This window comes from Lagenorhynchus albirostris, chromosome X (genome assembly GCF_949774975.1).
Source record: "Lagenorhynchus albirostris chromosome X, mLagAlb1.1, whole genome shotgun sequence".
Lineage (NCBI taxonomy): Eukaryota > Metazoa > Chordata > Mammalia > Artiodactyla > Delphinidae > Lagenorhynchus > Lagenorhynchus albirostris.
The window spans coordinates 29,415,215-29,516,789 of NC_083116.1; the positions used below are offsets into that span (position 1 = coordinate 29,415,215).

Here is a 101,575-nt window from a genome sequence, read left to right on the forward strand (position 1 = left end):
AAGTCCACTCTCTCTGCTCCCTACTAGCCCAAAGGTAAGAAAAACTAAAATGCGTGAATTACTGGATTTAAGAATATATCCATGAGACGATCAGAGGCAAAGTTGCACAGGCTCCTCAGCAGCACTGCAGAACTTTTCTGCCCGTGGCTGTAGCCTGTCGTGAGGGGTGGATGACAGCGGAAGCCCTGCAGGAACCTGCAGGAGAAGGTTGGCACAGCCCAGGGGCGCGTCACGAGCACACCAAACGAGGCTGAGGAACCCGCGCCTTATCACCGACATTTATGTGCCCCTACCCTTCGCATGTGGAACACATGGGCGTGCTTCAGAGGCACCCCCATAATAGTTCTTTGATGACCGTGTCTGGAACAATTAAAACATCGCACTGATCTAGCCTTTGGCCTTGTGCGTATGAACCATTACCGAAAATTTGTTCCTGAAAAAAAGAGCTCTCTCCAGAGCCTGGAAGCCTGTCGATTTCTCATGACTACAATCCGGAATTGAAAGGCTGTGTGGAAAATTGGTCCTTATTGATTTGGGGGGAGGATATTAAAAGCACACCCAGTCCTGAAATTGTCTGTCTGCACCTGTTGTAGAAAAGACAGCGACATTTCATAGAAGCTCACTTGCAGACTTTCCTTTCTCTGGAGGAAAAAAAATAAAGAAAAAAAAGGTAAATGTAGAAGTTTAGAGGTAAACATCTCAATTACTGTAATGTGCTGTTTCCAGAGAAAGAAGCTAGCAAAATAGCCTTCAGTTCGAGGGTTGGTCAGTTCCATTGGTTGAGTGTGATGTCAGGGCACCCAAGGGATACCTATAAGGGATGTCAAGTGTGCAGGGAACCCAGAGGGAACCCAGGGGGCACCCAGGTGGCCAAAGGACAGGTTCTACTGACAGTGAGGAAAAGCATCATGTTTCTATGTGGCTTGGACAAACCATTCCATCAGCATAAACATGGAGAAACCTGGGACACCACTTGCCCTCACAGAAGTGTAACAAGCGGGAGGTAGTTACTGCATAATCCACTCCTTACCGTGTACAGGAGAGGTACAGGGAGAAGCCCATGTGATGTTTCACGCACAACTTTGTGGGGTATGTGCCCTTTGATGTGGTCAACACATGCTTAGGGGCAGCCCTTCGCTTGAGAAGTTGGATTGGATCACTGCCTCTTCCTCCAGGGTGATGAGGTTTTGAGGAAATGATTCTCAATAACCAAGCTCATAACAGAGAAACTTCCAAAAATATTTCCAAAATGATTTGGGGGAATGACTTAATAATGACTCACACTCATTCAGTACTTACGTGTGACAGGGACTCTGAAAATTTCTTTCTATGATTGATCTTGTTTAAACTTCACGGTAATCCTCTGATATACACCATGAGGTACTATTTTCCCCCCATACTGTAGCCAAGGAAATTAAGCCTCAGACAGAGGAAGTCATCTATAGGTAGTAAATGACAGATCTCTGTGACTCCAAAGCCGTCATGACTTCTGTCATAATAGTAATAGAAGACACAGCCCCTTCCTCGAAGAAGAACTAGGAAGACTATGGGGCGGGGATAAAGAAGAAGGCTTATGAGAAGGAAGCACACCCTCTCTCCTTGTGCCTGTGACTCAGCTGCAGCTGTGACTCACAGAAGACTGAAGGTCGCTCAGCAACTTGGAAATGACCTGGACTTCAGTATTAGAGCCAGCACATGAGTGCTGTGGTACTGGGTGTTATCCCAAACTGACCTCCCTCACCACCACTCCCACGGAATTAAACATTCTTCCGTCTCCCACGCCTGCCTTCTCTCAGACAAATGTGATCAAAGACACAAATAAGGTGCCTGATTGTGCTGGTTGGGGGGGTGGGGAGGGCAGAGGTGGGTTCTGAGACACAAGGGAGGTTGACACAGAAGCGATTTCCAGGGTCCAAGAACTGGGCAGCCCCCCAGACCGGTCTGTCAACATTCACGCAGCTGGTGAGAATGGGGACTTCGGCCCCTCTGGTGGAGCTGGTGTTGATCGGGTGACAGACTTTCCTCCCACAGGATGCTGAGAAAATAGAATGCATGTCCTTCTCTCTCTCCTTCATCGTATTACCCAGACTGGGAACAAATTTCTCTAAGTCAAACACCATTCTCATCCACAGGTGCAGAATAAAGGAGCTGCCTTATATGAGGCTCTGCAATTCCCCGCATTTAGCGAAAGTGGGCTGATTCATCTATTTACATCTGGTTTGCAGAGGTGTGGCCGAGATAAAAGAAACTAATGGCGGGGATTCATTTCCAGCAGTCTCTATACCTATCATCAATTTTCTACCTGAGCATAAATGGGAATTTCCGGTTGTTGTCATAGGTTTGGGATGGAGGAGACTGAGGGCTGCGGGGGACGTGTCTACTGGGCAATTTAGCCCTTTTAGCCTTGGTAAATCCTCAGGTTCCCAGGCCTAGGTTTTTGTTGTTTTTTATTTGTTTTTTTGGTACCCGCCAGCATGCAATCCTGGTCTTCCTGTGTTTTCTTGCCCACACATCACCTTACTCTCAAGTACATCTGGCTTGTACTCATCTCCACCCACCCTTCCCCCCAAAAAGGAGGCCTGCCCATTCTTGCCAGGGAACCAGACCAGCAGGGATTACCTAGTCTGAGTAGCACCAAGCTTTTCAGAATGAAGTCTTAGGCTTTCTGTTTTCTCAGGTTTTGTCCTCCCACTCTTTAGGGCACTCCCCACCCCCCCATTCCTGAAGACATGTACACAACATATATACTCCCAACCCCCAATCCCCACCCCAGGTTGAAGGCCTTCCTGACAATAGGGCCATATTACACAGCCTCAGGCTCCTCCTTGATAAGTGGGCTGAAACCGTCACTCATTCCAGTTATATAACCATTGGTCAGCCAATTCCCACAAGGCCCATCTCAGACTTAGTTGCACCTCGTAATTTAATGATTTCATAAGTTACAAGAGGTGTGGCTGCCAGGTTGCTATAGAAACTTTTGCTCCACTGACCTTTTATTTTCCCCCCTAATAAAATTTTAAAACAAAGTTAAATCAACTATCCAATAAGGGATTGGGTATATTTTAAGTATAATGTGCTCTTCCACACCGCTGAATGCTTGAAAGCCTTTTACCTCAGACAAATTCAATTTGTCTCCTGGGTTTTTTGTTTTGTTTTGTGTTTTTACATTTTCAATCAAATAATCCTATTAAGTTCCCCAAAAGGAGAAATAATAACCTGAAAATTACCCTTAATTGTGTATGCTCTTGCCAAAGGACTGTCTTCAATGTCATGCCTAGACTCCATAGGCTGGAATGGAGAAGGAAAGACCAGGGCATTTATAAGATATGGCAAAGAAGAGTTGGAGGTATCGAAGTCTGGCAAGCCTGAGGTCACACCGCAAAACGATCAGCTAAAACTATGTTCTAGGCCCAAGGGATTAGGCCACAAAAGCCCTGAGTCCTGTGCCTGGGAGACCAATGAGCAGAGGTAGGGGCCCAGGCAACCGGAAGTCAGGCCCCAGGCAGGTGGCTGAGGAACAGTGTAAGTCCCTAAGGGCAAAAATGAACTCGGGGCTGAATAACTGCCTTCTGATATAATGTTGGGGACCATAGATGCCTCCTGTCCAGGAGTGGTGGCACCAACTAGTAGCCTGGGAGAGCTATATAGACCCCCTCATATCCGTCTCCCAAAGTTACCCTCAAATAAAAATATTAAAAGCCTTCTTTGATGAGGACAACCTGTATTTTAAAATATTGGGTAAAAGTTCCAAAGGACCATGTTTGGAGACTTCTGGTTTTCCTACTCCTCCACTATGTACCACCTAAATAGAAGTAGCGTGCTAGTTATATAAACTCAGCTTCAAGCCAGCCCCCGGCCACACGGAGTGCCCCTGCTTCTTGGCCCAACTCCCCACCTCCCACTAGTAACTATTTGTTGCCCTTAATAGATATATAGATATTCTTTCTTTATAGATATTTTAGAGCTACCTCTTGGTCTCAGGATGACCCTTGGTTTCCAAGTAATAGAGAATCAACGGTTACACAAAAATAATGTCGCATTTTCCTTATTTACCAGTCTTCATGGCTGAGTCCAAGAAGGTCTGGGATAGGGCAGAGGGGGACGCATTCTAAGGCAGCTTTCATTCCCAAGACAGCCCAGACTAAGCAGGGCTCACAGCTTCCTTCTCCCAAGGGCCCCACTTAGGGCTGAACAACGTCTGTGGGCTAGTCAAAGCATTAGCTAAGGATGAGGAATGAAAAGGAAGGAACAAAAGGAAGTGGGAAAGAGAAAAGAAAGGAGCACCTCAGGTCAGGTGTTCCTCTTGAGAGCATCTCCGATGGCTGGAGCACTGCTCAAAATTACCTCAATCCTGGGAGCTCTGAGGCCATCATCCATCCAACTTTGAATGTGCCTGACACCTAGAAACTTCTGCAGTTGAATTCCTCTCAGGTTACAGATGCAGACCTGAACCATAGCGGTCAGTGGTCTTAATCATAAGCCACAGAAGCCATCTTTAACTGATATAGGGAGAAAATGTATTTATTTAAAGGTTCTTGGTAGCTCACAGAATCCCTGGGAGAGCTAGGGAGCAAGCTAGCTGTAGAGCTAGCCCACCCAGGACATTCCTACAGTTGCCTTCAATGGGCACTAGACATGGCAGCCTGAACTATTAATGCTCTCAACGTTGAATTCCATCTTGATGCAACCATTGCTGCTGCTAGAGAGGCTCTGCCTCCCCCAATATTCATCAGTGGGGACTTCCTCAAATATTGGAAGGGGGTTTAGAGTCTGGGAAGTTCAAAAGAAAGGGGGTGGAATTCATTCACTAAGGCTGCCATAACAAAATAACACAGATTGGTGGCTTAAACAACAGAAATTTATTCTCTCACAGTTCTGGAGGCTAGAAGTCCAAGATCAAGTGCCGACAGGTCTGGTTCTCCTGAGGCTTCTCTCCTTGGCTGGCAGATGGCCACCTTCTCACTGTATTCTCATGTGCCCCTTCCTTTACTTATAAGGACACTGGTCAGATGGGACTGGGACCCATCCTAATGGCCTAATTTTAACTTATTTAACTCTTTAAAGGCAGTATTTCCAAATACAGTCACATTCTGAGGTACTGGGCGGGGGTGGGGTTGGGTTAGGGCTTCAACATATGAATTTTGCAGGGGACACAGTTCAGCCCACAACAGGGACAAATGTTTATTTCCCCAAGTTTGCCACCCTGCACTATTAGTTTGGGAGGACTCACTACTCCATCCCCTTGACCCTTCTGGGGGCAAACCAGGTTGTCTTCCCCTCCCGCAATCTTATCTAATACCAGCTACTTTTCCTTCTCTACCTCTATTGAGGTCCCAGCAAGTTTTGTGGCTGCACTTACCCAAATTAATACATCTGGAGTTCTTAAATCTCCTGATCTGATATTCTTCTAGATGAACCATTGAACTTCAAACTCCTTCCTCTAACAGCAGTTGGTTCCTATATAAGGTATCAACTCATGTCCCAAGGACCAGATGGGTGGGGATATCCAGGAAGATATGACTACCATGTTCCTCAAGATAAGCTCTGAAGAAAATGATTTAGAATGTGGTCCCACTGCCCTTAGAGGGATCACAGTGTATGTGCACCACTGTTAACCTAAAAAAGGTTAGGTAATGTTTTCATTATCAGAAATACACTATCTTCTTTTTGCAATGCACTTCTAGGTCAACGAGGAGTGTTAACCCAAGAGTTTGTCTATCTAGTGCTCATTTTGAAAAATTCCATAATCCCATTTTGTAAATTGGTAGTTATTCATTTCCCCCAATGGATGGCTATTATTAGAAGTGACCTGGCTAAAATTCTGTTTGAAAAGAGTAAAATGAGCTGCTTTTATTTGTGAGCCCCACATATACATCTCTGGACTCGATGTGATGACCACTTTTCTTTAACCATATAGACAGAATGTTCTACCATTTAGCTCCACAGCTAAGGGATGGGAGAGGTGGGGAGAGGTGTAAGGCTACTCCTGGAAAAGGAGGGTTTTTGAATGGTGGAAGCCAGTAGAGGATAGAAGGAGAGTCAGAATGAGACTTTTAAAAAATATATAACATGGCTTCCTGAGGTGTGGGTTTTGTTTCTCTTTTGGCAAAGCCAAAATCTATGGGGACCATAATCAAAATGCAAATGTATATTGGGAAGCCATAAGGAAGCTCTTCAGGAGAATAAGGCAAAGCCTGTTTGTGGGAGATGCTGGGCCAGGCAGAGGATGACGAGGCACGCGGTGTTCGGAGGCTAATGGGGAAAAAGGGACGCTGAGACCAAAAGACCAGAATGATGTAATGCGAGCCTCAGAAAATAAGGGCTAAAGGTGTAAAGGAGGGAAACCAGGTGGAAATATAACTATGGATCCAAGATGGGAGAGCTCAGGTGTGGTGGGGCAAGGACAAACACTACCAGACGAATAAAACAGGGGGGAAACCAGGAGGTTTCCAATTGGCTTTAGCTTAGACCCTAGAGTCCAATTGGCTTTAGCTTAGACCCTAGAGTCAGAGAAAGACTATTTCAAGAAGGGCCCAGGTCAGAAGGCAGAAAGTAAATAGAGCTGCCTATGGTCCTCTAGGCAGGATGGTCCATAAATGCATGTCAGGGGGCTCTAAGAGCCCCCAAATATATGTACCTATGTATATGGCTTTTAGCAGATTCTCAAAGGCAGAACGACTTATATACATTTTCTATTTACACAGAATGGCCCCAGAGAGATTCAGTGAGTATTTACATTTGCTTGTTTTCTGGGTCAATTCTAGGCTGTAGCCAAATAGTCAGCATGCTGGGGAGACCAAGTCAGAGGGAGGTGTGGGGTGCAGTCCTCAAACTGGTCAAGACTGGGAAAGTTGGTAGTTTGGGTCCTCATACTGGTCAGACTGGGAAAGTTGGTAGTTTGGGTCAAGTTCAAATTTAGCATGTGGTCCTGATATGCTGAACCACCACCAAATCACTGGTATATTATGGGGCTCTTATGTTAACCTTGGTGACCTCAAACAATTATGGCTTAGAACTTCCTATTAAAGAGTGTGGACTTTACATTCACACTCATAGTGAAAGCCAGGCCTATCCCTAAATCTTCAGGGTCCAGAGCAAGCGTACCAACAGAAGTATGTGTATCACGTTTATACATATTGAAAAGTTGCAGATAAAGCTAACAAAACGTTAAATAAAATAATATTCTCCTACCTTGACAACTATTCCTTTATATTGATAAAATCAAAACATTATAACTATGGTTTTCACATGTGGAAAATTAGTAAAATGCCAAAAACTAAAAAAAAAAAAAAAAAGAGTGTGGACTTTAGTGTGTAGAAAGTTCTTAGACAGGGAGCACATGAATGGGCTTCATTGATTCCGAGGAGGTCTGTAAACTGTATATATGCAAAATGTATTCAAAATAGTGTGTATGCCTTTTTCTAGAGAGCAGATACATAAAGTTCTGCATTTGTGTGTGACACAATAAAGGTGATAACTAGTGAGATACAGCAATATAAAGAATGATGCAACAACAAGGTCCTACTGTATAGCACAGGAAACTATATTCAACGACTTGTCGTAAACTACAATGAAAAAGAAAAAATATATATATATATATAGCTGAATCACTTTGCTGTACACCAGAAACTAACACAATACTGTAAATCAACTATACGTCAATTTTTAAAAGTTACAACAAAAGAATGACGAAATAAGGTTAAACTATCTGCTTGAATGACCAAAAAAGTCGGGACAAGGTTGTTTCAGCCTGGAAGGGTTTTCAAGCTTGTGCAGTCCCTCTGGAAACTACAGTGCGGGTCAGAGCTGTGAAACCGAGGATGAAATTGACAGTACTTGCAAGAGGCCCTCTGCTGCCAGAAGGCTTATGTCAGGGCAGGGCAAAACATGGCCGGGGCAGCTAGGAAAGTCATTTGATCAAGGCCTTACATTCACGACCGACTTCAGGGTTTGAGGTTATCTCACAACGAGGCTATTTTTCATACATTCACAGAGTTTCACTGATAGGTCTGGACAAAGACACCATTCATCGTACAACTTAAAGCTTGTGTCCCATTTTCAGATAACACTGCATATAGTGCAACACAAATTAATTTTTATATAAATATTGGATTTATCTTGTGAATAGTAAAGTCATGCTGTATTAAACTGCTCTGTAATTAAATATATGAATGTGTTACCACAAATTTTGTAACCTTATCTTTGGGGTTTCCTTGTTTTTTTTTTTTTCTGTATACTCACTATAAAATTTTTTAAAAAATTGTGGTAAAAAGCACATAACATAAAATATACCATCTTAATCAACTTTAAGTGTAAAGTTCAGGTGTGTTCACTATATTCATATTGTCGTGCAACAGATTCTTAGAACTTTTTAATCTTGCAAAATAAACTCTATCCTCATTGAACAAACTCCCCACTTCTCTTGTGAATAGCAAAATTATATTGCATTAAGCTCTGTATTAAATGTGTGAATGTGTTGCCACACATTTTGTAACCTTATCTTTGGCATTTCCTCATATTTTTGTTTGTTTTAATACATTGGAAGGATCATAAAATGGAAGTGGTCTGGGACTTTCTCAGCTTCTGTGATTTTCTCAATGGTCAAGTTCAGCCATACATCTAAGCCCCTAGGTGTGCCATCCTGTAGTGGGCAGGGAGAGAGAATAAGCTGGTCAGAGAGAGGAGAGGATGAGTCCCAGCCAAGCCAGGGGAAGAGCCATGAGGACACCTTTGATGGGAGAAAGCTCCCTGCCATGGTGAGAAAGCAGCACTCTGGAAGCAGACTGCCTGGATTCCTATCTCCCTCCACAGCTTGATTGCTCTGTGCCTTTGAGCAGGTTCCTTAACCTCTCTGAGCCTCAGTTTCCTCTTCTATAAAATGGGGATGGTAATGGTATTTGCCTTCCAGAACTCTTGTGAGCACTAAAGTGCACTAAAGTACATAGTAAGCACTCAATATACATTACCTGCTTCTGTTATTATTATTATTATTATTTACCCCTGTGTAGTGGTGGTAAAAGTGAATCTCTCTAGCTGGGATCTCCTGGGCTGAGGACCTGTCAGTCCATTTTGTCATGACGTTAGTGGGATGAATGATGAGGATTCAGCTGCTTAATTCCACAGAAATCCTAGGCCGGGGGAATAGTTTCAGGCTTGTGGTTTGAAGGGGGTGAGTGTGGAGGGATGACCTCAAACAAAAGCATAGAGGGGATTGTTGTCTATTACGTCCATTTCAACAGCCGCTGAAAAGGTTGGTCTGAAAATGTCGATCACACCATCTTGGCGTCCCCAGAAGACTCTGTTAAAGCACGAATAAATTATCTAAGAGCCCAAACCAGAAATCTGGACTCCTAGAACTTTGCATGTCCACATGAATTAGTTTTCAGGATTGCATTTTCCTGAAAACAGCTATTGGCATTGGGGGTAAGCTGAGAGTTGGAGAAAGGAAAAAGACCCAGAGCCAGTGCTGTGCTGGTAAAAATGTAGCAAACGGCTCCCTGGGAGAGGACCCCTAACTTCCAGTGTGCTGTACAGCACACACCATGGCTGGTTTTGGCTACCAACCTGACGTCACTGATGAGAATGAAAAGTAGTACAACGATTAGGAAGTGATAAACTTTGAGTATCCATTACTTTGTTTTTAACGTAATGTGTTTAATTTTAAGTTTATATAACTCGTTTTAAAATAATGGCCGTGTTTAACAACCGCCTTGTAAAATTTCTGAAATCATAACAGTTGGCTTTTGTGAGCCAGGATGAGCCAGCTCCAGCGGCCCACAGCCGGGGCCCTGGCTTATGTTTGGTTGATCAAGGTGAAGAGATTCATCTGGGCCCATTGTCCCAAAGCCCTCAGGTCTTATAAATCACAACCCTCACTCCAGCCCTGCCAACTCCTTTCTTTCCCCACTCCACCCTGGCCTCCCCACTTCTGAAGGTTCCAATCACTCCGCAAAGCATGTCCAACCCACAAACCCTCACTTCTCTTTCTCTCGTCCAAACCCTAATGGGGCTCCTGGGCTCAGCAGCAGGAGTCAGGCTGTGCCGAGAGGACTCCCGTGGCGGTTACCCCACGAACCCTGACTTGGCTGGCAGGCTGGGCTCTCACACGCTAGCCCTGCAAGAGAGCAGCTGGTGGTTTCAATCAGGATAAAACAAAAGTGTTTGGCACTGGGCCCTGTTTCCCTGTCAGGAACCACCGTGCCTTGAACCCTGTGCTCTGCCAGGCTGAACTGCTCACAATATTCCACACCATTGGCTGATGGACCACTAGATTTTTTTCATGTGTTTCTTCTGCCTGGAATGTTCTTCAACCCCTCCACTCTTTCATCTGGAAAATTTCTCGTCCTTCAGGATTCAGCTTCTGCACCACCTCCTCCAGGAAGCCTTCCCTGAATACCTCCCCAAGCAAGATTAGGTGATTTTCCTTTGAGGAAAGTAATGCTCTGTATGATGCTGTGTTTTCTTCCCTAGGCTGTGAGCCTCTCAAGGAAACAGACATGTTGTGTTCTTCTCTGTAGCCCAGTGCCTAGCATATAATGTGTCCTGTAAATACTTGTTCCATTAACAAGTGAATGAGTCGGAGGTGCTACTGCCCTTGCAGGGCCTGGACTAAGAATTACCACTGTCGCTGAGCCTCTATTTTGCTGCCAGTTCCTATAGGCAGAAAGGCCTCTGGTGAACACCGTCCCATCTGAACTTTGAAGTAGAGGTGAGCAACAGAAGATCCCCCTTTTCCACTTATTTTTGAACACACGTCAAAGATTTTATTTAATTCATAATTAATGAGGGAACCAGTAAGATGTTGCAATCTGTTCTAGGGAGAATTCAAAGTACCTTATTCTACTTAAAAAATCCCTTCATCTGTGGATTTATAGTCCTGTATTGCTGATGGCCAACAAACCCCCTGCTTCAGGCATCTGGCCCCCAGTGGGAAGGATTAGGTAGACAGCCTTCTTTTCTTTGTGAAGCTGTTTCATTAATAATGAGGCTTTAAAAACATTCAGGAGAGATGGAAGTGGACCAGGCACTTGATGGGATTATTGGACCTATGAACCAACCTTGAAATCTCTTGCTTCTGGTCTTCCTGTTAAGGTAGATAAATGTCTGTTGGTGGGGGTGGGGAGGCAGTGGTGGGAATACAGCAAACCCAAGGCCCGAGAAGTGAGAGCGGTGGGCTTCATGAGACGCAGTCTAACAACTGTGGAGTGAGACAGCCTGGATCCCAAGCCCAGCCTCCCTGCCTCCCAGCTGCGTGGCCTTCAACGAGTTGCTTTATTTTTCCGAACCGCAGCATCCTCCTCTGTAAATGATGGGTGATAACAGCACCTACCTCAGGACCAAACAAGATAATGTGAAGCACAGCACCCAGCACATTGTTCACATTCGGTAAATGGGAGCTGCTCTTTTGCTGTCCCCCTTACTGCAGGTTCCCCAACCGAGTATCCACCAGCTGAGTTGTTCTCCTGGGTCCGTAGCACCGCATGGTGGGCAGCTCATAATACTGGTTAAGGGTGTGGGCTCTGGAATCACATTGCCCAGGTTTTAGTCTGTATGACCCTAGGTAAGTAACGTAACCACCCTGTGCTGCAGTTTACTCCCCTATAACATGGAACTAGGGATCTACTTCCTAGATCATAGGGAGGATCCCACAAGAAGCTAAATATTTAAAAACCTAGAAAAGAGCGTGGCATGCAGGAGACACTCGGTGCATGTTAGCAGGGTCTTTGAATGCCTAAGGTTTAAGAACATGACAGTCATTGCTTCCTGAAGACATGACTGCAGTCTTGGTTTGGACATAAGTGGCATCCCCAATCAGGATGGAAGATCAAATCCAGTCACCACGAGAAGAGGATGCCTGAAGTTCTGTCTAGAAGGCGGTGAAAAGGAAGTCACTTCATTTGTCATGATTAACCATTTCCACACCCTTCTTTCCCTCCCTCCTTCCCTCCCACCATTTGGAACTCATCCCTGTAGACTGCCGGAACTGAAGAGCTTAACTCCATTTGTGGACTTCATGCTTCCCTAGCCCTCCTCCCTGGTCCTCTTACGAAAGTGCTCACTGGGGCTTGCAGGAGGAGTACGTGGTCCTGAGAATGCAGTTGCACGCCAGGTGTGGCAATGGGCGTCCTGATGGGTCAAAGGGGCCAGTGATCTCCCCTGTTCCTGAGACCGTGCTGAGTATTTCCATAATGCACCTCTAATATCCAAGAGAAGCAAGATTTTTATAGCGAAACTGGACTTCTGTTAAGTAAGCTATTTGGGGACTTACTTAATTTCATTGCCCTTGTGGTATCCAGAAATTGTTGATATTGCCTTACTGGGAGGTAGGTGGTGTTCTGCAGGAGGGCTAGAGGGCAACACTTCAATAAGCAGAGGAAAGGGTTTTTCAGGGCTTTCTAATGCAACAATGACACTGGCTAATACATGTGTATAAGAGGACAGTAAACATGGGTGGCCAGTCAATGGGAGGATCAGTTGAAATGGGGAAATCGGCAGAAACAGAGGGTGGGAGAGGTGGGCTCCGAGATCCAGAAGCAGGGCTCCTTGGGGCCTCCGCTCTTCTGCCTTGACCAAGGCATGGCTCTGCACTGGGCTGACCATGGACAAGTCTGGCTGGGAAGCTTCTGCATTGCCTGGAAGAAGCCAATATGGAAAGTATTGACACCATCCCCTTCCCATCCCACCTCAGCCCCTCCTGGAGTTAAGAACTCATAAAACATAAGAGGGGAAGGAAATGTTTAAACATCTGAGAGCCTGTGGATTTAGGGCATTTGTCCTTGCCTTCTCTTGCTCCTATCTTATTTTGAGACTCTGGAGTTCCTTCTAGGGAGGCATCTTTGGCCCTGGAGAACTCAAAGGGTGGATCCCAGAGGAGAGGAAGCAGCAAGTGTTGGCTTTGGCTTTGCTCAAACAAGACCTTCTTTTTCGATGATCCAATCCAGTTCTCCAGAAAGGATTAGGCAGGCATTCTGGGCAGAAGAACTGCCTCGGAGGGAAGATCGTGCCTTTGGCCAGCGTGTGCTCTATCTCATGAGAACCAGACAGTAGCAGACGAGGCACAGAAGGGCGAAGTCCAACAGAGCCAAGCGTCCCCTTTGGGCCCTGGTTGGCAGGAGTTCTGATTTTTCTCAACTACCCGAAAGATCCTGTTACAAAGAACAAGGTCAGGCCCAAGTGGAGTGTTCTATCATTTTGTTTTTTTTTTAAATTGTTTTACTCCTATGTCCTTTTTTCTTCAGTGGTAAAACAGAACCTGTGTGAAGTCCTCAATGGCACGAGACTAACATCTGTACTGTAAAGGAGGTGAGATATTGCTGAAGCTCTCGTGCCACAGTCAGCTCAGTCGACACTGCTCATTGCCCTAGTCAATTTTACCAATTTTCCTGTCAAAGGGTTCATGCTGTGGGCCTTAGCTTTAGCCTATTGTTGAGAAACCATTTAATTGAAATAAAACGTGTAATTTGCTTTCATGAACATTTTATCATGCCAAAGAAAACAGAGTAGGTAGTGCGCTCTGCTTTAAGCAAACTCAATATATGAATGGATTGACAAATAAAGTAGGGGCAGATTATTAGCAAAAAGGTTCAATATAATTAGTAGCAACAAGCTTTTCTGGTGCATTTTTAAACAACTTAATCAGTTCACACCTGCCTCACTGTCACATACATAAGAGCTTGCTTTCTGAGTGCAGGTCTATTTCCTTGGAAGATCTCCTGGTCAAATGTATTACAACCAATAGGAACAAGAACAAAATACATGTTCTGATCCCTTTCCTTTCTATTCAGCTTCCATCAAAAAGATACTGGGCTTCCCTGGTGGCGCAGTGGTTGAGAGTCTGCCTGCCGATGCAGGGGACACGGGTTCGTGCCCCGGTCTGGGAAGATCCCACATGCCGCGGAGCGGCTGGGCCCGTGAGCCATGGCCGCTGAGCCTGCGCATCCGGAGCCTGTGCTCCGCAACGGGAGAGGCCACAGCAGTGAGAGGCCCACGTAAAAAAAAAAAAAAAAAAAAAACTGAAGTTATTTGGGCAATTCTTGTCCTAAAGTATGGGTAGAGTTGTGTTAGATACAAAGTGAGACAACAGGAAACATTTTTTAATGAACAACAAGCTTTCACAAAGACTGTCTATATCACATTGTTATTACAACATAGATGAGCTGAAACTTCTTTTGTACAGATTTAGAGGAAAGAAGACCCTAAAGAGACATCAAGCATATAGAGGTAGTTGAATAGCAATATGGGAAGAAAAAAAAAGCATTATCTTAATTCCCCTTTCAGCTCATTACAGTGCAAGAGTAAAATGGCTGCTTAACAAACAACTGGAATTACAAACACAAAGACACATTTGCCACTGTTTAAATGGCTTGCTGGATATTTTAATCCTGGCATTACTGAGAACTGCATAAAATGACGGAACTAGTTTATCTAATAAGCTTACGATGCCACATTGAACTATTTGCTCTCCTTTGATTTTGTTGTTGTTTATTATTTTTGCTTTGACTATAGATAAATGTCAAGCAAGTTTTAAAATGATGCATAAGCTACAGTGTTGCTTTGTAAACTTTAAATGGCTACACAGTCACGAAGCAAAAGCTTGAAAATGACACCAGGAACAGAGATTACAGGCACTTCTCTCTCAAGGTTAATTTAGCTCATTTGAAAATACCCATTTGTAAAGGAAAATGTCTTCATTTCACCTCTGGATGTGCATAATCCAGATTATTAAATAGTCGAACAGTGGGAGCTATCATTCTAAGAGGAACCAAACGTGTACATTTTACTTGGCTCCTTTTCCTTCTTTCTGCACTCAGGAAAGGCCACAAATTGCAGCCCATGCAGCTGGCTGCTTCTCAGAACTGTCTTCTATCAAATCAAAACCTCATTCCTCAAGCCCAAGAATGGGCTGAAAATCTGTCCTTTTCCCTTATTTGGGCTGCCTTCTATTTGCATCTCGATTACATATCTCTGCTATGATTCTGCCTTAGGAAACAGAAATGGATGCAAAGTCAACATGTTGGGAACTCAAGGAATGAGTCCCTGAATAAAACTCCCATCTTGGAAATGGAGTTGGTGAGGGGAAACACAGCCCCCAGCGGGTTCCAGTCTATCAACAGTATGTGATCTATTGACAGTAAGAGACTTCTGAGTGCTGTGAACCAGCCTCAGAGCTCCACTGCTCCAACAGCCAGCCACAGGGGACTATCTGAGCCCAGTCCGGCTCCACAGGCAGAACTGGAAGGGCCACATGTGCAGTGATTCCATGATTCCCAGCATGCTGCAGCAGCAAGGGGCTAGAAGCAGTCGGCCTTCAGAAAAGGCAAACTGTTGACACAGTCAGTTCTCTACCCCACTGAGTAAGGAGCAAGCACTCTTTTCTCCAAGTTGTCTACAGAAAATTAGTTTTATCATTTTTCATTTTCTACATTTTGCTGGTTATTAGCTAGCAGCAATAGTACAGTACGAAGCAGAAAGGCATAATGTCTGCTTGGTACCTAATATATATACACACATGTACATATATACACAAACACACTCATATATATATATATATATATACACACACACACACATCTATATACATACACACACACACACACACACACATACACACACACAGAAAATAACCTACTAGGAAAAGACTAGGTAAATCACAATAAACAGGAAAATAAGCTGAATAAATGGCACTAACTACCAAGGGGGAAGTCTTGTCCTTCTGGCCTAGATTTAACTTTATGTTTTTCCTGTATATACTCTTTATTCCCAAGCTTTGCAGCAAAATCAATTTACAAGCAGTGAAATAGTCATGTCCAATTGATTACCCCATTCAAGTACATATCAAAGAAAGCCAAGGCTTAGCCTTGCACTTTGCCTCCCACCACTACTGAAACAAAAGCTTGCTGTAAAACAGTCCAAATGTGTATCCAGGCTACTGAGAGAAAAGTGCAATTCTGCCTAGCCAAGCTACATTTGCTGGAGTTAGGTCCTCTCTTATCAATGTGAAATATTCTATGATGTGGAATTTTATACATTTTGGAGAGCAGGAAGTGATGAGATGGTTATTCTAATGGAGCTAGAACTTAATGCTTTCGTTATATCAGAAATTCTAGACCTCCAAACAACACTAATTTTTAGCCCTCTTGAAAGAGGAAAAATTTGCTGGTATGGGATTCTCCCTTATCTCTGACCCTAATTTGTTTTCCAGTCTTTTCATTTTCCCAAACAGACTTGACTCCCAAAGGCATTACATGTAAATATTTCATCAAGTTATGGTCTGAAAATCAGAGGTGTGGATTCCCCCAACCAAGTTTAAAGGAATTGGAAATGGGTATTGTGTGTAAAGGCAGGGTTTTATGCCAATGTAGTCCCCTGATGATATTCTGTAACTATGAATAATTTAATCGTAGCTACTATTTGTTGAATGACTCCTATGTGCTAGGCACTATGCTAAGTGATGTATATATATTATCTCATGTAATGTTATAAGAACCCTACATGCAGTATTTATCCCCACCACTTGCTAGTTGACAAACTGGTGCTCAGAAAAAGTGAAATCACAAAAGTAACACATCTAGCAATCCAAGACACTTATGACCCTTTTCTTTCTTGCATTTACACTAGACAGTAGGAAATTACTGTCCTAGGACTGTGTTATGACCACATGGTTGGGCACCAGGTGGGAGAGGGAGCCTTTCATTTCCTCCTACCTGAGCCTTGTAGAGTTTGCTTAGGCAGTAACCACGCCTATGCTTCCATTCTTTGCCAGCCCAGCTGGGCTCCAAACATCAAACCTGGTAACATAATGTTCTGACAACACGGTGTTCATTAAGAAAGTGCAGAAAAGGTTATTTGGTTTCTGCTTACATGAATCTCTTTTTTGTTGCCTGGATCATCTCATTCTCCCTTTTCTGTTTCTGGCCACAGGTGGTGATGGAAGAAGCCAGACTGATTACCTGAGGCATTAACCTCTAGCGGGAACAGAGTGGATGGGCTGTGTGGGAGTCTCGCACTGCAGCTGTCCAGAGTCACATGGGGGGAGGATAATTTGCGTGAAGGTAGGAACAACACGATTCACTTCTTCGCTGTCCTAATCTTTTCACTGTGTCATTATAACACTCCTGTTTTCAGGTTGTCCTGGCACTAAAGAAATCAAACGCACTAAGCAAGCTAAACAAGACCTCACTCTTACCCCCTTTACCACTATTCTTCCCCTGTATTGAAATCTTTGGCTCATCTCAGTGAGGAGGAAAGACCGTGTTTAGATAAAATCATGGATTAATTGCTTCCTTTGAAAAGATTTGAAAGCCAAAAAGATAGTTTGAGGGTTTCTTAAAGGGTTCTACCCTCTTTCCTGGCTTCTTTACACTTTTAATAATGAACCGTCCTTCATCATGTGTTTGCACACACGCTAGCCAGGCCCTGATCCTCAGAGCCCTGAGAAGAGGTGAGGTATGGAGGCTAGCTGGGCATGGCTGTGACACGCCAGACTGAAAACCATTACCTCTGAAGGGTTAAATATTATCCTGCCTGAAAGTCCCATTACTAACTGCCCTGGGGAGAAATTAAGATGTAATTAGATTGCTGAAATAAATGCCTATAAGAGATTGTAATAGAAGACACTCCTCTAATTCATCTCTTGATTCCAGGAAAATAATTCCTTCATCCTGGCTCTGTATGACACATAGAAAATGGATTACTTTTATTGTACCCTGGCTTATTCCACAACCTATGCCAAATCCCTTAAGTATTTTATATTGTTGGATTCAAACTGAAAGCAAAATAGAATCTGTAAGGATAGATGATCTTGGCATGATTCTGAACTTCCTTTAAGCATCCAATTGGATAGATACAAAAATGGTTCAAGAACTGGGATCAAATGTAGCAAAAACTGTTAAAGCAAAAATTGCACATTTCTAGTATTGTTACTTCCCCCTAGGTACATGGTAAACCATATCAATAAATAAAGCAGTATTTTTCAGTAATGCACACTTAAATAGTTACAAACATACATGTAGAAAAAAAGGATATGGTAGTGCAGAAAATAAATTATTAATACAGAAGGAAGTATGAACATTATTTTACACAATGCTATATAAAATATGAACCATTTGGAATGACACCTCAAAAGTCAGTGAAATAATGCAGCAACATGATTAGTAACTGGGCATCACATTTCAACCACACAGTCATTCGTCTATGAAAGACAGAAAATTAAAGCAAAATCACTTTAAACTTTGAGAAAATTTTACGTCAAAATCAAAAAAAAATTTTTTTTCTTCTGGGCTCTTAAACAACCTCTGCTGTGCATGTAGTTGTGCAGCATGTCAAGAAGCATCTTAAGAAAGAAAGTTTCAAACAGATCACATTCTTTTGGTCTTTCTACTTAATCTCTTTCTGATCAACAGCACGCTAATGCCTCTGTTTGATGCTTCCTTCTAAGATGTTATTGCAATTAGGTGTATTTACAAGACGACTCCCCCATGGTGGTGAGGGGAGCGTGGGAGCTCCTTTTCAGCAATCCACTCACTAGTTTTGGTTTCGGGATATAAAGGCCAGGACTCGCCGAATACCGTTCAGTCTATCCTTTAGGGACCTCATGGCTAGGAACGGGAGCTGAGCTCGGCTTTCCAATGGAAGAACCGCTAATGTCCACCAGCACCAGGCTGGGCCATTGGGGTTGATCTGCAAGAGAAATGCAATGGGTTCGTCTTATTCCTGTGGAAGCGATCCTAGCCTGTAGGCTTCCAAAGTTGCCAGGAAACATCCCAGGTGGAATTGCTTCCACGTGTGGCAAGGACTGCTAATTACCCCCCATCTCTATTTCCCTTTATCTTAGCTGGGCATACAGCCACCCAGGGGGTGGGGGTGGGAAGGCTACGTTTCTCAGCCTCCCTTGCAGCTAGGTGAGGCCATAAGACAAAGTCCTGGCTAAGGAGATGTAAAAGGCAGTGCTAAGTGTAACTTCTAGGCCATGCTCTGGGAAAGGGGCATGCGCCCTCACTTTCCTCTCTCTCTCCCCTTCCCCTAGCTAGAACACAGACAGGCTGATGATCAGCCTTCTTCCATCGGGAGGATGAGGGCAACACTCAAAGGGCTTTGTCAGGAAGGAGCCTGGGTCTGAATGATCTCACGGAACAGGGATGCCCCAGCCCTCCATCTCTATGACTTACACTCTCTATCTAGTTTAAGCTACAGTTATTTTTGGTAGTGGTTAAAGCAAACACATCAATTTCCTAACAAATACACCATACCTTCTAGCCAGTGTGATTTTACAAGCCGAACTATCTACTACAGTCGGCCCTCCATATCCATGGATTCAACCAACTATGGATCAAAACTGGTTGGTTCAATCTGTAGATGTGAAACCTGTAGATGCAGAGGGCTGACTGTACTCATTGCACTACATAATTTTATAGAAGGGATTTTGGTATCCATGGGGCCTCCTAGAACCAAACCCCCATGGATACTGAGAGACAGCTACTCAGCCTCTTCCACCTCTTAGATTCTGTTTAGGCCCTTTGGCCTGATGCATAGAGCATATGGGTCTTCAGTTCTCATGACCCCTTAGGCTTTGCATGTCTCTTACCTCCATTTCCCTGTTTCTGGCTGAAGGCAACAGAGTCCACATATGCCAGCTCACTAAACGGGGCCACAGCTAGCTTCTCCCCTAAAACCAGAGCCTATGATTCACAGCCCCAAAGCACAGCAATCCCACTTTGCAAAAATTCCAATTGGAAAACACAATCACACAGAAATATATTCCATCCCAGGTTTCCTCTAATAAAGAGCTTTCCTATCCTACAGTGATCCTGCACCAAAATTCTGTTTGTCAGCAGCGTCCCAGGTACACGTTGCAGACATTGGTGACTTAATTTCCTACTAAGCCCCAAATGAGCTTTCTGCCCACACCCTTCAGAAGGTTGGCTTTAGGACCGCAGAGAACCACATTCTACACGCGGGATTGTTTGCTTCCAAACTGGTCACCTGATTCTCCCACAACCTTCACTGCCTCTTTGCTTCTCTGTGCCTCTAGCTCCATTTGGATTCTTTTTGTCCCTCGCTGCAGTCTGTAACGTGTTATCCCTCCTATGATGAGTTCTGAATGTCAGATTGCCATATCCTGAACCGTATTTCCCAGGATCATTAACAAAGATGTTTAAGCTCATGTGAATACATGTGGTGGTTCCTAGGAAACCTCCTGCAGAGGCTTAGAACATTCTTATTAATGGGACCACTGGGGCTACAGCATTGACTCGACCAAACTGGATGGGTTTTATTTTTTCTGCTGCTGCGGCTGCCAAAGCAACAGTCCTAATAAGAAGTGAAATGAAACCCAAGATTTCGGCTTTCTGTGTCACTGAGCCCTTATGAATCACACAGTGGCACCTGTGTTTTGTCTTGTGGAAGATGCTGTTACCATTGCTGGTCGCTATCTTCTGCCTGACTAGGGGAGAATGCTTTCCAGAAGGTGAAGGGGAACATTCAGCTTGACCATGAGGCTTCTCAGAGCTCTGCCGTAGTCCTGAGTCACAGTGGCCCAGAGCCAGGAGCTGGATCATCTGGAAGCAATGGCCTTTCTCCCTCCAACATTCACGATGCCTTTGAATGGGGGCGGGAAAAGGAGCCACCTCTGCGGCCCGGAGAAACCAAGACACTGCAGCGCATTAGGGAACAGACTGGTGTTTTACAGCCTCGGAATGCAAGAGGAAGAAGGGACTTTAGAGACCTCGTTGTCTACCTCCCTCATTTCAGAGATGGGCGAAAAAGTCAGAAAGGGGAAAGGACTTAGCCGAGGTCACACAGCTAGAGAGGTAAGTAGGACCAGTTTTTTGGCATGGAAGTCAGAATATACATATTCTATTTTACTATTGTGATAAAGTCAGGAATGAGTACAGGGAAAGAATCCAGGAAGTTATGGAGGCGATTATGCAGGAACCAGGTCAGAATGTGGAAAGGTGATGGTGGGAAAATATTTGACTAGGATATCTCCAGCCTTGTCCTAGAGAGAGTATTCCCTGACGTACACCAGGCAAACAAAGCTTGGTGAAACTTAACTATCTCCACTTTCCTGGAGAGCTCCAGATCTGCAGCTTGATCTCTCAAATGGACCTGTCCCTCCGGGAAATAGACTGATCCAGTAGAATCTAATGAACTCTTTTCTAGTATAACTCAGCCAAGGGTAAATTTAAGGATTGGGTCAGTTGTCTCAGGAAAACTTGTTCATCCCTGATGAGGACAATGGCAGGGGTCTGGACCTGCAGGGCTAAGCGTGGAGGGACCTGGGGGTGAAAGGTTTCTGTGATCCTGCAGTTGGAAGCCTGTAAGGCGGCTGGCCCTAGCTCCTCACTCCTTGCTCCTGCAGCAATCAGGGAGAGAGTTATGAAGCCTCCAGGAAGTGGCAGCCTTTGGTCTCAGCTCCCTAGGTACCCTTCTCTTAAGCCTGGCCTTTTGTGAATCCTGTCACCCTAACACATCATCATGGTGGGAATCTGGACTCACAATTAAAGGTTCTTCTGTTGATGGTGCCTGTGTTTCCATCCTCTCACTTAACTAATCTCTTAAAACCTATCTTGGATCCAAGTTCCTACTGCTTTAGTTTAGTTCCTCCAGTTCTGATGTGGGGTCCTTTGTTCTTACCCATGATGCCTACCGCCCAGCCGAACAAGACCGATTCGGATGCATCTTCCTCTCTACGCTAAATTTGCTGGGTGGAAACCACACACGCATCTAATCACAAACCCCAGGCTCTCTCATCTGGTGGGGGTGACTGATTACAAAGAGACATTTTTATATACCTGGGGATCAGCATCTTTCTCTGGCATTGGACCAAAATGATTGAGTATCCGATTCTTCAGAGATGATTTGAGTGAATGAAACCATGATGACGCTTGCTCATAGACACAGTTATGTAATCCCATGAGCTCAGCACAATCCTCTCCTTGAACCTGAAAGTATCAAAGTGGAAGTGAAGCATTCTGTACCTTCTCCCTCATGCCTAGAGCCCCTTTCGACACCTGCCTATCTGAGCATCCAGCCTGTCATCCTACGGGAAGACTCACGCTTCTGGCTTTCTCCTGTGTAGCGTGTGAAAGGCTCCTCAGCCAGAGGATGGACTGTGTGTAAGTATTGCTGAGGGTGGAGGACAGAGAAAGGTTCAGCTGGGTAAATGAGCTGAAACAGCCAGACATATAGAAAACCAGTGATGCTAACTGGCCTGAGTGGAGGCGTGCTGTTAAACTAGGTTGTGCTTGTTCACGCCTCTCTCCTTTTCATTGTTTAAACATCTGCTTTCCCACTGCTCCCCGGGAAGAGAGGGAGCAGTGTCTGTGTCTCCGTATGTAACTTTATCTTCCATGTCAAATACATTTATTCGTTGAGCAAATGTTTATTAATCTTGTACTGTGTAGTGAATGTAAATATAAACACTTATGGGATTATTTACCTCTTCTTCTACCCGTTAGTTCAGAAAACCAAGGATTAACTGGACATGTCATCTTTCTGCCTTATGGGATGATGGATTATTGGGAAGGGCTCTTGGCCAGGCTGCACAGTTAAAAATAGACATGTGCATGTGAATCTACAATTACCTCAAAAGAAAAAGGTTTAAGATATAAATAAAGCAAAAAATAAAATACATATGTATAGATCCAGCTCCAGATCTTGGTATCCCTGGCAGAGACCTAACTCCTATGCTGAATGGGCCCCAGGGTTGGCCTGGCTTGGCATCTCTTATGCATGAATATAAATCAGCAACTAAGCAGGGAAAGCCCAGACAAGGGGCGCAATCACTGCCATTCCACAATCGAACAGCAGCCTGGCAGCATTCAGTGCGGCAGCAGCAAATCGGTGAGAAATCCCAAGGCCCCCACCCATGCCCAGAAATCCTTTTGCAATCATCTTGGTCTGCCAAGCTACGGGGCTAGCTTGGCTTCAGGATTCGTGGCACTGACCACCTCACCTTTTGGTCTTCAATGTATTCGATGTCAGCTGTGTTGTAACCATCCCGCTGGCCCTGATGGAGGACCTTGAAGCGTCTCTTGCCTATGCTGTCGACCACTGAGCGGCCGTCAGCAAAGAACTGAACATTTCTGATCTCTAGGATGCAGCCATATTCCGCAAACCTGTTTATGGGGAATGGACTCAAGAAAGTAAATTCTTGATGAGCTGTTTCCCTGGCCTGCGCACCTCCCCCCATTTTTATAACCCCATGTTGGGCCTTGAGGGACTTCTGCCTTCTTGCCTGTCCCAGGGTCTATAGCTGCAATAACACCACAGGCAGTGCCTGTATGAGAAAAAATTTTAATGTGTAACTGCTACCATTTATTGTACTGTGCTCATATGTGCACTATTAACTCACCAATCCTCCCAACAAACCCAACGAGGTAGGCACTATTATTGTACCCACTTTACAGATAAGGAAACTGAGTCACCGAAGGTTCAGTAACTGGCCCGAAGTCAAACTTGCTCCAAGGATGGAGCCAGAATATGAACCCAGGCAGTTTGACTCCAGGGACCACACTCTTATAAAACACGTTTTAGACTATATACCACCTGTTTACCAAAAGGTTGATCCTGGGGTTCCTTTAAACAGGCAGCCTCTCACACGGTAAACTAGGGGCCAGAGGGACCCTGATCCTTACAAATGCTCCTGGGAGGGCCCCAAAGTAAAACAAAAAACCCTTTCCACCCAACCTCCCTTTACTTGCATAGCTCCTCACTTACCTTTTGACAGGATCTCCAAGGCACATGCCAAACTGTCGTGTGCCTGTCTCAATGCATCTACGAATCATCAGACGGTAACAAGGCTCAAAGATGTGCAGGGGACAAGGAACCGTGGGATATGCCATGGTACACACGAAAATAGGCACGTTCTTATTTAAGCTGTCAGGAAGAGCAAAGGACATGCATCTCACAGCGTTGAAGCAGAACACAGAAAGGCTGGTCAAATTTCACCATGTGGTTCCCCCGCAGGAAGGCAAGGAGACATCAGGTTGAGACTGATAAAAAATACTAAGATGCATCTGGCGCTGTGGGCTGAATCCCATTATCCGGTGCACAGGTTAGCCTAAGGGCTACGATTAAAATTGACATTCTACACATTCTAATTTGGGTAATGAAGTTCTCTAGTACCTTAACATTGTCGGTGATAGTTATACCTCATATTATTCTTTCTTTCTTTCATGCTCTCCACTCCAAACAATCTCTCTAGGTGTCTTGCTGGCAGTATGGGGAAGGGTGGTAAAAGTGGACCCAGCTCTCCAGAGGAATGGTGGGAAAATCTCTGCAAGACCCCCATGAACATCTCACATATTTGCAAAGCCCCCAGAGGATCTGCATGGCAGGCCCAGCTGGGAGGAGGAGGGAGCAGTGGAGAGGCAAGAGTAATCTAGCCCAGTGATGTTCAAACACTCCTGTGTGTGCATCAGAATCACCGGAGGCCCTTAAACGCAGACAACAGGCCACTGCACCCCCCCAGAGACACTGGTGCAGTAGCTCTGAAATCGACACCTATGAGTCTGCCTCTCAACATGTGCCCATGAAGACTCAGACACATGGCTTGATGGGGAACCACCAATCGGGCCAGCTCCTCCTGGATCACTGTTATTTTATCCAATACAGGGACATCTGAACATAAACTTACCAATAGATATATAAGATCATTTGCCCAAATCTCAAAAGGATTAAATTTAGGATTCCTTTTAAGAGAAATCCACCTAGTATATTCCAGTGTTTGTCAATCAGACATTAAATGGTATTTGAGAAGAGGGCCCAGAGAGACTCAAGGTGAACTTAAGAATCAGAAATAAAGATAAAGATGCCTTGAGTAGATCTAATATGTTAATGAGCAAAGAACGATTTCATTTCTGGCTCCCCAGCACAGCATGTTATTCAAAGTGAGAGGCACAAACGAACTGGTGGCAGTTTAGAAATGTTCTCTACAGGCTGAGCATAAATCCAGAACAGCTTTTGCCGTCGGGAACTTTGCCCCCAGAATGCTGTGAGAATCCCACCAGGGATGGGGAGATGGGGGGTCAGCAGTATGAGAGACAGAAATCAGTGATTTCCTTCCTGCTTTTTCTGCTAGGTGAGTTGTTCTTCCGGCCAGGCAGAGAGCTTGGAGCCTTACTTCTTTCTCCACCCCTACTCTCTACCTCTCACAATACCTGTGATGGAAGAGGAAGCATAATAACAAGCAGCATTCTTACTATTGCTTTTAGTAAGTGCTTACTATGCACTAGCTCATTTGATCTTCATAACAAGTCCAAGTCTGTTATTATCCCCAAGTTACAGATGAGGAGACTGAGGCCCAGAGACGTTAAGTGACTTGCCTAGGGTCATGAAGTATACTCACTTTGTGGCAAAACTGCATCATAAGCCCAGGTCTGGCTGATATCAAAGTTCTTAACCTCATAGAACCTCCTTATGTACCTGAAAACCGTCTTCTGGATACAGCTGACCCTTGAACAACACGGGGGTTGGGGCGCCAACCCTCTGCCCAGTTGAAAATCAGCATATGACTTAGAGTCGCCCTCAGTATCCGAAGTTCCTCTGTATCCGCGGTTCTGCATTCATGGATTCAACCAACCACGGATCGGATAGTGTAGGACTATAATATTTACTACTGAAAAAGACCCACGTATAAGTGGAACCGCGCAGTTCAAATCCATGTTGTTTAAGGGTCAACTGCACTTCATTAAGCCCCCCTGATTAAACTATTCCAATAATTTGGATACCCAGTTACTAGTGCCAATATGTGACCTGGTCAGTGGTTCGGCTTAGGTTTCTTCAGTGGGTGCTGGTAAATGAACAACTCGCTTTCTGAGGATGGAGCGGGTAAGCCCTTGTTACAGCATTTGCCAATTTCTGTGGTGTTAAATACTCTCACTGTGGCCAATTTCAAGCTACCAACATGGTATCACTAAATGAGGAGTTAGGAGGGAATGTACACTTTCAGTTCTATGACCTGGTATGAGTGAAACTGAAAACAGCAATGTGCATATGCATACTTAGAAAGTTCTTCCATTTCCTCTTCATAAAGCCTTCTTCGTTCCTTGAGTTCTTCTGGAAGGAATTTAGCTATTAGCTCTTCCATTATGACATTTTTACTGTATTTTCTTGATGCCAAGCACTATACGGGGAACAAGGCAATTAGATATTATGCAGTCAACAGAAAAACACAAACCACTTCTGATGTAATCAGTAGAACAGTTAAATGTCCCACATACTGGAGTAATTTAGACCCACACACTGGCAGCTCATACTATCATAATGTATATATTCTCTGGAGGTTAGAGTTTAGCTTAAAAAAAACCCACATGCAATGAATTACTTTTATAATTAGAAAAATTATTTTAAAAAGGGGAAAAGACATGCAATGGAGTTTTAAAAATGTCATAGCTTTCCTACAACACTGAAATTGATTGAGATCATGTTCTTGTCAAAAAAGGGAGAAAATCCTTTCCTTTCCTTTTTCTGATTATTGCGTTTATAAGCTCCCAGAAATGGTCTCCATCTGGGATATGCTGAAAGTCCGTGGTCAAAAGGTTCAGGGAACTAAAAAGCAATTTTCAATTATTGATCCTTTCCTGCTGTGCCCCACTCCCAACCCCACCCCAATGCTTGGGCTTCGGGATATTTCAAGTCTATATATTATACATAGTTTTTTCTCCTCTAATTTTAGTTTTAAAAAGAAAAGCTATACTGGTGATTTCATTTGCCTATTTTTTTTATTATACCGTCTAGGTATCACTGGATTTATGTTATAAACCTTGATTTCATAACCTAACTCGGGCTCAGTTGTCAATTGTCACTATTACTCTCCTCCCAAACCCCCTAGTCCGTGCATATCCAGGGATCTGTAAGGAGTGGGTGTTTGTGTGAACCAGGCAATGGGAACGAAAACATCTGCAGAGAACTGCTGGCTATGGAAACCAGCCACACAGACCCAGCAGGGGGAGCTCCTGAGTACAAAACGGCAGACTTCAGACATTTTTTCCTTTCCCAGTACGGGCTACGTCTGCCTATTCCGCAGTGAACATGATCGGAATAAGATATTTCTCTCTCTGGAAAATGGTGCAAGTGTGACCCTGTGCGAAGACACAGAGATAGATGGGAATATCTTCTAGCCCCTAAGTCCAGGACCTCACAGCCTCTGCCTCCACGATGCCTTCTCAGCCACTGCCATTGCCTGGCTGCAGAAAAACCGGCTGCTTTGACCAGTCCCAGTCTTTGGGGAAAAGCAATGACTCAGGAGGTAGCCTCTCCAAGAGGGAGGTGACTCCTCCGCTGATGCTGAAACAAAAACCCAGTAAAGGTACATACTAAAATTTTAACGGTAGATTTTCCTTCTTTCTGTTAATCTGAATGTTGTAGTGTTGCCACAACACCAATGTATTATTGAAGTATAAGGACCATGGGCTTCTCACCTACAATCAGGACAGCAAATACCACCTCTTCACCTAGGCCAGATATGACACTGACCCTGCCCGGCAGCCCAATACACAGCTTCAGGGCTATCCTGGATGATTATTTCACTCCCTTCCCTTAATTTAAATGTTGGGGTGTTGGGAAAGCTTGACACATGACTCCTCTGGATCTACATTCACCTAGAGGTAGTCTTGCATCATCTCCAACCTCTCCTCAGGGATGACAGGGGTCAAGGAACATTTATACTGATTGTAAAATATGGTACACAAGTCCCTGGGGTGGGGGGACAAGACGGATGCCCACATCTGCTTGTGCTATAGAAAATTACAGCAAGTCCATTTGAAAGACAAAGGTGGCAGTTTGGGTGATTCATTTTAGAGAATCTGGAAGCCCCAGAGATTTTCCAGCAGACAAATGTCTGCTAATAAGTACAGTGGCAGCTGAGGAGTGGGGCAAGGACCACAATGAAGGTCTGTGAGGTTTTCCTGGGGACCTGGGAGTGATCTCTTCAAACCACAGAATAAACATTGATGATAAGGGGACATCGGAGCTCATCTGGTCCAAGCCCAGGGAGGACAAAAGATTCACTCAACATGATAGTGAATCAGGTGCCATGATGGGATTAGAACAAGAATCCATGTTTATCATCATTTTGATACTTTTGTTTCCAACACAAATTAATTTCACTACTGACAGTTCATAAAAAGCTAGATGTTGCCTCATTTCCCTGGAGGACTTTGTGGAGAGGGGAGGGGTGGCTCTAAGACAGGAGAAATAAATGGTCTGAGGGGGTGTTTTCCTCTAGCACAGTGCAGTGGCTTGGGATCCAATAGGATGCTGTCTTCGTACCCAATTCCCAATAAGCTAACCCAATCAAGAAAGAAAGAACGTTTTACCTGTGAAAGACCATCTTTGCACAGTGGGCACTTCGCATTGTGATCTAGGCATCTTTCAAGGCATTTTAAGCAAAAGGTGTGTCCACAAGGTGTTGTGACTGGCTCATAGAATAATCTGAAATTTAGGAATCAGAAGGCAAGAAAACTGCAATCAGACCAAACATGAAAGACAGAGCTATTCAATGTTCAGGTGTTATAGTATTATTTGGGAAATTCTATGTGCGGGGGTGGTTCTTTTTCCTCTTTTTTTTAAAAAAAACCCCTGCTGTTGTTGCAGTTCAGAAAAGCATTTGCTTTTTATTTCTGAGCTGGATTTAAATGCATTAAATTATGCATTTATTAAAATTTAGGACATAGCTAGATCATTTTGTAACATTAGTTCTAGTCAGTCTCTTCCAGGGCATCCACACTTTTTTCCCTGTCAGGTCCTAGAGAGATGAAGATGAATGCCCAGAATGTCTTGAATAGCTTCCATTCTAAAATACTCAGTCAACCTGTTCACCTGAATATATGTAAACACATAGATAAACAAACACACACTCCCATATTTAAGTACTTTATATCATATTACACTGGAAAAAGACTAGGCTTATTTGCTAACCTTGATTCCATTTTTCACCTAAGCAATGTTTACAGCCTGAAGGATCTCAAAATTGCACCTGTAACAAACATAACTGCCTTTTATATGGATGGATCATTTTCCTAGGGACAACAGAGTAATATTATTAATGTGCTTACTGATGGATAGACAGACAGACACATACATATATACATGTGTATGTATACACATACTTTAATTAGATCCTATTTTAATTGTTTTGCAGGAGCTGTCTATTTTTTCAAAGCAATCTGAGGATCTCTTAAAAAGCGGTTCTGTACATTCAGAGATTCATGGATTTATTTTGCTTAAAGAAAGGCTCACCTGCAGCAGGACCACTGGATGGGGGCAGATGAAGATGATGCTTCAGAAGCGGAGCTCGCACTCACCAAGAGGACAGAGAGAAGGGAAAGACGCCTGACTAGCCTATTTTGACCTCACAAGAGTGTTCAGTTGACAGGAAGAGGCTGCAGGCTGCACAGCCCCCTCGTGTGGCCAGGAGGTGCACCAGCAGCCTGGCCCGCACAGCCAGGCTGAACAGAGGAATCAGAGCGTCAGAGCTGAAAAGTACTTGAGGAAAAAAATCGAACCCGCCAATCAGAATGAAACTGAGATCCAGAGGGGATGAAGTGGTTGATCTAAGAGTACACAGCCAACTGTTGGCAGATGACATGGAAAAAGAAAAGGTACACGACTTCCCCTTCCAGTAGTGTGCCTTTTCTGTTAGAACAGTGATTCTCAACCCCTGCTGTGTATGAGAACCACCTGTGTTGCTTTTTCTTTAAATAGCTTTATAGATGTATTATTGACATAGAGGTATAGACTGCACATACTTTAAGCGTACAGCTTGAGAAGTTCTGACACACGTACACACCTACGGGGCCACCTCCACAACCAAGATAATGAACATGCTTGTCACCCCCAAGTGTCTCCTTGTGCCCCTGAGTAAACCCTCCCTCTTGCTCCTCCCCAGACCACCGCCCTCCCACCATCACCTGGGGAACTTTAAAAAACTACAGAGGCCCGGGATCTCACCTACAGAGATGCAGATCAGTTGGTCCAGGGTAAGGGCCAGGCATCAGGATTTGTCGAGCTCCTGGGATGGTTTTAATGTGTAGCCAGGGTTGGGAATCACTGTATTATACAATCCTACTAACCTCTGCGTAGGCGAATCTACTCTATTGGTCTCCAAACCTAATTATCAGAGTCCCAGGTGGAACTTTAAAAACGCAGACGTGGCAAAGTCTCACTGGATAAAGTTTACAATTCAGGAGGTCAAGGGGAGGAGCAGAGATTTGATATTTTTAACAAGCCAATGAAGGTGTGGGCTAGGAGAGAGATTTTTCATATATTTACTGTTTTCTACTTTTTAAATGTTATCAACCTGTTTAAAAAGCAGTTAATTTGTTTAACTGAGTTAATAAATTTTAGTTACTGAATTGGTCAAAAAGTAAAATTAATTTTCAGAAAACCTCTTTGATGAAGGTCCTAACCAGTGTACTGAGGCAAGGAGAAAAAAAGTTTGAGGACTTAAAAGGGGAAAAAGCAAATCTGCTGTTATTCACAAATGGTATGATGATGAACTTAGAAAATCTAGAAGAATCTATAGAATGATTAGAATTAATAAGAATTGATAGAATTAGCAAAGAAGCTAGAGAAATACACACACACACACACACACACACACCATTCAACTGTAGCTCTATATACCAGCAACAAGCATGAGAGAATACATTTTTGAAAAGGTGACATTTACAATTGCTTTTGAAAATTGAGTGCCCGGGAATAAATCTAACAAAAGTTTATGAGACGTCTATTGAAAGAAACTGTAAACATTTCATTGAAAGAAAGTAAAGAAGACCTGAGTCCCAATAAAAACCCCAATGGGTTATTTTACTTGTTTGTTTTTGTGGAACTTGGCAAGTTGATTTCTAAACTTTATAAGGCAAGGCAAAGGGCCAAGAAGAGCTGAGACACTTTTGAATAGCAGCAATGTAGGAGGACACGCTCTACCAGACATCAGAACTTACTATATAGTGATTAAAACAGAGTAAGACTAGCACAAGGACAAATAGATCCGTGGAATAGAAAAGAAAACCCAGAAATAGACCGAGACCCAGATTCTTGATTTATGACAAGTGTGGCGCTTCAAAGCAGAGGGAGGATTTTCAATACATAAATAGCATTCTCAATAACGCTATCTGGGATTGTTGGCTATCCACAGGCGGCAAAGAAGTTGGACTGCCTCTCACACCATACACAAAAAGCAATTCCATGTGGGCTGTAAAAATAAATGTGAAGGGCAAACAGTACAGCTTTTAGAAGACAAGACAGAACATCTTTCTGACCTCGGGGGGGGGGGAAGATTTCTTAAACAGGACACACACACGAGAAAGCTAACTGTAAATGAAAAGAGTGATCATTGTTACTGCATTAAACTTAAGAACTTGTTAGCGCGTCGAAAGGGGCCATTAAGAGAGCAAGAAGGCAAGCCAGAGCGGGAGAAGATATCTGCAGCACACGTGACTAACAAAGGACTTATATGTAGAACATACATAGAGCTCCTACAAGTCAGTAAGAAAAAGAGAGATAACCCAATCAAAACTGGGCAAAGAGTTATATACGCACCAGCAGACATAAAAACTGTTCATAGTAACGCTGTCCATAATAGCCCTAAACTAGAAACAACCCAAATATCCATCCAGAATATAACTGATTTTGGTCGATTCATACAATGGGACACTATACACTAATGAAAATGAACAAACTTCACCTACATGGAATAACATGGATAAATCCTCATCCTGAGGAAAAGAAGCCACAAAAAAAGAATCCATTCTGGATAATTCAACTTATATGAAGTTTTTTTAAAAATAGGAAAAACGAAATTACACAGTTTAGAGATACATACAAAGGTGTCAAGATAGTGGTTTCAGTGTCGGGGGGGGTGTCATGATTTGGAAGGGGCACACGGGCAGCTTCTGGAGTCCTGGCAATGTTTTATTTCTTGGGCTGAGAGGGGTTCCATGAGTATCCTCTTTACAATATTTTGTTAAGAGAATATATTCATATTTTTACATACTTTCCCACTGTGTCTATTTCACAATTTAAAGTGTTTTTCAAAATTGAGATTTGCAGGCTGATTTTGGGAACTACTGCTGTGATCTAACTCCTAGAAGCAGCCAAAGCAGATGATCTCATTTCCTCAGTAATTTGAGACCTATGAATCCGAATGCTTTTTATACATTACTTGACGACGCTAATGATGAAGACTGACTGATGAATCTGTATCTGCAAAACGATTTTTCTTGAGAATTTCAAGCCTTTTGTTCATTGAAGAATGTAATCCACATACAAATAATAATGATATAGCTGGCCAATTAATTGCAACAAATACTGACAATTAATGAGCAGACGAATGAAACAGACACAGAAGGATACAGCAACTCTTAGCAAGAGCTATGATTAAAATGCTCCTGATCTCAGTGGTCACAAACAAGAATGCTGCCACAGATGCTGCATGATTATTGCTTTGAAATAATTCAAGGTTCAGATGCTTAGAATAGATCATCTTTCAATACTCAACCCACTTCTATATTCAGGCTGACTGAGTAAAGTGACTGGGGACAGATGGAATATATTTCTCTCGCTATCCTGGATGTGTACAATACTGTTTTTCATATAAATTAACTTTATACAGTCACAGGCAATAATTGGACTAGCTCCATTTTACTATTGAGGAAATTAGGACTCAGACAAGTTAAAGAACTTGTGCAAGGTCACACAGCTAGCTAATAAGTATCAGGGCTTGGGATTCTAAGTCACATGTGAGTCACAAGCCCATCTTCCTTCTCCACTACATGACACAGCCACGACTGTTGTGTTCATCTATATCTAGAACACACACCATCCGTGTATATGTAGGTGCACACACTCACACACACACCCTTTCCTCTCTCCCTCTGTCTCTCTCCCTTCCTTCTCCCCACTGCCAGAGAGAGAGAAACTCTCTCTATGTAGACAGAGCTAGAAATAGATATATACTCAAATCCCTCTCCCTTTTATTTACCAGTTTAGGTAATGATTTCGGAAAACACTTCAGGGGGGCATTTATAAATCAGAGTAGGGCCAGATTTTCTCACAAGAGAGCATTTTACATTGTCACAGTGATGGAGTAAACAATAGTAATAATAAATGCTTTCAGTTAGATGTCAGCCCGGATAAGATGTTTGGCCTGTCTGGAAATAGCTATCTTTTCCCACCAGTTACATCCTTGTATTGTGCTCTTTTGCTGCTATCAAATGAGAGCAAAGAGGGAATGAGGAGGAGGGAGGGGGCAGGGGGAGAGAGAGAGAGAGAGAACTGAGCAGCTAAAACTAGGTTAAATATAAAGCTTTTCATTTCAATTGACAAAGAGGTCACTGGGCCATTAGGTAACTGGTTCAAATATCAAACATTCTTGCTCCACATCTCAAAATATCCTTGTCACCCCAAAAGTCCTGCTCCACAGCAGCCCCAGAGGTGGCCCCCAGGGCTAGGATATCTGGAGCAGGTAAATCCCAAGGGAGGATCTGCACTCACTGAAGACTGAGGGGCAGAGAGTGACTTCCCTCAGCACAGCTCTCCCCGTCCAGCAAGGGATCCAGCAAGGGAAACTCGGAATGGAGACTGGAAAGTTTCTCATTAGCTCACCCTCCAACTGCTGCTCCATTCACTCTCTCCACCATTCTCCCTGAGGAATTTATAAGCCCCTCGGGACTTTCCCTCTAGAATCAGAACAAATAAATTCACACTCTAACTTGTCTTCTACCAATGCAGCACCACGGCCACTGGATTTCATTCTAGAAACCTGCACAGGAGGTACAAATGTCTATAGTTTCATGACTCGGCAGATTGTTTGAAAATATCTACCCTTAAACCCTCTCCACCAAAGACACATGAGGGTCATAACGGAAGGTAATAATAATCCTAATAACAATTTAAAAAAGAAAAGCACTGAAGAGAGGTAGAAACAGGAGCTTTTCCAAGACTGCAATAATTCCAGCTAAAGCATATATTTGAAATGGCCTCTGTCGATATGTGATTTCTGACTTGGAGACAAGCCCTGTTGGAAGGGGAACTACATGCTTTTGAACTAGTTGTAAGAGCCTTGCGATCAGAAACGTTCTCTAGACCTGGCAGGCTTCTTTTCACCTTAAAGCAGCTAGAGTCCCACCCACCCCACCCCACCCCCCCCCCCCCCGGGCCCCGGTAACTTACCAGCCCATACAATAACTTCTCCAGGCAAAGATGGGTTTTTGCTTTGAAGTCTCATTTAGAACAGAGGGGCAGGATAAGGGAAATAATGGCTTTTAAACTCAGAGCGAGCCAACTAGAAGGGGGTCTTATCCTCTTGGTGTTTATTTCTTGGACCAAATTTCTAACCCTTCTCTGAAGCTCCCTGTTGAGATCAGGGACAAACAAGATGAAAGGGAGAAAAGCAGAGGAAAGGGAACAAAAGAACTTCAACCTCAGGATTCTTAGCCCTCAGGGAAAACACAAACAGGATGAGTCTGCGTGTTTGATTCTGCGTCCCCGGGATGCCGGGAGGAGTGTTAAGGAGGATAAGTACACCAAAGACCCAGGCTTTCTGAGTGAGCTGAATCAAGTCTATCAAAGTCTGACATCTGAAGGACCACGGCTCACATCGTGGGCTGAGAGCCACAAAGGCGTTATTACCTGTGGAGGCCCATTTGTCTGCTATGTTGCTGTGAGGGGGAGGGGGAGCTGGTTACACAGCCCATCCTACCCTCGCCCACTCCACCTAAACTCAGACAGTATACGGCAGGCTTGCTGCTACCTTCTTTATCGAGTCTGTCTGAGCTTATGAGCAAATCTGACAACTCTAATTTTTTTAAGAGAGAGAAAAAGTATGTGTTCGGGTAATGGCTATCTTACTCAATTTTATTCAGAGGACAAGAAAAGTCATTCCGAGTATGCCTGGGATTGATACGGAAGGCATATGTGCTTGTAAAGGGCAAGAAGACCTCTGAGGAGCCTCCGCTGGCTGGATCCATCTGTGTGGTGGACCGAAAGATTTTTCCTGACCTCTCTTCTCTTGGTTCAAGCATCTTAACTTTTGTGCAAATATCTCAGCCTCCTTTTAAAGCTCTTTTGGGGGGAATAAGGCACACTTGAGAATCTACTGAAAGCTGTGGACCTCGTCCTGGAAAACTCACACACACGCACACACACACACACACACACACACTTTTACATATAACTGCAGGGAATTCTTAGATCTATTAGAATCCATAGATAGAACCCCCTCAGGGGTCCATGGACCTAAAGTTAAAGAACCTCTGGTCTAGGAAAAAAAGTTAACATTTATTGAGTACTTACTATATGTCAAGCACTATTCTAAGTGTCTTAAATAGATTTTCTCAATCATAACAAGCCCATAGAGCAGGTACTACTGTTCTCTATTTTACTCATGAGAAAACAGTGGCAGAGAAAGTCACTTGCTCCAGGTCAAACAGCCAGTAAGTGGCAGAGCCTCGGTTGAAACCCAGGCACCCTGGCTTTGGAGCAGCTCCTCTTAGCCACAAAGCCATAGCTGTGAAATGAAACAAGTGAAAGTCATTTCTTTGCACAGACCACTACTGTAGCAGTTTCCTTTTTGTGTATGTTGGAGGGTGGGCAGCATGTGGATAATTTGTGTGTCCAGAGGTCTGAGAAAGTAGAGATGACGTGGCAGTGGGTGGAGGAGAGACGCTTGGCCAAGCGGTACATGCCTACTACTGACTACTGTGCAGGGCACAGAACAAAAACTAGTCAGGCCCTCTCTTGGCTTCCAAAGAATAGGCCTGTGGTGCTGACACTGGCCCTTGAGCTTTGAGACCTTGATCAAGTAGCCAGTTGAGATTAGTTCCAGGGTCACAAACTTAAACGCCTACAAGGCGCCCGGAAAGCAAAGCAAATGCGAGAGGAAGGCTGGTGTAAGGCAGTGGCCATGGGAGGGGGGCCGTGACCAACTGGAGTGCGTGTCCTGTCTCAAAACATTCACCTTTCACAAGCCCCCAAATCCCGTGAAGGCCGAACAAAAGACATCCAGCCTGTGCGCCATCAGTCTGTGACCTCTGAGTAGACCGTTTCCTTTCTACTCTCTAGGTATTTCCAAGTCAGGAGTGCGGGGAATGCATTCTGTAAGCAAGGGACACAAGCTAGCCCGTGTGACAGTTAACGGCGTGATTTCCATTTTGTTAGAACCACGCTTTTCCGTGCTAACCAACCAAGCAGTAGTTCACTAGCAGACAAGTCCCGACTCCAGAGGGGAAGAGCACTCAGGCAGTGACAGTACACATCACATACCTCATACAGAGGGAGCATTCAAGGTCAGAGGCGTCAAAAGATGCGAGTGGAACACTGAGAGCAGGTTTGGCCCCCGGAGCAGCGGGAAGATCTGTGGTTTAGAGAGCAGAAGTCAGAGCTGAACCAACCTTGGTTTCACAAACAGCACTTCTGAGGCAAAAGAACCCAGTTATTTTTTCAGCCTGTCACTCTCACCACCTCCCAGAGAATTGATTTAGTGGCCACGTGAGCCACTGAGAATGGGGTACCCTGAAACAGGCGCTCACGGGCTTCCAACAGTCCCAGAAAGAGACGCGCAAGTCAGGGACCGTCCGGAGCCCTGGGGGCTTCCTTCAAATGCAACAGGCGCCTCACTCAACAAGCGGCGGCGGCAGCAACTCCGCGGACTGAGCCAGGCCTTCAGAGCTGACACTGAATCTTGGCACTGCCAGCCGCTCTGGGAAAGGTATCAAGCTGCGGCTGCCGCTTCTCAGATGCCTGCCTACGGGAACACGACTGGGAAGGAGCGGAGTGAGGCCTGATCGCGCTGCCCTCGTCCTACGTTCCCGGAATGGGGATGGGGGTAGCCAGAGGCTGGCCTGGAAGGAGGTGACACCACCGAGGGCATGAGATGTCACTACTGGACGCCGTGCTCTCACAGAAGCCCCACAGGCACCCTGGAGGTGGCAGAGCTGAGAGCTGGGCCCCGCGCAGAGCCGCGGAGCCCTCCCGTGGAGGGTGAGGGACCTCCGCATAGTGGTGAGCCGGGCCCTCCTCCGAGCCGCTTGCCCCCCGGGGAGAGTCCGCACCTGCCTTAGACGCTTTCCTAGGCACCTCGGGGTCTTGGGGCTCGAGTTGGCCGCGCTTCCTTTTCTTCCCCTGGCATTTGCCGGTCTTGCTGGAGGCAGCCTGGGGAGAGGCAGCGGCCCCCTCCTCCTCCGCTCCATCCTGGTCTTCGGGGCCGTCTTGCTGCCTGTCCCCTTGCACCGGCACGAGGTTCACCGGGCTGCCTCTGTGCCCCCCGGCTGCTGCCGTCTCCTGACCAGAACAATGTGGGCGCTCCAGCGTTTCCTGGAAAGGAAGAGCCGAACATCAGGATCTACTCATGACCAACGTCGCCCTCTGATACTTCTCCCCAGGGGCACAATGAGAAGATACCGCACAGTGTTGATCATCTAGAGGACGTGTAGCTTAACTGATGGGCGGTCACAGGGCACAGGCAGGCCCAGCTGGGGCGGAGCGGAGGAACCTCTGTCCGAGGCGAGGACAGAAAGGCGTGCGGGGAGAGAGTCTTTGGGCCGCGCTGAAGGGGGTGATGGCAAGTGCAGTGCCAGGCCCCGCTCCCCTCCAAATCAGTCCCCAGTCACTACCTGGGGGAAACCAAGGCATGCAGTGCAGCCAGGGTACATCCAGCCACTCAGTACTTCCTCTCACCCTCACTGCCATTCCGGGCCCTCCTCGAGCCCCACACCCAACTCCCAAAGAACTTTCGGGAAGGCTCTGGCACAGGTGTGTTCACAGGCCTGCCGAGCGCCCTCACGCTCCAGAGCTATGTGTTATACTGGTCAAACTAGGGACAAATTAGTCTTTTCACTAGATTTGGGGTGAGAAGTCTGAAAAAGAGACAAGATCATTTGGCAAAACGATCCATAATGTCTCTAGCCTTTTAAAGAATTTTTGTCCAGGAGAAGGACCTAGAAAAAAACAAATCCAATGACAAGGTGTTTATGCAGGTTTACCTAGAGAACCCCTCTCTACTCCACATCCACAGCACATGGGTCAAAACGCTCACGCTGTTTTCTCCCCTCCAACTCCAACCAAAAAAATTGGTAGATAGATGAAAAATGGGCAGTGCACAGCTGGGAGAAAATGATGAGGTACGGAGAAAAAGGATGTGGGTTTTCTGAGTCCCTAACCTGGGGAGTTCAGGGGTTTTTTCAGCACTGTGGCACTGCCGCATCCTTTCCATGAGCCTCAGGCATAGTCTACACAGTACACCGCTTTGCAAGGCAAAGTCTGGGTGGAAACCCAATCCCTGCTCCCCAGCTGGCTCACATGGGAAAGCCAGGGGTGCTACTTTTCTTCATTTCAGATTGAGCTGCCATTAGAAGTCACCCCAGGGACTTTGGTTCAGTGTTAGGGCTCTCAATCCTGTAATAATGATCTCAAACACGTATTGAGATGCACTAGGGGTGCTTTGATTTCAGGAGATACTCTTAAGTTCTGCCCCCCACCCTTTTTTGAGTCAGGTACACCTGCATTTTATTCATTCTCCAGAGCGGGGAAAGAAGTCAGGGAGATGTAAGATTCTCACCTGTCAGAGAATCCAAGAAGCCACAGAGACCCCAGGGCTCACATACAGGGGAGGAACACGGATAACAGATGGTGGGCAGGCAGAGGTCCCGAGGTGCCTAGACCTTCAGAGCTCAACTCTGCCTTCACGTCTGCCCTTCTGAGCCCCAGCCTCTGCCCACTTGCCCTCTGCTGGGAAAGCTAGGGCCTGGAGACCATCGTTTTCAAAGACTCAAATACCTGCGACTTCCTAGGTCGCTTCCCTCTCCCCCGCTCCAAATATGTATTGGAAGTCTACTTACGTGTAAGACATGGTGCAGGAATATGAAATTAACTCCCCTTGGGGATCAAATGGAGTTGTCTTTGCACAAGGAACTTAGCTGGGAGCAGCTTGCACAAACAAAAAGCAGGAAAGGAGGGGCTGTCAGGCCCTCTTCCCAGGCTCCGCCCCTAAGCTGATAAAGCCACCCCGACTGAAGGGCTCCAGGGGAAGTGGGCCAGATCCTTTCTAGTTCTGTCAACTCTCTCTTTCAGCTGGATCCGACCAAGAACTGAAAACTGAACGTAATAAATCATCAACCCCGGGCCCCCGCCTAAAATCCAATTTCATCTTTAGGAAATAGCCTTCTAGCGAAGAACGCAGCCATGAGCGACTCCATTTCTTCTTTCTCGGGAACCGAATGAGGTAGGAGAGTGAGGGCTCACTCCCCACGTTTGCCCACAAAACAGCCGAACGAAGAGTCACGAGCGAGCTGGGTGAGTGGAGTTTTACCTGTGACAACTTTGGTAGATTATGGCTGGTGCCTTCAGTAGCCAATGACTCTACGTGTTCCTTTAATCTAGGGTGAGGTGCCAACAGCTTCAGGATATCGGGAGAATGTTCCTGAGAAGCCCCCGGGAATGATGGTGAAAAGAAACTAAGGAGAAGCTGTGACATAAAACAGAAGACTTCACTACTTAAGTTTCTACAGGTGCTTGGGTGAAGGGTGGGGGGAGGAAGGGGCAAAGGGCACAGCTTGCGGGGCCAAACTCCAGGGAGGAAGCCTTGGACCACAGACCCCGACACAGTGGGGTAGGGGTCCTCACTTCAGCGCATCGGAATTGCCTGGGAGCTTAGGGAAAGTCCAGGTTCTAAGTTCCCATGCCCGGCTCCCCCAGGTCTGATGTGTGGCCCGAGAATCTGGATTTTGAAAAGGCACTACAGATGCCTTTGTCACCCTAGCCAGAGGTACAAACCACCACTCCACTGCTGCCATTCCATAGAAATATCTGCAGGGGGATTTCAAAACCTACCTAGGAGGAAAGAGGCAGAGGTGAAGACGGGAGAGAAACTTCAGCTGGGGGACCTGGAGTCGTGTCGGCGACACCCCCATGGGTAGAAGGTGACAAATGTCATCGAGGTTCCTCGCTACTTCTTCCCACCCTGCCCATTTTGCTCCCTCCTCCATCAGCCCCGGACCATGAATCCCTTCAGCAGTGAAATGTCCGGAAAAGCAGAACCCAACCTTCCTTCCTCTTCTCCTAGTCTCTCCTCCCCGTTTCTGGCCTTCACTTTCCAGAGAATATCAGGTATCTTCCAGGACCGGGGGCAGGCCGGTTCCAGTCTATGGCTGGCTTCCTTTGCAATTGATAAGCTGGGGGCAGTGGTGCGGGGGCAGGTAGAAGACCCAGAAGGGACTGCGAGACAAAGATGTGCGGGCGCGCGGACGCTGCGCCATCGGCTGCCCACATCCTTGTTTCAGTTCTCCCCTGTGAAAGCGCCAGTCATCAGCATACATACGTATCTATCATGTGTAACACAACGCAGGAAGGCAGGTCACTCACTTCTAAAACATATTCACAAGTTTGCCACTGAGACCCACTAAAGGGCGCTCCACCCTTTGTTCTGAGTAATAGGGTATTAACTCATCAGGAGAATCTGACCGAAACTCTGACCAAACTCTCTCTGGTTTGACTTGCTCTTTTGCTGGGCCCCAGCAGTTCCTTCATGATGTTCCTTCTGATGCCAGCACTTTCCACATGGCCAAGCCCTGCTTGTCCCTCAAGGCTCAGCTCCAGCACTACCTTCCCCTACTCCCCCAGCCTCCCTGATCTCTCCTGTCCTTCCGTGTTCTCGACTGCACCGTAAGATAGCACCTTACACTACACAGTCTTGTGTTAGCCTCAAATTGCATTGCAGATGTAAGTCTTTCTCTCTAACCAGATGGTCACCTTCTGGAGGGCACGTGACAGATGTCCAATAAATACTCATCACACTGGATGGAACTGAATTAAGACACTAGCCATCCCAGGGCCCAGGGAGAGGCCTAGGGTTCAGACCCAAAGTCTTCAGACAGATGCCTCTATCTCCTCCCAGCTAGGAGTTGGTAAAGGAGTGAGGTGCGGAGGTACTCACAGTGACCAGGGCCATAAATGCCACCTTTCAGAGGCTCCTCCCGAGTGGCCCACCAGGACCAACCCACCTCTGAAGCAATCTCCCTGGAATTCTCCCAAAAAGAACAGTATCAGCCATAGGACATCCCAAGGTACAGGGATAAAAGGGTAGAGTGCGGTGAGAGGGAAAGAGAGGCAGAGAGGGAACTCGAAGGAAACAAAGCAGAAGCAACAGCAGCTCTGACCTTCTCCCTTTAATACCTAAGATAGACTAGGCCTTCTCAGTGGCTTTGGAAAACAAAATTTGGGGTCGACTCTCAGTGGGAATGAGCATTCCACATACGAATGGAAGTCAATTCCACTTCAGTGTCTGCCTCTGAAAGGCCCAAATGGCTCAAGAGGGCAAAAAAGAATCTGAGGTAAATACAAACATTAAAAAGAAACCCAGGCCTGTGAGTGGCTAAGGCAGCTAATTAATCCCAAGTGAGCCTGGACCATCTCTGTCATACCTTTATCCCTGGAATGGGAACAATCCAGTAAATAAGCACAGCGGAGGTCCTCAGTGTTCTTAGGTAACTGCCATGCCCTCGCCACACTCAGTGGAAATTCGCCTCTAAATACTCACCCCAGCTTCAGAACTCTGCAACACTCGTCACAGGCAAATGCTCGCTTGTATTGTCTGAAATTTATATTACACTATATAACAAGTGCAAGATTGTAAGGTAGGTCCTTGAGGACTGACACCGTGGCTTATGCCTCTCTGGGTCTCAGAGCTTAGCACAGTGTGTTCCCCTGCCCCGCTAAGGCAGCTGTGGAAATGACACTAGGTGGTCTGTAAAATCGGGCTGTAAAGAGAGATCAATCCAACTGATGATACCAGAGCCTCTCAGGCCAACTGGGAAATGGACAAATGAGAATAAAGGAACCACTCACTCCTGAGCCCAACACCTGCCTCTTTTGGCCTTTGCACACTCTGTCCCCCAAAGTCAAGGCTCTTCTAATCGCCTTTGTCCATCCATCCCAGACCCGGATAATTCCATTGCTGCTGTCCCCCCAGCCCCAGCGGTGGGTGCTAAGACTCCTGACAAGGCCTCCTGGGGCAGCAGGATGGTGGAGCAGCTCACAAGGCAGACTCTGGAAGCAGGTGGAGTTGGGTTTGATTGCTCTTTCACCAATCACTAGGTGTGTGACCTCAGGAAAGTCACCAAGCCTCAGCTTCCTCATCTGTCTCATCTGTAACATGGGCATAAATAATAGTACCTACCCTCATAGGGCCATTGGGGAAATTAAATTATATCTTCCCCATAAAGCCCATAGCACAGTGTGGGGTGCACAGGAAACGCTCAATAAATGTTAGCTGTTATTATTATTATTACTCACACTATGGAGTGCAGTTAAGATTTGGGAAAGGGTCCACAGCTTGGAGCAATTCTCTGCCACCAGCGCTCTGACTAACCAGGCCAAAGCAACTTCCCGGAAAAGAAACCTTCTGTGAGAGGCATAGCCTCCAGAGCTCAGCTTCCCCTAGTTCATTGATTTTGCTAAAGATTCCTTTCTGGGGCCTTCAGAAACCACTCCTGTCTCTTGCGTCCTTTCTTCATCCACTGCTCTGCCAAACTGTACTGGGACAGAGGCACTTGGGGAGTGGCGGTGAATAGGGAGTGGGAGAGCAGAGGCCACCACTGATTGCTAACATCCAACTTCCAGGCCAGTTAGCCAGACCGTGAGAATACATTGCGGAACAGTAAGCAACGAAGTCCACGAATTGAGGATGCTTGAGCCTTCACTAATGCGCCCAGTATTTAAACAGTAACATCCACATTCTCCCAGGACTCAAGAGTTGGAATGACTGTTTGCATGTATTGTAATAGTCCTTGACTTATATTCTGTATGTGTTTTATTTCCAGCAAAGGAGCTGAAGGTTGGAGTTCTGCATATGGCAGGGCAGATGGGACCCAACATCCCTTCTGAGGAGCTGGCTGCCCTGTGTGACTGGTGAAGCTGTGACTTAGCTAAAGAAAAGTTCTACAACTGCAGGCAGCCTCACACACAGGACCTCTTGCCAACAGCCAGAGTCTCCTCAGGGGGCCTCCATCCCCATGTTAACTTATTTGGTTTTATTTTGTTTTGTTTGTTTCCCACTGACAACCCAAACCCCGAGTCAAAGAAGCAAGAACACCCCTCATCAGCTCCTACAGAAATGCAGGAACTGCTCGATCTGATTGTACACGCCAAAAGGATGGTGCTTCCGGGCCATCAGTTGGCACTTGTGTCTCGCTCCTGTCCCCTCAACCCAGGGAGCCACCCACTCAGGACCCCCAATCCCAGGAAGGGCAGTTCCCTCACTCCCCCCACCCCGGAGAAGACAGAGGGGTGGGGGCCCACTGGGCAGCTGGACCTGACGTCATCTCAACTCACCCTTTGGGCTTCAGCTCTTGCTCTTTTGTTCTTTCCATCGAGGGACACACAATATAGAAACTCCCTTAGTGCTTCCTCCACCTTGCCTAGGGTGGCTAAGGCTTGCGCTTTTCTGAAGTGTGCCTGGAAGAAAACATGAGCATTCAATCCCATTCTTATCCACCTCTTGATGCTGCTATCGTTCATAACACCAGCTAACTGCTTCGTGGGTTTTCATTGTCGTGTGAAGGGTTTTAAAAGGACTATCTCATCTATAGCCCTACTAGGTAGGCAACTGTTCTGAAGCCCATTTTCAAGGAGATAAAACTGAGATCCAGAGAAATGACTCACCCAAAATAATAAGAGATTGTGGAATCAAGTTTTGAGCCTGGGACTGACTGATACCGAAGCCCAAATTCTCAACCACTGTGCCTCCGCCTCCCTCTCTCCCGGCCCCACCACTGTATTGGAGGACGTACCAAATGTAGCAAGAACCCCCATTTGAGCACATACTAACCAGGTTTCAGGACCTGCCTGGATGGACCTTCCTGGTAACTGGTCTGTCAAGCAGAGACCTAGTCCATCTTACCGGCTGAGCGACCATCTACACTCACTGATCATTTATCAGAAGAGGCTCAAGTGAGCCAAGGCATGTGATCTCTCCAAGACCTCGAAGGTAGCTAGTAGCAAAGCTGGAACTAGAACTGTGCCCCTCCCCGTGAAGCAGACCGCCCTTTGGAGGGCTAACCAGGGCCTGCGCAAACGCTTTGGCTCCGGTGGGCTCAGCCCCCTCGCCACGTCTTGAAATAGCATAAGAAGTTTTAGGGCTCCTCAGGGTCCAGGCCCAACTGCCCTGGGAAAGGTGCATCCCGGGGAAGAGTGAGGAAAAAGAAAAGAGGTGGGAGGAGGGCTGCCTCCTCTCCGTGCCTTAGGACAGGTGCTCCTGGCAGCTTGGCTTGGAGGCTGCCCCTCAGGGGCCTGCTCCCCACTCCCTCAGCTCCACGGCTGAGCCCGAGTGTAACTTAGTGAAGGAAATAATGCAGGGTGCAGCTGCTGGGCACTCTAATATGCGGGGCCTCCCCTTCTGACACGCCTCTGCAGGCCGCAGTGCCCTCCGGCTCGGGCCTGGCTACAGGGGCCAGCCGGGATCTGCCTTCCTGAACAGTGGCCCTGCTCCAAGCCTCTTGGGGGCCTCCCCAAGAACTCCCCCTCCTTCTGGAGCCGGATGCATGGCTTGTTGCATCTTCCCAGCAGTGCTCCGGGGGCCCTCAGGAGAAAGGCTTGTGTGACATTTCAGGGCGGCTAGAGGGGATAAGTGCTGGCAGCCTCGAGAGGCTTTGGGATCTGACCAATCATACCAAGCAGCCACGCGTATATACTCCAGCTGCTCAGGGCCGCCAGCTCACCCTCCTGGAGCTGCACCGCCTGCAGGAAAATTTGAGAAGCACGATCCCTGGCTGGGGGGCTGGAATAGGGCTGCACGTGATGAACTCCTCCCACAAGGGCGTTTCATATAGAAACGGTGGGAAATATGCAAATCAGGGTGTGAGGCGGCTCTGAATCAGAAGTACCGTTCAAGTCTTCTCTCGACCCCCAAGTCAGCAGAGGTCTCTCGTCACTGCCTCTCTGCTTACGCCAGCACTTTGGGGAAATGAACTCCTGTTTAATATTTCCACCAACTCTTCCTTCACTGGGGAAGTCACTTTTCCTGTTTCATCCAAGATGGTCCACTGCTTACTCAGCCTTGTTTCCCACTGCACTGTCGAGGCCCCAACCCTTAGGGGGCCTAAGCAGAAAGAGTTGCAAGAGAAGTCCTCTTACGCCCAGGCAGCTCACTGGCCCGCACCACTACAAGGCCTGAAATAGCTCCCACTGAAGCTCCCGTGGGTTAAGACTTTGGTGACTTTGAATAAACTGTAATTGTGCTCCTTGGGAAAGAGAATATACTAATCCATCATCACTCATGAAAACCTTCTCATGAAAGAACATACGAGATTCACTCTGACATTAATGGCCCAGTATGCAGCTCCACAATGTTTTATCTGAAGTTCCCAGATCCTGAAAACAGTCTGATAATCCAATATTTTCATAAGCTTGACATCAGAATCATTAGGTGGCAAAACCTCACCTAAAACGATGTGTGTTACAGTCTTTGTCCCACTTCGTGTGTATTTTCATGTAATATCCTGCAGAAATAGCGTGTGTGACTATGGGGCGCTGTCCAGAGCTCAAACCTGGGCTTTGTGAGATTGGGAACATTCTGGATTCTGAACATATCTGGCCCCACAGGATTCAGATAAGGGATCACAGCCTTGGATGAGTTGGGGTTGTGTAGAGAGAGCACCACACCAAGAGCCAGCGTTACAGCTCACAGAATGGTCTCTTGGCCATGCTCACCTGTAACCCTCACTGCACCCCTGTGAGGCGATCAGGGCAGACAGCAAGATCTTCCTTTTGCAAACTAGGACACTTAGGGTTCAGAGAGTGAAGCGACTTCCGCATGGTCACTTAGCTTGCAGGTAGTAGAGCCCAGGCTCAAATCTAATCTTCTAAACAAAATATTGAAATGTGGCTGAGGGCCAGTCCTGAGGCCTGACAGAGATGCAGAAAGTGACACTTTGCACCCTGGCATCTTGAGAGATGCTGAACCTGTCTTTCTCCCCACCCCTCCACGTGATCTACATGTTTAGGGGAACCGGCAGGCTGACTGACTACATTAAGGACTTGAGATGGCACAATGAGCCAGCAATACTTCTCTCTCCCTCCTGTTTCTACTGTCCTGGGAAAAGAATGATGCTGTTGACGGCAGACACATGCAACGCTATGTGCCAGGCACTGTTCTAAGTGTCTGCGTGCATTAGCTCATGTAATTCTCACAACAAACCCTGTGAAGTAGGTGCTTTGAATATCCTCATTTTATAGATGAGGAGATGAGGTACAGGGAGGTTAGGTAACTTGCCAAGGCCGCACAGCTAGTAAAAGTAGCAGAGCTGGGACATAAACTCAGGCAGTCTGGCTCCCAAGTCCCTGCTCTAGAGAGTCACAAGGCCCAGGCTGCTCTGCGGGTCATCAGTGGAAGATCAGGTTGGGGAGGAATCCAGCTCCCTTGCAGATCCCTAAGTCACCCTTTGTCAAGGGACCCCCCCAGCTCCTCTGAAGAGCCTTCTCCCTGCTCTGAGTGAGGGAGGCGGTCCTTCCTGCCAGTTCCGGTCTACAGTACAATTCCTTCCCAGCCCTCCCATCCCACACTCACCTTAAACCCCATGGGGCGGAGCTTACATGCTATTTCTGCATCATGCAGTGCATCCTCATGAGACTCCAAGGTGAAATAGATTTGAGACCGGTTGCTGTAAAGCAAGTGGTCATTTGGAGCTGCCAAAATGAGAAAAAACAAACAAAAAAACCTTGAGCAAAATGGCAAGTTATCTAGGACTTTTCTGCTAGGGACCCAAAGGCATAAGCTCGATCTCCAGCCCTAATATTGCCCTGCCTACCACACCCCCCAGCCACTCTGGGTCTGACCTTCCCCAACTGTAAAGAAGTCATTTTTCCCCTTCTCTCAAGCAGTTCCTTAGAGGGCCTGTGGTGTCAGTGGTGCATTAGCAACTTTGACTCTCGCACCCTGGAACTCTCGCACCCTGCTTCATGGCCGTGGCTAGCAACTGGCAGCCTGGCTTCTGGGTGAGGTATTGCCCACAAGGAAACAGGCCAGGGAGGAAGGAGAAGGGGATGGCCAGATGTGACCCCCATCCTTGCCACCAGGAAGACAAGTCCCAGTTAGTCTCCCGGTGATATCAGCGACATCTCTGTCTACAAACCCCAGCACACGTGAAGTTCTTCTGAAGAAAACAGAAATGCATCTGCAAGCCTCCATCCTCTCATTACAGATAGGCAGATGTGAATGGACAAGGCTTCTGGGAATAAAGTGAGGTTGGCTCTCATCAATACTCTGAACCACTAGATGCCAGGGCTGGAAAGGCCTTTAGAGATCATCTGGCTCAATCAACCCATTCTTCAAGGAGAATCAAGCCCAGAGAGGGGAAGGCACCTGCTCAAGTCTAGCTAGCTGGCCAGACTCATTACTAACTTGCAGACTTTGAATCTGGGGTGGGAGACAGGTTCCTTTTTTTCCGAAGGGGAGTGTAGTACTTCGAATAGTAAGGAAGAGAGACTGGCCATCTTCCGGCACCAAGATACTCTTTGTTGGGGAGGTCCCTTTCCTCTTAGAAGGGTGAAGAGGTCTTGACATTTTTCACCTTGACTCCTCTGGTGGTGCAAGGAAGAACCCCCAGGGGAAAGTGGTGACAGCAACAAACAGGGAGGAGGAGGAGGGCAGGAAGGGGCTTTCGTGGCCCTTGGGGGTCGGCTGAAAGGAATGGAACTTCCCTTGGAGACCTGGGCTTAAGCGGTTGCCACCTGTCTACGTCATACCGCCCTGCTCTTCCCCAGGGACTGGGCTCCACCTTCTGCTGCGGGAACAGGCTTTGTTGGGGTTTTTCCCCCAGGGGTGTGCAGAGGGTTCGCCTGGGTGCCCATTACTTGCTCTTAAGACATCAGTCAAGAGTTTGCAGTCTCCTCTGTCCCTTTCCTTGCAGCACACTCTGTGCTTTGCTTGGGCACACGGGGTCTCGTTCCTCCCCCTCCCCCACTACCTGTTGCAAGCTCGGGTGGAGATGCAACACGTGGAGGCGCCAGCCCACCCCCTCCTCCACCCTTCCGAGTGGGGCTCAGGGCACCCTGAGATCCCAGAGCCCTGTCTGCCCAGCCCTGTCGCCTCCTCCCCGGCACGCTTCGCCAGACACCGCGCCCCGCCGCCGAGCTCCTGGCAGCCGGCCTGAGCTGGGCAATACCCGCGGCTCGGCGGCCACTTCCTGGGTCCAGACGCGGGGGGTCGGGGAGGGGGGAGTCGTTCCCTGAGGGAACTCGGGCGCCCTAGTGCGGCCCGAGGCGCGGGACTGCCCACATCGCCCTTGAGGCCGCAAAGACCACCCATCCCTCCTCAGGCGGCACGGGAAAGCGGGACAGAGGCGGCCCCCTTGGCAGCCAGCCCACGGTCCCCGAGGATCCCCGAGCCGTCGCCTGGCCGGTCGCCCTCTGGTCTGTCGGGCTGGTGTTCGAGGCGAGAGCGCAGGCTGCGGGCGGTCGGGCGCGGGAGGGGGGGGCATCTATTTCAGCCGAGGATCGTGTGATAGGAAGCGGTGACAATGAGTCACAGGGCGACGGGGCGCGAGCGCTCCCCCCACCCCGCCCGCACACGCTCCCGGGATGGTTTCCGAGGCGAGCGTGGCCCACTTCAGCTACCTCAGCCGTTACACAATCCCGCCCGCCCGCGCGGAGGAGGGGCCGCCCGGCCCCGGCCGCTCGCGGCCCTTATGCAACCAGTGCTCTCCTGACCTAATTCCACGCCGGACCCACCCCACCGGGAGCCGCGGCCCTGGAAGGGACAACTCCCGGCAGCCACGGCGGCCCCAGGCCGGGAGGGAGCTGCAGACGCAGGCGCCGACCGAACATCCCAGGCTGGCGGGAGCCCAGAGGCCCCGGCGCGCGAGTGGGAAGGGTGCGAAGTTCCCCTGCTGGCCCGAAAGCTACGGACAGGTGTTAAGAGGGGCCCGTGCGCGCAGCGACAGAAGGAGAAGGCGAGCCCGAGAAACAGACGGTGACACGGAGCAAGAGCCAGAGTGACAAAGATACGGAAAGAAAGAAAAAGACGGAGAAACAGAGCGACACAAACAGAAGCAGGTACTGAGACACGCAGAAACACACAAGCTAACAGGAGACACAGAAGAAGACAAACAGCAAGGAGATAGCCAGAGACCCAGAGAAAGGGCCATGAACCAGCAGAGACAGAGAAAAAGTCGGAGACGGAACTCCAGAGCCCCCCTCCCCCACTCCGGTCGCGGTCCATCCCAAGGTCCGCGCGCCCTCCTCCGCCCGGGCCCACCCCGCAGCTCCCCGCCGGGCTCGTGCCCCCACCCGCCCCGGCCCCGTCGGCACGGTGGCCTCACCCAGCCTAACTGCCTCGTTGTACTTGAGCAGCGCCGCCTCCACCTGGCGCTCGCGGTACAGCCGGTTGCCCTCGTGCCGGAGTTGCGACGCCCTTGCCGGGCCCGGGAACAACTTCCCGAGGAGGCCGCTGAGCACCACGTTGACCCGCAGCGGCGGCGCCTGCTGCCCAGCTCGCCGGGCCCCGCGCGCCCGCCCGGTGGCCACCATCAAAGCGGAGAGTTTGACCCCGCACAGCGCACAGCGCCGGTCGGCTGCCCGCCCGCGTTCCAGGCACAGTTTACAAAAGGTGTGTCCGCAGGACAAGGACACGGGGTCTGAGAGAAATCCATGGCACTTCCGGCACTTGAAGCCGTCCCACACCTCGGTGGCCTCGGCGGCCGTCGCCGCCCCTGCCTCTTCCGCCGCCAGAGCGCAGCTCGCCCCGCGGCTCCCGTCCGGGGGCTCCGGCGCCGGCTCCTCGCCTTGAGGGACTTTCTCGGCCAGGCAGCGCACCAGCTGCTCCAGCTGCTCGGCCACCAGCTGCTGCCGCTCCGAGAGCTGTCGGTACACCTCGAGGGCTTCACGGAGGCGCCCCCCAGACGCCAGGGCGTCGGCCTGCGTGAGAAGGACTTTGCACTCCGGCGTCGAGGCCCTCGGAGGACGCTCCTGCGGCGGCGGCCGAGTCGGTAGAGGTGCGGGGCCTTCTGTAGCCGCCTCTGGGTGGGGGCCCGTGTCTCCGCGGGCCGGTGATGCCGCCGGCTCCGCCAGCTCTAAGTTGTTGCTGCAGAGCTCGGCGGGCAAGCTCAGCATCTGTTCAGTCTGAAATGAATCCATAGGGAGAGGGACATGCGTGGGGAAGAGGCGTCTAGGGGCCGGGGACGCGGAGCAGGGAGCGGCGGCTGGAGGGAATCGGGGCTGCCACGGCCGCCGCTCTGCCGCTCGCCGGTCCCTGCAATGCCTCCGCGAGCTCCATGCCGGCCGCCCCGCGCCGCCTAATAACTGTCTTGTCTCAGCAAAGTGTTATATAAAACGACACCACGTGACGCGCCGCCAAGCCGCTCATTGGCCGGCGGCGGGGCGATTGTTACAAAACCAGACAGTTTTGTAACAGTGTTGTGCTTGCTTCTGTGGGCTTAGCTTTTCTTGGCTTCTTTTTGCGGTTGTTTGTATTTACACTCTGTCTTAGTTCCCCCTCGCAATGTGGTTCCTTTTCGGAAGACGGGGAGAGAAAGAAAAAACCCAGCGTCTTCTCCTGGACTTCTCCGTCTCCAAACCCTACCCCATCCCTCCTCCAAACCCGTCAGCAAACAGGTCCTCTCTGCCAGCCGCCTGCTAGCGGTCCCCTCTCCCCTCAAGAGGCCGGTACCTCGAGGCACGCAGTCCGCCAGGTCTTTAGGGACGCCGGAGGCTTGCCCTCCCAGGGGCGACGGCGGCTGTCTGCGAAGGGAAGCGGGTTGGGAGGGTCCCCGGGCAGCCCCCACTCGGGTACCGGCCCCGGCTCCTCACACCCGGGGTCCCTGGCCACCTTCCCCAAGGAGTCCCCCAAAGGTAGTGAGTGCGGTTATCCGAGGGCGCTTGATCTCCTGTGCCGGGAAAGACTCGGAGCAGCGGGCCCGGCGGGCTCAGCAGTTTGGCGGCGCTCGCTGAGCGGAGAGGGACATGCGGAGAAGATGCGCTCGCCGGCTAGCGCCCGGAGGAGGCCCCCCGCGCGCCCCGCTTCCTCACCTCTCTCTCCTCCAACGCTGGAACCTGCGCTGGGGCGGGAGGCCGGTGCCCCGGTGGGGGCCACCGGCAGGATGGGCGCGGCCGCGAGCACAAGGCCTGCTGGGGTCCGTGGGCACTCCGGGGGCGTGGGAGAACGGCGGGCGGAAGGCGGGAACCCAGAGCGCTGCTCGGGAGAAAGTCCACGAGTCCCGGCGCACTCCAGCGGCCGGCCCCGCTGCCTGCCGGTCCGCCGCTCCAGAGCGGAGACTTCCGACGCAGGCGTGTCACAGTGGGGGGCTGCGCCCAAGCCGCGATGCTTGGCTCACAACGGCTAGGGGTCTCAAGGGTGCCCCGCTTCCTTCCAGAAGGCCAGAGTGAACCGCCCACCCCACGTCTCCCTCCCACCCCCACACTTCGGACGGGAGCCACTCGCTCAAATAAGGGTCCTGCTGCTCCAAGCAGGGAGGTGGGGTCTGGACTTGTCTCCGGCTCAGTGGGCCTGCGGAGTCGGCAGGCTCTCGGTACTGCCTGGAGCCACGGCCGAGGTAGAATGCCGCCGCAGAGGCCTGAGGACCTACAATGGGCGCCTGCTCTGGCCATTTCTTAGCTGAGTGACCTTGGGCAAGTGATCTAAAACTCTGGGAGCCATCGTTTTGGCTTCTGAACCAGTGTCAAGGATGACTAGTTATGTTTCAGAGCTGGGAACCACAGGCTCCATCCGGGCTGTGTCTCTTTAGGTCATTAATCCCCCTTGAGTCAACACCAAGGTCCCAGAGAACAGGTACTGTGCAGCTATCCTTAGAGCCTCCCTCTGAGACAGGATGGGGGGAGAGGGTCAGAAGGGAGAAGGGACACGGGCACATGGGGAAAGGGACCAAGAAAAGAAACCAGAGGAACTCAGGATGTAGGGAAGAAGGCACACATCGGAAAACCTGGCTTGCAGCCCTGGCTTTGTCATAACTTGCTGTGAGACTTTGGGCGAGTCCTCCCACAAGGTCTTAGTTTGACAAGGTCTTGTCCTAATGTCCAAGGTTCCCTCCAGCTTGAACCTTGACAGCCTTCTATCCTAAAACTAGGTGTCATGATACCCAACTCAACTACTTAAGTACAAAAGACTAGTCCAGATGTTGTGGGAGATGGTGGCTTGGACAAGGGGGTGAGGTCAGCAGTAGTAGTGGAAGGGCAGGGGTGGCTAGATGGCTGTCCTCTTCTTCAAGGTCAGGCCTGAGCTAGAGTTTGAAGCTGGGGGAGTCAGGAGGCCAAGAGGTGGAGGAGAAGACTATGCTGGGCAGTTGGGGAGAAGCTGGAGCTCCTGCTGACTTGCTGTCTAAGGGGAGCTCCTTTCACCTTCAGTTTCCCCTGTTAATTGAATGGGGTCTATCAGTCCGTTCAGGCTGCTATAACAAAACATCATAGACTGGGTGGCTTATAAACAACAAACGTTTATTTCTTACAGAGAAATTTATTTCTGGAGACTGGGAAGTCCAAGATCAAAGTGCTGGCAGATCCAGTGTCTGGTAAGAACCCTCTTCCTGGCTCAAGACAGCTGTCTTTTTTCTGTAGCCGCACATGGTGGAAAGGGGCAAGGGATCTCTGTGAGGTCTTTTATAAAGGCATGAATCCCATTCATGAGGAACCCTCATGACTTAATCACCTCCCAAAGGCCCCACCTCCAAATACCATCACATTGGGGATTAGGTTTCAACATATGAATTTTGGCGGGGGGGGGGGACACAGTCTGTAGCAGGGTTCCAGGCATTAATTATCTGCCTGTCCCTTCTGGCGCCTGTGAGGAGGGATAATCTGTGGGGCAGGTAAAGAGATTTATATGAAAGGGCCATGAGATGGAAAATGATGACCTCTTAATTCAAAAATTTTATCCCTTTGACAAGTTTTAAAAATAGATATTGGTTATCCAAAATTGTCTTTCAGATGCAGATTTGGGCTGTGCCTTTGCTCCCTGGACCACCTCGACAAGTAAGCATTCCCTGGGTTGGCTTCCCTTCCTTACCCGCCATGGCAAGGAGGCAAGGAGAAGGCCAAGTCAGGCAGCGGGTTTCATTCAGTCCTGCAGACTTCGAGTGGAGTTGCTCTCATCAGGTGGCCCCTCCGGACAGCTGTGTGTGCCATGGCTAACCAGGAACTTAGGAAGGTTGAAAGCTGCCAGTGTGTTGCAGGGTGCAATGGTGCAAAAGGCAGCACCATCCACTCACTACCAGGCCACGTGAGAGTTTTACGTTGCATTTTCACATCAGGACTGCCTGTAGGATAACACCCAGTGGGTTTCTATTGAATACTGGAGAACATTACCACAATGCTTGTCCTTCCTTCTTTCTTTAAACAAACATTCCATTGGTATTCATTTGTGGACCAACTCACAAATCTCCTACTCAAAACTTCTTCTCCTCTGCCCTTAATGATTGAAGTTCCCTAGAACTTGACGATGAGGGGAGAGGAGAAATTGAGAACGCTTTTTCAGATGCCAATATTCCCTTTAAAGGGCTGGGTCCTTCAAACCTCCATTTATTTTGCCAGCATCCCCTCCTGGCTAAGGTTAACCAAGAAAAAGAGCAAGAGTTGATCCGCTCCTCCTTTTCAACTGACTTACAGCAAGTTTTCCAACTGGGCCCTGAGGATTCTCGCTGGGGCCCAGAGGAGACAGCAGGCAAGGTTCGACTCTAGCTCCCCTCAACCAGGGCAACCTTGTGTCCACCTGTTTCATGTAGTGAGCTTTGGGGATGATTTCATTGAAGAAAGGCTTTCCCTTCCTTAAAATTAAAAAGTTTGAAAACTGTAGCAGTTTTCACCTCTTCTAACATATTTGCTGAGCATCTTCTATGTACCAGGCACTGTTCTAGGTATTGGAGATATATCAAAGCAGCACTTCGCTCCCAGGTCCTCCCTTATATATGGTGGCAGCTTTTCCCCACACATTCTTGTCCCGGCCTCCCAGGCCAACTAGAGGGCAAGGACTAGTGTCTTATGTCTTTCATTTCCTCCTCAGGGGACAGTATTTGAACAGACCGTACTGAACACTGCAGTGGACATTCTGACCCTACATGGGAGTGTGCAGAGGGACAAGAGGAAACCCAGCTAGAATATGTCATACCTTTGCCCTGGGTTGTTCACAGAGAGAGAGGGCATGCAGATAATTAAGGGTTAACAGTCCTACACTTGGGAAGGACTGGTAACAGCTCTGGGATGGAAGAATCCAGTCAAAGCCAGGGAGCTGCAGTGAGGAATGAGCGACACCGCCACACACACACACTCTCTCTCTCTCTCTCTCTCTCTCTCTCTCTCTCACACACACACACACACACACACACACACACTCACACTAAGCATGGAAGCTTGGCCAAAGCATTTACTTGTTCTTTACTTGAGTTTCTCATTTTATAAACTGGAGATGATCCATCGATTATGTAGTCCTTAGAGGAAAAAAAATTAGGCATGGTGGGCATTAAAGACATTGACATGAAAAAGGCTGCCCTTGCTATCTAGAGTAGCCAAAAAATCCAAAGCTAAAAGAAACTTTACAGATCAGCCCCGGTTTCACAAGTGAGGGAACCAAGGGCTAGAGAAGGCGAGCGACTTGCTGCAGGTCACAATGGGAGTTTGTGACAGAGCCAAGATTGGAAGCTAGGGCTCTTGCCTCTTTGTTTAAAGTTCTTTCCATGTGACCAGAAAGCTTCCAAAGGACACAGAGCGTCTCCCAAATAAATAAGAAATTATTTCAGATTTCCGAATTACAAGATTTGCCATTCAACAAATATTTACTGAAGAGATACTAGGTGCTAATGGAGCTGGCATTTGCGGGGCAATAAGAGAAGGGTAGGTCATGGTTTTTACCCTCCAGTAGCTAACTGAGGAAACAAGAGGCAAAGATTTGAAACAGTTAAGTAAAAATAACAAGCAGTATGTGAGAAGTGCCAAAATTGGGGGAACAGTGAGTCCAAGGGAGAGCTCAAAGGAGACAGAACGCAATGCTTCCTATCTCGTAGCAAAGGTTCCTTTAAGCTGAGTTGGAGAGGATTTACATAGAAAAGTTAAAGACCACCCCGATGCTCAAATCAAGGGGGTTCCCTTCACCCTGGGGGCCACTTGGCCGGGAGAAAGGAGAAGAAATCCAAGTAAGCCAGGCTGGGCAAGGCCCAGGAATTTGTATTTTTAAAGGCCACCATGTGATTACCATGCTCAGCCAGGTTTGAAGTTCACCCGTGTAAAGGGTAACGCAGAATAGACTGGATAAGGGCACCCCATTCCTCTCCCTAGCGCACCCAGCTTCTCTGGGGGTAGGCACCAATAAATCTTGTCTACATTTTACTGAAGGGAAAACTGAGGGTCCAGAAACTTTCGATGATGTGTTCCAGGTCATTCAGTAAGTAGTGGGGACTCGGTTTCTTGCCAACCAGTAGAAACCGAAAGATCATAATACACCATCCCGAAGAAGATTTTGCTTCATTTCTCTGTAAGACAAGTCAGACCCGCTTGGTTAGCTAGAGAGTTCGTTGCCCAGAGTACAAAAAGGAGCAAGTCTCTGGAGCTGCCAGGTGTGTGGGACAGAGCCCAGGGCGACGGTAGTTGCTGGGAGATCAGAGTTCTAACTTTGCTGTGTGACTCAGCCCAAGCCACTTCCCCTCTCTCTTTGTCCTTCACCTATTAATAACGATGTCCCACGTCACGTTGGGATAGCTACCAGTGATGGAAAATGCACAGCGCGGTTAGTTCCGATGTGATTCCTGGGAACAGAAGGGATCCACAGCCATCTGCCGACTGTTGTGAGTAAAATATGTGCTGGCTGCCTTCGGAGCAGAGGCATTTTCTTCCCAGGAAGAGGGTGGGCTAGAGGCCTGAGGCTGGACTCTGCCCTCTTCAGGGGCATTGACCAATGCGAGGCTCTAGAGATCCTGGCAGAGAGCAGTCTGGTCTTAGGAGGAAAAAGAAAAGGCAGGTTATCTGGAGGGAAAGCAGCAAACATTCATCAGAAGGAAATTATCTGAAGACTTTGGCAGGACTGGGAAATGGGTAAAATCAAGGCTTGGATCTTCTTTTATAAATTGTGGTAAAATATCGAAATGTAAAATTTACCATTTTAGCTATTTTTAGGCGTACAGTTTACTCTTAAGGTCATTCACATTATTATGCAACCATTACCACCACCCATCTCCAGAACTTCTTTTCATTTTGCAAAAGCGAAACTCTGAACCCATTAAATAACAACTCCCCGTTCCTCACCCCCTTCAGCCCTGGCCAATCACCCTTCTATTTTCTGTCTCTGTGAATCTGACAACTTTTGGTATCTCAAATAAGTGGAATCATATGGTATTTGTCCTTTGGTGACTGGCGTATTTCACTTAGTATAATGACCTCAAATGTTCATTCATGTTGTAGCATGTGCCAAAACTTTTTCCTTTTGAAGGCGGAATAATATTCTCTTGTAGGCATATCCATTTATCCATCAGTGGACACTTGGATTGCTTCCACGTTTTGGCTATTGTAAATAATACTGCTATAAACATGAGTATACAAATATCTTTTCTAGACCCCGCTTTTACTTCCTTTGGATATATACCCAGAAGTGGAATTGCTAGATATATGGTAATTCTATTAATTAATTAATTAATTAATTAGGTTGCACTGAGTCTTAGTTGCAGTAGGCGGGCTCCTTAGTTGCGGCTCACGGGCTCCTTAGTTGCGGCATGCATGTAGGATCTAGTTCTCTGACCAGGGATCGAACCCGGGCCCTGGGCATTGGGAGCATGGAGTCTTAACCACTGCACCACCAGGGAAGTCCTGGTAATTCTAGTTTTGTTTTTGTTTGTTTGTTTGTTTGTTTTTGCGGTACGCGGGCCTCTCACTGTTGTGGCCTCTCCTGTTGCGGAGCACAGGCTCTGGAGGCGCAGGCTCAGCAGCCATGGCTCACGGGCCCAGCCGCTCCGCGGCACGTGGGATCTTCCCGGACTGGGGCATGAACCCGCGTCCCCTGCATCGGCAGGTGGACTCTCAACCACTGCGCCACCAGGGAAGCCCTGGTAATTCTATTTTTAATGTTGAGGAACCACCATACTGTTTTCCACAGTGGCTGCACCAATTTACATTCCTACCAGCAATGCATAAGGGTACCAATTGCTCCATAGCCTTGCCAACACTTGTTATTTTCTGTTGTTTCTTTTTATAATAGCCATCCTAATGGGTGTGAGGTGGCATACCATTGTGGTTTTGATTTGCATTTACCTAGTGACTAGTGACTTGAGCATCTTTTCATGTGCTTATTGGCCATTTGTACATCTTCTTTTTTTTTTTTTGTGGTACGTGGGCCCTCACTGCTGTGGCCTCTCCCGCTGTGGAGCACAGGGTCCGGACGCGCAGGCTCAGCGGCCATGGCTCACGGGGCCAGCCGCTCTGCGGCATGTGCGATTTTCCCGGACTGGGGCACGAACCCGTGTCCCCTGCATCTGCAGGCAGACTCTCAACCACTGCGCAACAAGGGAAGCCCTGTACATCTTCTTAGGAGAAAGTCTTTTGCCCATTTTAAAAAAGGATTGTTTGTGGCTGAATGAAATTTTTCCATCTGCAACAACATGGATGGACTTGGAGGATATTATGCTAAGTGAAATAAGTCAGACAGAGAAAGACAAGTACTGTATGATCTCACTTCTATGTGGAATCTAAAAAATACAACAAACTAGTGAATTTAACAAAAAAAAGCAGACTCACAGATATAGAGAACAAACTAGTTCCCTTTCCAGTGGGGAAAGGGAAGGGAGGAGGGGCAACATACGGGTTGGGGACTAAGAGGCACAAACTATTAGGTATAAAATAAGCTACAAGAACATATATAGTACAACACAGGAAATACAGCCAATATTTTATAATAACTATAAATGGAGAATAACCTTTAAAAATTGTGAATCACTATATTGTACATCTGTAACATATAATATTGTACATCAGTTATATTTCAATAAACAAATAAAAATTTTAAAAATCGGGTTTTTTGTTGAGTTTTAAGAGTTTTCTATATATTCTGGATATTAATACCCTATCAAATATGTGATTTGCAAATATTTTCTCCCATTCTGTGTGTTGCTTTTCACTCTGTTGATAGTGTCCTTATCTGAAGACTTTGGCAGAAGTGGGAGATGATTAGAATCAGGGTTTGGATAATAAACTCGAAGTTTCTGGATTCAAAATCTGGCTATTTGCTATTGGGAAAGCTAATTAACCTCTTTGAGCTTGCCTTACTTTTTTCATCTGAAAAATGGGGATAATGCTTATAATAATACCTAGCTTGCTATAATGAGGAATAGATGAGATCACACATGTAAAATCTCACCGCAGAATCTAGCCCAGGTTAAATGCTCAGTAAGTGGTAGCCTTTATTAGTATTGGGCATAATAAGGAACCAGAATGATGTAATTGAAATGTGATATTAGTTACGATCAAATGGGTGAGTAGGCCAACAATATCAAATAACCGACCTGAGCACAGTAATATTACATAATACTTATTAACGCTGGTGTAACAAGTTGCGGTTTACAAAGCATTTATTTTTTTTCCCTTTTGCTTTTTTTAAAAATAGATCTTTATTGGAGTATAATTGCTTCACAATACTGTGTTACTTTCTGTTGTACAACAAAGTGAATCAGCCATACCCATACTTATGTCCCCATATGCACTCCCTCTTGAGCCTCCCTCCCACCCTCCCTATCCCACCCCTCTAGGTCATCGCAAAGCACCTAGCTGATCTCCCAGTGCTATGCTGCTGCTTCCCACTAGCTAACTATTTTACATTCGGTATGTCGATGCTACTCTCACTTTGCCCCAGCTTCCCCCTCCCACCTGGTGTCCTCAAGTCCATTCTCTATGTCTACATCTTTATTCCTGCCCTGCAACTAGGTTCATCAGTACCATTGTTTTTTTAGATTCCATATATATGCATTAGTATACAGTATTTGTTTTTGTCTTTCTGACTTACTTCACTCTGTATGACAGACTCTAGGTCCATCCACCTCACTATAAATAACTCAATTTTGTTTCTTTTTATGGTTGAGTAATATCCCATTGTATATATGTGTCACATCTTCTTTATCCATTCATCTGTCGATGAACACTTAGGTTGCTTCCATGTCCTGGCTATTGTAAATAGAGCTGCAATGAACATTGTGGTACATGACTCTTTTTGAATTATGGTTTTCTCAGGGTATATGCCCAGTAGTGGGATTGCTGGGTCATATGGTAGTTCTACTTTTAGTTTTTTAAGGAAACGCCATACTGTTTTCAACAGTGGCTGTATCAATTTACATTCCCACCAACAGTGCAGGAGGGTTCCCTTTTCACCACACCCTTTCCAGCATTTATTGTTTCTAGATTTTTTGATAATGGCCATTCTGACCAGTGTGAGGTGATACCTCATTGTAGTTTTGATTTGCATTTCTCTAATACTTAGTGATGTTGAGCATCTTTTCATGTGCCTCTTGGCCATCTGTATGTCTTCTTTGGTGAAATGTCTATTTAGGTCTTCCGCCCATTTTTTGACTGGATTTTTTGTTTTTTTGATATTGAGCTCCATGAGCTGTCTGTATATTTTGGAGATTAATCCTTTGCCTGAGGGTTGTCTTTTTGCCTTGTTTATGGTTTCCTTTGCTGTGCAAAAGCTTTTAAGCTTAATTAACTCCCATTTGTTTATTTTTGTTTTTATTTCCATTACTCTAGGAGGTGGGTCAAAAAAGATCTTGCTGTGGTTTATGTCAAAGAGTGTTTTTCCTGTGTTTTCCTCTAAGAGTTTATTTTTGTGTGTGGTGTTAGGTAGTGTTCTAATTTCATTCTTTTACATGTAGCTGTCCAGTTTTCCCAGCACCACTTATTGAAGAGGCTGTCCTTTCTCCACTGTACATTCCTGCCTCCTTTATCAAAGATAAGGTGACCATATGTGCGTGGGTTTATCTCTGGGCTTTCTATCCTGTTCCATTGATCTATATTTCTGTTTTTGTGCCAGTACCATACTGTCTTGATTACTGTAGCTTTGTGGTATAGTTTGAAGTCAGGGAGCCTGATTCCTGCAACTCCGTTTTTCTTTCTCAAGATTGCTTTGGCTATTCAGGGTCTTTAGTGTTTCCATATGAATTGTAAATTTTTTTGTTCTAATTCTGTGAAGAATGCCATTGGTAGTTTGATAGGGATTGCATTGAATCTGTAGATTGCTTTGGGTAGTATAGTCATTTTCACAGTATTGATTCTTCCAATCCAAGAACATGGTATATTTCTCCATCTGTTTGTCATCTTTGATTTCTTTCATTAGTGTTTTATAGTTTTCTGAATACAAGTCTTTCTCCTCCTTAGGCAGGTTTATTCCTAGGTATTTTATTCTTTTTGTTGCAGTGGTAAATGGGAGTGCTTCCTTAATTTCTCTTTCTGATTTTTCATTGTTGGTGTATAGGAATGCCAGAGATTTCTGTGCATTAATTTTGTATCCTGCAAACTTACCAAATTCTTTGATTAGTTCTAATAGTTTTCTGGTGGCATCTTTAGGATTTTCTATGCATAGCATCATGTCATCTGCAAAGAGTGACAGTTTTACTTCTTCTTTTCCAATTTGGATTCCTTTTATTTCTTTTTCTTCTCTGATTGCCGTGGCTAGGACTTCCAAAACTATGTTGAATAAGAGTGGTGAAAGTGGACATCCTTGTCTTGTTCCTGATCTTAGTGGAAATGCTTTCAGTTTTTCACCATTGAGTATGATGCTTGCTGTGGGTTTGTCGTATATGGCCTTTATTATGTTGAGGTAGGTTCCCTCTATGCCCATTTTCTGGAGAGTTTTTAATCATAAATGGGTGTTGAATTTTGTCAAAAGCTTTTTCTGCATCTATTGAGATGATCATATGGTTTTTCTTCTTCAATTTGTTAATATGGTGTATCACATTGATTGATTTGCGTATATTGAAGAATCCTTGCATCCCTGGGATAAATCCCACTTGATCATAGTGTATGATCCTTTAAATGTGCTGTTGGATTCTGTTTGCCAGTATTTTGTTCAGGATTTTTGCATGTATGTTCATCAGTCATATTGGTCTATAATTTTCTTTTTTTGTGATATCTTTTTCTGGTTTTGGTATCAGGGTGATGGTGGCTTCGTAGAATGAATTTGGGAGTGTCTCTCCCTCTGCAATTTTTTGGAAGAGTTTGAGAAGGATCGGTGTTAGCTCTACTCTAAATGTTTGATAGAATTCGCCTGTGAAGCCATCTGGACATTGTTTGGCTCCCTTAGAAAAGCACAGGTCCTTTAGGGGGACGGTCTGTTTATATTTTCTAAACAGATAGGTCTATTTATATTTTCTATATTTTCTAATTCTTCCTGGTTTAGTCTTGGAAAATTGTACCTTTCCAAGAATTTGCCCATTTCTTCGTGGTTGTCCATTTATTTTATTGGCATATAGTTGTTTGCAGTAGTCTCTTATAATCCTTTGTATTTCTGCAGTGTCAGTTGTGATGTCTCCTTTTTCCTTTCTAACTTTAATGATTTGCATCCTCTCCCTTTTTTTCTTGATGATTTAAACATTCACCATTCATTCAACAGGCTCCGCTGGAAACATAATGATGAGTAAGACAGTCCTGCAGAACTGAGTGGGAGAAACCAACAAGGCAAAAGGCCATTTCAATCAGGGTGATGAGTGCTAAGATGTCAGAAGCATGGGATGCTGGGGTGCACTGAGGAGGAGGAGGTCAGACTCCGGGACCACTTCCCCTACAGGACTACAGGGTTAGGGGGAGGATGGGGTGTGGGGAGGGGCTGAGTGTTCTAGATAGAGGAGAAAGCTACTGCAAAGGCTGGAGGTGAGAGAGGCTGGCTCATTGGGGAACAGCTACTAGTTTATTATGGCTGGAACCTGAGAGAGGAGCAGAGTGAGATAAGCCTGGAGAGGCAGACAGGTGCCCGACCATGAAGGGCCTTGTACACCAGGGCAAGGGTTTGGATTTTATCCTGAGAGTAATGAGAAGCTATTGAAGGGTTTTAAGCAGATTCGCCGTGTAACTGGCTTTGCCTTCTAGAAAGATCTCTTTGGATCAATGTGTAGAGTGGAATGAGAAGGACACAGCCTGGGGCAGACGAGGTAGAAAGATGAACTAAAGAAGGAACCATGAGGACAGAGAGAAGTGGAGGGTTCAAGAGACATTTAGGATAAAATGGAGCAGATATGGGGACTGATCGGATGACCTCAGTTGACTATTTGGGAATAACTCAGGTATTAGCATCATTCCTTCATTTGAGATGAGCCACAGAGGCTGAAGAAGGTTAAATGATTTGTACGAGGTCCCAGAGCCGGAAAGAATCTGATCAGGACTCTGTCTTTCCACCCTGACATCTCCTGTTCACTCCTCCCGAGTATGCTGTTAGCCGAGTTCCTTGATCTTTATGTGTAAATCCCCTTTCAGGAATTCAAATCCTGTTTCTCCATTGACAGCTTTGCAGCATGTAAAGGTGTGAAGCCTTAGTTTATCTGAGTTTTTAATTGGTTGTCAATGTCCTAAGGCTTTACACCTTTGAGCTTCGAGATATTCTTTTCCCAAAAAAAGAAAAAAAAAGATATTCTTTTCCTTCCATTCCACTTAGTGTTTTTTTCCTGCACAAATCTTTTATTTATTTATTTTTTAAACATCTTTATTGGAGTATAATTGCTTTACAATGGTGTGTTAGTTTCTGCTGTATCACAAAGTGAATCAGCTATACATATACATATGTCCCCATACCTCCTCCCTTTTGCGTCTCCCTGCCACCCTCCCTATCCCACCCCTCTAGGTGGTCACAAAGCACCGAGCTGATCTCCCTGTGCTATGCGGTTGCTTCCCACTAACTATCTATTTTACATTTGGTAGTGTGTATATGTCCATGCCACTCTCTCACTTCGTCCCAGTTTACCCTTCCCCTTCCACTTAGTGTTTAAACAGCAATCTGGAAGCAAACCTTTCCATCCCAGGGAGGCTCAAATGAAGAGTCCGGGGCTCAGAAAGAGTGAGCCCAAGTCCTAGGCTTGGCCACTAATTAGCTGTGCGATAGAATGAGTCACTTTCTACAAACTCATATCTGAAAACTCAGGGGAAGAGAACGAACAAATGCATAGTCACTCGGATTCAACAACTTTAGAATGTCTTAAAGTAAGTATACCTTCAAATTGTGAAAAGCCACTCTCTCGTGAATCTGTTTGGTAAAGTGAGTTTCTGACCCCATATGATGCTCATAGGTATTAGGGATTTTCCCTAAAACTCAACTGTTTGCTCACCAGGGAGTATGCCCCTGCTCTGTAGTTGCTGAGCACGGCGTTATCAGACTTAAACTGCCGACTAAAATGCACAGGTATGTTTGGTTTTCTCTCAGACACTTGTACTGCTAAGACTTTCTTTTTTGGTGGGGGGAGGTGCGATTTTCTGTTATAAAACCAGCAGGAAGAGGGAAAATGAATGAAGAAGGTGAATTTACAGTTTATGGAAAAAGCCCACCATGCACTATGCCTGTCCTGAGGCATGGAGGACACGGTAAAGGAGCAGCGTCTGTGAGGGGCAGGGCCCTGCACCCCAACCGTGAGATGACAAAACTATTCTTGCTTCAAACCCCACAAGCTAGGGGGGCTGAGAGTGAAAGGGGGCCTTTGTCGGTGCCAGCTCAGCCCGGACCAGGATCCGGCAGGGCTGCAGCTCCTGCTCAACAGGAGGGATGGAGCCCTGGTACTCCACGCCACTCCCAGGGGCTCCGGGTCACAGGCCTGTGCAGTGACCCCCTTGGGATGTGCAAGCAAGGTCAAGTCCTGAGACCCCGGCACTCCTGCCGGTCCCCTGCCCCTCCCGTGGCTTCCACGAACAGCAGGAGGTGCTGGGCCTGAGGACCCTGTGCTCTTCACCCCAGGGCTTTGGCTCCTGTAGGCAGATGACACCCCTGTGTGGGTGCTTCTCTTCGGTGAGCACCCACAGCCCGGTCTGGCTGTGACACGGCGGTCTAGGAGGCCAGGGACAGGACGAGTCACTCCGTGTGTGTGTGGGGGGGGGGTGAGGCCTCACGGGGGGCGGGGCGCAGTCCCTCCTTGTATCCGCCATCACAGCACCACAAGCATCACAGGCGGCCGTGGGAGCGGAAACCTCCCGGGAGGCCCTGCAGAGGAGCCAAAGAGACAGGAAGCGGATGGGAAGGCCCTCTGTAGACAGGCCCTGGGCAGGTAGAAGAGAAGCGCCACTGATGGTGAGAAGAGGGATTCCAAAGGCCTCGTGATTCAGTCAACAAACAGCTACCTGTGCAGACACCATGGGGGTCACAAACTTGAAGAAGATCTGGACCGTCCCCCTGAAGGGCCTGTGCTTTTCTAGGGGAGCCAAACAATGTCCACACATCTCAGTGCAACCAGGAGAGCCTGTGGGGGGAGCAGGGGCAGCAGATGCAGAAGAGAAGGCTTCCCGGAGGCGGTGAGCTGGGGGCCGGGCTGTAAAGGAGAGCTCTGGACTGGTCTTCAGGGAGTGTGCCCTGCCATGCCCGGCAGGAAGTGAAAACCTCTTCCAGCTGTTGTGGCCTTGGGTCCCTCCCCCGTCCCCCCTGACCCTGATGATGGATCTGCAAAGGGAAAAGACGTGGTCACTTCTGTTGACTAACAAGGGGTAGGGTGGGGAAAGAGAGCACCTTTCCTTAAGGAAATCTGTTAGCATTGCCCAAGTGTCTTCCCCTCTAGACCATGAGCTAGGGCAAGCCACGAGTCTTGGGCACCTGTCAATCCCCAGCCCCTAACACAACTCCCAGTATATAGTAGGTGCTCAGTACATGCTCAGTGAATGACTGAATAGCTAGGGTCTGGAACATTTGTCCTGTAATTTCAAGTGGACAACCCAGCTTTTTCATGACCTGAGAAGACACTTGTTTTCCTATTAAAAAAAACTGTCTGGGGCTTCCCTGGTGGCGCAGTGGTTGAGAATCTGCCTGCCAATATAGGGGACACGGGTTCGAGCCCTGGTCTGGGAAGATCCCACATGCCCTGGAGCAACTAGGCCCGTGAGCCACAATTACTGAGCCTGCGCGTCTGGAGCCTGTGCTCCGCAACAAGAGAGGCCGCGATAGTGAGAGGTCCGTGCACCACGATGAAGAGTGGCCCCCGCTTGCCATAACTAGAGAAAGCCCTCGCACAGAAACGAAGACCCAACACAGCCTTAAAACAAACAAACAAACAAACAAAAAAACCTCGAAGTGACTATGCTGGTGGGAAGCCCTTACTCTGTAAAAAAGTACGATTTCTAGTGTCCTCCATAATTCAAGGTGTTTAAAAAAAAAAAAAAACCTGTCTCCCTGGGAGCATTTGATTTTGCTGTAGGCAAAGGAGCTGACCTGTTAGTCACCCTTTTCACCACAGGACTTCCATCAAATCCCCCAGGTCTGCCCTCAGGCTAGGACAACTTCCTCTTTCTTCCCCAACCCCAAGACAGGCTTTTCTTATAGCCAAGGACCCTCTGAGGCCTCAGGTGCACTTTAACACACACCCTGTGAAGACAACATCCTGCCTTTACCGCCCTCACTCAGTCAGGGGATGCTGCCATCTTTTGAAACTCAAGTTGGAAGCCTTTCATGAGAAAAGCCTGCACACTGTGACCCCTCCTGCCTCTCTTGGCTGCACAGTTGAGTGAGTCATTCATTATATTACAGGTAAATATGCTTGAGTCATAGAGATGTTTCATGTGCAGCCTTTTCTCCCAAATAGATGGTGAGCTTCTTGTTGCCAGAGATGGTAGCACCTGCTTTTTGGTCCCCAGGAATGTCTCCCAAAAGGTAATGCACACAGGTGTGCAGTAAACACTTGCGGATTGAGGAGAAGGCAGAGAACTGATCTGGACCTTTCAGGGGTCCTCAAGGCCCAGACATTCACTTTGTCTATGACTGGTTAACTAACCTTCAGCTCTCAAGTTGCCCCAGAACCTGGATAGGCAAGACGCAATCCTGTTTCAACTTCGGACTACAGATCGGGAAATCCTGGTTATAGGCCTGACTCTGCCACTAACTAGCGTGAACTTTGGTAAGCCAGTTAGCTGCTTTTGGCCTCAGTTTGCGCAATTAAAAAAATAGGGAGACTCCTACTTCTGGCTAAGATGATGTGGTAGAAATTGTATGTACTCTCCTGCATGAAACAACCAAAAAAAAAAAGCCAGACAATATGAAGCAACAATTTTCAAGACACTATATATTAGGCAACAAAGGACAGTGATCCCAGAGAGATGGAAAGCAAACAAGAAGAGCCCTGTGAATGACCAGCTTATTTGTAAAACAACTTCATTGAGATATAATTCATATACCATACACATTATAATAATTATAATTCACATCCATCCATTTCAAGTGTACGATTCAATGGTTTTTAGTATATTCACAGACATGGGTGACCATCACCAATTTCAGAACGCTTTCCTCACCTCAGAAAGAAATCCTATACCCTTTAGTTTTCTATTCCCTATTCCGTCCAGCCCTAAGCCACTATTAATCTACTTTCTGTCTATAGATTTCTTTATTCTGGACATTTCAAATAAATGGAATCTTATAATATGTGGTCTTTTGTAACTGGCTTCTTTGACTCAGTATAATGTTTTCCAGGATGAATCCATGCTGTATCATGTATCAGTAAGCACTTTGCTCCTTTTACGGCCAAATAATATTCCATTGTATGGATATAGCACATTGTATTTACACATTCATCAGTTGATGGACATTTGGGTTGTTTTCACCTTTTGGTTATTATGAATAATGCTGCTATAACAAGTTTTTGTTTGTTTGTTTGTTTTTGTTTTGTTTTGTTTTGTTTGCAGTACACGGGCCTCTCACTGTTGTGGCCTTTCCCGTTGCGGAGCACAGGCTCCGGACGCGCAGGCTCAGCGGCCATGGCTCACGGGCCCAGTCGCTCCGCGGCATGTGGGATCTTCCCGGACCAGGGCACGAACCCGTGTCCCCTGCATCGGCAGGCGGACTCTCAACCACTGCGCCACCAGGGAAGCCCACAAGTTTGGGTTTTTTTGTGGACATATATTTTCCTTTCTCTTGGAAGGAAGATATTCTTCAATTCTTAGAAGAGAATTGTTGGACTAGATAGTAACTCTATGTTTAAACTTTTCAGGAACTACCAGACTGTTTTCCAAAGTGGCATTTTACATACCCACCAACAATGTACAAGAGTTCTGATTTCTCCACATCCTCGTCAATACTTGCTAGTATCTGGCTTTTTTATTATAGCCATCCGAGTGGGTATGAAGTGGTATGAAGTTCATTGTGGTTTTGATTTGCATTTCCCTGATGATGTTGAGAAACTTTTCATATGCTTATTGGCCATTTTGTATATCTTCCTTGGGGAAATAATCATTTCATATCCTTTGCCCATTTTTTAATTGGGTTATTTATGTTTTTATTATCAAGTTGTAAAAATTCTTTATATAGTCTAGATACAATCCCCTCATCAGATTAATGATTTGCAAATATTTTCTCCCATCCTGTGGGCTGTCTTTGCACTTTCATGAATGTCCTTTGAAGCACAAAAGTGTTTTATTTTGATGAGGTCCAATTTATCTATTTTTCTCTTTTGTTTTTCATCCTTTCGGTGCAATAAATAAGAAACCTTTGCCAAATCTAAGGTCATGAAGATTTACCCCTATGTTTTCTTATAAGAGTTTTATAGTTTTAGCTCTTATATTTAAGTTTTTGATCAATTTAAAGTTGATTTTTGTATATGGTGTGGGGCATGGTCCAACTGCATTCTTTTACATGCGGTTATCCAGTCGTCTCAGCATTATTATTATTATTATTATTATTATTTATTTATTTTTTTTTGCGGTACGCGGGCCTCTCACTGCTGTGGGCTCCCCCGCGGTGGAGCACAGGCTTCGGACGCGCAGTCCCAACGGCCATGGCTCACGGGCCCAGCCGCTCCGTGGCACGCGGGATCCTCCCGAACCGGGGCACGAACCCGCGTCCCCTGCATCGGCAGGCGGACTCCCAACTACTGCGCCACCAGGGAAGCCCCTCAGCATTATTTTTTGAAATAACTATTCTTTCACCATTGAATGAACTTGGCACTCTTGTCAAAAATCAGTTGACCATAGACACATGGGTTTATTTCTGGAGTCTCAATTTTATTCCATTGATTTATATGTCTATCTCTATGCCATTTCCACACTATCTTGACTATCATTGCTTTGTAGTAAATTTTGAAATTGGGAAGTGAGAATCCTCCTCCTTTGTTCTTCTTTTTCAAGATTGCTTTGCCTATTCTGGGTCACTTACAATTCCATATGAATTTTACAATCAGCTTGCCATTTTCTAAAGAGAAGCCAGCTGAGATTCTTATACGGATTGCATCAAATCATAGATCAATTTGGGAAGTATTACCATCTTAACAATATTAAGTCTTCCAATCCATGAGCATGGAATGTGTTCCATTTAGATCATTAATTTCTTTCAACAGTGTCTTATAATTTTCAGAGTATAAGTTTTACACTCCTTCACTTAACTTTATTCCTAAGTATTTTATTCTTTTTGATGCTACTGTAAATGGAATTGCTTTTGTAATCTTGGATTGTTCATTGTAAGTATACAGATCCACAATTGATTATTGTATATTGATCCTGTATTCTGCAACCTTGCTGAACTTTTTAATTAGTTATAATAGGTGTTTTTGTTTTCTTTGTGGATTCCTTGAGATTTTCTACATAAAAGATCTTGTCATCTGCAAATAGAGATAATTTTACTTTTCCCTTTCCAGTGTGGATGTCTTTTATTTCTTTCTGTGGCCTAAGTGCCCTGGATAGAACTCCAATGAAATGTTGGGCTGCAGAGATTGTTTTGTTCCTAATTTTAAGGGTATAAAGCACCTATGCTTTCACCATTAAGTATGATGTTAGCTGTGGGTTTTTCATAGAAGTCCTTTGTTAAGTTGAGGAAGTTCTCTTCCATCCCTAGTTTATTGAGTGTTTCTGTCATGAAAGGTTGTTGGATTTTGTCATATGCTTTTTTGCATCTATTGAGATGATCATGTGATTTTGTTTTTTATTCAATTATTATGATGTATTACATTAACTTACTTTCAGATGTTAAACAGACTGCTTATTCCTAGGATAAATCCCACTTCTCATAGTGCATAATTCTTTTTATATGTTGTTGGATTCACTTTGCTAAGGATTTTTGCACCTATGTTCATAAGAGATAATAATCTGTAGTTTTCTTTCCTTGTGATGTCTTTGGTTTTGGTATGAGGGTAATATTAGCCCCATAGAATGAACTGGGAAGTGTTCCAGCCTCTTCTATTTTTGGAAGAGTTGGTGTAGAGAAGAGTTAGTATTAGTTCTTTAAATGTTTGTTAGAATTCAGTGGTGAACCGTCTGGACCTGGGGTTTTCTTTGTGGGCAGTTTTGTTTAAAATTACTAATTCAGGCTTGTCACTTGTTATAGATCTATTCATACTGTTTTTTTTCTTCTTGAGTCAATTTCAGTAGTTTGTGTCTCTCTAGAAATTTGTCCATTTCATCTAATTTATTGGTATATAATTGTTCATAGAATTCCCACATAATCCTTTTTTATTCCTGTAAAGTCAGTAGTAATATCCCCTCTTTCATTTCTGATTCTAGAAATTTGAGTCTTCTTTTTTTCTTAGTCAATCTAACTAAAGTTTTGCCAATTTTGTTGATCTTTTCCAAGAACCAGCTTTTGGTTTCACTGATTTTCTTGATTGTTTTTTCTATTATCTAGTCCAATAATTTCCACTCTGATCTTTATCATTTCCTTCTGGCTTGCTTTAGGTTTAGTTTGCCCTTCTTTTCCCAGCGTCTTAAGGTGGAAGATTTGACCCAACTTAGTGCCTTCAGAAAGTTTCCAGGATAGGACATGGGGAAGGGGAGCTGAGGCAGAGCTTGGAAGACTCCCTGGGTTGCGGACACCAATCTCAGAGTTCAGGGAGCCAAGTCAGGTAGAGCTTATACATTTTGTCCTGTTTTTTGGTTCTTTAAAGTAAGAGGGTAAATCCAGTCTCTGTTACTTGGTCGAACGGAAATTGTGCAAAATCTTCTTAAGTATCAATAGAAAGCTTTATTTAAATCTCAGAATGGCCTCTCCAAAAAGAAAGAAAGAGAGAATGAGAGGATCAAAGGAGGGGTGGGGCAAGCATTTGTGGTGTTGGGCAACAGAGACAAGGCTGGTGCGGTCATCAGGTGGTCGAAGCCATCAGATACACAAGGTTCCAAGTTACAAGAAGAAAATGTATTGTTCTTCTCTCCTTGTTGAGATATAGTATATACACACATAAGACTATTTTCTTAGATTTAGAAAGTCACTGGTGCAGGTTAATGTTGTATAATTGTTCATTTTCTCTTATTTTATTCTGTAGTTGGGAGGAGTAGAAAGAAAAGGATGGAGGAAAAAAGAAAGAATCTGTTCTTCATTCTTTAGGTTTTTTGTTTTTTAGAAGCCCAGGGGAATTTTATCAACGCTGATATCACTCCAGAGTTCATCTCCCAAAAAGTGATATCCACTGATATCCAACTTTTATCCTACCTTCTACATATATATTTGTCAGCATTTGTTCAAGTTAAAAATAAAAGTTTACTTTCAGTAAATAAGCTTAACTATGAACAGATTTCTCATTGGTAAATAATACCAAGTAAAGTCTTTCCTTATATTATTTGGCTTTGTTTTGGCCCACCTTACCTTTGAAAGCCATCACTTTCTATCACTGGGTAAGCCTATTGTGAATTCCTTTGTTGGTATCTAATATAATAAAGCAGAAACTAACACGCCATTGTAAGGCAATTATACTCCAATAAAGATGTTAATAAATAAATAAATAAAAATTTTAAAAAATTAAAATGTCAAGTTAAAAGAATTTTCGTAAAGAGAGAGATAGACATCTAGCCTCTGGAATCTTGTTACTAAATATGGGGTCTGTGTATCAATGGCATGAGCAACACCTGAAAGCTTTGTGGATATGCAGAATCTCAGGTCCTCCCCGGACCTTCATAGTCACATTTTAACAAGGTTCCCAAGAAATTCCTATGCACGTTAACTCTTAGATGCATACTGCTCTAAAAAGCACCATTATCAAAGAAAACCCCAGTGACGATCCAGGTTGGCCTAGAGGCCCATGTAATGTTGAAGAGCAACATTTTGGTTTAGAGAGCCATATGGGAAGAAGCTGGGCTTCACCTAAGGTGGGACCAGGCTTAAGTCACCAATTTGGGACTACTGCAGGTAAACGGAACAGGACAGAAAGGGTTGGGCTGGGGTGCAGCCTAGAACTCACAGAGGCTGAGACACAGAGAAAGACCTAGAGAGGCAAAGATGGAATGGTGGCGGTGGAAAAACGAATCAGGGAAACTCTAATTCCAGAAGGATACAAATACTATAATATCATTTATATGGATTTTAAGAACATGTAATACAATTACTATATATATATATATATATATATATATATATAGTAATTGTACGTGTGTGTGTGTGTGTGTGTGTGTGTGTGTAGGCATACATGGGAATGATACATATAAATGTAGCATACATATAAAGACATGTATGGGAATGATAGCACATCTAGGGTAGTGGTTACCTCTTGGAAGGTGTATTAGTTATTGTGTAGTATAATAAATTACCCCCAAAACTTAGCTGCTTAAAACATACTTTCAGGAATCCAGGCGTGGCTTAGCTGGGTCTTCTGCTTCAGGGCCTCTCGCAAGCCCGCAATCAAGGCGCTGGCCAGGGATGTCACCTCATCCGAAGGCTCTACCGGGAAGGGTCTGCTTCCAAGTTCAGTCACATGGTTGTTGGCAGGATTCCATTTTTCACAGACTGTTGGACAAAGGATTCAGTTCCCCATAAGCTGTTGGCTGCAGGCCTCCTTGAGTCTCTGGCATGTGGGTCTCCCTACAGAGCATCTCGCAACATGGCATCAAGCTTCATCAGAGTAAGTAAGAGGGCAAGAGAGAGTGCCAGCAGTATGGAAGTCACAGTCTAAGTCCCATCCCAACATCCCAACACCTTCGTCATATTCTACGCGTTAGAATCAAGTCACTAAGCCCAACCTGGATAGACATTTCTCCAAAGAAGACATACAGATGGCCAAGAGGCACATGAAAAGATGCTCCACATCATTAGCTATTAGAGAAATGCAAATTGAATCTACAATGAGGTAACACCTCACACCAGTCAGAATGGCCATCATCAAAAGGTCTATAAATAATAAATGCTGGAGAGGGTGTGGAGAAAAGGGAACCCTCCTGCACTATGGTGGGAATGTAAACTGGTACAGCCACTATGGAGAACAGTCTGGAGGTTCCTTAAAAAACTAAAAATAGAGTTACCATATGATCCAGCAATCCCACTCCTGGGCATATATCCGGAAAAGAGCAAAACTCTAATTCGAAAAGATACATGCGCGCCTCTATTTACAGCAGCACTACTCACAATAGCAAAGACATGGACACCTAAGTGTTCATCGACAGAGGAATGGATGAAGAAGATGTGGTGCATATGTGTGTACACACACACATGCACACAGATGCACACACACATATACAATGGAATATTACTCAGCTGTAAGAAAGAATGAAATATCGCCATTTGCAGCAACATGGATGGACCTAGAGATTATCATACTAAGTGAAAGAAGTCAGGCAGAGAAAGACAAATATTATACAATATCACTTATATGTGGAATCTAAAAAATTAATACAAATCAACTTATTTACAAACAGAAATGGACTCAAAGACATAGAAAACAAACCTATGGTTACCAAAGGGGAAAGGGGAGGGGGAGGGATAAATTAGGAGTATGGGATTAGCAGATACACATCATTGTATATAAAATAGATAAACAAGGATTTACCGTAGAGCACAGGGAACTATATTAAATATCTTGTAATAACCTATAATGGAAAAGAATCTGAAGCTGTACACCTAAAACTAACACAATACTGTAGATCAACTATAGTTAAATAAATGAAATGTTTTTAAAAAAAGAAGTGCACCAGGGATTATAGTAGCTGTAGTGGTGAAAAATTCATTTTCACAACGCTTAGGAAGTTCCAGGTGAGGTTGGAAACTCTCAGCATTATTAGTGTCCAATAAGGGTGTTAATTGTACACATGCTCAGAATGCAGGTTTTCTTCCCAACATCAGTACACTTTATGATTGCTCTACTCATGATCCATATAACAGAATAAATTCCTTCACTTTAGGACCAACTGTTAATAGCCTTTGGGGCAAGACGAAGATGACAGCTGTGTGCTCGTTCTGTACAACTCGGAATGGTATCTTGTCCATAAGCAGGAAATTCAGTTCAACTAAGCAAACCTGGAACAAATGCCAAGTATAGCACTCGGCTCCAGTTACCACTGCCGTATTCTCTCTCCCTTTCTTAAGAAAACACGTCTGTGGCTCCATCACAGGTCTCTTAAGAATTGGCACCTCTTGCTTGCCCCTTGGGCCCAGGAGCACAGAACATGCCATGGTGGAAAGGTTGCAGGCCCATGCTGTTGCTGTTTGCAATTACTTTAATTCCCCAAAATAATCCCTTGACTTTCAACTTCTCAGAAGGGAACCTGAAAAGATGAGGAGAGGGCAGGAACACATATAACCACATTGTCTCACATTATGCTTATTACCTCAAGCCCATTTTCTTCGCAAAGTGAAGCTTTTGCAGAATTCATAAAGGAGGGCCTTAAACAGACTCTGAAAGAGTTTTAAAGTACTTCTTAAAAATTACCCAAAATAGGATTTACCAAATGTTCAAAAGTAATTATGATGAATCACAATTGTAAAGAAACAGTTTTCTGTCTTTATTACAAAGTTATTTTTAAAGTGTTTCTTCATGAATCATACAAGATAACTGATTGCAACATAAACTGTCATTTTTATAACTATTTCTGAAAGAGGGAAACTCTGGTTTAAAAAAAGGCAACCAATATTCTAATTGAAAAAACTAATTTCTGCACAGTAAAAGAAATGACACAATAATGAGACAATGCATCCCCAAGTGTAAATTATATCATTATTTAAAGTTACTATTCTTAAATTTTGGTGCAATTCTAATCCATAGTAAACCTCTAAACCCTCTTGGTAAAATGGCAAATCCTTCCGGATTATTCCATTCTTTCAGGATCAGAGCAACACTGTATCTTAATTTTTGAAACTGGAACCCATTTTTTTTTTTAAACAGAGAGACATATTGATGATAGAGTCTATGAATTCTCTGTCCAGACAGGTTCCTATTCGGAGTGAAGTAAGGAGCACTGAATACTTTCACAGGAACGGACACCGCATACCATTCCTTTGTTTTTTTTAAAAAATGGAGGTATTTTAGTAAAAAAGTGTGATCTCTACTCTCAGGTCCTTCTGTTCTCATCACTACCATGAACATCAATATCTGGTCGTACTGCCACTTCTATTCTCAGGACACAATGTTCTGAATGGAGTGGAGGGCATTTGGTGCTTACAGAACTGTACTGAGATGCTCTCGATACTAGACCCTTCCCCATGTCAGCTGTTCCTGCCATCATGACAGTTGGCATTTCTGAAAGCACCCATCAAGTTGTATGATAACATAAATTACATGTCTGTATTTCCCATTAGACTGTGAACTTCCTGAGGGAAGGGATAGGCCTTTTTAAAAAAAGTATTATCTTTAATATTTTCTAATACAGTGCCTCAAATGATCATAAAGATAACAATGATAATAACAACTCTTAGTGAGCACTTACTATGTACCGGGCCCTATATTCTAAGCACTTGATGTGATTAACTCAACTAATCCTCACAATGACTCTATGTGGGAGGTACTGTCCCCATTTTACAAACGAGGAAACAACAGGTTGAGTAACTTGTCCAAGACGATACAGCTAACTTAGCTGCAGAGGCAGGACTGGAACCCACGCAGTCCAGCTCCAGAGTAGCCTTTCAAAGATATTGCCCTGGGAAGCTTCTATTGCTCAAAACCTTTTGCAATTCCTTCTTCGGAATTGTTTTCAGAGCCAGTTTATGAATCGCAGGAGAAAAGTAGTCAATACATTGTGATCACAGCTCATTTTTAAATAGACAGTGTTATTGAGTTTGATGAATACCTGATTTGCCCAACATGTTTCCTAATAACATCTGTTTGCCAAAAATCACATTCTCCAGCAAAAGAAGAAAGATTTGCTATCGTTGAAGATGGTCCAAGAATATGATGCAGAGACTTCTTTCAGTTAACAAACATTTACTGAGCAACTGCTTGGCCCCAGGGATACAAAGTCAAACAAGACATCTTCCCTACCTTCAGATAAGGGAGACACACAATCCAGTGTGATAGGTGCTTTGATAGATGTAAGCACAGGATGCTCAGGGAGCCCAGAAGAAGAGCATCAAACCCAGACTTGAGGGTGAGGGCCGGCTCCTTGGAGGAGGAGGTGAGGTCTAATTTTAGTCCCAAAAGACAAGTAGTTGTGGCCACACCAATAGAACAAGGGCTCGGACTCTCAAGATGGCTACACTAACTGGGAGATTATGTCTTCGGATGGGTACACCCTCTCAGGTTTATTTTTAGAAGATAACAATCCTATTACTTTTAAGTTCACACCTGGTACTCAAGTTGGTTTTGCTTTTATATGAAACCTGGAAACGTGTGGATGGCAGTTTGAACGTTGCCTAATTTTAAATGTTTGCGTGTTGTTTGCTTTTGTTAGTGAGCCATTTACAGTTCAAGTTTCCCTGAAGAATTTTGCTGATGGAGTAAACAGAAAACAAACCAATATCTAAGGAAGTCCCTGTTGTTATAGTCTATTTGTATATGGTGGGCACATGATGATGATTTGTTTAACAGAGTAAGGAGTCAATCCTTAAAACTGATTCTCCCTAATTGAAGCAAAATAGTTGGTTTCCTTTATTTCCTATGAGCCAAGGTGGGACGGGATACCCCACACATGGAGAGAAGTGGATGCTCTGGCAGAAGCTTATACTTTTCTTAATATATCAACTTGGAAAACAGTAGCTTTGAACACTGAGCAGTGGGACACGTGGTGATCCAAGAAGGGCTTTCTCTCGTTTTGTGGCTTATCTGCCCTTAAAAACCAAACTACCCCAGGATCACACAAAATTGTCCTCAGAGAGGGGAAAGGGGGCTTGGGAGGTGGGTTAAGCACTGTCCACCATGGGTGGGCTCGGTGCTTGGAGATGACGAGAGAGGGAGGAAAGTGCTCTGGATACCCTAGTTGTATGCTGAGGCAAGAGTTTGAAGGCTCTCTTCTCTGTAGTCCTCATCCGCTAGGTGGCCTGACCCTAACTCTGGAATCGTTAAAGAAAGCAAGACAGGACACATAATGAGGAAGCTCAGATGAGGCATGGGATGCTGCCTGTGAAGAACAGGCCTTTCTGGGATTTGAGAGTGAAACAATCATGAGTAGGAGGACACACTGGGCACTCAGGAGACAGGAACTCGTGGTGGGCAAAGGGCACCGAAGACAAACTTGATCTGCTTCACAAGTCTGTCTAGAGCTGGGCCAAGTGAGCTCAAAAAGTAAGGGGCAAGAGATGGTAGGAAGGAAAAGATATCTGCCCACCTATCATTTATTTACTCATTTAGCACATGAGATGTTTAAAGAACTGTGAGAGACAGCTGAAGGAGCTACAGAAAAGAAAGTAATACAGTTCCTGCCCTCAAGCAGTCTGTAATCCCAAGGGAATCCAAGGCTGTGCAGAACTTATGCCTTGTTGCTAAGATATAGAACAGTGAGAGAAATGGGAAAATGTCCTTCTCTAGACCCGCCACACCTTCTCCCCAGCACTACTACTATCCCTGGGGGCAGGTTAGATCAGTCTTCTCTGGAAAGTTCCCTCTCAGTCTTACAACTCTACTTCTTCTAAGAGGCTGCAGAATCAGCATTTGTTTCGTTTTGTTTTGTTTTTTTGGCCACACCGCACGTATTGCAGGATCTTAGTTCCCCGACCAGGGATTGAACCTGCGCCCTTGGCAGTGAAAGTGCGGAGTCCTAACCACTGGACCGCCAGGGAATTCCCAGAATCAGCGTTTTCAAGCATGGCCTAGGAATCCTCTAGATTTTACAAAGAATGCAGGAATATTCTTTCAAAAGATTTCCCTATGTGTTTCTAGTTCATTGGAAAATAAAAAGTTAAATTTATATTCAATTTTTCAACAACTTACTGTGGTGGTTAACTTATGTGTCAACTTGACTGGGCTAAAGGGTGCCCAGATTAAACATCGTTTCTGGGTGTGTCTATGAGGGTGTTTCCGGATGAGATGAGCATTTGAATTGGTGGACTCAGTAAAGTAGACTGCCCTCCCCAACGTAGGCATCATCCAATCCATGGAGGACCTGAATAGAACACAAGGTGGAATGAAGAATTCGCCCGTTTTGCTTCTTGTCTGCCTGAATGAGCTGGGACATTGATCTTCTTTCCTTGTAGTGAGATTTTACACCATTGGCTTACCTGGTTGTCAGGCCTCCAGAATTGGACTGGAATTCATCCATTCTCTAAGAATTATACCACTGGCTTTCCTGGGTCTCCAGTTTGCAGATGGCAGATCTTGGGACTTCTCACTTCCGTAATATTGTGAACCAATTCCTCATTATATTATATTATATACACACACACATCTATCATCTCTCTATCTATCTATCTATCTATCTATCTATCTATCATCTATCTATCCTACTGGTTCTGTTTCTCTGGAGTACCCTGACTAATATGTTTACTCATTGTATAAAGTAGTGTTATTCAAACTTTTTTTTCTTATTAGGAGTTGAATTCATTTTGCAAACAAAGTTCACAGAGAATATCCACACATAAAACATAAAACAGAACAATTCTGACTAAGGTAGGGTGAGGTCCAAAGCTTTCACTTCACAGCTCTTTCATCCATTACTGATAATAACTCTCAGCAAACTAGGAATAGAAGGGAACTTCATCAACCTGATAAAAAGCATCTATGAAGAACCTATACCTAACATCATACTTAATGGTGAAAGACTGAGTGCTTTTCCTATAAGAAGATCAGTAACAAATCAAGATGTCCATTCTCACTCTTTATATTCAGCACTGTACTAGAGGTTCTGGCCAAAGCATTTGGTCAAGAAAAGATGTGCAAAACCTGTATGCTGAAAACTATAAAGCTTTGCTGGGAGAAATTAAATAAAATCTAAATAGTGATATTTATACCTTATTCATGGGTCAGAAGACTCAATATTGTTGAGATAACAATTCTTCCCAAATTGATTTACAAATTCAGTATAATCCCTTTCAAATTCCCAGCAGGAATTTTTATAGAAAATCACAAGCTGATTCTAAAATTCATATGTAAATGCAAATGACCTAGAATTGTCAAAGCAACTTTGAGAGAAGAACACATTTGGGAGGTTAACACTACCTGATTTTGAGAGGTATTATAGGAAATTCCCTGGCAGTCCAGTGGTTAGGACTTGGCACTTTCACTGGCGGGGCCCGGGTTCAATCCCTGATCAGGGAACCAAGATCCTGCAAGCCATGTGCGTGGTGCAGCAAAAAAAAAAAAAAAAAAAAAAGTATTATAAAGCTACACTATAATCAAGACAGTGTGGGACTGATGTCCAAACAGAAAAATATATTAATGGAAGAGAACAGAGAGCCCAGAAATATACTCACACAAATATAGACAACTGATTTTTTTTTTTTTACAAAGGTGTAAAGGCAGTTCATTAGAAAAAGAATAACCTTTTCAGAAAATGGTCCTGGAAATACTAGATATTCATATGCAAAAAATAACTTGGATTAATACCTTGCACCATACACAAAATGGATCACAGTATTAAATACAAAAACTAAAACTGCAAAATTTCTTGAAGAAAATTTAGGAGAAAAATCTCATGACCTTGGGTTAGGCAATGATTTCTTAGATATGACACCAAAAGCATAAGCCATTAAAAACAAATTGATAAGTTAGACTTCACAAAAATTAAAAACTTTTGTTCTTTGAAAAACACTGTTAAGATAATGAGAATGACAATTCATAGACTGGAAGAAAATGTTTGCAAAGCATATATCTGATAAAGGATTTGTATCCAGAATATATAAAATACTCTAAAAACTCAAAAATAAAAATAGACAACCCAATCAATATAAAATGGGCAAAAGATGTGAATAGACACTTCACCAAAGAAGATATTCAGATGGCAAATAAGCACATGAAAAGAGTTTCAACATCACTGATCGTTAGGTAAATGCAAGGTAAAACCAAAATAAAAAGCACTACACATCAATTTGAATGGGTAAAATTAAAAAGAATTGTCATAGCAAGTGTTGCTGAGGATGCCAATAAACTGGAACTCTATCACATGGCTGGCAGTAATATAAACGGTACCACTTTGTAAAACAGTTTGGTAGTTTTTTAAAAAGTTTAACATACACCTATGAAATGATTCAGCCACTCCTCTCATAGATATTTACCCAAGAGAAAAGAAAACATTATCCATAGAAAGTCTTGTACACAAATGTTCATAAAAGCTTTACTTGCAATAGCTAAAAACTGGAAATCCAAACATCCATCAACAGGTGTATGGGTAACCAATTAGTTGTATATATACCCACACAGTGAAATATTACTCAGCAAAAAAAATAAGGAATGAACTATTGATATATGCAACAACATGGGTGAATCTCAAAATAATTATGCTCAACAAAGGAAGCTGGAAAAAAGATGTATGAGTCAATGTATGATTCAAATATAAATTCTAAAAAATGCAAACTAACCTAAAATGACAGAAAACAGATCAGTGATTGCCTGGAGACAGAGGGGAAGGAGGGATTACAGAGGGCACTTGGGAACTTTGCGGTATGTTCACCATCTTGACTGGGCTGATGGTTTCATAGGTGTATACATATGTCAAAACTTAATTATATGCTTTGAACATGTGCAGTTTACTGTATGTCAGTTATACCCCAACAAAGCTGTTGAAAAGAATTGACTCACATAAATATACCCACTGATTTTTTATAAAGATGAAAAAGCAATTCAGTGGAGCGTGAGGAAAGACTAAGGTCTGATGCCTATGGCCAATAAAAACACAATGAGCCCTTTTGGGATTCAGATTATTACTTACACGGAGAACGAAAGGAAGAGTAGCCAATGTACCAGCAACCCATGCTCCCTGTCCTACATACCGGAAAGGCGTGACCACAAAACAAAAAGTGCCTCCCAGCCTCTTGTGTTCCAAGTGGATCACAAGGAGTTCTGCTAAGACTCAGATAAATACAGGTCAAGCCTTTGCCTATGTGATCAATTTCACCAGACTGCCATGACAGAGCTGTTCCCCTACACAGAAAAGCCGCAGATCCTGAGTCTTGAACAGGCTTCCCTGGGCAAAGTTATTCCACACCTGTAGTTCACTGATAGAGAGAAAGCACATCCTTGTGTGGCTTCAGATGGTTCAGATGACCTCTCTGAACTCTACTGAATGCATATATTTTTCCTATCACTTTTGGTCTGTATCCTTTGATGTAATAAACCTTAGCTGCGAGTAAAGCCTGCTATTGAGTCTTGTGAGTCCATCCAGTGAACCATTGAACCTCGATGGTTATGGGACCCCAGAAACATGGTTATTTTTTTCAATAAATGGTGCTGGTAAAATTGGACATCCATAGGCAGAAGTATAATATAATAAACCTAGACCAAAACCTCATAACTTACATAAAAATTGACCCAGGGGCTTCCCGGGTGGCGCAGTGGTTGAGAGTCCGCTTGCCGATGCAGGGGACACGGGTTCGTGCCCCAGTCCAGGAACATCCCGCATGCCGCGGAGCGGCTGGGCCCGTGAGCCATGGCCGCTGAGCCTGCGCGTCTGGAGCCTGTGCTCCGCAACAGGAGAGGCCACAACAGTGAGAGGCCCGTGTACTGCAAAAAAAAAAAAAAGACTCAAATTGGATCACAGATTTAAATGTAAAATTATACAATTTTAGAATGAAACATAGCAGAAAACATTCATGACCTAGGGTTAGGTGAAGAATTCTTACACATGACACTAAAAGCACAATACATAAAAGAAAAAAATCACTAAATTGAACTTCCTTAGGATAAAAAAGTTTTGCTCTGTGAAAAACCCTGTTAAGAAGATAAAAAGACAAGCTATGGACTGGGAGAATATATTTGCAGATCACATCTCTAACAAAGGATTTGTCTACAGAATATATCAAGAACTCTTAAAACTCAACTGTAAGAAACCAACCACCCAAATTTTTAATGGGAAAAGACTTGAACAGATACTTCACCAGAGATGATATACAGATGGCAAATAAATGCATGAAAAGATGTCCAACATCACTAGTCGTTGGGCAAACACAAATAAGAACACACTGAGATGAGACTACATACCTATTCAAATGGTTAAAATTAAGCACTGATAACACCAAATGTTGATAGGGATGCCAATAAACTGGATCTTGCTATCACTGTTGGTCAGAATGAAACACGGTACAGCCACTCTGGAAATCATTCTGACAATTAAACACAGAGTTACCTATGACCCAGCAATCACACTCCTGGGCATTTATCCCAGAGAAATGAAAACTTAGGCCCACACAAAAACCTATACTCAAATGCTCACACAACTTGAAACCTGAAAACAAACCAAATGTCCTTCAACAGGTGAGTGGTTAAACACATTGTGGTACATCCATACTATGGAATATTATTCAGCAATAAGAAGGAACAAACCACTGATATACCCAACAACTTGGATGGCTCTTAAGGGCATTATGCTGAGTGAAAAAAGAAAAGCCAATTTCAAAACATTACATACTATAGGATGACATTTATATAACATTCTTTTTCTTAAGGAATTATTTATTCTTTTAAATTTTATATTAGAGTATAGTTGATTAACAATGTTGTGATAGTTTCAGGTGTACAGCAAAGTAATTCAGTTATACATATACATGTCTCTATTCTTTTTCAAATTCTTATCCCACTTAGGTTGTTACATAATATTGAGCAGAGTTCCCTGTGCTATACAGTAGGTCCTTGTTGGTTATCCACTTTAGATACAGCAGTGTGTACATGTCAATCCCAGACTCCCTAACTATCTCTTCTCCCCACCCTTCCCCCTGGTGACCCTAAGTTCCTTCTCTAGATCTGTGAGTCTGTTTCTGTTTTATAAGTTCATTTGTATCATTTCTCTTTAGATTCCATTTATAAGTGATATCATATATTTCTCTTTCTCTGTCTGACTTACTTCACGCAGTATGACAATCTCTAGGTCCATCCATGTTGCTGCAAATGGCATTATTTCATTCTTTTTAATGGCTGAGTAATATTCCATTGTATAAATGTGCCACATCTTCTTTATCCATTCCTCTGTCAATGGACATCTAGGTTGCTTCCATGTCTTGGCTATTGTAAATAGTGCTGCAATGAATATTGGGGTGCATGTAACTTTTTGAATTATGATTTTCTCTGGATATATGCCCAGGAGTGGGTCGCAGGATCATATGGTAGCTCTATTTTTAGCTTTTTAAGGAACCTCCATACTGTTCTCCATAGTGGCAGCACCAATTTACATTCCCACCAACAGTGTAGGAGGGTTCCCTTCTCTCCACACCCTCTCCAGCATTTATTGTTCGTGGATTTTTTGATGATAGCCATTTTGACTGGTGTGACGTGATATCTCGTTGTAATTTTAATTAGCAATTCTCTAATAATTAGCGATGCTGAATGTCTTTTCATGTGCCTCTTGGCCACCTGTATGTCTTTTTTGGAGAAATGTCTATTTAGGTCTTCTGCCCACTTTTTGATTGGGTTGTTTGTTTTGATGATATTGAGCTGCATGAGCTGTTTGTAAATTCTGGAGACTAATCCCTTGTCGGTCACGTCATTTGCAAATATTTTCTCCCAATCTGTGGCTTGCCTTTTTGTTTTGGTTATGGTTTCCTTTGCAGTGCAAAAGCTTTTGAGTTTAATTAGGTCCCATTTTTTAATTTTTGTTTTTATTTCCATTACCCTGGGACAAAATTGTAGAGATGGAGAACATATAAGTGGTTGCCAGGGGCTCAGTGTAGGGGAGGGGAGAAGTAACAATAAAGGGGCAACATGAGGAATATCCTTTGTAGTGATGGAAGAGTTCTGTCTCTTGACTGTGGTGGTGAAGTGGTTATACAGATCTGTACAAGCAATAAAATGCCATATAATCACAAAGACATACCAAGAAATAAGTGCATATAAAAACTGGGGAAATCTGATTAGGGTCTGTAATCTACTTAACTGTGTTGTGCCAATTAATTTTCTGGTTTTGACAATGACTAAAATCATGGAAGATGTCACTAATGGGGGAAGCCGGGTGGTAGGTACATAGAACCTCTCTGTAGTATTTTTTGCAACTTCTTGTGAGTGCACAGTTTTTTCCAAATAAAAAATTACAAATTGATACTCAATTCAGTTATTAGAATTATGTATGTTTGGAACAACGTGAGCTGGTGAATCTATATTTTCAACTCTAAATTTTATGAAATCTAAGGCAGATCAAGTATTTCTGGTGAAATTTACCCTCCAAATTGAAATGTGCTGTAAGTGTAAAATACACACCAGACTTCAAAGACTTCATATAAAAATATCTCAATAATTTTCATAGTGATCATATGCTAAAATGAAAGCAGATCAGATTGGGTTATACACAATATATCATTAAAATTAATTTCACCATTTCTTTTTACTTTTTTAAAATGTGGCTACTAGAGAATTAAAGACTAGTATTCACATTATATTTTTATTGGCTAGGGCTTCTCTAAGGTTTCACAAAGGTAAAAACTGCAGGAAGCAGCTATTACCCTTAGGCAGCAGGGCAGGCGGCAGGGGGCAGGGGGAGAGAAGTGGTTGAATTATTAAAACTTGGGAGACGGGGTCCCTGGAGCTAAACCTCAGACTTCTGAAAAGGGGGCACTTGCCAACTGGTACTGAGACCTCTGAGCTTGGAGGAAGGTCCCTGTGGTGCTGGACCCAGATTTCTGAAGAGGGAGGCACAAGGTGGTTGGTGGTGTCTCTCAGCAGACACAATGAAGCTGATTCGTCCAAATGGTGGAAAAACTGCAACCAGATTCAGCTGATGCTATAGGAAGGCACTGCTGTTTCCAGGGTGACGACGCAAGGCTATGGTGATACAGGAACCACAAGCAGACAGGAAAACCCACGGTAAGCAAACAGGTAGGAGTAAGTCTCTTCCTTCTCCAGCTTTGCTGTCTCCCTCTACTGCCCCCTATTAGCAGAACCTAACATAGAGTCAGCCAACAAAGCAGAGACGTGGTTTGTAGTGCCCTACTGCCAGCATCACAAAGCAGGGTCTGGAGGTTTGGAGCTGAGACAAGAAATTAGTAACTGCCACAGTACAACTGTGACAAAGTCACTTAGCTAGCCTCCAAATATCTGTATTGCCCTTCCATCATGCTTGAGTTGTGGTTGGGAAGTGGCTCTGTAGACAGGAACTACCATTTCTCAGTTCCCTGTGCATCTAGGTGGGGCCTTTCCGACAAATCTTCTCCCACGGAATGTTGGTGGAAGGGGTGTGGGTGACATTGAGGCCAGTCTAAGAAGCTCACATGCCTTCTCTACTCTTTCTCTTTTCCCATCTACTGGCTGGTTGCCAGCATCCAGGGTGACCTTGGATGCCAAATGTTGAAACTGACAGAGCTAATGTTACCTTAATGGATACATAATTCTGCAAACACCATGTCTTGGCCCCTAGGTAGAAGGGGACATTGTATCCTTAGTTGCCATGCGATTGCCAAGGAGGTTTTTAAATCTACCAGCAGGGAGTTCACAAATGCTTATCAAAACTCTACTCCCATGAAGCCATATTTCATATAAGAAGAAATATTCATTTTACCTTTTGAACTTAAAGATTATTTAGCTGGCAAAATGGATACTCTTCTCAAGAGTTTTAGAGAATTTATTCATGCATTCTAAACTGGAGAGTACTTACTTAGCATTGATAATGCTTCTGGTATAATATTGCAATTATGTTATAGCACACTGTTAAACTTGTTCAGAAAATCTGTGTGATTTTAGGTAAAATACACATTCAGGAGGAGGGGATGAGGATGAATTCTAGCACCTCTCTTCACCAGAAGTGTTTTGTTTTTTAAATGATTCATATGCCAAATTATTAACAAGCGGTCATCTTCAGTCTCCAATTAAAGTCATATGTTAACACACAGATTTGAACTTCCACCAACCCCTTCATTCAACACAGGTGTAAAGGGAATGGCTAAGGGAATGGCCCTTAGGCACCAATGTTATACTGTATAAACTATAATCAGAATTCTCTCAGATATGCAGGCTAGATTCAAGGAGATGAAGGAAGGAGGATTTTTCTGGGCTAGTCAAAGAGAACAGTTGCTTGAAAACCTTCCATGCATTATAAGAGGAAGCCTGGAACCTCCGCAACAGTGTCATAAGATTGCCTTAAATTCCTTTTTAGATTGTTACAAAGTTTAGAATTTCGACCTTCAAATTTTGAAGAAACTGGTTAAATATGTTTTTAGAAAGGCAACCAGCAACCTCTCGTGAAATTCATGTTGAGTGTTGGCTAAAGAGGCCAAAGAGAATGGAAGGAAGACCTGTACTAGTGTCTCCACGAGTACATTTTAATAATAGTATCTCAGTAACTTACATTTGATGGGTATTTGTAAGCTTTCACTGACTCCTCCCACCAGCTCCGTGTGGTAGTCTGATTATATATCTATCTCTGTCTAACTGGCAAGAAAATGGTCTAAAAAAGGTTTACACGAACTGCCCACCATTATGGGACAAAACGGTGGTAGAACCAGGATCAGAGATCGTAGCTCTTCACTTCTGGCCCAGTGCACTTTCCTAGAGTGAACATTTCCGATCTCTGTGTTTCTGGAACCTCTGTGGTTTATTTCTGACCACCTGGACAGAAAAAGAGAGGGGAATTCCAGGCTTTGCTCTAAGCATGAAACCTCTAGCCTCGCCTCTAGCTTATTACAGGCGCTGTGTGCTCTGGCTCGTGCCCAAGCCCTCTTCCTCAACTCGGGGAAGCCCTTGCCATCGAAACTCTACCAGCCCTTCACCATCCGGCTGGAGACCTTCTCCAGGCGGCCTCTCCTGACCAACCCACACTCCAGTCATTATTCCCTTAGCACTTGAGAATCCAGAACCTTCAGCTAGTTGGACGTTTTTGTGTGTTAGGTGGTGGGGTTCTTCTAAAAAAGAGAAAAATGACAACATAACAATCAGAGGTTTAATCAAACTGCCAGATTATAGGCTATGACCAGGATTAATACTGATGAAATAAAAATTCACATTGTAAGTCAAGAAAAATGTAAACATAAAATTTTTCTCTACCCTCTGGCCTCCTCCCTCCCCTCTAGTGTGCACCGTGTATCTGCATTATCCACCAACCAGACCTCCCCAATGGCAGAAATACCTGCTCAACCATAAAGAGCAATGTTCTCCTGGTACCAGCAAGATCCCTTCTCAGGAGACAACATTCCTCCTTAATCTTGTAAGAGGCCATAATGACACACTACCCGGTAACTCCTTAGGGGTTAACGTTCCTTCTTAACCCTGTAAGGGGTCACAGTGACCCACGACTTTGTACATGCAGATCTGAATTGTGTAAACTATCAATACGTCTGATGTATAACCCTTTGTCTCAAAAATGGATATAACTGTGCTTTGACCTCTAATGGGCAGAACAGTTCTCAGAGCTCTCTGAGAGACAATCTCCCAGGTTATAATCCTCAGGTTGGCTTGAATAAAATTTTCCATTCCGTTCATAGACTATTGATTTTTTTTTCATCAACAATACGAATTCAGATTAATTTCTTCCACTTTGTCTCTCTACTTAAAATTCTGAAAAGTGATTGGCCTAGAGATCTTGCAAGATCCGCATGGAAGAAAGAATCGGTGGTCGTTAGACTGTCCTCCTTTACGGAGGAGAGTGGGTTCAGATACTGTAGAAAGATTGGCCACCTGAACCCAAATGAGGTTTCTCCTTAGCCCTAAGTTAACCAAAAGATTCTGCCTTAGGAGCTTCCATTCCCTTAGTATTCTGGGGATGGGGGCGTGTATTATTACCTGGATGTGATATATATGTTTATTTTAGCTTTTCAAGTAGCATCTTCTACTGTTCTTGGGTGCAAAAAGATGGGTACTTAATTGATACCTGAGACATTTCCTGTCACAACATTATCCAAAGGTGACTTGAGTATGTCTGATAACTGTATTTTTCATTCATTTGCCAAGTGAAATTTATAACAGAAGGGATCAAAGCTCTGGGATACTGGGAAGGAAATTTGCGTCTCTGACTGAAAAGGTCAGAGGTCCTATGAGAATGGATAGCCCTGGGGAGTTCCGAAGCCCTTGTTCTAAGAAAAGGAAACTAAATGGAGTTCTCTTTCATTCTGAAGGATGATGAGATGACTTGGGATAACAAGACTCACTTTAAAGCGATGAGCTATCCTATTTGAGCTTTAGCTATAGTAAAACTAATGGCTGCAAGGACCAGAATGATATGCTTATTAGTTATATGACTGGAGAGCTCCAGGGCTATCTACCCTTCGGAGGTAAAACTCTTATGGGTGCCCCAGCAAAGTGAGGTGGCACATCCTGCTTAACTCCAGGGGACCATTTCTGAAGTCGTACACATGAAGATATACTTCAGATATCTATGTCAGTCTGAAGGTTTCCACAATAGTTCAGTTCAACTAGTATTTCTCAAATGTCTATTTTCCAAGCACTGTGGTAGTTGCTAGAGATGCAGAGGTAACAATAACTAGTTGTGATAGTCAAGCATTACCAAGACTTTTTTGTTTTGCTTCGTTTTTTACTGTCAGACCCACTGCGAAGTGCTTTAGATACATCATCTCATTTCATTCTTTCCATTGCCCTGTGAGGTATTCGTATTCCCACTTCACACATAAGGAAAAGGAAGCATAGAAAGGTTAAATAATTTGCCTAAGGTTACACAGCTAGTACAGAGCAGAGGTGGGACTTAACCCCAGGTATGTCTAATTCCAAACTTCATGATCTAACCACTATACCATACTTCAGAGACTACTGAGCTTTAATACCCTGATGGCGAAGCAGCAGACACATACCCAAAGAAAGAATTTCAAACTGTTATGCTAAATGATGAGCTAGAGGTATGCGTACCGTGCTATGGAAATACAGAGCATAGCATACGGATTTCTGTAAGCACAGACTCTGCAGCCAGACAGCCTGGGTTTGAAGTGTGACTTTGCCACTTATCAGTTATGTGAATTTGGACAAGTTAAACCTCTATGTGCCTCAGTTTCCTCATTTGAAAAGAGGGATAATAATAGAACCTAATTCATAGAGTTGTCATTAGGATGAAAAGGACTTAGAATAGTTCCCGGCACATAATAAGTGCTGTTCATATGTTAAATAAAATAAACAAGCTTAACTCTGAATCAGGTTCCAGGGAAGGCTTCTTGAAAGGGCTGATGCCTGAATTGACTCACAGAGGATAAGTAAGAGTTAGCCAGGGGAAGGAAAGTGGGAAAGGTGGGCTAGGCAGGTGGGGAGAGCATCATTGGTGGGGCTTCACTAAAAGCAGCTTGGTAATTCTAGACTACAGTGTAAAGTGCAGAAGAGAAAGTGGTAAGGGGCAGGTCTGACAAGGCCTTGTATGTCACTTGAAGGAGTGTGGACTTGATTTTATAGGCAACAGGGAACCATGAAAGAGAAGGGTTTTATGCAGGGGAACAATATGGACAGATGTACATGGGAGGGGAGATTTGTTATATAGCCTGAAATTTACTTTAAAAACACTCAGCACAGGGACTTCCCTGGCGGTCCAGTGGTTAATACTCCGCGCCTCCACTGCAGGGGGTGAGGGTTCGATCCCTGGTACGGGAACTAAGATGCTGCATGCGTCCCGGCCAAAAAACAAACAACCAAACACAAACAAAAACTCATCACAGACAGTGTGAGACACACACACACCTATATGTGTACATGAACATACATACATATACTCTAGGGACAGTTAATATCTGAAGCATCTCAAAGAGGAACACACTCTTAGCAGTGCTTAGTGTGCACCTGGAAGACTAATTATGAGTCCACACTCCAGATGCAGCTACTGGAAAGCTTCAACCAGTCTACCTAAATCTACAGTAGAGGGTTTGCTCATTTCTATAGTGGATATTACTGTGAGAAAACCATAATTCAAAAAGAGTCATGAACCACAATGTTCATTGCAGCTCTATTTACAATAGCCAGGACATGGAAGCAACCTACATGTCCATCAACAGATGAATGGATAAAGAAGATGTGGCACATATATACAATGGAATATTACTCAGCCATAAAAAGGAACAAAATTGAGTTATTTGTAGTGAGATGGATAGACCTAGAGTCTGTCATACAGAGTGAAGTAAGTCAGAAAGAGAAAGACAAATACCATATGCTAACACATATATATGGAATCTAAAAAAAAAAAATTGCTTCTGAAGAACCTAGGGGCAGGACAGGAATAAAGACGCAGATGTAGAGAATGGACTTGAGGACATGAAGAGGGGGAAGGGTAAGCTGGGACAAAGTGACAGAGTGGCATGGACATATATACACTACCAAACGTAAAATATATAGCTAGTGGGAAGCAGCCGCATAGCACAGGGAGATTAGCTCCGTGCTTTGTGACCACCTAGAGGGGTGGGATAGGGAGGGAGGGTGGGAGGGAGACACAAGAGGGAAGAGATATGGGGATATCTGTATATGTATAGCTGATTCACTTTGTTATAAAGCAGAAACTAGCACACCATTGTAAAGCAATTATACTCCAATAAAGATGTTAAAAAAATATATATAGAAACAAACTTTCACTGGTTAAATAAACAGTGTTCCAGATTTATGGACTGACACTTCTGTCTGCCCGTGCATGAATGGGGCCTAAAACACTGGTGATCCCAGAGTGGCATTCTAGGTCTAGGAATCCATTGGGTCCTGCCTCCTGACACTTAATGGATGAGTCTGTTGCCTGATCTGACCAGAAGTTTAGGTAAAATGCTACTGCTGGAGAATTGTTAAATGTGCTTCAGGTGAACCTTTCCTGCGTGGGGCTTCATGGATCTTATGAGGACAGGTGGCAGGACTATGTCTAACTGCTAATAAATGTGTGCTTGGCAGAAATGGGTCAAAGTCCTGTTTTCAGTGGAACATAGCACCTGGTATGGAGATTGTGAGGGATGAGAACTACAACCCACAGCTATCGCTAGTCACTGGAATCTACTGATATTCACTGGAAAGTACCTGACGCTGTGAGAGACTAAACTGACTTAGATCAGTTTGCAATAGAATTAAACGGGGGCAAGTATGGAGGCAGGGAGATGAGTTAGGAGGAGACTGCGGCAAGTGGTTCCATCACTAGAGGATGAACATCTAAACTAGGGCAGCGACAGTGAGGAAGAAGACAAGAGAATGGAGACAAGAAATATTTCAGAGGTGAAATCAGCAGGCCTTGGTGATCCATTGGATGGTAAGGTCCAGCGGCAGTTTGTGATAACCTGCAGGTTTCTTGTTTGAGTAACTGGGTAGACATGGGTGACATTCACTGATGTAGGGGCAGTATAACAACCAGACAAAAAGAAAGTTTGGGGTAGGGGCAGGAGGAAGCATTTTAATTATGCTTTGGATACTTTGGGCTTAACACCCACACGGAGATGTCCAGCAAGCGTCTGGGTAATATAAGCCTGAAGCTCAGGGGAAAGCCAGGGCTGGAAATGTAGATGGGAAGTCATCAGCACACAAGGGCTGCAGAATACTTCAAAAGTGGATGGATCCTCAGCTACCATAATACAAAGGCAGTAGATGATGTTTAAAAAGTGTTTGACAAGAAATAGCAGAATGTGGAAAACGGCATGGAGGTTCCTCAAAAAAAGCAAACACAGAATTACCATATGATCCAGCAATTCCATTTCTGGGCATATACGCAAAAAAATGACAGCAGAGACTCAAACAGATATTATACACTTGTGTTCATAGCAGCATGTTTGTAATAGCCAAAGGTGGAAACAGCTCAAATGTCCATCAATGAATGAATGGATAAACAAAATATGATGTTGTGTGTGTGTGTATAAAATACAATATTATTCATCCTTAAAAAGGAATGAAATTGTGATATATATATATATATATAACAACTCAGACAACCCTTGAAGACGTTTGCTAAGTGAAATAAGCCAGACACCAGAGGACAAATATTGTTCGATTCCATTTATATGATGTACCTCGAATAGTCAAGCTCATAGTGACAAGACCTAGAACAGTGGTTACCAGGGGCTGGGAGGAAGGGAATGAGAAGTTATTGTTTAATGGATACAGAATTTCAGTCTGAGATGATGAAAAACTTCTGTAGATGGATAATGCTGATGATTGTACAACCATGTGAATGTACTTAATGCCACTGTACACTTAACATTACTTAAAATGGTAAATCTTGTGCAACGTATATTTTACCAAAAGAAAAAGAAATAGCAGGGGCTTCCCTGGTGGCACAGTGGTTGACAGTCCGCCTGCCGATGCAGGGGACACGGGTTCGTGCCCCGGTCCGGGAAGATCCCACATGCCGCGGAGCGGCTGGGCCCGTGAGCCATGGCCGCTGAGCCTGCGCGTCCGGAGCCTGTGCTCCACGATGGGAGAGGTCACAACAGTGAGAGGCCCAGGTACCGCAAAAAAAAAAAAAAAAAAAAAAAAAAAAAGAAAGAAAGAAATAGCAGGATAATCCTATTCTTTTAAATGACTGATGTAAACACCTTAAGAAACACTTCAAAGAGTGACTGCTGGAAAGGGGTGGGCATAGGGTCTTCTACTTCTCACTATAAGCCTTTGGTACGCTTTTATTTCTTAACTGCATGCATGTATTACATTGAATAAAAACATTTTAAACTAAAAAGAAGAAGTGGATGAGATCACTGAGGGTGAGGTTGGGGAGTTCGTGGAAGAAGAGGTACCTTAGGGTAAAGGTTGCAAGAAACAATAACCCATTAAAATAAGGTAAGGAAAAGAGAGGGTTATTACAGGGATACGGGGAATCACGCAGAAACGTAGTCCAGTAAGCACAGCAGCACCTCACAGAAACTCCAAAGTCGTCTGGGTGCCGCCTCCTGTGCTCGCTCTCATCACTCCCCTGTCTCCCTCCTATTCCTCTCACGACTCTTCCCCTCTCTCTCCTCCTCTGTCTGCTACCCCGCATCTCTCTCCGGCTCATGATCTCTTCCTTGGTTCTCAGGGAGTGTTGCTTTTATCTCCCACACCTGCTCCTCTGCCTGGCAGTATCTTCTAGTCACTCATCCACTCCCACAGCCACAACTGTAGCATCGGGCCCTGAGCCTGTGCGACCTCTCAGCCTGGTTCCCTGCGGTCCGCGTCCTCCATCTCACCGCATTCCTGGGGGAGAGAATGGACTCCCGCAGATACGGTGTCCACTTCCCATTAGATAGCCATCCCTAGGCCCATTAGCTGTGTCCCCGGCTTTACCATCCCTTCCTGAGAGATGACAGGTTGGGAAGTATTGCAGTAAAGGAGATTTAAGCTGGGTGTGAACCCAAGATATAACTACTATCAACTAAGATCCTTGAGGAACAGAGGAGTAGGAGAATCTGGAGAAGAAAAACCAGGGAAAAGAGAGTTTCAAGCAGGTGGATGGTTGAGCTGTGTTAAATGCTGCAGAGCCAGAGCCCTTAAAGACCAAAAGGTGTCCGCTGAGTTTGGCATTGGGGTGAACGAAAAGGAAGGATTGAGAACATCAAGTACGGACCATTCTTTCAAGAGGCTTGGCTGAGAAGGGAATAGCTGAGGGGGGGGGACACAGCTTGAAAAGATTTTTCTTTTTATCAAAACGAAACAGAGGTTTTGTTGTGGTTACAAATGCAGCCGGGTAGAAGGGAAGAGCAAAGAATTGTGAAGAGAGGAACAGGTGAAAAGGTGGGTGTTGAACTGAAGAAGGGATACATTATCTGCTGAGATAGGTAGAACATCCTGAGAACTGCAGTTGTAGCTTTTCAATTCTGAGTCAGTCTTCTATTTGCCATACAGACCAACCCTAACCGTGGAGCTACTCTGAAGGGAAGAAAAGAGGGCCAAGGGCAGAACCCAGAATGCCAACACTTAATGCAAGCGAGGGTCGACTCCAGATCTGATCATCCAGGGTGAATACTTAGTTTGGGTCTAGCTTTTCCTACTACTGTACGGCTCTGGATCCCTTCTTAACACCTAACTGGCTTCATGTCCCAGGAATGCAACTAATAACTTTTACAGATCATAATTCGAAAGGAAAGTATATAGCAATAAAGTCACATATCACATTCTGGAAAGAGGACAGGAATGGGAATCATGAGAGCTGCTACCTTCCCTCTCTGGGTCTCTGTCTCCCTGTGTGTAAAAGTGAAGGGCCTCAGTTGTTTCTATGGCTCCTCCGGTTGGAACACTCTGATTCTTTGACTTCCGGCTTATCTCTACTTCTCTTGTAGCTGTATCAATGCTCTCCTACATTAATACAAATGGGTGGAAGCTGACCACATTCTTTTTCAAGCTCGTGATAACAGGAAAAAAATCTGAAGAACGTGGACAATCACAAAATATGATAAGTAAAAGAAAAGGAGAGTCAAAAGGAAAAAATATGATTGGCCTCTTGCTACTAATGCCAGTGCCCAGGGACTTCCCTGGTGGCGCAGTGGTTAAGAATCTGCCTGCCAGTGCAGGGGACACGGGTTCAAGCCCTGGTCCAGGAAGATCCCATATGCCGTGGACCAACTAAGCCTGTGCGCCACAACTACTGAGCCTACACTCTAGAGCCCGCGAGCCACAACTACTGAGCCCGTGCACCACAACTACTGAAGCCCGCATGCCCTAGAGCCTGCACACCGCAACTACTGAGCCCACGTGCTCTAGGGCCCTCGTGCTGCAACTACTGAGGCCGCATGCCGCAACTACTGAAGCCCGTGCGCCTAGAGCCTGTGCTCCGCAACAAGAGAAGCCACCGCAATGAGAAGCCCGCACGCCGCAACGAAGAGTAGCCCCCGCTTGCTGCAACTAGAGAAAGCCCGCTCACAGCAATGAAGACCCAACGCAGCCAAAAATAAATTAAAAAAAAAAAAGAATTCACAGTCACTTAAAAATAGATAAATAAATTAAAAATAATGTCAGCACCCAGCTGTGCAACAGTAAGTCTGTGTTCCCTTGAGATCAAATCAATGGCTCAGAAGTGGAAAACTCAAACCACTTTTTTTCTCTGGTCGAATCAAGATTTCCTACTCCATATAAAATAAAAATTTAAAAATAAGGAAGAAAAAATCAAAATCTACTCCCTATCCCTGTTAACTTTTCAGGAGATAGTGAATATTTTCCTCTCTTCATAACACCCCTCACGGTTGTCATAAGCATTAAGAATATTTTAATACACGTAAAAGAAAGGGTGTTTACTGTTCTCAATTCACCAACTATTCCTACCAAACTTTCAGAACTTCATTGGGGGGGGGGGAATTAGACTAGGGACAGTGTGCCCTGCCCACCTTCTCCCACACTGCCAGCTAGGAACAATTTACCAGTGTCAACGCCTAGGTTCCTCACTCCTATTCTGAAGTTTAAAAATACTTTAAGAGTGGGATTGTGAGGAAAGAGCATGCTGTCGTTTCTACAAAAAGATGGTAGAACTGATTTGTGTGTAAATCATATCCTTTCAGTTCTTTTTCCAGGGTCGAGGATGGGATTATTCATTCTCGTCTACACCCTCTCACCCTCTTGTGACCAAATGGCTTTCATTTGTGCCCAAGTGGCCAGGGATAGAAGTAAAAGCAATGGCCAAGAAATTAACCTGTTCATTTATATCAGACCCAGGAGCATGAATCAATCTCACACGCCTGGAACCTCACCACCATGAGATAATTAGCGTGCAGCCCCACAGGCGGGCAGGGTAGAGAGAATGAACAACTGAAGTGGAAAATCAGATGAACAAAAACGTAGGGGAGGTTGAAAATGTTCATGCCTCAACATGAAAGTCTCCGATTGCACCAGCTCTAAAGATGCATTTCTTTCCCATTCGCATTCGAGTCTCAAACATTTAACTAGCTTCCTAGGTGCGCTTTATTTCTGTTATTTCTCGAAAGCACTTCCTCTGTGACTATTACTTTGCCAAGGTTTGGACTATCTTACTGCTCAGTTCTCCCACTCCCTGGGCCACACCTCAGCACACCTGCTTGGAGCTCAGGGGCCGTGGCCAGAAGCCCTCAGGAAGGCCACTGCGCCTGCCCCAGTGCCTCTGCGGTCCATCTGTTGCTCCCCTTACTTAACCACGGGCTGCTGTCATTATACGGTTTGAATCTGTTACAAACCACGATGACAAACTGCACTTTAGATTATTCCTTTGCTGTTTTAAACATCCTTTTGATGCACTAAGAGCCACTTACATATACATAAAATAAGCAGCTGTCTCTTTTATGAACCATCAGATTGAAAATGTGTCAACTCAAGCACAGTCTACCAATTTACTAATTGTTGGCCTATGGCTAATTAACAGAAATGAGCTATGTTACTGGCAGACACACCGACCGTTACTTCATTAATTGTACATGTCTGTGTGTGGCGGGAAGTTGTAAAATAACACTGGTGAAGAAGACCAGGGCCCTAGTTCACCCCGGGGCAGAAGGGGCGTTCGCTTCCTAAATGCAGTGTGCAAGGGTTGTCCTACTGCCCTCAGTGCCAGGGTAAGCCCAGCCACTGAGACTGACTCCCCTCCCTCACAGGAACCGGACTCGATTCACCCACCACCTGAAGTCTCCGATACTTGGCAGTCAAGTTCCCTTTACAGGTAGGACTTCAAGAGTGGCCTGCCTTTGGGGAGAAGGATAAAAGGCTATAAACACAAAAGAAGGGGAAACTGAATAAAAAAGAAAGCTCTCCTTCGATCAGAAGGTGCCTTTCTCCTTAGTTAAGTACACTGGATTCATAAACACTTTTATTGAATTGGGTTTCAGAGCTTTCACTTAGTGTTGACTTACTAGGTAGATGACAGCAACAAACAAGGCATCCTTAAAACGTTACCTTCTAGGCAACTGTACTCATTCCTGTGCATGGGACTGGTTCTAGAATCGCACGGAAGTTCCTGGGCAAGAAGCATATGTCTAGAAGTCCACTGGCCACTGCTGTCCTGGTAGGTTTCTCAAGTGGTGAGAGAAGTGATTTGGGAACAGTTCAGGCAGTCAGGGGTGCTGCTTTCTGGTTTTAGACCTCTATAATGCTTGTTTAGAAATTATTACTTACTTCTTGCCTCTCTACTTTTTTTTTTCACCAGAAGAAACAGATTAAGGACTGGATAAGAGAAACATTAATAACTGTCAGTCATTTGACCAAAGGTGATTTCATTGTACACAGATTACACTGTTGCTACACTATTACAAAGCCTGCTTAGAGAACTAATCAACAAAATTGGAGAGCAATTCTTAAGTAAAAAGGGATCTTAAAATGAACTACCGAGAGATACAACAATGTGATGAATCGCAAAGACATGATGCTGAGTGAGAGAAGCCAGTTTCAAAGTTACCTACCGTATGATTCCATTTCTATGACTTTCTCAAAAAGGCCAAACTACAGTGATGGAGAACACATCAGTGGTTGCCAGGGTTTGGGGGCGGGGGTTGTGTGTGTACCTACAAAGGGGCAGCATGAGGGAGTTTGGGGGGATGAATCCAGATACAGTCTGTATCCTGACTGTGGTGGTGATTACATGAAACTATACATGTGTTAAAATTCATAGAACTGTATACCAATAAAATCAATTTTTCTATATATTAACTTAAAAACTAATATTAAGGGAAAATGCACTTTTCCCATTGTTTGTTTGGTCCTCTGTGAAATCAAGTTTCGCCTCTAAAATCAAGTGCTAAGTTCAAGATGCTCCAGGTCTGAAGAACAGGCATGAAAAGGGCTCTTCGGAAAAGATCATAAAAACCCTCTGAGCTCCTCCTAAGGAAGGTGTTGAATCTAAGAAGGCGGCGGAGCATATGTTTGGAGGTGTTGGCTGAGCAATGGAATGGGGTTTGCAGCCCATCACCCACAGCTTCTCATTCCCCCTCAGAGATCCTCTTGGGGTTTGAGCCCACTGGCTGACTGACCAGGGTTAGGGGTGGCGACTGTTCACCATACAGAGTTAACAGGCCCATTCAGGCCTCACATATTGGCTCCATGAACAATCATCAGGCCAGTGATTCCTACTTTAGAAGGGCTAGGGTGGGGACAGGTTGGAGATACCCTATTTTGATTTCCTGGTGTGGCCCTCTGATGTGAAGACATATAGCAAATGCTTGCTTTTTCATGGAAGTGATTTGCAATTAAATTTGGTTACTGAGAATTTCCAGAAGGTGAACAATACCTGCCTGGATTATCAGAGGCTCCCGAAGGGGCTGCATCCCCAGGTTGGGGGAGCCACTGTTCTTTATAAGTATCTAGTCTGTAGCCAGATGGCCAACTAGTTCCATGCCCGCGCAACGAGCCACATTCCTTAGCCCAGCTTCTGGCAAAATGTTCAAGGGCTCAGTTTTTTGTCTTCATCTTTTTTTTAATTGAACTTTTTATTTTGAGATCATTGTAGAGTCACATGCAATTGTAGGAAATAACGCAGCGAGATACCACATACCCTTTAATCCAGTTTCCCGAAGGGGTAACATCTCGTCAAACTGTAGTATACTATCACAATCAAGGTATTGACACTGCTGTGAACTGTTGATCTTGCCCGGAGTTCCCCAGCTTTACTTTGTAAACATTTGTTTGTATGTGTCTGTGTATTTAGTCGTATGCAATTTTATCGCACGTGTAGGTTCACGTATCCACCGACTCGATCAGAACTGTACTATCACCAAAAGGATTCTTCCTCTGCAGCCACACTCACCTTCCATCTGCCCCATTCCCTAACCACCGGCACCCCCTAACCTGTTCCCCATCGCTATGGTTTTTGTCATGTCAATAGTATTATATAAATAATCATATAGTATTGTAACCTTTTAAGACTGGCTTTTTCTCACTCAGGAGGATTCCTGGGAGATTTATTCAAGTTATCACATGAACCGATACCCCATTTCTTTTTCTTGCTGAGTAGTATTCCATGGCACGGATGTCCTACAGTTTATTTAACCATTAATCTGTTGAAGAATACATGTGTGAGTGATTCAGTTTCTCTGCATCCTCACCAGCATTTGGTGTCACTATTTTTTATTTTAGCTATTCTGAGAGGTGTGTAGTAATACCTCACTGTGGTTTTGATTTGCACTTTCCTGATGACTTACGGTGTCGAGCATCCTTTCATGCGTTATTTGCCATCTGTATATCCTCTTTAGTGAAATGTCTGTTCATATCTTTTGCCCATTTTCTAACAGGATTGTTTGAGTTTCCAGAGTTCTTTATGTATTCTAGATAAAAATCTTTTCTCAGATATGTAGTTTGCAAATATTTTCTCCATTCTGTAGCTCATAATTAATAGGATCTTTCATAGAACAAAACTCTGTAATTTTGATGGAATCCAAATAATAGCTTTTCCTTTTATGGATCATGCTTATGCTGTCAAGCCTAAGAACACTTTGCTGAGCCCCAGCCCATGAAGATTTTCTCCTGTGGGCTTTTTTTCTACAAGTTTTAAAGTTTTACACTTTTAAGTCTGTGATCCATTTTGAGTTAATCTTTGTATACGGTGTGATGTTTAGGTCAACGTTCACTTATTTTGCCTATGGATGTCAATTGCTCCTGCACTATCTGTTGAAAAGGCTACCCTTCCTCCACTGAACTGCTTTTACACCTTTGTCAAAAATCAATTGAACAAATTTGTGTGAGTTTATTTCCGGGTTCTCTATTCTGTTCCATTTATCAGTGTGTCTCCCTTCCACTACTACCATACTAGCTTGATTACTGTCGCTATATAGTAAGCCTTTACACTGGTTTATTCTTTCAAAAAGTTTATTCTCTATAAAAATCATTTTAACTAGGTCCTTTGCCTTTCCATATAAAAAAATTTGGGGGGTGGGGGGAGCTACACCACGTGGCTTGCGGGATCTCAGTTCCCCGACCAGGGATGAACCCATAGCCATAGCAGTGAAAGCCCAGGATCCTAACCACTAGGCCACCAGGGAACTCCCTCCATAGAAATTTTATAATAAGCCTATCTATATCTACAAAAATCCTTGCTTGGGTTTTGATAGAGATTTCATTAACCTATAAATCAACTTGGGGAGAACTGACATCTTAGTATGTTAATTGAGTTTTCCAATCTATGAACACGGTCAGTCTCTCAAATTACTAATGTCTTAAGTTCTTTCATCGGTGTTTTGTAATTTTCAGCATACAATTCCTGTACCTGTTTCGTTAAGTTTATACCTAAATAATTCATTTTCTTTGGAGCACTTATAAAAGGTGTTATTGTTTTTTTTAGATTTCCAGTTACTATATAGAAATGTAATGGATTTTTGTGTGTTGCTCTTGTATCATACGGCCTTGCTGAATTCCATTATTAGTTCTAGAAGGGTTTTTTTTTTTTAAGATTTCTTGTGATTTTGTATGCAGATGATCAAGTTTTCTGCAAATAGAGACAGTTTTACTTTGTTCTTTCTAATCTGTATATTTTAAAGTTTCTTTTTCTTGCCTTGTTTCACTATCTAGAACTTCCAATAAAATGTTGAATAGAAGTGATAAGAGCAGACATGCTTGCCTTGTTCCAATCTTAAGAGCGAAAGCATTCAGTCTTTCACCATTAAGTATAATGTTAGCTGTATGTTTTTTGTAGATGTTCTTTACATAGTTAAGGAAGTTCCCCTCTAATTCCTAGCGTACTGAGAGTTTTTATCACGAATAAATGTTGAATTTTATCAAATGTGTTTTTCTGTGCCAATTGATACGGGCATATGATTTTTGTTTAGTCTTTTGATATGGCAGACTATCTTGACTGATTTTTAAAATATTGAACCAGGCTTGTATACCTTGAATAAATCCCACTTGGTCATGGTGTATAATTCTTTCATACATTGTTGGTTTCATTTTGCTAATGTTTTGTTGAAGATTTTTCTAAGTTCATGAGATACTTGTCTATAGTTTTCTCCCTTTTCTGCACTGCCTTTGTCTGGTTTTGCTATCTTTCTGGGACTCTGATGTGAATGTTGGATCTTTTGTTATTTCCCACAGGTTTCTGAGGCTCTATTTTTTTCCAGTCTATTTTCTCTCTGCTGCTCAGATTAAGTTCTATTGGTTTATCCTCAAGCTCACTGATTCTATCATCTGTCATCTCCACTATACCACTGAGCCTATATAGCAAGTTTTGAATTTCTATTATTGTATTCTTCAGTTCTATAATTTCTGTTTGGTTCTTCTGTATAACTTGTTTTTCCTTTGCTCAGATTTTCTTTTGCATTTGTTTCAAGAGATGTTGCAATTGCTTACTGAAGCATTTTTGTGATGCTGCATTAAAATCCTTGTCAGATAATTCTAACAACTGATTCATCTCGTTATTGATGTCAGTTGATTGATTGTCTTTTCTCATTCAAGTTGTGATTTTCTGGTTCTTGGTATGATGGGTGATTTTTCATTGTATTCTGGACATTTCGGCTACTATGTTAGGAGACTATTTAAATCTTTTATTTTAGCAGGCAGTCAATGTTTAGGTTTAGCACACAAGTCCTAGCCTACTTTTGTGGGCTGTGATTTCAGTGACGATTTAGTTTTCACAGCCTCTGTGGTGCAGTTTTGGTCTGATTGGTTAACGTGGTGCTGATGGGGCCCTCACTGGTCCCTGCTGGTGTTGCCTGAGGGAACAGAAGGTGCTTTACCAGGCTGCGTTGCCTGGATGTCTCTAGGTGGAGGAAGTGAGTCTCTAGTCTGTGGAAACAACAAATCTTCCCTGGCTTTGCTTACTCTGGTGGAACCCCACACACACACTTGCCAGTGCTGTATGCCCTCCTGGTATCTCTTTTGGGGAGAGGGGATCCTTAAGACCATGGGGACAAAGGCTTCCTGAGCCAGACTACTTGTTGTAGTGGGATTTCCTCTTGATGGTGCCCTGGTTGCACAGCATCTTTTGGTGGGGTGGGGGAGTCTCTGGCCTGGTGGGAAAGGAAAGCACTTTCCCTGGCTGCTTCTTGTCAGTGGGGCTCCCTGTTAGACTCCCTTTGCTGGAGTTGCCATGCTCACTTGGTGTTGTCAGCAGGACTCCCATTCAAACCAGAGGGAGAAGAAGCCTATCTGAGCCACTGTTGCTAGGTTGGCAGCTGGGAAATGCTGGGCCTGGGTCGCCTTCTTCTGTTGGGTAGTAAGTCATAAGGCTACCATAGCGTTCCTCCAGTCCTGGAATTCCTAACCATTCTACCGTCCTCTTTACATCTTCTAGAATTCTCCTTTGGTTGCCTCTTGAATTATTTCTAGGATTCATAATTATACTTAGCTGCGAGGAGCATGGAGAAATGAGTCTATGCCATCTTGTCCAGACTGGAAGTCGAAGACCAATTTTGCACTGGTTTCTGCTGCTGCTTCTCCTGGGAATGACTCAGGCTTTCATCTGCCACCCTTTC

General features: G+C 44.8%; 1 protein-coding gene and 2 long non-coding RNA genes across 6 annotated transcripts; 1 reads left to right on the forward strand and 2 right to left on the reverse strand.

Annotated features, from left to right (window-relative positions):
• Window positions 1-10,756: 10,756 nt before the first annotated feature.
• Window positions 10,757-50,273, reverse strand: LONRF3 (LON peptidase N-terminal domain and ring finger 3). Of its 4 annotated transcripts, none has more exons than XM_060137945.1 (12): window positions 49,314-50,273; window positions 46,562-46,680; window positions 43,330-43,452; window positions 37,056-37,317; window positions 36,268-36,358; window positions 28,320-28,434; window positions 26,004-26,125; window positions 23,719-23,877; window positions 22,955-23,117; window positions 21,792-21,941; window positions 18,567-18,678; window positions 10,757-11,519 (listed from the first exon to the last, which is right to left on the reverse strand). In XM_060137945.1, exons 1-12 carry the CDS (start codon window positions 50,125-50,127, stop codon window positions 11,377-11,379), a joined length of 2,373 nt encoding a protein of 790 aa, XP_059993928.1. In that variant the 5' UTR covers window positions 50,128-50,273; the 3' UTR covers window positions 10,757-11,376. The 4 variants fall into 4 exon arrangements, with proteins under 4 accessions (XP_059993928.1, XP_059993929.1, XP_059993930.1 ...); XM_060137946.1 differs by having other exon boundaries at window positions 11,381-11,519; window positions 18,524-18,678; window positions 22,955-23,135; XM_060137947.1 differs by lacking the exon at window positions 10,757-11,519 and adding an exon at window positions 12,275-12,632 and having other exon boundaries at window positions 18,524-18,678; window positions 22,955-23,135.
• On the forward strand, window positions 49,256-53,886 carry LOC132513515 (uncharacterized). Its single transcript, XR_009538494.1, has 3 exons — window positions 49,256-49,985; window positions 52,454-52,514; window positions 52,930-53,886. It is a non-coding gene; the product is annotated as an uncharacterized LOC132513515 (long non-coding RNA).
• Window positions 53,887-54,353: 467 nt separating this feature from the next.
• Window positions 54,354-80,826, reverse strand: LOC132513514 (uncharacterized). The gene is made up of 3 exons (XR_009538493.1): window positions 80,697-80,826; window positions 71,666-71,833; window positions 54,354-55,924 (listed from the first exon to the last, which is right to left on the reverse strand). It is a non-coding gene; the product is annotated as an uncharacterized LOC132513514 (long non-coding RNA).
• Window positions 80,827-101,575: the final 20,749 nt, after the last annotated feature.

Coding starts and splice junctions, on each gene's coding strand:
- LONRF3 (XM_060137945.1), bottom strand. CDS start 50,127: ATGGATTCATTTCAGACTGAACAGATGCTGAGCTTGCCCGCCGAGCTC. Junction 46,681..49,313: donor CAACGAGGCAGTTAGGCTGG/GTGAGGCCACCG, acceptor TCATTTTGGCAG/CTCCAAATGACCACTTGCTT. Junction 28,435..36,267: donor GAATGCTCCCTCTGTATGAG/GTATGTGATGTG, acceptor CCTAAATTTCAG/ATTATTCTATGAGCCAGTCA.